This window comes from Miniopterus natalensis, chromosome 1 (assembly GCF_054644295.1).
Source record: "Miniopterus natalensis isolate mMinNat1 chromosome 1, mMinNat1.hap1, whole genome shotgun sequence".
Classification (NCBI taxonomy): domain Eukaryota; kingdom Metazoa; phylum Chordata; class Mammalia; order Chiroptera; family Miniopteridae; genus Miniopterus; species Miniopterus natalensis.
The window spans coordinates 122,709,271-122,853,449 of NC_142081.1; the positions used below are offsets into that span (position 1 = coordinate 122,709,271).

Genomic DNA, 144,179 nt, shown 5'->3' on the forward strand with positions numbered 1-144,179 from the left:
ATGAAACCGGCCTCAGCCCTTTCTGGCATTAATTACACTGCTGTCCAGCCGATCTGTTTTTCCTATTATATGCATTTCTCAGCAGGGCCTTTTTTTTTTTTTTTTTTTTTTTTTTTGCAAGACTAATGCAGCTGCAAGTTAAACTATGAATGCATTTTTATCACTATGGAAAAAATTAGTGAAAAGGCTGCAAAACATACAACTAAGTTTTTTAAAAGCTTCTGGTAGATAACAGATTTAGTGAGAGACTTGGAAGATTTTTTGCAACTTTTCTAAAACCTGAAATTGACTAAGAGCCTCAGGCGTTTCCAGTGCACCCTCAGTGTTTTGTGGAGACACTCGTGCCATATGAAATTTTGCTTTGGTACCCAGAGAAATCTTGAAGGTGGAACCTTTCAAGGTTTGTGTGAAATTTTTGAAATGAAACAGTCTGTCGTGCACCCAACCAGGAGGCTGCTTCCAAGGGATTTCTGTCTAGGATAATAGTACAGAGAATATAAATTCTATTTCATTTCCTCCGTTTCTTGTAGGGTTGATTGGTTGGTGGAAATGGCTGGCAGCCAGTTCTGGGAAAGATTCCAGACCTGACTCCGATTAACCCTCTCTGGTGAAACTCTGCTGGAAACCAACTCACCAGCAATTGCCATTAATCTACTTACTAATTAAGCCAATTCATTTCTAAAGGAGAAAAATTCCTTTCTTTAGCCAAACTGATGGGAGGAAATTTGAAAGAAGCGCCAAACTGTGTAACTGTAATTCAGCCAAGGACTGCTAAAACAAGGTGTTGATATATAGCAGCAGATTTAAAACAAGTTTCTAGGGCAACACTCCTTTAGAGACGGTGGCATATAGTGCATAGTAGATGAAGCTCGAATAATGCTCCAGGGCGCCATGCCACCCCATGTACTTGCGTTGAATATAACACGTCTCCCTCCAATTAAATCTTGTGCCTTTTACGCACAAATAAATCGCCTCTCCAGCTTTCTTTTGCACCAGAGTATACCAACTTTATGTGACAGCTACCACAAATATATTTCTTGAGACTTAATAAATAGCTTTAGAAATCTGTAACCCATGACCTACCATTCTAAAACTGGGCTACGGATGGGGCCTAACTTGGCATTAGGGGAACTTGGCCAAGTTGAACATTACGCGGAAGAAAGGGAACCTGCCTTTCAGTAAATGGGCACCTGACACTCCACAAAGAATAGATACCTGAATCTTCATCTTGAAGCTTTCCGAAAAGCAGAACTCCGAAGAGTTTTCCCACTTACTAAAGAATTGTTTACAGCTTTTAAGATAAGGCCAGGAGCCCTATGCCACGTAAGAGTGGACCTCTTTAGAGAAAATTTTCAACCCCCTTCCAGGCTTTACAGTGCGCCTTCTTGGGGATCAGCAGACAGGCGAGAGGCAGCAAATCAGTTTGACTTGTGTTATAGACTGGAAGGATTCGAGAGTTTACTGTGCCAAACTTTTTAATCAAAGTGCGATCCCTCCCACCCTAAGGCGCCTGGGCACTCCGCTGAGCCCAGCAAGCACCAAAAGATTTGGCAGCCCCCCAAGTCTGTCAGCCGCTCACCCAGCACCAGCGAGCAGTTCCTTTAAGGGCTTGGAAAGGTGCGCACAGCGGGAGCACTTCCCCGGTCTCTTCCAGTGCAGAACTCGAGTTGGTATACAAGTCGGAGGGACAGAACAGTAATTTTGGAAACATCATGGAGATAGTATCTTATGCCAGGGAGACAGCCCTTAGGCCAGGATGGTGAGGGGCCTCCTTCTGTGGTCCCGCTCTGCTCTGCGCAGCCCAGGGGCCTGCGGCGTTACTCAGTAGCACCATCATCGTGGACGGGGGTGTTCTGGGATTTCAATGAGCTCTGCGAAGGCTCTTCTTTCCGTGACAACCTCGCTAAAAATACAGAAAGATGAAAAGATGTGAAATTTGTTTTAATTAATATACATAAACCATTCCCCACTCCATCACTGTTAGTGGGTCCTCCGAGGTGAGGCCCCAGCTGGGGGCCTCTTCAGGAACCTGGGGAAGTGTGTAGGGGGTGGGGGTGGGAGAGCGCGTAGGTCAGGTGGTCAGATCCACCACTGCCTTCAGAATGGCATGTGTCAGTCAAGTTTTCTGAGACAGTTTGCCCATTGCCCCAGACTGTAGAAACGCTCTTAGGTGCTTCTAAATAACTTCTGCTGAGAGTGCCCTCCCTAGAATTAGGAGCCACTATAACAGAATTTTTTTTAAAGGGGAGGGGGTTGTCTTGTGTTGAGGTCCAGAGATCTAAGATTTAAATTGCCACTTGTGTATTCAATCTTCCCTCCATATGAAATAGAAAATTATGAGTAAGAAGGAAAGAAACCAGATTGGAAGGGTTGTGAAGTTGGGGAATGGGGCGGTTTCGCCCTGCCCCCATCCCCTCAGGCTGGGCTCTCTGCTCTGTAGGGAGGGACATTTACCTGGTGTGTAAATTGTGAGGAAAGCGTTGGGGGTCTGAGACAGGAAAGCCACAACATGGGATGCGATGTTCCAGCTTTGAAGGGGAACAAAGGCCCTGAGCTAATCCCAGTGAAAGCCAGAGGCGTGGAGAAGGCAACAAAGAATTGCAGCCTGCGGTCACCGGTAGGTGTCAATGTGGACACTTATAGCCCGGGTAGTGGGAGAGGGGAACACAGAGCCAGGCTGTCATTTCAAGGCTTAACATGAACAAAGATAAAAACGTGACAACCTCGGCTTTCAATGGTTGGGAGGTTCAAAGTGGAATGCTAGGGAGACTATCTGGGTCAAGTCTTTTCTGAAGCAGGGCCTTTCTTTTTCTAGTCAAGGATCAACCAGGGAAGTTCTAAAGTCCTTTTCTCCAGGTAACTTTTCTTACTAAAATAAAAATTCTTTAAAATGATGTCCATTTCCACCCACTGCCTAAGGCAGTGAGATGGAGCTTTGAAGATTCCTGGACATAGTGTAAGAGGCATTGTTTCCTGTACCCTAGAGACCCAGGTGGCTGCATTAAGCCTTTATGAACTTGAACAGCCTGCCTCAACTTCTTGGATAAAGTTCATGTATTATTTACACATTAAATAAAAAAGAAATAACCCTTCCCTTTTATGAAACAATGCATACATGTAGAGGAGTCTAATGGTACCATAATTTAGAAAGTATTCATCTGACAAAGAAGTTTCGGTAGTAAACTGTTCAAGGAATACTGGAAACCTGGTAGAGTTCAGGATGCCAGGGATTTCAGACTCACTATTAGAAATCAGCAGACAATGCATTTACCAGTAAATGAAACTCCTTTATAATCTGGAAAAGATAATTGGGAATCTTCTGCTAATGCAACTGATTAGTAAAGACTCTCTTAGAAAATTAATGGATGGAAATGATAAACCATGTTTATCCTAAGAACTCAGACACATTGTTTTCCTTAAATTCTGCTATTAAAACCAAAATACAAGTTACAAAATCATAACGTAATAAAATTCTAGTCTTCCGTAGTTGAAATAAGTCTCCTAAATAATTTTAAAAAAAGGATGTAAATATCCTTAAAAGACTAATGACATTTCACAGGTAATGCAATTTAGAAAGAAACACTTCCATGTTTTCTTTTCCAACAATGTGCATTTTTGTAAACTGCTATAAATTGCAATTCAAAAGCACTGATCTCGCCATCCCCAATCATTTTTTATACTGATCAAATGAATGCAGATACTCCCATTTGGGAGGGGCGACATGACATTTCACTTGGCTGTTCTAAACAGGTCACAGACCTTTCGCAGACCCTAAGGCAGTGGGAGGGAGCTCTTTACTAAACCGTGTAACCAAATCAAACCAATGGTTACCCCTTTTCAAAACCACTGGAATGGTTTGCACAATGCTATTCACATAGCAGCACAGAAACTGAAAGGATGGTCATCCAATGGAAATTTCTTTCCTTTTGTTTAAACTTGCAGGGCTCGAAAAAGTAATACTTGAAGGAAAACAATTACATTTGCTATGATAAAAATAATCAACAATAAACATGCATTTTTATTGACAACACACGGCATAGCTGTAGCCATCCATTGGTATGTATATATATGCACATGTATGTATGTATATGTATGTCTATTTATTGATGTTGCTTTGTTTGAAACCTTAGGCACAAAGACACAACATGGCTGCCCTGGAGATGACCTATTGCTTTCAAGTTGCTTGAACACATCAGAATTTCCATTGTTAAGGTTGATTAATTGAAACTGATAAGTTACCATGAATAAAGATTGTTTTTCTGTTTAATGTGGTGGGCCTGATTTGGTAAATGCCTCATTCATGTAGCTTTGCAGTGCAGCATATGGGCAAGAGTCATTCAGTATCACAAACATATACAATTTATTATGCTTGTATGGGCACAACCAAAAGGCCTTTCTATTTTAATGACAAAGTTTCAATGAAAAATTCCACTTAAAGAGTCACGAGTACATAAAATGTGATCTTGTAATTTATTTTTATAGTTTTTATCTCTGCATTTCTGTGAATAGTTTAAAGGCATAATATTTAAATACAGTGAGAAAAGATTCATATATCCAAATTATACCTTAGCATTAGTCATTAGGGATATAGCAGACTTTCTCTTAAATGTTAGCAGACATATGAAGAGAAAGCACTTTATCATCTGATGCCACCTTGAGTCTTATACTATTAATAAAGTTATTATAATGATAGCTCACACTGCCCAGTTTCCAAAAAAATGCAAGAGATTGGTGAATAAAACGTCAACGTCTTGACATTTTTTTTCTTAATGAAATCAGAAAACAATATTTAAAAATAATTTAGGGACTATTACATGAAAAGACAGTGGATTTATTAATTTTCCCACAGTTTAATTATTGTTAGGCTCCTTTACCTGAAAACTGATGTTACTTTTTAAAGATTGCACGACACAAAAACTGTCATAAGTATTTACCAAGTAATGTTTATGATTTTTCATAATGATATTGTACAGAAACGTTTTTTCCCTTTTTAAACTGCTCCTGTAACTATTGGAATAGTAATAACGAAAATATGAAAGAGATGCTAATGAACTAAAGAAATGACTGTATCAAACCATCAAAGAGATAGTTACCATATTCAGCCTTTAATGTCTTATAGAATAAATTCTCTGGTCATTCATGTCCATGAAATAGTTCAAGTTCACCCAACATTTCTCAATTAAATTAGATGGGTATTCTCAGTTCAGCTCTTCTGGAGAGTAATAAACCACATTGGTCACAGCTGACCACAGCTAGTATGTGTTTCATAAAGGACTGGATGTCCATTGGAAAGCTAATCAGTGCACCATCACTTGTAAAATTCCCTCTTGCATTTTGAAGTGATAATCTGTATCTAATTTTTAAAGAAAAATTTACTCTCCTTTCACTCTTCTGAGGCCAATTTCTTTTCTGGACCTGAATAGAGATCATTGGTGAAACAGTACCAAATAGCTTTGGTATGTGTATAACAAAAACCCACCTCTTTGTAGAACATAACAAATTATGCAATGTTCACAGATGCGTTTCACATTGTGCCTTTTGTGAGAAAATGAAGGCCCAACTCTATTCCCCACCCCCCTCTTTATGAAACACTGGGCTCCCAGTGCAATCTGTTTTAATCCTAGGGAAAAATAAATATACTTAATATAGATGCTTCAGATAGTTATTTTTAAAGGGATTTTCATTTGGGCTTTTGGTCTATGCGATTTGCATAGGGATGAATTTGAAGTTATAGCAGCTGTACATTCCTATAAGCAAACAAACAACTTGTGTCCTAAGGGTTAAAGTTTTAACTGCTCCTGTACCCCACCTTTGATGTTTGGATATTTTGTAGAAATGCTGTTTTTACATAATTTCATGCTTGAATTTATATGTTACCAAAGAAATACGGTAATTTTTCAGTTATAATTTTTAAAAATATACACACTGAAAACATTTTAGATTTTTGTTTCTATATTTGCATTTTTTGATTAATCTTTCCTCCCAGTTTTATTAAGCTATAATTGGCATGCAGCAGTGTGTAAATTTAAGTATAAAGCATAATAAATTGACTTACATATACTGTGACATCATTACCACAATAAATGTAGTTAACATCCATTATATAATATAGATACAAAAAAAGAGAAAACAATTTTTTTTTTCCATTGTGATAAGAGCCTTTAATATCTACTCTTAACACCGTGTAAATACACCACACAGCAGTGTTACCTCTAGTCATCATGTCTTATATAACATTACTTATCTTATAGCTGGAAGTTTGTCTCTTTTGGCTATCTTCATCCAACTCCCCCAATTCTTATGGGTGAAGGGGCTACTGAAAAATAATCCTGAGTAATGAGGTAGCAATTTCTGCAGCAATGGTGAAGAATGCAGAAGGGTCTCAGCCCCACCCTACCTAGGGGGACCTCTGAAAATCCTGGTGTTACTTTTATTGAATGTGCTTGTCTTTGAGTGTCAGTCTTAGAAAATAATTTCCAAGAACTGAGAAGTCTCTCTGCATCTTTAGTGCCTAGCACAGGGCTTTGCTTCTAGTAGGTGTTCGTAAAATCTGTTGAATGAGTAGATAGATTAATAAAGAAAAGGCAAAACTAGAAGGTTAAGTATTGTGGCCCCCTTAGTATACACGGCCTTTGCAATTCCTCCCCACATCGATTCTGGTCTTGGTCATGAGACTTGGCTTGACAATGGGCCAGGAGCACATGTGGCACCTGCAGAGATGGCTTAAAACAACACACATTTATTGTCTCACAGTTCTGGAGGCTGAAAGTTCCCAATTAAGGTGTTGGCAGGACCATGTTCCCTCTCAGACTTTGGGTAGAATCCTTCCTTGATCCTTTCTACATCATGGTGGTGGCCGTAGATCCTCAGTGTCCCTTGGGTTGCCCCTGCATCACTCCCATCTCTGTCTCTGTCATCACATGGCATTTTCCCTGTGTATCTCTGTGTCTGATTTCCTTCATATTGGATTAGGGCCCACTCTAATGACCTCATGTTAACTTGATTATATCTGTCAAGATCCTATGTTACAAATAAGGAACTGGGGGTTAGGGTTTCAACATATCTTTTAAGGGCAGGGGGCTGGGAGAGGAGACACAGTTCAGCACATAACACATCTTTTTTCTGTAAAAGATAACTCATTGCCTACTTCACAGATGGAACACCAGGGAAAAGACTTTTACTAAGATGCAACAGAGATTTTCAAATGTTCTTTTACAAAACATGGTAGATATTTAATGCATGCTTTTGATACATTGGATAATGATAACTGTGGCCATTGTTTACAATGTAAAATGTTCTTAGAACAGAGTGTATATGTAAGGTAAGGCTGAAATCAAAAGAAGATCTTTGGTCCAGAAACATGAAGAAAACTGGTTTGAACATATAAGAATTTTTTGTATAATGGTATGACAAATCCATGATTTAGTACACACTGCATTTCATGATAAATACAGTTTAAAAATAAAAAGACATACTGGGCAAACAAGATAAACATTTATTTCGTAAAGACATGTAAAGCAGTGCACCAGGATTTCAGACTGAACAGTGTCCCCTAAAAGATGTTGATGTCCTAATTCCTAATATCTGTGAATGTGACCTTATTTGGAAATAGGGTCCTTGCAGATGATATAGTTAAGATGAGGTCATTAGAGTGGTCCTTAATCTAATATGTCCTTGTCCTTATTAAAAGGAGAAATTTAGACACAGACACAGATACACACAGAGGAAAGATGATGTGAAGACACAGGGAGAACACCATCTACAAGCAAAAGAATTGGTTCAAGGCTGCCAGAAACTTGGAGAAAAGCATGGAACAGATTCTGTCTCACAGCTAGCTTTCAGAAGGAACCAACCCTGTCAACACCTTAATTTCAAAGTTCTAGCCTCCAGATCTGTGAGACAGTACACGTTTGTGATTTAAGTCACCCCGTTCATGGTAGCCCTAGGAAACTAATACACAGGCTGAAACTGCAGACTGTTTGGTTCCAGCTGCAGAAATTCATACTGACAGCTGGGAATAAAACTTGTTTTCGACAACAGAGGCTAAATGTACTTCATGTTAGGTGAAGAACAAATTCACTCTTTGAAACCAGAAGCTGAAATTAAAGGAAATTTGGGGGGGGCGGGGGACAAGAACAGTTTCTAATATGGGGCTATGGCTTTATACAAAGCTATGAGCCTAGGGAGGCTCTAGGGAAAAACTTGCTTCACGTTTAGGAACTGAGTCAAGCCACTTGATGGCTTGGGGACTTCAAGACCCTAATGTCATAACAGATCAGGCACCTTCAAGCTTATAAGAATGGGTTGTGGATTGGGAGTGACTGCTGCTGGCACAAATAGGAGCAGTCACATAACTGCACTCAGATGGAGAAAGAAAGAGAGTAGAGAATGAGAGAAATTTGAGCCTGTAAAGCAAAGTTTGATATAAACAAAATAATAGAAAGCTTGGAAACACAACAGCAAGATAAGCCATTAGAACATGAATTCACTCCAAATAAATTTAAGTTGATGAAATAGTCTAAGATGTTTAAATGCCTGTGTTTAATACTCAAAGAAATAATTGATAGCATTTGTTAAAAAAAATTATTATACAAAACAGGTCAAAATAAAATAAGGACTAGTGGCTATGAAAAAGAACCAACTAAAAAAGTCACTAAAATAAAACACTAAAACATGGGATAAACTGGGTACAGCTAAAGAGAAAATTAGAAAATTAGAAGGTAATATTTGAGGAATCCACCCATCTGCACAATAGAGAAGTAAACATAAAAATTAGAAAATTTAGATTAGAGGCATGGAGAAGTTGACAAGAAAGAAGAAAATAAAGTAGCAAATGTTGTACAAGCAATATCTGTACTACAAAGGCAGTAGCTGAGAAACTTCTAGAAGTAAAGAAAGGTATGAATCATCAGATGCAAATTATACTCTGAATATTAATAAAGATAAATATACCATTGAATACACTGTAATAAAACTGCAGGCCATCAAGAATAAAAACTAACCTACTACTACTTTAAAAGCTACCATAAAGAAAACATAAAATGACCGCAAGTGATTACAAATTGACAACAGTCTTCACATAACCCTGAGCAGTGGCTCACTTAATAGTACATAACAAAATGTGGAGGAAAAAGTAATTGCCAATCTAGAATTTCATGTCTTACTAAACTACCATAAAAAGCGAGGTAAAAATGAAAACAATTTACCAATGATTGGCCTTCATGAAACAAATTGCCAAAATAATAATACTTTTTAACATACATATATACTAAAACATACACATATACATATATACTGAAGGAAAAGATAAGAAATAAAGCTTGTAGCTTTCAAACCAGCAGAGGGGAAAACAAAGAAATATAGAAACTATCAATCCAAAAGAAAGCATGAAAGAAAATAATAGGAAGTAAAGCAAAATATCGGAAAATAAAAAAGTAAAATGGTAGAAATAAGTCTAAACTTATCAATAATTATAATTGTAAGTAGAATAAATTAATATATAATAAAATAAATTCATATAATTATAAATAGAATAAGTTGTAAATGGAATAGTTTAAAAGTAGATTTTATCAGAGAAAATGAAAATGAAAATATCTAGTTTTAATTTGCTTAAAAAAGAAAAAGCAAATACAAAGAATCATAAAAATATTGAAAATAGCCCCGGTTGGAGCATTGTTCCATACACCAAAAGGTTGCAGGTTTGATTCCTGGTCAGGGCACATACTTGTTTTGCAGGTTTGATCCCTAGTCGGAGTACATACAAGAGGCAACCTCTCTCGCTCGCTCGCTCCCTTCCTCTCTCTATAATATCAGTAAAAATATCCTTGAATGAGAATAAAAATAAAAAATTTAAAAAGAGATTGAAAATAAAAGGATGGAAAAAGAAGTATAATGCAATACTAATAAAAAGAAAGCTATTACAGTTTATAGTGGACATAAAAGAATTTAAAGCATCAAGGAATTACTAGAAATAAAGAGGAACACTGCATGCAATGATTCACCAAGAAAAATATAATAAATTAGGATGTATTTAATATAACCTTGAAATAGGTAAGACAAAAATTAACAGTTACTAAGAGGAACTGATAAATTCTTACACATAGTGAGATATTTTTACATACTTTCAGAAAATAAGATCTTAAGCACTAAATAGTTTAGAATAATAGGAAATATCCAAATTAATAAGATGACCTAATAGGTATGGAAATATGCACTCAAAAAATAGAAAATAAAAGCCATCTTCAAGGTAATATACTTACAAAATATTTCACAAAGGAAGTCTGTACAAACATTTTCAATGTCTTAGCAAACCACAGCCTCTGACTTAAATACAATTAAATTAGAGGTCCTTAAAAGTAAAGCAATCAAATGGACTTAGAGAGTATTATGCTAAGTGAAATAAGCCAGTTAGAGAAAGACAAGTACCACAGGATCTCACTTATATGTGGAAGCTGATGAACAAAATGAACAAACAAAATAGAAACCGACTCACAGAGACAGAGAACAGATTGACAGCTGTCAGAGAGGAAGGATGTTCAGAGGACTGTGTGAAAAAGGTGAAGGGATTAAGCAAAAAACAAAAAAAGACCTCACAGACAACAGTATGATGATTACCAGAGGGAAAGGAGGGGGGGCTAAGGAGGGAATGGAAGGAATAAATGATGATGGAAGGAGACTTGACTTGGGATGGTGAACACACAATGCAATATACAGATAATGTATTATAGAATCATACACCTGAAACCTACATAATTTCACTAGCCAATGTCACCCCAATAAATTCTATATAAAATACATAAATAAATAAATAAAATGAAATACACTACAAAAAAAGTAAAGCAATCTCTTCAACAAAGCAAGTTTAAAAGCTTACATGTTAAACAGGCAATCATGATGGTAATAAAATATTCAGAACCAAACAATTGAAATACTATATGTCAAAATTTATGGGATACAACTAAAACACTTTTTAGAGTCATAAATGAATTTATTAAAATATAGTAAAAATGAAATGAGTAAAATAGAGAAAAAGAACAGAAAAGGTTCTCAAAATGGAAATAATAGATAAAATACGTAAGTTAAATCAGAAAACCAAAAAATAGTAGAGCAAATAAACCAAAAATTAGTATTTTAGAAAAATTAAAATTTATAAAAACTTTAGCTGGATTAAGAATAACGGATGGTAAATACATAAGATAATGTTAGGGACAGAAAAAGGGACATAATTGCAGAGATTGTAGAATTCATATCTGCAAATAGGAGATACCTTTATTGACTTGATAAAGAATAGCTATGACAAACCTATATCATACTTAATGATGACACTGTAGCAACTGTCCAATTATGAGAGAAGCAAGACAAGGTGCCACTGACTGCTCTATTCAGTATTATACTGACAACTGTAGCCAATGCAACAAGAAAAGAAAAGACAAGCAGTACTTAAAGATTGAAAGAGACAAGTGTTTTAAGTTAGAGATGCTGCAAATAGAAATAAGAGACTTTTCAGACAAGGTATTAGAACCAACAGAGCTCAGCAAGTTTGTTGGAACCAAGATTAAAAGAAAAAATCCACAGTAATAGATATTTAGAATACGTCATAGAAACAAATTCCATTCATGATAGTAACAAAACTATGTTACTTCTACCTATAAGTTACTTAAAAACAAACCTAATAAAAGATGTGCCAGACCTTTATAAAGATATTACAAAATATTGTTAGAGAAGATATAAAAATCTCCAAATCAATGGAATGCTATATTCATAACTGGGAGGACTCAAAGACATAAAAATGTTAAATATTTCCAGATCAATCTTTAAAACAAAATACTGACAGTTTTTTTCCATGGATCTTGAAATTATAAACCTAAAATTCATATAAAAAAGTGAAGAACCAAGAGGGGCTAAGACAATTTTGAAAAACAAGATGGAGGGACTTACTATGCCAGATATCAAGTTTCATTTTAGTTTTTAAATTTTTATTTTAAAATTATAGCTGATATACAATATGTTTCAGGTGTACAATACAGTAATTGGACATTTATATACCTTATGAAGTGATCACCATGATAAGTCTAGTAACTATGTAATACCATACATAGTTATTATATTATTGACCATATTCCTTATGCTGTACATTACATTCCCTTGACTTACTCTATAACTGGCAATTTGTACTTCTTAATCCCCTCCACCTTTTCCACCCATGTCCCTACTGCTTCCCATTTGGCAACCACCAGCTTGTTCTCTGTTATTTATGATTTGTGTCTGCTTTGTTTTGTTTTTAGATTCCACATATAAGTGAAATCAGAAGGTATTTGTCTTAGCATAATACCCTCTAAGTCCATCTCAAATGGCAATATTTTATTCTTTTTTATGGCTGAGTAATATTCCATTCCATATATGTACTACTTCTTCTTTATCCATTCATCTATGGATGGACACTTAAGTTGTTTCCATATCTTGGCTATTGTAAATAATGCTGCAAGGAACATAGGAGTGCATACACCATAAAGGCTTACATGGTTTATAATGCCTGTGAAATGAGTGGGCAGCAACAGGACAGCTGATGTTTAGGAAGAAATCAGCAGCAACAGGGTCCAGAGAATCTGCTGGAGTCCAACTCATGGCCCAACAGCTGAACAACAACACACGCTAGAAATCATTCTTGCCTCATGCTTCATGCTTTGGAAAGCTCTAATTACCAGTTTGGGGCATAATTAGGAATGTGCTTACTAACATTTATTAAATGAAACATTGTCTACATATACTTAAAAGCATCATCAGACTGAATTAGTACAAGACACTCCATGAAATTAATAGAGTACATCCTTAATATCTATTAGTCTTGAACTTTTTCTTACTAAATATTTTACAATCTTACAAATTAAAAGTAATTTGCCTGCTTACTTAGTTCAAAGATTAATACTGTATTTTCAAAGCATGAATTACCTTTCATTCTCATTTTTCACATTTTTCAATCCCCTGTCTAACCTGTGTCAGTCAGTTAGATAGAGAACTTCTGATTTTTGTGATTAATTCCCTAATCCAGCTGGTCATCTTGACTCTTTTCTATGCCATTGAGAAGTCCCTGTATTTGGAAAGGTATATTAAGAGATGCACTGCTGATCTTCCAGGTTTTATCATCTAACATTGTAGATCCCATGCCTCAGGTAGAAAATATCTTTAGAGATAAATGTATTCCTATGTTCACTGCAGCATTATTCTTGGTAGCCAAGACATGGAAAAACCTAAGTGTCCTCTGATGGATAACTGGGTAAAGGTGTGGCACATATATACAATGGAATACTACACAGCCATAGGGAAGAATGAAATACTGCCATTGTGACAACACGGATAAATCTTGAGAGTATCATGCTCAGCAGAATAAGTCAGATGGGAAAGGACGAAAGCCATGTGATTTCATTCCTCTGTGGGATGTGGAACAGAAAGCAACAAACAAACAAGCACAACAAACTCATAAAGACAGACAAGAGTATGGTGGTCACCAGCGAAAAGGGGGTAAAACATATGGTGACAGAAGGAGACTAGACTCTGGGTGGTGAATACACCATGCAACATACAGATGATGTGTTATAGAATGTACCCTTGACACTTATATCATGTTATTAACCAATGTCACCCTAATAAATTTAACTTTTAAAATTCAAATTTAAGTGTTGGAAAATACTTAAAAAAGAAAATATCTTAGAATATAGGTATAAAGAACAAGGAAATTCTTAGGAAAAGTTGATTGAGAGTAATTTCAAATCTCAAAGACAAGAATGACATATGTAGCTTAGAAATATACTATTTGAATAATAGGTAATAGGTGACAATAAAAAAAAGTGGTAGACAAGTTGGTAGCAGTAATATCATTAACATTTACACACCCCTTAATACATTATATTTAGTAAATCAGGTTAGTTCTGGTACCATTTTTATACCATCAATAGCATGCTAAGTGATGTTATATATTGTTTACATATATATATGTAATATGTATGTGTTATATTTACATATTACATATACATGTAATGTGTATATGTGTATAGACATATTACACATATATGTATTTATATATAATATATACATATGTAGTAATATTAAATGCACATTTGGATATATTAATTATAGTTGAAGTCTAGGAACAATATATAAAACAATGCTAACACTTATGCCTAAAATGTTCTTTTTCTTTTTATATGCTAAGTTCCAATTTCTTGTTACTGTTAAAATTATTTTTGCATTTAAAACCAAAACAGGAGTAACTAAAGTGTATTTTCAATTAATATTTATTTTTATAAATTCTTAACTACACTTAGTAAAAAAGAAAAATTTTCAGGTCCAAAGTTTCAAAGGGTGTAAAGAAAGAATTTTAAATTCTTTCATATATATTGAGACAGTCCTACTATTCTTTAAAAGCCTTTAAATCACCTCTGCCTTGTTTCTTCCCTAAAATCTCAGAGAATTAACAACACAATGTAATCTAGGTTTGATTTTGGGTTCCTCCAGCGTTTAAGATATTTATGTTTGAGCTTTCCCTCACCGACAAGCCACTTAAAGAGTCACTGTTACTTTGAGGTTTTATCTATGAGATTCGTGTCTTTTGGGCTCATTAAGGACATTTACAAAGATTACAATGTCAATAGCACCTAATTTCTGGACTGTGAGAAAGGTCTTCTTGAGTACATAAAATCTGTGGCAGTGCACAGTACACAATGGGCAGCTTAGATTCCCAAATTTTATCACACTTAAGTAGCAAACAAATTAATAATGTTACCTGGGCTCTTTTGGGATAATTACAACTGAGTAAAAAACTGCTTTGAAATTTTGCAGATAGTATTGCACCTCATTTTTTATTCCCTGTGATTAACAATGATTTATTTATCGCTTTATCTCTTTTTCTATGTTGCGTGACACTGTTGTTCTCTAAAGTTTTTTGGATTAAAACCTGCAACATAACAAAAAGTTATTTTCAATCTGCTTAGAAAAAATATATTACCTGATATAATGTCGTTTTAAAATATATTTTATATTTTACTTCACTCTGCATAGCTACTATATATTTTAATATTAGTGGTGGATTTTATTTTTATGCTTACGCCTGGTAGAAAATTAGTTTCTAAAGAACTAATGGAGAGAGTAGCTCTTTTAAATCATTAGCCTATTGCTTAGGCCATTATGACTGTCATGTGGCTTAAAACAGCCTTCATTTTGGGGATCGGGGACTCTATTAACAGCTCAGGAAGAAAGGTGAGGGCCTAGCCGGGCAATCACCTGTTATCTCACTTATTCGTCATCACAAAGCTGAGGTGAGGTCACCATCTCCATTTTACTAAGCAGAGAAAATGAGATGAACTCACTCAGTGAGTAAGTGACAGGAACTGGCATGGGAACTGAAGTCCCTCCACGCGTTCCCGGTGTATTGTTGAAAATGGGATAACACGTCATGCATGAGCCTTGGGGCAAGTCAGTGTAACCGAGCGATGACCAGCCTTGCTCTGGGGCTACGCTCCCTGGGTTTAAATTTAAGCTGCTCCACTTAAATTTAAGCTGCCCGAGTGGTGTAACCCTGGCAGCTTACTAAACCCCTTTTTATCCGTTGTATCGTCTCTAAATTGGGAAAAAGCAAGAGCGCCAACCTCTAGAATTTTGTGAACATTGAAGTTACAACATGAAAGCCATTTCGAATAGACCTACATTCACTAAATGTCAGCTATACACAATTTTAAAAATTATCTTGTGAGGCCCTGGCTGAGTGACTCAGTTGGTCCTGATACATCAAGGTTGCGGGTTCGATTCCTGATCAGGATGCATACAGGAGTTGGCCAATTGATGTCTCTCTCTCTCTCTAAACATCAATAAAAACATATCCTCTGGTGGGGATTAAAAATAAATAAATACAATAAAATATTAATATTCTATTTACATGTTCTAAAAATGGAACTCAGTACAATAGTGACTTTAAAGAGCTCAATTTGGCTTTTGTCACCAGATGGGTTCGTAACCCAGCCCACCCTTGCTGCCATGTTATAGAAAGTAATAAAGATTTGTCTCTAAATCAGGTGTATACTAACCATGTAACGAAAGACCTCTTTAATAATGTATTTGTGAATTAGTGCTTGAAAACACCAATAACTTACTAAACTATTTCCTAGGGGCCTGAAGGGGGTTACTCAACTTTCTGAAATATCTGAGAAGCTTAAAGTGACTTGTTTAGCGAAGACCATTTGGTTCTTTGAATGCCTAGTGTGACTACCATTCAGTAGTCATAACACTAAGAGCTGTGCTTTCTAAGGGAAAGATTCATTTACTCCCCAAATTAGTAAATTTGTAATAAAAGTGCCTCCTGGCTTTTATTTATTTGTTTTTCTTTGTTAAAAACAAAAAATTCATTTCTAGTAAAATTTGGATTAACTGGAACCCAATTAACCAGAAACCTTTGCTAACTGGGTTATTTTCTCTAACTTCAGAGGGAAGAACAAGACCTTTCAAAGCTGTATGTGAGATCTGGTAGAAAGAAATTTCAGAACTACTACCCTTTGAGACAACAAGGATGGACCTGGAGATTATCACGCTAAGTGAAATAAACCAATCAGAGAAAGACAAATATCACATGATCTCATTTATAAGTGGAATCTAATGAACCAAATCAACTGACAAACACAATAGATCCAGAGTCATGGAAGCATGCAACAGACTGAGGAATCTCAGAGGGAAGGGGGTGGGGACCAAAGAACTTATATGCATATAGGCATAACCCATGGACACAGGCAATAGTGTGGAGAAGGCCTGGGGAGGGCATGGGAGCAGGGAGGAAGGAGTCAAAGGGGGAAAAAGAGAGATATATGTAATACTTTCACCAATAAAGATAAATTTTAAAAAGAGAAATTTCAGGGTTACGCTAAGAGGCCCTTAGTATGAACGTTGTCACCTACGCCTTCTCTGCAATGCAGATTCATATTCAGAATGATGAGCTTTGTGGCATACTGCAAAATCATGGATCATAAAATACATTTACATCAATAAGTTTAATTAGTAAGGTAAAAAAGTGGACTAATGAATTTTAGGAGGGTTTTGAGTAGACAGGGTAGGAATAAGCCCACATTTTGCATTTCAGGACTGAGGAAAGGGACTGACATTAGTTTCAGCTGTCCATTTGTACTACTTCAGAAGGCCCTTTGAAAAATGGTTTGTTTGGGTGAGGAAAATCAGTTTTGGATGCAAACTCCTCAGCTGAAATTTTTGTAGGATGAAATGCTGCTGCTAATTAAACTTTGTAATTAAGATTTCAGGCCAACCATAGATTACAAATCAACAAGCTATATTTTCATGTTAAATATGACAGTCTCTCCTCTCCTAATATATTACAATGTTTGAGAAATAACTTACTGTATGATTGGAATTTCCAACAACTCAACAGATCTAATCACTTATTTAAATGCTGATACCTTTGAAAGGTAGTAGCCGCGCACTGTAGAGTCCAGTCTGAGCTTTACTGTAATCTAAATGCCAACCCAGGAAGCAACCAGCACTGTGACTGCTGAAAGAGTCCTCTGTACCCATGGCAGACACCTCTGGAACAGATACTGCCAACACATATAAGCACTAAGAAATAGCTTCTCCATTCTGTGGAGGCCCAGAACAGAGGTTCCTCTGTGCTAAAGTTGAATTTACCTTGCAAAAAGTAGAAGAATTTAAAATCGGGGTTCAGGATTTAAACTCATATCACACACTTCTCCCTTGTATAAAGATTTATTATAAAAGCCTATGTTTAAACATTCCCAGACATGAAAAATTAAAAATTACGGACATCCTTTGGTTATCATCAATAATAATAATTCAGACTAATAATGTCATATTTTGTTAATCTAACTTGTTTAATAGAGCCTACTAACAGCTTTAAATGATGAATTTCTTTAATTGTACTTAATCACTCTGCCACTCAACACCCTCAGCTCAACTACTTATAACAGACAATTAAGGAAAGTGATCAGGAGGGTTTGTATTTTGGTTTCTAAGTTTAAAAGGAAGTATGGTTGTACCCCAAAGACTTATAGAAGCTTATGGACAAAACATACTTCCAGTCTCAAAAGTCCCAATTTGAAGCCCTGTAGGGACTGAGAGGAGATAAAGCATGTTAGAAAGTTATACTTAAAAATTTTTTTAAATTTTAAGTTGGAAAAATAGGAATTTAACAGGAGCATTAGGTTGGTGGGCAGTTAAATAATAAAAATCAAACAGAATTCCAATTGTGACAGTTTATAGTTTTGAAATATACTAAATTCATTTTCAATTAACAGCAATCAATATCCAGAAATACATATTAGCATTTTTTATTCAGCATATCTAGGGGTTAATTTTATAAATTATCCAAAAAAAGTCATACATTCACCCAGAATACCAAACACCTCAGTATAACAAAGAAAAGCAATGCTATTCTAGACTAAGTACCCATTCATTCTGTGTGAAACTTTTTTCCAACAATATTTTTACCTTTTGATGAAGTCAGAGAGGATTTTTTATCACTGGTTGTATCCATGTATTTGTCTTCTATCTATAGATTAAACCAAAAAGTTTCATTATTGTGGCTGAAAAATATTGACTGATTAAATGTTTCATAGGGGAAAAAATAATCTACCTACCGAAGATGAAGGAATATCAGTTGTAGAAGACAAAGACTCTCTTGCCAAGCTCACTTTAGACTGCACAATTAAAGGTTTTAATTTCTGAAAGACACAAAGGTATACACTGTGCTGTCAAGGGGAAATAATTACCAAATCAAATAAATGTAGAATGTTCTTCAGCCCTTAGTTCCCAAGATATGAAAACTATGCTCTTAACTTATTTGCTCAAATATAGCTAGGGAAATCTTTTCTTTTAAACCCATGGAATAGGCCTTTTCCTTATTCAGGCTACTATGAGAGAAAATTCAAGAAAAAATTTAAAAGCTCAAAATAATTAAAAATAGGCAAATTGGTGGTGGTGGAAGGATTTGTTGTTTAATGGGTACAGAGTTTCAGTTTTGTAAGAAAAAAGGGTTTCTGGAGATTTGTTCCACAGCAATGTGAATGGTCTTAAAGTCATTGAACTGTGCACTTAAAAATGGTTAAGATGGTAAATTTTATGTTATGTGTATTTTACTACAATTTTATTTTTTTAATTTTTATTTTTTAAATATATCTTTATTGATTTCAGAGAGAGGAAAGGAGAGGGAGAGAGAGATAGAGACATCAATGATGAGAGAGTCATTGATCGAGCCCGCAAGCGGGCATGTGCCCTGACCGGGAATCGAACCCCGATCGACTGGATCTTAGGTCAACGCTCAACCACTGAGCCATGCCCAGCTAGGCTATTTTACTACAATTTTAAAAAAAGTCTTGAAAGTACCTTTACAAAAGAAGATCTAAGAATGTCCAATAAGCACATGAAAAGATGATCAACATTATTTATCAGGGAAATACAAGTTAAAGCTTCAGTGAGTTAGTATTTTAGCATAGCTAAAATTTAAAAACTGACAATATCAAGTTGGTGCCAATGTGGAGCAAAAGGAACCCTTCAACATTGCTGGTGGGAGGGTAGAATGATATAATTGCTTTGGAATATTGACAGTTTCTTATAAAGTTAAATATACATACTCTTATGTCCCAGCCTGAGAGTTACAAAAACTTACTTCCCCAAATGACTTGTACAAGAATGTTGTTGTTTTTTTTCGTGTGTGTTTTTTTCCAAATTTTCATAAAATACTTTTTTGTTGTTGTTATTTAAAATATTACAGAGGTTCCCCTGGAGAAGCGACAGGTCCCAGCCCCACACCAGACCCCCAGCTAAGAGTACTAGTGCCAAGAAGAGAAGGTCCCATAACTTCTAGCTGTAAAAATCAGCAGGGTCAACGCCGCTGGGTGTGGCTCAATGGTTGAGCATTGACCTAGGATCCAGGAGATCAAGGTTTGATTCTTGGTCAGGCCACATGCCCAGGTTGCAGCTCAATCCCCAGTCAAGGGCATGCAGGAGGCAGTCGATCAATGACAACTCTCTCATCATTGATGTTTCTTTCTCTCTCCCTCTCCTTTCCTCTCTGAAATCAATAAATATATATTTTTTAAAAACAAACAAACAAACCAAAAAACCCCAGCAGGGACTGTAGTTGAGTGAGACAGAAGGCTGCTGGAGTCCCAGGTGTTCTTCTTAATTGTAATTTTAATTTTAATTTTATTGATTTTTAGAGAGAGAGGAAGGGAGAGGGAGAGGAAGAGAGAGAGACTGAGAGCAAAACATCAATTTGTTGTTCCACTTATTTATGCATTTAGTGGTTGATTCTTGTATGTGCCCTGACCAGGGATTGTCCCGCAACCTTGATGTATTGGAATGATGCTCTAACCAACTGAGCTACCTGACCAGGGCCCAGATGTTCCTCTTAAAGGGACCACGTACAAACTTACTCAGACTCTCTCTGTCTGAGCTCCTGCACTGGGGCAGCAGCTCAAAAGGCACCAGGGACATACAGGGAGGAACTGAATTGTCTGGCTTTAGGACGAGGGCAAGAAGGATAGTTTCTCCCAGACCGAATTACTGGCAGAGACCCTGTTCTTTTTCTGAGCCCTCTCCCAGACAGAGCTGGCACCATATCTGATTCTCCATCAACCTGGCTAATACTTTTTGCCCCCCCCTGGAGATTCCCCAAGACCTGGCCCCACCCAACATGTGGACGCATCCAAGCTACTTTCAGTGGCTTTTTCATACAAATGCCCTTTATTGGCTTGTTTTTTGGACTTTCCTAAAATCTCTTAAACAAAAAGCATATAGTGTTTGCATACCCTGTAGCTCTTGCTAAGTGGCCCCAAGCCTGACACTAGAAGGAGCCAGCCTTGGTTCACAGCTTGGCTTCTCCTGGGCACCTCCAAGTCCAGCACAAGTAGCAGCCATCTGCAGGTTGCTCTGTAGCTTATACCAGGTGGCCCCAGGCCAAGCACAGGTAGTGGCTAACCTTAGCCTGCACTTCCCGTGAGGCCCCAGAGCCAGTGGTGCACCCAGTGAACAGCTTCAGACCACACCAGATTACAACCCAACCACCACCACAAGTAACACACTGAAGGGGGGGACTTGGCAGACACCAAAGCCCCACTGAAAAGAATCTTGGGGTAGGCTCCTGTATAGCTGTATAGTCAAAGTCAGTCCTTACAGCTAGTCTGTCTGTGGTCAGTCCCTACCAGTGATGCACAAATAGCAATCAACACTCAACTACAACAGGACAGTGCATACAGCCAACAGGGTGTGAGGGAGGGGATGCAACTTGAGCATCCAGCTCAGGTGACCTGGAAGGCTGTGCCACTGGGTCCTATAGAACATCTACTACATAAAGCCACTCTACCAAGACTGGAAGATGAAGCAGCTCTAAATAGTACATAGAAAAAAAAACACAGGGAAGCAGCCAAAAATGAGGACACAAAGAAACAGGCCCCAAATGAAAGGACAAGAAAAATCTCCAGAAAAAGAACTAAATAAAAAGGAGGCAAGCAAAGTTCAAAAAAGATACAGAGTTCAAAACAATGGTTATAAGGATGATCAAGAAACTTAGTGAGAACTTCAACAGCATGAAAAAGTACATAGAAACCATAAAAAAGAGACAGATAGAAATGAATGATACACTAACTGAAATGAAGAATAATTTACAGGGCCTGGCCAGCATGGCTCAGCAGTTGAGCATCATCTGGGATCCCAGAGACAGAAGTTCGATTCCCAGCCAGAGCACATGCCAGGGTTGTGGGCTTGATTCCCAGCAGGGGGCGTGCATGAGTCAGTTAATCAATATCTCTCTCTCATCATTGATGTTTCGATCTCTCTCTCCCTCTCCCTTTGTCTCTCTGAAATTAATAAAAACATATTTTAAAAAAGGATAATTTACAGGAAATCAACAGAAGAGTAGATGAAGCTGAGTATTAAATCAGTGATTTGGAATATAAGAAAGCAAAAAACAGGGAATAGGAACAGCATAAAGATAAAAGAATCCAAAAATATGAAGATAGAGTAAGGTGCCTCTGGGATAACTTCATGTGTACCAACATTCACATCATGGGAGTACTGAAAGGAGAAGAGAGAGTAAGAAATTGAAAAACTATTTGAAAAAATTAGAGAAAACTTCCCTAACCTCGTGAAGGAAATAGACCTACAAGCCGGAAGCTCAGAGTCCTAAACCAAGTGAACCCAAAGAGGCCCACACTAAGACACATTATAATTAAAAAGCAAGGTTAAAGGCAAAGAGAGAATCTTAAAAGCAGAGAGAGAAAAGCAGTTAGTTACCTGCAACGGAGCTCCCATAAGACTTTCAGCTAATTTCTCAACACTTTGCAGGCCAGAAGGGAGTGGCAAGAAATATTCACAGTGATGAAAAGTAAGAATCTACAACCAAGATTACTCTACTCAGCAAAGCTATCATTTAGAATCAGAAGACATATAAAGATCTTCCCAGATAAGAAAAAGCTAAAGGAGTCTATCACCATCAAACCAGTATTACAGGAAATGTTAAAGGGTCTTATAAGAATAAGAAGAATAGGAATAGGAATAGGAATAGGAATAGGAATAGGAATAGGAATAGGAATAGGAATAGGAATAGGAATAGGAATAGGAATAGGAATAGGAATAGGAATAGGAATAGGAATAGGAATAGGAATAGGAATAGGAATAAGGCCCAGTCGGGTGTGGCTCAGAGGTTGAGGGTCAATCTAGGATCCAAGTGATCGGGGTTCGATTCCCAGTCAGGGCACATATCCGAGTTGCGGGCTCAATTCCCAGTCTGGGGCATGCAGGAGGCAGCTGATCAATGACTCTCTCATCATTGATGTTTCTATCTCTCTCTCCCTCTCCTTTCCTCTCTCTGAAATCAATAAAGATATACTAAAAAAAAAAAAAAAGAATATGAATAAGAATAAGATGAAGAAGAAGGAATCAAATATATGAATAATAAAATGGCAATAAATACATATCTATCAACAATTACTTTAAATGCAAATGGATTAAATGCTCCAATCAAAAGACATACAGTGACTCAACAGAAAACAAAACAAGTCCCTTACATTTGCTGTCTACAAGGATGCTCACTTCAGATCAAAAGACCACACAGACTTAAAGTAAAAGGATGGAAGAAGATATTTCACGAATATGGAAATAAGTAAACAAAAAAAGCTGAGGTAGCAATTTTTATACCAGACAAAATAGACTTTAAAACAAAGGCTATAACATAAGACAAAGAAGGACACAGCAACTCCACTTCTGGGTATTTATCTGAAGAACTCAAAACACTAAATTGCATTTATATGCTTATTGCAGCATTATTTACAATAGCTAAGATATGGAAGAACCTAAGTGTCCATCAATAGTTGAATGGATAAAGAAGTTGTTTTTGGTGCATATATACAATGGAATATGATTCAGTCATAAAAAAGAATAAAATCTTGCTTGGCCAGTGATGCTCAGTGGTTGAGTGTCAACCCGTGAATCAGGGGGTCACAGTTCGATTCCCTGTCAGGGCACATGCCAGGGTAGCGGGCTCAATCCCCAGTAGGGGGTATGCAGGAGGAAGCCAATCAATGTTTCTCTCTCATCATTGATGTATCTCTCTCCCTCTCCCTTCCTCTTTCTGAAATCAGTAAAAAATAAAATAAATAAAATAATAAAATAAAAATAAATAAAGAAATAAAATAAAATGAAGGAATGAAATCTTGCCATCTGTAACAATATGGATGGACCTAGCTGATATTATGTTTAGTGAAATAAGTCAGACAGAAAGACAAATGTCAGATTTCACTTATATGTGGAATCTAAAAGACAAAATAAACAAACAAGCAGAACAGAAACAGTCTCATAGATAGAGAGGATGTTTTGATGGTTGCCAGATGAAGGGGGCCTTGGGAGGATAGATTAAAAAAGGTGAAGGAATTAAGAAATACAAATTGGAAGTTACAGAACAATGATGGGGATGTAAAGTACAGCATAGAGAATAGTCAATAATATTGTAATAACTATATATGGTGTCAGATAGGTACCAGATTTATTGAGGTGATCACTTCCTAAGTTATAAAAATGTCTCATCACAGGATTATATACCTGAAACTAATATATTATATGTCAACTGTAATTTAAAAATTAAAAATACTCGAATTAATTCAATATTATCTTGCCAAGGCCCTAAGTTCTTTGATCGCTCGCAGCTACATAAGTTTAGAAAATAGTCTTTAAGTGAAAAAAAATGTTGAAAAATTTAAAAAGATAGTGATTTTAGATTGTAAGCCTCTTGAAGCAAAAGATCATATTTTACATATTTTTTTCCTTTCCCAGAAGCTTGACTTGTCCCCAGAACACTTAGCATCATAGCATTTATAGCATGGTAATTTAGTTATTTACTTGAAATTTATTGAATATATTTCTATACTGGGCATGATTTACCTTTACAATCCTCAAGTAAAATCATTAAGTTAACAGCTTAAAAATTTGCCTATTTTAGGACTGGGCTTTATCTACAAGTGACTTCTAATATGAAAATGAATGGCATGGTACCGGGGACAGATTCTTTAATCTTCTTTGACCCTTTGGAAATGACTGGCTACTTGGATCTTGAGCTTTGATATGTCCCAACATTCTATCAATGCCCCACAAATAGTCCGACTGACAGTTACTTCCCAACTGGAATGAGTCCTCCCTCCTTTGAAATTTTCACTTGCCTCTGTTATAGCTCAACTATATTGCATTGTAACAACTTGTTTACACATCTATCTCACACCAAATTGAGCTATTTGGGTTCAGGCACTCATCTTCTGCCCTCAATATCTAGCAGAGTGGCTGTCATGTACTATCTCCAGAGCCTGTAAGGGCAGGGGTTCAATAAATGTTAAATAAAAACAGAGAGTCATGTGCAGATATCAAAGAGACAGATAGCATCTAAACATCATATGTACTTACAATACAATTGAAAGATGTATCAGCAAGCACTGCAAACTGACGGTACAATGTATGTCTAGTAAACATCTCATTCTTAAGGACATGAAAGCTGAAATAAAAGCAACAGTGAAATTAGATTATATACAAATCATGGGATAAAGCAAACCAGCATGATGTTCATGTGGTTAAGAACTAGAATTTTCAGCAAAGAAATACAAGTAAAACTTCTAAAATGAGTATGAATTTATTCTTTCATTTTTAAAATTACATACTTTCCAGCCCTGAAAGACGAAGAAGTAATGGCAACACAGTATCAGTGAGCACCCCGAGGGCCCAGGCCATAGTTTTAAAGATTTCTTCCTAAAACGAATAGGGCATTTTTCAAAAATGGTTGTTTCTAGAACTGAAGCAATAAATGTACAAAATGAGCCTGAGACATTTTATTATTAAGGGAGCCATCAAAGATTATGTCAAAAAACCCAAAGTAGTCAATTTTAAAGGGCTCCAATTAATTTAAGATTGGAGAAATTAAGCATCAAAAATAATGATTACAATGTATTGAAGCAAACAAACTTATTAAAAATCTAAAAAATTCTTAGTCTATCTATATTGCAAATAATGCTAAAATTAAGAGATTCACTATCAGGAAAGCATGCTCTGCAGAGAAAGCCAAGTACATGCTGGGCAACCTTTGGCTAGCAAGCAGGGAGAAAAAATAATTGCAGTATTCACTCACATGGGGTGGGAGGTGGGGGGCTCTTAGAAGAGGTTAGTTGTGTGACTCATGGATCAAAACCACAATTAGGTACCACTACATAGCTACAAAGATGGCTAAAACCAAAAAGACAGTAACATGTTGAAAAGGACAGAGAGAAATCAGGACCCTCACTTATTGTGGAATTGTAAAATGGTGCAGCCACTATGGAAAACAGTTTGGTAGTTCCTCAAAATGGTAAACATAGAATTATCATGTAACCCAGCAATTCCTTCCTATGTGTATAAACAAGAGATTTTGAAGCATATGTTCACACTAAATCTTGTACACGAATGTCAATAGCAGCATTATTCATAGTAGCCAAAAAGTAGAAATAATTCAAATGTCTAATAAATAAAAAATGGATAAAAATGTGGTATCATCTACAATGAAATATTTGTCAGTCAAAAGTAGCAAAGTACTGATGTATTCTGCATCATAAATGAACTTGAAAACATGCCAAGTGAAAGAAGATAGTCACAAAAGGCCATGTATTTTATGATTCCAGTTATATGAAATGTCCAGAATAGGCAAATCCTTAGCAACAGAAAGTAGATTAGTGGCTGTTAGTGGTTGAGAGAAAGGGGAATGGGAGGCAACTGCCAGTGGGTATGGGGTTCCTTTTCGGGTTGATGAAAATGTTCTGATTTAGAGAGTGGCAATGATTGCCCAACTCTGTTAATACACTAAAATCCACACTTTAAAAGAGTGATTTTATGGAATGTAAACTATGTATCAACAAAGTTGTTATACAGTAAGTTACTATATATGCTAAAAAATGGAATTCTATGAATAAAAAATAGAGTAACAAAGAAGGACTTTAATACTATTATAATAAAGATACAAGAAAATAAAAGAAAAGATGGATAACATGGACAAAAAGATGGAGAATTTCAGCAGAGAAATGGAATCTATTAAAAAAAAAAAGAGTAGCCATTTTAGAACTGAAAACACCATATATAATATTAAGAACTCCATAGGTGAACTAAATAGTAGGATGGATATAGCAGAACACAGGATTAATAATCTCAAGAGCAGATCAATTAAAAAATTGATTGTACCCTAGGAAATGTGTGTGTGCCAGGGATGTATGGTGGTGAGTTTTGCTGGTATCTCAGATGATGATTTCCTGCTGAGCAGCCTGGCCTACAGCACCTCAGTGAACTTGCCCACCATCCAGTGAGCCACAAGTACACATGCCACAAGGTTTGAATCTCAGAGTGGAGAACACTGTTCCTCAGCCCTGGAGGTAAAAGCTGCTTCCTACATTATATTACCCTCTGTTCTTTAGAATTCTCTTTACCTCCTTTAGTAGTTAACCATTAACCATTTTCTGTGAGCTAATACTTCTTGATATAAAATTTCTTTGTTCAGGTGTTTCCTGACTAAATTCTGACTGAGTCTCCTCATAACGGCGAAGATGTGCCACCCAAAGGGAAGACTGGATTACTGTTTGCCCATATTTGGTGAACCCATCCCTGTCATGCCCCTCCCCAAGAGAGGACAATATGTTACCACCATCTAGAACTTAGAAGGCCCATATGACATGTTTTGTCTACTAAAGTGCGAATAGAAAGTGATTTGTATCACTTCTGGGCAGAAATTTTAATCGCTGGTACATTGTTTGCTCTCTGCCAAGACATATTCTAGGTAGAAAATGCTGTATCAGCCTGGACTCTAGAGAGAAGATAACAATGAAAGTGCCACAGGACATGCAGAATGAACGGTTGTTTGTTACTTCAGCATAACCTAGCAGATTCTGATGGAATTGCACTATGACTCAAAACTTCCTCCTGGGGATATATATTTGTAACCCAATTTTTGTACAAGAAGATAAGAGATATGAACGAGAATGTTTATTGCAACATTGTTTGTATTAGTAAAATACTGGAAACAATCTAAATATGCTCCAAAAAGGGAAGGGATAAATAAACTGTAGAATGTTTATATTTATAATATATTTATAATATATAATATTAAACAACACTTGAAATATATAAATCTTAAGTATCAACTTGAATAAATTTCAAAATTATAACAAGTGAAAAAATTGGTAAGTACATTATGATTGTTAAAGTACATTATATATATATTTTTAACTGGGAATCCTATTTATTTTTTTAATTTATCTTTATTGTTGAGAGTATTACAGGTGTCCAATTTTCCCCAATTGACCCCCTCCACTTCGCTCCCACCCCCTCCGTAGGCCTTCACTCCGTTATTAACTGTGTCCATGGGTTATGCATATATGCATATAACTTCTTTGGTTAATCTCTTCCCACCCTCCACCCCCCTTTCCTCTTTCCTCTGAAATATGATCATCTGTTGCATGTGTCAATGTCTCTGGATCTATTTAGTTTGTCAGATTCTTTTGTTCATTAGCTTCTTCTTAAAGAAGACTCTTCAACTTTTCCTGTAGTGCCGGTCTGGTGGTGATGAACTCCTTTAGCTTTTTCTTATCTATGAAGCACTTTATTTGACCTTTAATTCTAAATGATAGCTTTGCTGGGTAAAGGAATCTTGGTTATAGTTCCATGTTTTTCATCACTTTGAATATTTCTTGCCACTCCCTTCTGGCCTGCAAAGTTTCTGTTGAGAAATCAGCTGACAGTTGAATGGGTGCTCCCTTGTAGGTAACTAATTGTTTTTCTCTTGCTGCTTTTAAGATTCTCTCTTTGTCTTTAACCTTTGGCATTTTAATTATGATGTGTCTTGCTGTGGGCCTCTTTGGGTTCCTCTTGTTTAGGACCCTCTGTGGTTCCTGGACTTGTAAGTCTATTTCTTTCCCCAGGTAGGGGAAGTTTTCTGTCATTATTTTTTCAAATAGGTTTTCAATTTCTTGGTCTCTTTCTTCCCCTTCTGGCACCCCAATAATACAAATGTTGGGCCTCTTTTGGCACCCAATAATACAAATGTTGGGCCTCCTGAAGTTGTCCCAGAGACTCCTTATACTATCTTCATATTTCTGGATTCTTTTTTCTTTTTGCTCTTCTGGTTGGGTGTTTTTTGTTTCCTCATGTTCCAAATTGCTGATTTGATTCTCAGCGTCCTCTACTCTACTGCTGATTCCCTGTAAATTATTCTTCATTTCAGTTCCTGTAGCCTTCATTTCAAATCGGTACTTTATTATGTTATTGATTTCCTCAGTTATTTCCCTAACCATCTGCTTAAACATCCTTATAAACAAAATTCTGAACTCTATCTGTTAGCTTGCTTGGATCAATTTCATTTAGTTCCTCTTCTAGAGATTTCTTCTGTTCTTTCCTTTGCGACATGTTTCGCCTCCACATTTTGGCTGCTTCCAGGTGTTTATTTCTATGTATTAGGTACAGCTGCTATGTCTCCCGGAATTTGTAGAGTGGCTTTGTGTAGTAGGTGTCCTGTAGGGTCCAGTGGCTCAGCCTCCCCAGTCACCTGAGCTGGGCCTTCTAGGTGTTCCCCTGTGTGGGCTGTGTGCACTGTCCTGTTGTAGTTGAGCCTTAGTTGCTGTTGGCATCCCTGGGAGGAACTGACCCCCAGGCCAATCAGCTGTGAGGACCAGCTGCAACTACAGCCAGAGAGCTGCTGTGCTGAAGACACCCTTATGGATCAGGATTTACTTCAGTGGAGCTTTGGTGTTCACCAAGTGCACCCCTCGAGTGTCACTCGTGGATGTGGTAGGGTTGTAATCCAGTGTGGTTGAGTCTGACCACCAGGTGCACTCTCTCTGGAGCCTCCTGGGAGGTGCAGAGTGAGCCTGTGCCAGTGCCTTGCCCAGGGCCACCCAGCATGAGCTACACAACAAACTGTAGTTGGCCGCTACTTGTACTGGGCTTGGAGGTGTCCAGGAGAGGCCAAGCTATGAGCCAGTGCAGCTGCCGCTAGTGCCAGGCCTGGGGCCACTTATCAAGCCATATGGGGCATGCTGCTGCTTATTTGAGAGATTTTAGGAAAGTCCTAAGCATGAAGCTCGAAAGGCCCATTGCATAGAAAAGCCCCTGGAAATGGCCTGGATGAGCTGCAGGTGGGGAGGGGTGGGGCCTCCGGGAATCCCGGGGCGGGGCCTCCAGGATCATGGGGCGGGGCCAAAGGTGTGAGGCAGGAGCTGTTGATTCAAATATGGCGTCTGCCTGCCGGCTGTGTGGGGAGGACTCGCCAAAGGAGCCATGGCCTCTGCAGCTCTTCTGCCTGGGAGGAAGCCGCCCCTCCAGCTCTCGCCCGGATCTCAGGCAGGTTAGTTCCTCCCCGAGTGTCCCGGGTCCTTTCAGGCTGCTGCCCGGCGCTGGGCTCAGAGGGAACGTCCGAGTGAGTCCGTGCGCGGGCCCTTTGAGAGGAGCTGCTGGGGCTCCCGCAGCCTCCGCGACCCTCAGGGACAGTCCCCGCTGGTTTCACAGCCCGGAGTTGTGGGGACGGCTCTTCCCAGCCCTGGAGCCCTGGGCCGGGGGCCTGCTGTGGGGCTGGGACCCTCACTCCTCTGGGAAAACTCTGCCACTGAGATTCCCTCCCAGGTTTCAACCTCGGCCCGGGTGTGGGCCCGCAGCCCCTTCTCTGCGATTCAGCCCCGATCCGCCCGCGTCTGCGCCCCTCCTGCCGGTCTCGGTGCTTCTCCAGCTCCCTGGTTGTGGGGCTTCTGTTCAGCCGGATCTCAGGAGGCTCTGAGGGATGGTGGTTCTGTATTTTAGTTGTAATTTTGATGTGGTTGCGGGAGGCGGCGGGTGCAGCTGTTACCTACGTGCCATCTTGTTTCTCTGGGTGTACATTACAGTTTTAAAGCACACAAAATACTTTTTATTATTTATCTTTACTCAGCTATAAATTTATAGTAAAAAAAAAAGTTTAAAAATGTCAAAGGAACAATAAACACTAAATTTATTATGTTGATGTCTGAGAAAGAAATGAGAGGAATAGGACTAGAGTGAGGGTACAAAGAGAATTTAAGTATATTAGCATTTTTTAAAAATTTGTTTAAAAAAACTGTACACCCTTTTTGAAAAAATATGATTTTAAAAATTTATTTCAGAGAGAGGAATGGAGAGATATAGAAACATCAATGATGAGAGAGAATCATTGATTGGCTCCCTCCTGGGGAGCAAGCCTGCAACCTGAGCGTGTGCCCTGACGGGGAATGGAACCATGACCTACTCAACAACTGAATCACACTGGCCAAGCAAAACTGTACATCTTTTGATCCATCAAAACTACTTCAAGGCATTACTATTACAGAAGTAATAGCAATAGTATATTAAGAAAAACCAAGAATATTCAATGCAGCATTGTTTATAATGGAAAAAATTAATCAGCCTAACTAGTTAGATAAATTATAATGCACATATATAAAAGGACCATGTAGCCATTAAAATGAAGGAGGTGTATCTCAGTGTCCTGATGAGGAAAGCTGTCTAAAATAGAGTGTTAAGTAAAAAGGGCAAATTGCAGACTAATTTGTACAAGATGATTCTAACGTTTGTAAAAATATGTTATATAATGAATAATGCTGCAATGGACCATGGAATTGAAGCTATATCGTCAGTATCCTATTTTCTTGTCTTCTGGATATATACACAGAAGTGAGATTGATGAATCATATCGTAGTTCTATTTTTAATTTTTTAAAGAACCTCCATGCTATTTTCCATAGTGGCTGCACCAATTTACATCCCCACCAACAGTACACAAGTATTCACTTGCTCACTTTTCTCCACATCCTCATCAATACGTTTTTTTATTTATTGATGATAGCCATTCTAACAGGTGTGAGATGATACCCTATTGTGATTTTGATGTGCATTTCCCTGGTGATTAATGATTTTGAGCATCTCTTCATGTAACTGTTGGACATCTGTATGTCTTGTTTGGAAAAATGTCCATTCAGTTCCTCTGCTCATTTTTTTAATTGTATTGTTTGGGTGTGTGTGTTTTTGTTTGCTTGCTTTTGCCATTTGTTGCTGTTGTTTGCTATTGAGTTGTGTGAGTTCTTTATATATTTTTTTATATTAACCCCTTATCAGATATATGATTTCCAAGTATTTTCTCCCATTCTGTAAGTTGCAGTTTAATTTTGATGATGACTTCCTTTGCTGTGCAGGAGCTTTTTAGTCTGATGTAGTCCCATTTGTTCATTTTTGTTTTTGTTGCCTTTGCTTTTTGTTTCAAATCCAAAATATCACTGTCAAAACCAATAGCAGTAAGTTTACTCTCTCTGTTTCCTTCTAAGAAGTTTCATTTCAGATCTTAATTTAAGACTTAATCCATTTTGAGCTGACTTTTGTATATGGTATAAGATAGGCTTCCAGTTTCATTCTTTTGGGTGTGGCTGTCCAATTTTTCCAATACCATTCATTGAGGAGTCTGTCCTTTCCCTACTGAGAATTCTTGGCTCCTTTGTCATAAATTAATTGACCATATGTGTGGGTTTATTTCTTGGTTCTCTCTTTTTCCATTGATCTTTGTGTCTGTTTTTATGCCAGTACCTTTTATGCCAGTACCCTATTGTTTTGAGTACTATAGCTTTATACTATAGTTTCAAATCAGGAAGCATGATGCCTTCAGCTTTGTTCTTTTCCAAAACTGTTTTGGCTATTTGCAGGTTTTTTGTGGTTCAATACAAATTTTAGAATTGTTTTTCCTATTTCTTTGAAAAATTCCATTGGAATTTTGATAGGGATTGCATTGAATCTATAGATGGCTTTGGATAGTATGGACATTTTAAGAATATTAATTCTTCCGATGCATGAGCACAGAGGGCCTTTCCATTTCTTCGTGTCTTCTTCAATCCCATTCATCAATGTCATAATTTTCACTGTATAGGTCTTTCACTTCTTTGGTACATTTATTCCTAAGTATTTCATTCTTTTTGATGCAATTGTAAATGGAATTGGTTTTTATTTCTCTTTCTGGGAGTTTGCTGTTAGTGTACAGAAACACAACTGGAAAGAAAAAAAAATAAACACAACTGATTTTTGTATACTGATTTTGTATCCTGGCTCAGAAAGGTCCCTAAGGACCAACTCCTGTGGTTGAGATGGGAGTGGTTGCATCACTGTGGCATCACCCAGGTAGTGATCTATTCCTGGGCTGATGTGCCACACCTGTGCACCATTTGTGCCAAGAAAAAAGGCAATGATGACATCAGCAGCTGAGCCAGGCATGCCATGTTAAGAGGAAGGACTAGCCCCTGCCTTTGTCAAAACTGCTTAAGTTCATTCTTCCTGGAAATAGAGCCAACTCTGCAGAAACAAAAAAGGAGCATGGAGAAGAAGCTCTAAATTTGGCTGGGAATGAATATAAATCATGAATTGGCTGAGAAATCACTGGATTAAACTGTTACATTAACTGGCTAAGTAAATTTTTTTCTTCTGCTAAACAAAAATGATTGTTGCTGATCTACAATCTGTTATTGTGAAGTGAAATAACGATTTTAGCACACACAAGTCTGCAACTGTACAATTAATCTCCACACCACGCCGTGACACAGCACTCTGGATACATACACTCTCTATGGGGTTGCACGCATCACCTTGAATTAACACTTGGTGATCAAACCAAACCAGAGAGGCATGATGCATTACGTCCCAACACTATGCTCTAGTCAGTCAATTAAATGAGAAAACATACAGAAAGGGTGCAATAATACCTCCTGTAGCCCTAAATATTTAGATATCAACAGAAAGTCTGGAGAGACTAAAATGAGGAATATGATTGTCAACACCTTGGTTAACAGCAAATCAGTCTGAAGTGAAACTGAGACATTCCTATAAATGGTCACTGAGAACAGGATGAATCCCACAGGAACAGACACAGGGTAAACCTTAGGATGAACGTGGGCTCCTTAGAAATAAGGAAGGGGAAGACATTCTGCTCAGCTTTAGAGAGAACCCGAATTCCATTCGCAGGGAAATGAAATTAAGTGGGCATTTAAACTTTCCTTGGTTCTCAGTCTCTCATTTCACCTGTATCTATAGGGTCTCCTTGCGATAACTCTGTGAGAGATCAGGGCAAGTATTAATATGGGCATTTTTTCAGAGCACAAAGTAGTTATCAGCACAGATGTGAAACACCAGCGGGAGTGGAAAGCAGAACGTTTTTCCACACAGAGGAGAACCTTCACCTGTCATCCGGTAGTATTTCTGTTATGCGGATTCTCAATGTGACACCTGAATTATTTTAGTGCCATGTATACAGCAATGTACAGAATTTTACACACACACAGTGTATGCTTATGAAAAGCAGTGCAAATGTATGGCATTATCACCCCACGAAGTCAGGTATGAGCCTCAAGTGTGACCTTGGACATCAGGTCAACATTGAATCTATTCTGTCTTGATGTTTGACTGTGAGAAAACCTTGCAAAGAAATTTCCAACATGTGATAAAAAAGAGAATCTAGGGGAAATTATGGCAGAAACCAAGACAATAGAATATAGAGTCTTAATGTTAAGATACTAGGACAAGAAAAAGAAACGCATTTTTTTCTACTTGGCATTGCTTTTAGCTTTTTCAGTACTTTAGTGCTACTTTCTTCATTTCTTTTTACTTTCTCCATCTTTAAAAAGAAAAGATGACATAGGGAAGAGAAATTAAAATAATTATCTGAATGAAAATTAGATCTGAGAATTAAGGAGTTGGTGTTGTGTCTGAAAAAGGGAAGGGGATCTAGTATATAAAGCAATTTTGCAAAGAAGATATAGACCAGTTACATATGAATATGTGCAAATGAGCAGAAAAACATTTTAACAGCCTTTTGAAGAAAGATGGCTATGTAGGTCTGATTAAACCAGGCATCAATAGGGATTGTCTGTCCTGTTGATCTTTTAAAAGTGGAAACATTGACATTGGAAATGAAACAGAGCTTTAAATTATTTTTTCCTTGAAGTGACTTTGACTACTCTTCTGTTTTAGGCCAATTATTTTGCACTTCTTGCTAGAAGTGTCTGAGGGCATTTTCTATTAATTAACATGTACCAAAAAATTCCCCCTCGTTTCCTTAAAAGATTAGTCACATTTTTATAACTAGAATTTGTATATACCACCACACTATACCTGTTCCTGAGAATCTGGAATTTCTTTTCCCAGGCTTTGCTTATCCGGTCTGCTTCCTTCTGAAACCTGTGATAAATTTATAAATGGTTAAATTTTGTATTAGCTACAAATGAACAGTTATGAATCATTATTTCCAGTACCTTTCTTTGAACTTTTTCTCATTCTCTAATTTTGCCTTTAATGATGCTATTTCCTTCTCCAAAACATGTTTGCCTTCAGCCTTTTAATAGAAAATACATCATAAAGTTAATTACATGAACAATACACCTTTTCTCCATAAATCTGAAAGGTCATTTCTGATACATAGTGGGCATTCTAACTACTATTAAAAGTGATTTGAGGGAACAGTGAGTTACATTTACTGGCAAATTCCCATAAATTAGAAGAATTTAAGATCCCACATCTCTGCTGCCTGTAAATGATTCACTGAGAAGCAGCTAGCTCTAGACAGCATTATGAAGCAACCAAATTTATCTTCATTACCCCTCCCCTCTGCCAGCATCCCTTTTTCTAAATCTTGTTTTCCTTTTCTTATTGTGGCCTCTCCTGCTCTTCACCATAGGCAGCCACTGCTTCCACTTGTCTGTTTCCTTTTTCTATAAAACTGTTCTCAGGAAAGGATCTGACCAACTCAATCACATTACAGCTTTATATTATTTCTCAATATTCTTTATACTTTCCAAGGGAAAATTTTTTTAGCACAAGGAATGAATCTCTAACAGTGGGATTGTAGGCATTTCAAGAATGAGAGAGATTTCTTTGAGTGTGGCAGGGATGTACCCCAGAATCACACTGTAGAGGCAATCATGTCCTGTCTCTTCATAAAGCTAATTTCCCATCAGAGTCATTGCTACTTTCTAATAGCCAGCATCAATCTGCAGAACATGGATGTTAATAATAATGGTTATATCAGTCATTATTATATCTTATCCTCTGATGTTTTTACCGCTCCATCTTCATGGGTCTCAGCAGGTGTTGCATGTTCAACCTGGCAAAGAAATAAACCAAGATAAATATAGGGTGGGGTAAAAGTAGGTTTAAAGTTGTGAGTACATGAAACAGAGTTTATTTTTGTATTATTATTTATTAATTATTGTATTACTTTCCATATGAACAACCATAGACCTACTTTTGCCCCACCCTGTATAACATTTCAATTAATGCATGAAGAAATGGTTTCTCTGAAGCTTAGAGAAAGGCAACTGAGACTTAAAATATGCCAACCATAGTCTCACAGGATCTTCTCTGCCTTATCCCATTTATAAAGCTCCATGTTTGTACATTTCATTTGCAATTGGACAATTATAGTCCATTAAAACCAACTTTCCCACTAATGTTTATTTAAATACATTTCTGTATAATTGTATATTGGCCACATTTTACCAGTATCCTTTTTAAAAATGAAATGGGCAGTTATTAGGTGTGAAGACACAGTTTTAAAACAGTCTTTTATTTTAAATGATACTCAGGTGAATTTTTGCTACTATATCTCTCTGATGATGAGGAGAGTAGATGGCAGTGAGAAAATATAGTGAATATAAAAATCGGCTTGGTTAGCTATTGCTATATGCCTAAACAATAGAAAGAAAAAGTGTTCCTTATTGCCACCACTAACTTCTCTAGTGGATTCTGTGACCCAAAGACCCTTGATCTGTTGCCCATCTTCATGGAGTAGGCTCTGCCAAGGAGGGTCTGGAGGCAAGTCTGAGAGTAGGAGTCAGAGAGTCCTGAGAATAAAATAAAAGGGACCTCAAGCTCCCCCAAGCAATCAGAAGTGGGAGATGAAAAGAGAGACAGAGGAGACAACGGCCAGGCAAGACCACAGTCTAATATGCGGTGAAGCTACGGCCGATCAGTGGCCAGGGGTGATGTCCAATATTCAACTTGAAATGGCATCATGGTGATGTAAGCTGTCCCTGTCAGTTAACTTTCTTCAACTTCCTCAAACTTACAAATGCAAAGATGTCATGTGAGTGGGTGTTTTTAGTAGAAATCACAGAACTGGATTGAATTCAGCACCTAATTAAACAAAATGAGAACTGGGATGGCAAACAGCGCAATGAGACTAGAAACTGACATAGTTCAGTGGAAGAAGGAGCCCATTCACAGTGACAGCCACCAGAAGATGCTGTGACATCTGCAGAAACCACGGGACACACTCTAGGCTACTACAAAGCACAATATTGGTTTGACCCAAATTATACTTATATCTGAAAGAGCAGTGAGAACCAAGCTGACATCAGCTACCACATATAAAAATAAAATTTGTAGTAACAGCCATAACACTATAATTAATTGTGTGCCTTCTCTGTGTCAGACACTTCACAAATATTAGTTTATTTCTGTATACTAAGCTATTGACTTCTTCATTAGCTTTCATGACCGTAGATTTTTAAATGATAGCTATTGTATGCACATACTTAAAGAACAAACTGCAAATAGAATAGTACACAGGAACATAGAACTCTTACTTCCCAGAAGCTAAGGTGTTTGTGTGTTTTTGTTTTTTAGTTTTTCTCATCATTATCATTATAGCCTTTATTGATTTGGGCTCCCTACATATAAAGATTAAGATTTCAGAACATTCACATTACCTTCCACCCTCTCCCTCACATGCCTGTCGTTGCTTTTATTATGATTTTAACATATGTAAACTTGTATACTTGATATATTAACTACTCACTGTGAGAAAATGGGGAATTTATTTAGCCTTTTATGTTTTCCAACATATTCACTCACCCAACTTCCAAGATTTTAGAAGGAATGTTATTTAGACATTGTCAATGTGTATAGCGTTGTTCTCTAACTATGATCAAGTCCTCCATGCTTTATCACACATGGATCTAAAAACTACAATCTAGAGAACATTAACAATGTGTTTATGTAAATACTGTTTACTACAAGAGTAAGCAATGTAAGGATCTATAAAGAAGGAAGTATAAACCTGTTACTATACTTTGCCACTGAAAGAAGTCTCTCCCAAGTGTTAGCTTAATGTTTCAACTTTTAATTCTTTCTAGCTTCCCTCACTGCTCAGCCATACCAAGTTTCTCCTTTTCATGGTGTCCATTTCATCCTGCAAACCTTTTTTTTTTTTGCATACTCAATTGAGATTTTAATTGGATATAAGAATTATGGTTCAAAGTTTTCCCCCCTTTGGAACACTTTGCTTTATTTTCTTGTGGAACCACTGTGTAACTTTTGTCATAATTTCTGTCTGCTATTTTGCACTATTCCTAAGAGACTTTTTTCCCCACTTTATCGTCCAGATTATTAATTAGATCTTCAGCTGTCAGTTTTATTATTCAACCTGCCCATTGCCATTTTTTAAATTTGCCACTTCCAAGAAATTGTTCTTTTCCTCAGACTGTTCCTTTTTCATAGCAGCCTGCCCTGCTTAATGGATAAAAGTTTCTCTTGAATGTTTTCCAAAATGTATTTCTTTTTAAAATGGCTCTTAAAGTTGTGTCTGTTTCCTAAATTAACTGTTTCCTACAGGGCCAGTGGCTTTATTTTCTTTGTTCTTTCACTCATTAAATATTTGCTGAATTCCTACTATGTGCCAGAAAATGTTCAAAGCAATGAAGATAAAACAGAAAACAAAACTGGGCTAAAGTAGAGAGGACATATTTGAGAGGAATTATGAAAGAGGTAGAATGTAGGGCACTTTTTGAGTGAGAAGAGAACTGCCTATAATTTCTCAGTTGAGCAACTAGATGGAGAATGGTACTTACTCATTATGATAAGAAAAAAATAATAGAAATAAGGACAATTTTGTATGCAAGCCTCCCTTCCCTTCCCTTCCCTTCCCTTCCCTTCCCTTCCCTTCCCTTCCCTTCCCTTCCCTTCCCTTCCCTTCCCTCCCCTCCCCTCCCCTCCCCTCCCCTCCCCTCCCCTCCCCTCCCCTCCCCTCCCCTCCCCTCCCCTCCCCTCCCCTCCCCTCCCCTCCCCTCCCCTCCCCTCCCCCCCTCCCCCTCCCCCTCCCCCTCCCCCTCCCCCTCCCCCTCCCTTCCTTCCTTCCTTCTTTCCTTCCTTCTTTTTTCTTCTTTTTAATGAGGAAGACTTTGATAAATGCAGTTTCAGTCACAGCCTGAGGTATCCATGGCACAATCAAATGAAAACCCACAACAGGAAACTGCGACAAGGGCCTGGAAGCTGGGAGTGGGGTCAATGGGGTCAATTCTCGAGACAGATTTTGGAGTCACCAGCTGAAGACTTGAATAAGACCATTTATGAAATTTACAGAAATAGAAAGCATAAGGTGAGGGATAGAAGGCTGTGCCTAGGCATGGCTGACCTGTAGTTCTGGTTTATACCTGGCTTATAGGAGAATCCTCAGGACTGACTTAATCCTGAACCTGGGTCCTAACCCATTACTCTTACTTAGTTCTCTAAACTCTCACTCCTACTCCACCAGTCCCCACAGTCCTGGAGAGCCCTTTGGTGGTCCTAAAATTCCCCAAATAATTTTTCCCTTAGTTGTCTACACTGTATCTCAAACTTCCTAGAGGAAACTACCACCTACCACCATCAGCATAGTGATTAGTCTTCACAAGGCTCACATGACAGGAAGCTACCCAAGGAGAAAGCCTAAGACACACCACCACCAATTTGACAAAAACAATGAGAAGTCTTTGTTATCATCAGCTTTCCTTGGCTTCAAAAAAGTGGGGGTCACCAAAGTGACTGAAGGCATGCACTTTTGGGAATCCTTCCACTTATTTGTTCTCACACAAGGCACATGATCCACTCAAATTCCTCCCTCCCAGAGCAGAGGAGTTCAGAGTGAATTCACTGCCAATTGGTTAACATGGACCTAGGAAATCACTGGGGTAAGAACCACAAACTTCAGAGGGCATTTGCGAATATGCTCACAGGAAAACAAGTAAGCCAAATTTTAAAAATTTATCCACAGAAAGTTAGAAAAACAAATTGGTAAAATGAAATAAGCTTCCATGTGGAAAGACATTTATTTTTATTTACTATATCCAAAGTCATATTAGTAATTGAAAGTTTATGAAAAAGACTCTGTGTTTAAATTCACATACAGTAAAAATTAGTTCCAATTTTCAAAGCTCCCTTTTTGGGACTCTCATAAAATGATGGATTCTGTGATAGAGATAACACTGTGCTAACGCATATTTTCTGTAAAGCAAATAATTATCCAACCTCTCCAAAAGACAATACTCTGACAATGACAATGACAAAGATAGCTTCTCTTTTCAGGGGGGGAAGAAAAGCACCACAGTAGACTAGAGTGTTTGCTCTCCAGTCTGAGTTGACCTTTCAACTTTGCTATAGCACGTTATATTGAATCCTGGCTCTGTCCACATTAAACTGTCATTTTGTTTTGTCAGCTGCTGACATTCCACTTTCTCTGGAATACACATGCTGGTCTTTATGTGGCTACTTCATTGACAGGTGCAAATATTGGACTGCTGAACAATAGCTAGAGGTGAGAATGAATGGTAATATTAATATAAAAGTAGATAGCTTTAGGAAGATAGCTTCCTAAAGAGGAAAATGTAAATTAACAATTATAAAGATAATTGTGATCAGAAATAATTTCTTACAAGCATTTCTCATTTTCTTTTAAATTTGTATATATAATTATAACTAAAAATTCATAAAATTAAGAAATGAGGTTCTTTTATAACAGGAGTTATAATTATTGAATTTGCTTCCCTTTTCAAGTGCTTAAAAATGTTTTTAAAAACCAACATTTGATAAATATAATCATCTAAATTAGGAATGGACAGCCAAGGTTTGTAATAATAGAAGTACAATTATGTGTATTAACCACCATAGAGCAGCCATATTCCTTATCATGTCTTCTTTCTCTTTTTTCTTGTCAATGAAGGAGTCATTACATTCTTTAATCTCTCCTGATTTCCACAAACATACCTCTTCTGAAACTTTGACTTTCTGGCCTTAATGCCTCCTTGCTTCTTTCTCTTTTAAATCATCAATTATATTACTCTCAAAACAATCCCTCTAACACATCTTGAAAATGATCTTCTGTCCTAAAACTTCATAAATCTTGACTTTTATATTAATGTTTTTTCTTTATAACTCCTAAGCAAACAACTCCTTTTGAACACCAGTAATGTGCCAGTGGGTGGTGGTTAGTGGGAGGAAGGACTGACAAAACCACATGAAGAGAGGAGAACCAACCTCACATACTTATAATTTGGAAAGAAGACACTTGAGAATTAGGAACATTGAGACTAAAATATAAGGCTGTATGCAATCATGCACACTAATCATTGTGGAGGCCAAAAGTCAAAACAAAACATTTTTCTACATGTAACACCAGTGAATTTGCTTCTAACAAGATCATTAAGCTAGAGACAAGACTTTCTTCATTTGATGTGCCCAAGGGTGCCATTCCATGTCTGCCCAGGGCCTCAGAAACATTTTGACAGATGACTGGGCTATGAAGCCCTATGGAATCAGGTTGATCCAGGCCATATGCAAATCTCAAGCATGTCTTCTCAAAGGCCTGGAAGCCCACCAAATTCAGTGTGGGTCTTGGACTCTTCACCTGGCTCCAGATCACCCTAGAGTTTATGTTCACTGCAAGAAGTCAGATGTAGAAGCAGCATAGACGTCTTCTATCAAATTATCCAATCTAAAAAATTTGTAATCAAATCCTTCCATGACAGAAATGTCTCTATTAAAGATGATGAAGCCATTGTTTATAACAGCAATAGAAGAGAAACAGTATCTCAGGAAGGCACCAGTAAGTTGATAGAAATTGGTTAATTAAATTGTGCTACTTCTATGGAGGGAAATACTGCACATTAAGTGTCATTGAATGAGGCCTCCCATACCTTGTGCGTGCAAATCTGCATCAGGACTTGTCTCAAAGGGTGCTCACAAGGGATTTTCAATGATTATCTCTGGGTGACAGCATTCTTTTTTTACTTTATTGAGCAAATTTTGTATAAGCATAAGTCTGTTTTATACAAGAAAGAAATTCAGACTTCTGGCTCCCACATAGGATGAAAAAAAAAGCCATTCCCAGACTAACAAGAAAAATCCAGATACACTACAAAATGGCAACTTTTCTTGAACTTATCAGAGAAATGAAATCACAGCTAGGTAACCTGCATTCCAGAGGAGTGAGGCCCTCCAAAGAGAAATATGACGCATGAACAGTCTCACCTATAGCAGAAGCAGCACCATGAAAGTTGCAACACAAACAGGTACAAAAAATAAGCCAAAAATATAAAGAACTACTGAAGGGCAAGTATAGGTTAGCAGAGCAGTCTGAAGTAGCTGGGGGCTCATGTTGAAAGAAGAGTTCATGCTCACAGTTTTTTTCATTGTCTCCTACCAGATGCTCATCAGAAAAACTGAGGACAGGGCAGGAGACTTATGATGGCGCAGGCTTGGGGAGGGGATCATCTGCTGTTAAGAGAAAAGTACCTTCCTCAAGCTCTTTTTTCCTAGTAAGCAAAAGTCTCAAGCCCCTGGGAAAGGGGAAGCAAACTCTCTGGCCAATCAGACTCAAAGAAGGTGATCAGTGGAGAAGTGTCAGGTGCCAAGCCCTATTCACTTCTCAATGGGCCGGGGAGGGCAGCACAGCTCTTGCTTACATGGCATAGGTGAAGCTATATTATGGCAAGGGGAAAATAAAAGACATTCTCCTCCTCTGAGTGAGGGGTTGGAAATTGTCTTAGGCCTTAGAGATTGTACTAATACTAAGTGGAGATTCCTAGTATTGCAGGAGGGATAGGAAACACCTAACCAAGGTCAACCTCAGATGCAAGAGAGAGGTAGATCACCACAGGGAGGAGGGACAGGAATCCTGAGAAAGATCACCTCGAAGGGCCAAGCATACAGCACTTCCCAGAGGCTGAGTTTTGGTTAGAACAAGGGAAAACCATCTCCGGCCTCACTTGTGAAGTACCAGGCAGTAGCAGTCTATTACCAAGGGAGGAACAGATACATAAAGAGAGAACCTCACTGTAGCACAGGTGGACGGGTTCTACTGAAAGCTAAGGGGGGAGCGGCACACAGAGCAAGTGCTCCGTTACGCTCACTCCCACTCTAGCACACACTTATCACAAAGGGCATATGGAGGCTGTGGTCCTCTAAAAGGCACCATAACAACAACCAAGCTCAACTCAACACAACTTCTGGCTATATTGGCTCGGCCCCTCACAGCCTGACATAAGAAGAGGCCTGCCACCTGGCTGGGTGGCTAAGTTGGTTGGAGTGTCATCCTGTACACCAAAAGGGTTGCGGGTTTGATTGCGAGTTCAGTCCCTGGTTGGGGTACACATGGGAGGCAACTGATCGATTTCTCTCTCACATCAATGTTTCTTTCTCTGTCTCTCTCTTCCTCTCTCTCTCTTCTTTCCCCTCTCTCTCAAATCAGTAAACATATCTTCCAGTGAGGATCCAAAAAAAAAAAAAGAAAGAGGAATGCCATTTCCAGGTATGAATAATATTTACTTCAATCTCTACTAGTCTACACATGATGTCTGGCATTCAATAAAAAATTATGAGACACACAAAAGGGCAAGCAGAGAAGAACCCATTGTCACGAGACAAAGCAATCAATTGACCTAGATTCAAAGATGACCCAGATTTTGGAACTACAAGAGGGGGACTTTATAATAACTATAATTCAAACGTTAAGAACCTAGGAAAAAAAGGCAAACAACATGCATGGTACATAATAGATAGGGAATTTCAGCATAGAGGAGGAAAATATAAAAAAAAGAGTCAAATGGAAATACTAGAAATAAAAAGACAATACAAATATAAAAAATTTCTCTGATGGACTCATCACAGACTCAATACAACTGAGGAAAACAATCAGTGAATTTGAAGGTAGGTCAAAAGAAATTCCCCAAACTGAAACAAAGAGGAAAACATAATTCACAGTTACTAGGCAGAACATCCAAGAGTTGTGGGACAATATCAAACAGTCTAACATAGGTGTACTTGCGTCTCAGGAGGAGACAGGAGAGAGAATGGAGCAAAAGAGAGCATTGAAATAATTGTCAAAGGCTAATAAAATGTCAAACCACAAGTTCCAGAAGTTCAATCAGAAGAGAGAGAGAGAGAAGGAGAGAGAGAAACAACAAACACTCAAAGAACATTACAGTCTAACTATCGAAAAGCAAAGATAAAATTTTGAGGGCATTGCAAAAGTAAAAGACACGTTAGAGAAACAAAATGAAAATTTACAGGTGGAAGGGATCAATCGGAGGGGGGAGGCATCTGTAATACTTTCAACAATAAAGATAAGTTTTTTTAAATGGGAAGACAAAAACAAAACTATGCAAGACAAAAAAAAAAAAAAAATGTGACATCTTCAAAGCATTAAAATAAAAATGTCAATCCAGACTTCTACACTCAGAATAGTTGTCAAAAATAAAGACCAAAAAAAATTTTTTTTCAGACAAACAAAAGCGGAGACAATTCATTGCCAGCAGACCTGTACTATAAGAACTAGAAAAAAAAAGTTTTTCAGGAAGAGGAAATATGATACCAGACAGAAACTTAAGTCTACATAAAGAAATGAAAGCTCCAAAAATGGCATAAATTAAGGTGTCAGATGCAAAATTTGCTGTGACAAATAATATCAGTTATTGTTACATGAAATTATCTATATTAAACTTTAAAATTTTTGAAGGGTACAATGTGTCAAGAATTCCAAAAAACTATACTGTCGTTGGGAAATTGGAAAGATTATGCAAAGACATTTAAATCAAGACCACTGGACTTGCTTATATGAGTTTCGTAGTGACTTTCTGGAGAGCATTCAAGAAACACTCTCTTTACTGCTGAGACCAAGCTATGTGGTGGGAGATTTCAAAAGGTACCTAAAATTGTACTGACTTCTTATTGATCTGGTATCAACCAGCTGCTTGGGTGCTTTAGTCTGAAATCTCTTTTTGTTGCTTTCCTAATACTTACTCTCCTGGCTCTTCTAATGGTAGTATTAAGAATCTGAAAGAACGTATTGAAATCTTTTTACTTTTAATATAAAAGTTACCTTTAAAATATGCTTATGACTTATTTAATGTAAACCAGATAGGAATGATATATATCTTAATCAAAATCCACTTGCATATTCTCAACTAGAGAAACAGACCACCAGAATTACACTGTCAGTTGCTTAGACACATGTTGACCAATTCTGGTGGTATGAAACCAAATATGGGTTTACCATATACTCTCAACCGTTAGATTAACTGGTCTCCATAAGAGTTCATAACGTTGGTTGTCGGTAACTTGGTTTTTTATTCCTGATATTTATATATATATATACTCATGTATTCAACAAAGGAATGAATCCCACTTGAGATGAGTGAAGGAGATCCTCAAGCTATTTTTTCAAGATTTTTAAAAGCCTAAATAAAATTGTACTTTATTCTGTAATGAAGTTGCACAGACTAACAAAACTCAAGAACTCTTCAGATTTGGCTAGCATTGAATCAATTCAGTGAAATATCACTGATTATCTAAGTTTGATCTAATATGCAAGTTAGGGGTAATATATCATACATAAATAAATATGGGGAAACAATTTTCTTTTTTAAGTTCAGGCTTTCTTGATGAACAAGAAGAGATTACACTGAGGAAAAAAAGAAAACAAAGGGTATCAAGTGAAGTAGTTTAAATGCCACCCTCCATGAAAATACATTCCTAAAAAAACTGATGTGTTGTAATCTACATAAACCTCTCCTTAGGGCTTGAGGGTAAAGCTGGGACCTGGAGACGCCAGACCTGAAAAAATCAGGGCTGGAGAAACTAACGAGTTGGTAGTGTTGGACCCAGAGAGGGTAGACAGCAGTCCAATGCCAGTGTCCAAAGGGCATGGCTAGCTCGGGCACGAGTAGTGAAGCACTTAATAGAACTCATAGCACCAAGCAACAGAATTGATAAACGCCGTAATGGCAATTAGGGTGAGTGACAGCACGTCAAATTGTTCAGTCGTCTGGGCAGTGCCAGGACCCTGGCCAAATGACTTGGTGGTCAAGACTGGCCTCAACTCCCAATGGGAACGGGAGAGAAGCCCACAGCTGAAACCCTGCCAGATGGAATGAAGCAATACCATGCAGTGGGGGGGGGGGGGGGGGGGGTAACATGGCTGCTTCATGTGCTCCTGAAAGTCAAGGATGACATTTCATCTGCTACCACCAAGGTGACATTACATGTGGTCAAGACCTAGCATCTGATCCCTAGCATCTGACCTAGCAACTGAAAATGTCTAGGGAAGGACAGAAATTAATACAAATCTCAAATTTATCTTCCTGATTTTCATGGTAATATATTAGGTTAAATGATACTGAAACATAAATTCTACAAATAAAATTTTATAACCATCCTCCAACAAAATAAACAAGAGGCAAAGCATAAAACCCCTCGTGATTTTAGCAATAAATAATTATTTGTGCAACAAGCATTAAATATTATTTTTTCAAATATTTCACTGAAATATTTTCAGTTCTAAATATTTAAGTTCCAAAATACAAATTGAAAGTGTTCAATTTGTCATCAAATTACTCAGAATAAAATGCTGTTGAAAGTAAAAGCCACCTTTCAGTTGAATTTTAAATAGGACATTACTCAGATTTTCAATTTCAATTCTCTGAGAGCAGAATCTAAAGATGAATTCATTTTAATGGTAAGTGAAAATTTTGATTATTTCAATTATCTCTATATTTTAAAGTTATTCATATTATGAGACAAAAATCCAGTATAAGGAGAATTCTTTTGTGTCAACACAATCTATCAAAATACAGTAAATATTCTTTGACAACCTCTAAAGACGATGCACGTGTCCAGAATTGTCCTTTCTCTGTATTTTTGCTCCACACCTGGCGGCCAGATGAGCAATGAGCAAAATGCTGACTTTGCCACAATGCTCTGCAGAACTATTAAATGCCTACTTCATCAAACCAAGCCAAGGGAAAAAAGACTGAAATAATGAAACAATGAACAGATTATATTATTTTCTTCTCTGATGGCATTTATTTTAAACGTCATGTGCCATTTAGTCAAATGAACAGGTTGCAGAGGAAAGGAATGGGAAGTTTCAGAAAGAAAGATTTCCCCTCACCCCCTTAGCCTGTGATACTATATACCTATAATAATATTTCTATATCCTATGATAATAACTTTTTAAAAAATACTAGCTTGCAAGGTGACTGGTTATAATTGCAAAACTATTGGAAAAATATTTCACCTAACAATTTTTGAATGAAAAGAATAATGTTGTAGAGTTTTATTTAAAATCTTGTATAAAGTACAAACTGCTTTGTGTTGCATGAACTTTAAGAATGGGAACATGATTGACTCTGTCCCATGTCCCATTTCCCACACAGAAGGGCCCTGATACTTTCTGCAGATCTAAGAACACACCATATGTTCTGTCAGCATAGACCAGGTTCCCCGTGGAAGCTCAGAAATCTTCCAGGGAAGCATTCACTGGGTGCAACCTTAATTAACGAATTACCCTGGCTGGGGGGTGGGACCTGGAAATCCAATTTAACCTTGTTATGTGAAACCTTAATATTTGAAATGCTTTACAGATATCAAAAAATAAACTTTGCACAAAGCACTGTACAAATACAAATTTTAAGTTGTGAAATCGTTCATAAATAGAAATCAGACAGCAATGCTCACATCGCGTTTTTCAGTCTGGCTAAGCACTCAGTTTATCACTGTGTACTCCCGAGTGAAGCATGTGTGCCGTTCCCACCGAATGACACAGATTTCAAAAAATAAGTATGATTAATTGGGTAAGTTAAATGACTGATTTAAAAGTTCCTGCAGCAAGCTCTCCGTTTGGTCATTTACACGTGGTATTATAAAACCTTTAAAGATAATTTTTAAGGTGTCCAACTACCTAAATATAATAGAATATTTAAAAGAGAGAAACAGAAGAATTATAACCAGAGTATATATATATATGTAGAGTTAATCTATGGTGAAGACTAGACCACGTGGGAAGGTAATGCACTGGAGGCTTGTAATAACAGAATCATTACTAACAACAAAAGTATATATACTGGTAATAACGGTGAACTGGAAAACTACATTACACTGTGAAATCAGGTTAATTAATATGAAGATGTGAACACCGCGCTACGTCATCTCTCCTCTCCCCAGATCCAATTTTTACTTATTGTTACACATTAACTTCAAAGTCTATCCAGCTGACAAAATGTACTATTATGCTTTGGAAGCAGCGAGATAACCATAATAGCAGTCAGAAGGAAAAACTGTTACACTAAGAGGAAATCCTATTGAAATGACACCTCCGCAGAGATCCTGCCTGTCTTTGTCTCTCCTTTATTGTGCATTTTCTGGGGGTGAGGACAGGCAGTATTTCTGCCCCTCGTGGCTGTGATACTGGAAACTCAATTTTGATCTGTAAACTGAGGACACCGGAGTTTCTAAACTGCAATTCTAGGAGTTAGTTACAGCCCTGGGCTTGCTGTAGGGATGGGGACAGCTCCCCCCTGCTGCTGTCCCTCAGGCACGGAGGATCCTTCACTCTGTCCCAGTCACTAACTTTGCTCTGCAGCCCTGTCCACAGTCATTTCAGGGCCTTGAAGCACAGAACCCTGCCATTCGGTCTGATTTCTGGCAGCCGCAGAGCCTTCTGGAACAGGCTACTGCCTCGACCACAGGCTTGGACTAGAGCCCCTCACCCAGTGTGGCTGGTCTCCCTGCCCAGCCAGCAGGCAGCATTGCATATTCAGGCGGGGTTCTTTTTTGTTTGTTTCTTTGTTTGGTTTTGATGTTCTTGTGTGTGTGTGTGTCCCCAAAAAAGCTTCCCAGGACCTGGATTCTGAAAACCTTACTTCTAGAACCCAAGCACTAACCAGTTATGTGTCAAATTTCCCCCCAAACGTCAGTGTCCTCCTTGAGAAATTACATTGGTTTCCAGTTGTCTATACTTCCTAACTTTCTGCAAAATGGAAATGTTTTTAGAGGACAATGCCTTTTGTCAACTCCTGGGGAGTGATCTCCACTAGTATAACACCCTGGTCTCTCTCTACCTGCGGTCTCACTCCTCCACTGGGTATGAACAGTGAACCATCTTCCTGGGGACTTGGCATGAGATGCCCAGATCTCGCTGTGCCCATTTGGAGCAAGGATGATGCAGGAGCATGGCTCTGCTCTGCTCCTCCATGCCCTTGAGCGTTAGGGAGGCAGACTCTGCCCCCTGTGGGAGAAGGGGGAAGAACATGGAAACGTGGAAACAAGACTGAGTATGGGGAATCAACACCTGCAGGTGGAGAGACTCTTTCTATGAAGTGCTGTGCATTGGCTAGATGAGTTGCCAATAGGTTTCTAAGCTTTCTGAGAGTCAGCGTGGAAAATGAGCCTTGGCTAGTTACACAACTCACAGTGCCCATGGGAAAGATCAATTGCTCAGAGAGATACAACCGTTCCCATAACTAAGGGCAGAAGAAAGCTCCCCAAAAGGCCGTCCTAAAGGGAGGAGGCACTGTGTGATGCCATGAGCAGTGCCTCAGCAATGTCCACATAACAAGCTACGCTGAACTAAACATCACAGAGCTACTTCTTGACATGCCTTTTCTGTAGATCAACTGTACTGCTGCAGATCCAGCAAAAGCAATTCTGATTACTTGGGGGAAGATGGATAGGGACAGCAATAGCAGATAATTCCTGCATGCGTGGCGCTGAGAGTGTGAGTTAATCCAGTGCCTATTCAGAATACTGTGAGCAAATGCTTTGTACACCTGCATGTCCTTCAGGGAAGCTTAGGGAAGCTGCTAATAGATATTGGGCAGTAATGAGTTAGAGGTCATACACTCTAGAAAGTGCTTGGAATATGGCTTCTCTATCTTGCTAATTTAATAGAGATCCACTGAGGTTTAGATCCACTGAGCTAGATAAACCACTGAGCTGGAGATAGCAGTGGCATCCTCTTGGGCAAGTTAAGGGACCTAACAGAGACATATTGGTGCAGCCAGAGCCCCTGTCCAGGAGTGGGGAGAATCAGGTGTGTTAAGGCTGTTGACTTTGTTGATATTGGATGTGAGGTGTGATGTGCGGTTGCAATATTGCTAACAGAGCAGGGGCCCCGGTTCAGATGAAGGTGTCACAGGGTTTGGCCATGAGGGCAGTTCTTACCATATGGTGCTCTTGCTTTAAAGACCTCCTTGGAGACTTAACTCTTTTTGTCTTAGAGTGCACTGGACTGATGGAGAAAGAATGTGGCCTCAAATCATCTCTAGTCTTGGATGGTGTCTTGGGTTGTGAGGGCCACGGCGACAAAGTGTCCTCTTTCCCCTTGACTGATTTCAGGGCCTGGCACACAGAAAGAACCAACTTTATTATTCTCACTTCATTCTTCAGATTCACGTCCCTCTCTTTTCCTCCCTTGCCCTGAGCTGGAATAGCAGGGTTAAAGTTTTCTGTCCTGAAGGACCTGGATCTGTTTCTGCTCCCAGTCCTGCAATCCCCCCTGGATGGATTTAATTCGCAAGTTGGGCTTTCCCCCTCCTCCTCCCATTGATGCTAGCGTATAAAGAAAAATATACCTTCACATCAATGCTTTCTGAAAACACCTAGAAAAGTGGAGTGGGGGGAGGTGGTAGCTTGAGGTTTGTATCTTATTAGTAAGAAGGTGGGAGAATAAAGGTAGGAGAGAAAGGACAGGAATCTGGAGACAAGGCATTGAGCCTGATCATCAGCACATGAGGATGACACCTTTCACTCTCCCTATGCCAAGTCTTCTTTCTTGGCTGTTTATACTCACTCTTTCCTTCTCACTGCTCTCAACATCAGTCTCCTGGTCTCCCATTCACACTTCCTAACTCACTGTTACGCATCTTCTCTTTCAAACTCAGATGTTTGCTATTCATAGCAAACTCCATATGCTATGTATAGATCCTTCAACCCAGATGCCAAAACAAGAGAGGCACAGAATAAAAGAAAAAGAAAAAAAAAGAACTTAAATGCAAACCTTGGCAAATGGGCTGTCAAGCTTTCTTCTTGTTTCCATTTCCTCTTTATGTTTACTAACCTGTAAAATTAAAGGCTTGTATCATTTATTATTGTTTGCAAAGATCAAAAAGGAGAATTTTCTGTAAAACTTTTTTAAGCAATGAAAGAGTAGCAGCTTAAACCATCTGACTGCCAAAACTATTATGGGAAAATAAGTTACAATGTTGAATATGAATTAGAAAATAAATTTGTACTTAGAGAAAAAAAAAACATTAAAAAAAAATGAACGGCTTGGCCGGTGTGGCTCAGTGATTGAGCATTGACCTAGGATCCAGGAGATCGTGGTTCCATTCCTGTCAGGGCTCATGCCCTCGTTTCAGGCTCAATCCTCAGTAGGGGGTGTGCAGGAGGCAGCTGATCAATGACTCATCACTGATGTTTCTATCTTCCTCTCCCTTCCTCAGATATATATATATATTTTAAAGTGAACAGAAATAGACAAAATTGTAAATATTTAGAGTCATTAGCATTTTTAATCCTCATCTGAGGATGTTTATTGATTTTAGAGAGAGAAGGATGAGAAACATTGATGTGAGAGAGAAACATGGATCAGTTGCCTCCCATACAGTCTTCAAGCATCATAGATTATAAAGAAAGAAGCATGCACTGTTTGATAATGTAGTAATAATTTATTTCATATATTATTAAAATAGCTATAAATCTCAAGCCTTATAAGATTTTTTTGGAGAAAGTTCAGATAATTTAGTAGTCAAACTTCAATAATGTAATGAATTACATTAACAAAATAATAATTATTTTAATTATTATTTTTTTAATCCTCACCCAAGGATGTTTATTGATTTTAGAGAGAGAAGAAGGGTGAAAAAGAAACATTGATGTGAGAAAGCAACATGGATCAGTTGCCTCCCATTTGCACACCAACTGGGGATAGAACCTGCAGCCTTTTGGTGCATGAGATAATGCTCCAACCAACTGAGCCACCTGGCCAGGGCAATATGAATGTAATTTTAATTTAAAAGGTCTAGAAACCCTCTTTTAGTGGTTTGCAAAACTAAAACATCGAGTTAACTTAATGGAATTTCAAATTTGTTGCAGAAGCACCTGGACTTCTACGTGAATTTAGCACCAAGCCCAATTTTGTGTGCTTGTATCCAACTGTGATGAACCCACGTATGTCAAGTTGGTAGAGGCCCTTTGTGCTGAACACCAAATCAGCCTAATTAAGGCCTCTAAAATCAACAGAGAGGGAAAACCTCGTAAAGTGGTTGGTTGCAGTTGTGTGATTAAGGACTATGGCATAGGGTCTCAGGCAAAGGATATCATCAAGGAGTACTTCAAATGAAAGAAATGAACAAATAAATTTGGCTTTTGTTTCTTTTTTTTTCTTTTTTAAAAAAATATATCTTTATTGATTTCAGAGAGAGGAAGGGAGAGGGAGAGAGAGAGAGAGAGAGAAACACCAATGATGAGAGAGTCATTGATCAGCTGCAGCCCTCAACCTGGGCATGTGCCCTCACCGGGAATCGAACCCTGATCGCCCAGATCCTAGGTCGATGCTCAACTGTTGAGTCACTCCCAGCCGGGCTGGCTTTTGTTTCTCAAAAGAAAACCAATTATAATTTCCAGGCATAAAAAACACTTTATCAATATTTTTTAAAACTGAGATGTAATTGCCCAGCCGGTGTGGCTCAGCTGTTGAGCATCGACCTATGATCTAGGAGACCACAGTTGGAATCCCAGTCAGGGCACATGACAGGGTTGTAGGCTCGATCCCCAGTGGGGAGCATGCAGGAGGCAGCCGATCAATGACTCTCTCTCATTATTGATGTTTCTATCTCTCTTTCCCTCTCCCTTCCTCTCTGAAATCAATAAAAATAAAAAAATAGAAGTTGAGATGTAATTGACATATAACATTGCATTAATTCTAGGTGTATAACATAATGACTCAATATTTGTATATATTACAAAATGTCACCACAAAGTCTAATTAATATCCATCACCACAAAGTTACAATTTTTTTCCTGTGAGAATTTTTAAGATCCACTCTCTTAGCAACTTTCAAATATATAATACAGTATTATTAACTACAGTCATCTTGCTGTACATCCCTATGACTTATCCTGTAACTGGAAGTTTATACCTTTGATCACGTTCACCCATTTCACCCACCCTCACCTCCCACCTCTGGCTACTACCAATCTGTTCTCTGTATTTATGAGTTTGGTTTTGGGCTTTTGTTTTACATTACACACAAAGTGAGATCTTACAGTATTTGTCTTCCTCTGTCTGACTTACTTCACTTTGCATAATTTCCTCCAAGTCTCTCAGCATTGTCACAAATGGCAAAAAATATATTATTAATGCATGCTTCAATAATACAAATTTTAATAATATGAATTTATAAGTAATGCCAGTGATTCTAATTCTGGGTGCTCTTATTATTAAATTAAACAATGATGAAAAATACATCTAACCATTAATCTCATTGGTGTCTAAACATCAACTATAATGTATCTTCAAAAATATCTCTTCCCTAGGGAAAGGGGGTGGAGGGTGGAAAGAGAGTAACCAAAGAAGTTATATGCATATATGCATAACCCATGGACACAGACAATAATGGGGTGAAGGCCTGGAGAGGGGGTGGGAACAAGGTGGAGGGGGTCAATTGGGGCAGGAAAATGGGACACTTGTAATACTTTCAACAATAAAGATAAATAAATAAATTAAAAAGAATTAAAAAAATATCTCTCCCCTACTGACAGATCAGAATTCAAAAGAATGCAACTCTGTCTCATAAAATCTTGGGGTCTGGTAGGTCAGTAACTGATGTCCATGAAGGACTGTGTCTAGGTGATCTCAGTGGGTTTAAATACAACGCCAATGTTATAATTAACCTCCATTATAATGGTTTAAAAATAACTTTCTCCAGACCATTATAAGAAGTTGCTAGAAATATTGAATAAACCACCCCTCACTCATTAAAAAAGTATTTATTGAGTGCATACAGTAAGCCAGATGCTATCCTAGGTGCCAAATGTCCGGTGATAAGCAAAACAGACAATGAAGTAAGACTAGTACAGGTGGGACTAATTTAGATGAAGTAGTCAGGAAAGACCTCCCCTGAGGAGATGACATTTTGGCTAAGATCAAAAGAACAAAACAGAGTAAACATGTGAGAAGTGGGTAGAAGTAGGGGAAGAAGGGATATGGAAAATCTCTATACCTTCCTCTTGATTTTGCTGTGAACCTAAAACTGCTCTAAAATAAAAAAGCCTATTTTTTAAAAAATGGGAAGAAGAGCATTGCAAGCAGAAGAAAGAGCATATGCCATGACCCCAGCAGAGGGAAGAGCCGGGAGGGTGTGCTAAGGTCAAGGAGAAGGTGTGAAGTTTTAATTTTATTTTAAATGCAATAGGATGCCATTGAATAATTTTAAGCATAGGGTGTGGCATGATAATATTTACATTATGAAGACATCATTCTGAGGGAGGTATGTTTCTGGTCATGGATAAGTAGCCTGAGGGTCAATCCCTCCCAGTGATGCCAACAGTGTTCAAGGCTCAGTTACAATAGGACAGTGCACAAAGCGCACACAGGGGCACAATGAGACTGGTAGGAGGGGTGGAGACACAGGCTATCCTAATTCTATCAAATTGGATATTTACATGTAAAAGAATGAAACTAGACCCCTCCGTACACCACCCGCAAAATTAAATAAAAATGAATTAAAGACTTAAATGTAAGACCAGAAACCATAAAACTCCTAGAAGAAAATATGGAAAAAAACCCTTCTTCACATGGGTTTTAGCAATAATTTTTTTGGATATGATGCTCAAAGCACAACAAAAGAAAAAATAAACAAGTGCAACTACAGCAAACTAAAAAGCATCTGCACAGCAAAAGAAACAACAAAATAAAAGAGCATCTATAGAATAGGAGAAAATAGTTTGAAATTATATATCTGATAAGGGGTCAATATCCAAAATCTACAACTCAATAGCAAAAAACCACAAATAATCCAATTAAAAAATAAGCAGATGACCTGAGTAGGCATTTTTCCAGGAGATATTCAAATGCCCAACAGGTTCTGAACATCACAAATCATCAGGGAAATGCAAATCAAAACCACAATGAGATATCACCTCACACTTGCTAGAATGGCTCTCATCAAGAAGACAGAAGATTACAAGTGTTTGTGAGGCTGTGGAGAAAAGGGAACTGTTATGCGCTGTTGGTGGGAATGTAAGTTGGTGCAGTCACTATGGAAAACACTACGGAGATTCCTCAAAAAATTAAAAATAGAACTACCATATGACCCAGCAATTCCACTTTTGGGTATTTATCCAAAGGAATAAAAAAACCCCCAGTAACTCGAAAAGATATATGCACCCCCATGTTCACTGAGGCATTAGTTACAATTGTCAAGATATGGTAGCAATCTAAGTGTCCATAGGTAGACAAATGGATAGAGACGATATGGTACATATATACAATAGAATATAACTGAGCCACGAAAAACAATGAAATCTTGCCATTTGTGATAACGTGGATGAAACTTAAGGGCATTATGCTAAGTGAAATAAGTCAGACTGAGAAACACAAATCTCATATCATGTTACTTATAGTAAAATCTTAAAACAATAACAAAAAAGCTCTCATAGATACAAGGAACAGATTGGTGGTTGCCAGAGGCAAGGAATGGATGGGGGAATTGGTGAAGGTGGTCAGTAGGTACACGATTCCAGTAAAACAAATAAGTCCTGACGATGTAATGTACAGCGTGGCGACTATAGTTAACGATGCTGTATTGTATATTTGAACGTTGCTAAGAGAATAAATCTTAAAAGTTCTTATCACAAAAAGAAGTTTGTAACTATGCATGACAATTGATGGTAACTTATCATGATAATATTTTGCAATATATACATATATTGAATCATTTTGTTGTACACCTGAAACTAATACAATGTTATATGTCAATTATATCTAAAAAAAAATGCCACTAAGTGTAGGAGTCACAGGAAAATATAAAAATATTTCACATGCTTCCCTTCAAGCCAATCTAAGGATACAGCCGCTGCTCCATATTTTATTGCTTAGCTATAGTTATTGATCATACCTTTTTACTACCAGCTCTATGACTTTATAAACTATGTTTTTAATAGGCCAGAAAATAAACTCTATAGGCAAGCAAGGAACAAAAACCCTTCAATGAGAAAGTTCTTTAATTTTTATAAAATGACTCTGGTCCCTTTACCTTCTCCCACTCCTCCATCTAGGTTCAATCGCAAATCTTCATTTCTGGAAAAAAAACACTCTGGCAAAAAAACACAGGAAGCCCAAGTAACCACAAAGCCAGCCGCCCTGCAGTGAGTAACAGAATGCCTTGGTGGGGGGTAAGGGGCACCAAATAGTGACCTTGCTGGGCCCGAAGGTATGCCATGGAAACCTTGGTCATAAGAACCGTAAGCTTACTCCCTCCACTGAAAACATGGACCCCCAAACTAGGTCTGAGGTACTGAGGCTCTCGTGCTGTTGTGGGGTTTGTGATGAAAGATCTTGCTGCTCGGCAACAAGCGGGTGCGCAACAAACTTCTAAACAACAAAATAAAAGGTGATTGGTTCCCCTGTGGGCAATAGAATGGCACCGGTTAACCGCTTACAATTCAAATAAAGAGAAAGTGATTCAAAAGCTATGGGGTCTGCTCCTAGCATAGGCACAAACTCCCTGATTAAGGAGTTTAATTTCTTGTCTGACACTGCTAACAAACTTACAACGTAATAGTTGCTTCCCACTCTATAACAGCACTTTGCAAAACATGCTGTTTTGGAAACATTTCGTTGTTTTCAGAAGCAACTCCAGGACTTTGGAAAGAAGGGGATGGTGTGGGGCAGAAGAGATTCACCAAGTGTACAAAAATAATGAAGCCAAATTTTATCTGCCAGGTATTTAAAAGTAAAGGGTTCAAAATAACATATTTGTCACCACATGGTTTCTGTGACTAGCTAACCATCATTTTTTTCCTTGCCTGCATTCACAAGTTGGTTTCATAGAAGGCTTCATTGTAGTCCGGGAGCATTGTTTTGCATTAATTTCTATGACAAGGAACCCAAAACACATGGTGCCGAGAGTAACAAAACCGAGTTAGGGAAACAGTCATGACTTGGCACAAAGTGTGACAAGCTGTAAAAAGGGGAATGTTTCAATATCTGAAGTGGTGTTGATTTCCTATGAACAACCTTTTCTCTTCTAAACAGTATCATATTCTTTTCAAGCACATTTAGGACGCAAGTCAAGCTGTGTTTTATTTTTGATTATAATAAACACAGTCAGTTTACTGTAACAAAGACATACTAGTGGTGATCAGTTGAAAGCCAAAGTACAACCCCATAAGCTGGGCGGGGGGTAAGGTGGGGGGGCCCGGGGGCGGGTAGTCAACTGATAAAATAAAAGACCAGCCGTCTGGAAAGTTCTCTTAAAAGAACATAAAAAGGCAGTGTTTTCTTATGAAACTAACACAGAATGCCAAAATATCTAACTGGGCCCTTTTTTTGTTGTCACTTATGGCAATTTGTAACTAAAAATAACAAATCCTCCGAAATATGGGCTCTGTATAATAAAATTCAAAAATTTCGTACACTGCTTTAAATTTACTATTTCTTATGTAAGACTCTCCTACATAGTATTTATTATAGTACTACTCAAATGATCATTTTTAAATGTTTATAATTATGCATGCACTTAGATTGATAAAGGAAAAGCGAATAGTTCACAATAAACAGTTACAAATAGTTTATAAAATTCTCATGATTAAATTCCTGAATTCAAGCTTCTTAGGAAATAATGTAAATCACCTTACCATTTCTTGAACTAATACTTTTTCAGCTTCAAGCTCATACTTTAATTTTTCTCTACCATCAGTTAACTGAAAAAGAAGAACATTACATTTTGATTAAAACAAACAGAATACCTGAATTTACTCAAAAGAATTTAGTGAAATGTATTTTGATTCTCAATATGAGAAAAATGGATCCCAATATGATTAAAGAAAAAATTAAATCGTATACTAAGTGAAATAAGCCCACCAGAGAAAGACAAATACCATATGATTTCACTTATATGTGGAATCTAATGAACAAAATAAACTAACAAACAAAATAGAAACGACTCAAAGCTGTCAGAGGGGGAGAGGGTAGGAGGGGCTGGGTGAAAAAGGTAAAGGGGTTAAGAAAAACAAAACAACCTCACAGACAACAGCAGGGTCATTACTAGAGGGAAGGAGAGGGTGGGGGAAAGCAGGAGAGGGTAAAGGGGATAAATGGTGATGGAAGGAGACTTGACTTGGGGCGGTGAATGCACAATACAATATACAGATGATGTATTATGGAATTGTACACCTTAAACCTATATAATTTTATTAACCAATGTAACCCCAATAAATTCAATAAAATATTAAATGTCTATTGATTACCATGTAATAATAACATATTACCATATAATTATCATATTTTTATCATATAAGCAAGTAAAATATACACAGAACATATCAATTTATTTACAACCTTTTTACCCCCCAAAATGTGATATCAATACATAATAAAGCAAGTCCTAGTTGGACAAAAAGAACTATTTACTCTTTATATAACCTACTTCTTATTTTGTTTTTTATGCTATATTTACATGCATTTCACACCATATGTCATACCAGTTAAAAACAGCTATGAAAGCATATGCCACAAGACCACCGTTCTCATGACTCACCTCAGAATTTTAAATTTGCATGTAGTATATACACTGATAGAATGCAACCCTTGGTTTTGACATCCATTCAATTCCATTAATTCATATACTTATTAATTTAATAAACATGTAGGAAACACCTTTTAGATGCCAGGCATTTTGTTCAGCTATGGAAGTATAAAAACCAGCTAGAGCAGATCCCTTCCCCCGCAGCATCTAGGGTAAGGTAGGAGAGCAATGTGAAACGACTATAAAACGTAAGAACAAATGTTAAATCAAATCTTCGGGTCATGGAAAAGCATAAACATCCACATAACATAGCCACCGTAATTATAATAAGATATGCTATTGCAGGTGTTAACTCCACCGGAGTAGGGGCATTGACAAGGGTCTTGAAAAATACTTAGGAATTCAAGAAGCTGGAGCAGGAGGAAGGTGGAGAAAACAGCCAACAGAACAGCAGAGCAAACGCAGGGGAGGGAGGAGTGAGGGAGGAACTGGGAAACCTTTGGTGTTAGGAGACCCAGGCGCTCACCCACAGGAACGGCAGGAGGTGAAGGCAAAAGGAGATGCGGGTGATATTATGAGAGGTCTTGCCTGCCGCAGTTAGGAGGGCAAGGCAGAGATGGAATGGACGGTAGTTGGTTCAAAGCTCTGCTCCATACTAGCTGTGTGGGTAACTTAATTCTACGCTTTTAAGTTTTACAGTTTTCTCACCTGTAAAATCAGGATAATAAAGAGTTATTGTGGAAAGAATTTGAGATAGCAAATAGGAAAGTGCTTAGTAGTTTGTGGCACTTAAAAATCACTCAGTACATTATGGGTAGCCTGATTTTATGCTGAAGACAATGGGACACCGTTGAAGGTTTTAATACATTAGATTAGGGTATTAGGTAACTATGGCAGCAATGTGAAAGCTAGATATGAAAAGAAAGGAGAATGGAGGCAAGAAAATGAAGAATCTGTGGAAATGATCAGGGCCTCAACTCAATCTGCACAATGTTGTTGCAGAGAAAGGGGATTTGAGATAAATGTTGAAAGTCTACAGACCTAGTTACCAACTAGATATGAGATATGAAGGAGAGAGTAGAGAATGACCCTAGATTTGTCATCTGATCCTCTGGATAGATGGCAATGCCATTAATTTAAATGAGGAGTACAGCAGAGTCCAGGTTTGAGGGGTAATGAGTTCACGTTTTGATATTTTTTTAGCAAATATTTTTGAGGGCTGAATAGAATATAAAGAAACAAGACATAGTTCCTGACCTGAAGGGAGCAAACAGTCCCAAGAACGTAGGCGCACAGAGGGGTCCTTAACTACCATAGGGGATGGAAGGGGACTGTCCAAGAAGTCTTCCTTGTGCATGTAACACTGAAATTGAGGATGTGGCCCTGGCCAGGTAGCTCAGCTGGTTAGAGTGTCATCTTGATACGCCAAGGTTGAGGGTTCAATCCTGGTCAGGGCACATACAAGAATCAACCAATGAATGCATCAATAAGTGGAACAACAAACTGAAGTCTCTCTTTCTCTCTCTCTCCCCCACCCCCCTAAAATAAATAAGTTACTTTTGAAAAAAAGAAATTGAGGATGAGAATAGAGTTGAAATGAAGGAGGTGGTGTTTAGGGAAAACCTAAAGCAGGAGAGAAAGGTCTAGAAGTCACTGGTAAACAGGTGTGCCAGTTATGGGAGAGTCTGAGGTCAGCCAGAGGAAAAACAATAACACCAAGGCCCCAAGAGTAGTATTTCAGTGGAAGATGGAGGAGAAGCTCTGACAGGCATCCCTTAGGAAGGGATGGAGAAGTGTGCGGAAGATCAGAGGTAAGCATTGCTGCAGAAGGCACTTGTGATGTGAGGCATAGTTCTGTCACGTATAGCAGAAAATTCAAGAAGGAAAGAGACTGGAAAGGATTAAGGGCAATACGAATCTCATTGTGACCTGATCAACAGGAAAACGAGCAGCGGGGGAGTGAAGAAGGGGCTGGTGTTCTTTTAAATGACATTTGAAGAACAGTGAATGGCCATGGCTTTGAAAGGCACAAGAGAGAAAACAGCTGATGAAGAAAGGTCCTGGAGGAGAACAGGGAAGAGATGGAGTCCGGCAAACAGGTGGAAGGAGATGTCAGGGCAAAGAAGATTGTCCTCTCTCCTGATAACAAGGAGTAAAGGTAGGCTAAGTGACAGAATAAGAGAGTGCCAAAGAGAAAAACACCCCAAGTGTCCATCATGTTCTCTGTGAACTAGGGAGTAGTGCAGAGGAATGGAGTACAAGAAGTGAGAAAAGCTGTGAAGACTGGAAGAACTGGACTAGGTAGCAAGAAAGGGTACTAATTAGATTCATGTGAAATCATAGGCAGAGGGAGGGCACAACTACACTGGGTTAAAACTTCATATATTTGCAATATCACCAAAAGGCAAGGATTGGGTTGTCTCCGGTAGCACAGGGATGTCCCCAGGCGGGGCTGGAGAACACTGGGGACTGGCTAGAGGAGGGCCTCAGAAGGAAGCCGAGGCATGTAGTTGAAGGTGTGGGAGGTTGACAGCAGATTTAGAGAAAATAAAGGAATGAGAGGGGCCGATGGAAAGGAAACTCTTTTTGTGCTGAGTCATCATACCTTAGTCTGAAAAGAAGTGTCACCAAGTTTCCAACGGGTGTCAATTACCAGCAAACACCAAGGCCATTAGCCCCCATCCTGCCTGCCTCCTTGGATCTCGCCTCATCCATGATCTCCTCTGTTGTCTCCTTCCCATCGACAGCACTAAAAATGCTCCTTCAACCCCATGTCGCCCTCCAGCTACTCCCTACCTCTCACTAGCCATCCACAGCCAGGCTCTGAGAGGGTATCCGTGCTCACTGCCCCCACTTCTGCATTTGCCCCACTTGACCTCCTCCACCGTTCCAGGGAAATGATTCTCATTAATATGATGAGGGCCATTTTGTTACCAAAGCTACATTGTCCAACCTTCCCCCTTTTAGCCTTCAGCACCCCTGGCCTCTCAGCAGCATTTGACACACTGTGAGTGTTTCCTTCCTTTTTGAGGCTTTCTCGATGGCTTCTGAAATGCCCTCTCCTGCTTCTCCCCCTGCTCTACCACCCGTTTTCACTTTCATCTCAAAGCTATCCAGCTTAACTTCTCCCTCTCCTGTATCTCTCCGCCTCCAGTCTCATCAATGACTGTAACCATTGCTGCCTAATCATCCTTTGAGTGCACCCCTTCCCATCATCCCCAGTGTCACTGTCCCCATTCTGTCTCAGGACTTGATAGTTTCCATGGTTTATCCTAGTAACCTCTTAACTCGCCTCTCCGGCTCCCGATTTTCCTCCTTCCCATTTGTTTTCCTTGGGAAACACAGGTCAGTTACTACCTCAATGTTCAGAGCTCCCCAGTGCACTCAGGCCCCTCACACCCCTCGGAATAAACAGCAGTCCTCTGCCACTTGCCCTGCTTCTCAGCACCCCTTATTCTCAGGTCCCCTTCAGTGCTGCACATGGCACGCGCTTACTTCTCTTTGGCATGGTTCTTACCCTCCCCGCGCCCTCGGCCTGTCCTGGAACTCTGACCTCGCTTCAGGAGTTAGCTCAGTGCCCTTCCCCCAGCCTTCCCGACCCTCGCACCCTCGCACCCAGGTCGGGCTTGCCCACTGTGCCCTCGACGCCGCCTGCCTCCCGGAGCTCATCACACACTGGCCTGTAATCTGCCTGCTGGCCTGTCTTCCTCCCAGGAAGAAATTCTTATTGTGGCCACAGCTGGAGTACAGGTTCAGCTGTTGTTAGATGATTGGAACGAAAACAAAAAAATCTACTGAATCCCGTAATTGATAGTTCTTAGCCCAGACAGATGGCAGGAGGTCAGTCTACCCAAGTTCAGTGCCGTTTTCAACTTGCTTTTCATTGCATCCAAGGCTGAAAAGGGGGAACATGTGGCTTATCCAGCGGCTTCTGAGCTGCCCTTTCCATTTTTCCATTTCCTGCTTACCTCTTCCCCATACCCCAGATTTCCCCTCTTCCTACCCCAATGCAAATTCTTACCACACCGTCTCTCCAGATTCCTGCCTCATACTCGAGCCACACCAAGTCACAAACGGGTCCACATCATATCTCATGCACTATGTACTCACACTGTACCCAGCTCTTCTTCCCTCTTACCTGCTTGGAAAAATCAGCTCAGGTAAAAGAGTGTGAGGCTGGTGTGGAACTGTTTGTGTACCCTTCCAAGGACCTTCCAGGCAAAGCCAGGCATCTCTTCTCTATGCGCAGGCTTCTATTACAGTGCTTGTTACATTGCCCTATGGTTTTATCTCTCCCTCTAGACTAGATTTCCTCCACAGCAGTGCCGTGTGTGTGTGTGTGTGTGTGTGTGTGTGTGTGTGTGTGTGTGTGTGTGTGTGTGTAAAATATGTATATGGTAGCTAGGCAGTAGGGCATGGCACTGAAAGGCAATTGATAAACACTGAGAAATGAATTGATTTAGTGAAGGATATTGGAAATAAACCAGTAAATATCAGCTCTCACTTGCTGAACAACCCCTGACGTGCTTTCTAGTTGACGAAGCACTTTTTCATACATCTCTCAGTTTATCTACACTGTAAGTTCATAAAACTTACAGATGAAAAAGTAGATTCACATACCCAAGTTATTCAAAATATACATAAAGACTTTCAATAACTGGAATAAGTATCAGTTTTCAAACTGAAATTTTAAAAACTTAAAATCAAATAGAATTAAAAGTTCAGATCCTCGGTTACACTGGACACAATTCAAGTGTTCAGTAGCCACATATGGCTGGTGGCTGCCACTGGGCAGTGCAGACTTAGAAAGCTGAGGCAGGAATTAATTAAAACATGCAAGCTCACCCAGGTATGACCAGCCACTCCCAGGGTACGCTTCTTTCTAAGGGGTAGCTTAACAGTAAGATTGACCGATTGATTGATTTTTAATTTATTTTTTTTGGAATTTGTATAAGCATTTATTTGAACCAAACTGAGGACAACATCAGGAAGCAAGATCTCAAATGCTCCCAACGGTGGGATTTTTTGCTATAATTTCTTATACTCCACACAGAGAAAGTAAGTTTACATAACTCACCTCCACCAGTGACAGGTAGACTGAACAGCTTTAGAAACATTTAAATGGACTTGATGGTTCCCTTGCAGGTTCTTAAGTGAAACTAACAAGCTGAGATTTTATTTTTAACCTTAGAGTTTGATGCCAGGAAGATTAGACTTGTCTGCTTTCAGACTCTGCTATCTCTGTAGGAACAGGATTTGTACCATCAGCACTGCAAACAGGGTGAAGGGCAAGACCAGGAAACCACTTTGTGGAAACCTGATGGATTCAGTTATCATAGACAACATCTCCCAAATCTGACCGAGCAGGGTAACCATGTCTTTAAAATATAGTTCTTTGAAGTAATTTTACTTAAAACATAAGAATACCCTAAATTGCAGAATCAGGTTGAAATCTGAACCTAAACTTAGGCCCCTGTGGTAATTGAGCTCTGAAAATGGGACTAGTGCAATTAAAGAACTGAATTTTAAATTTTATCTACTTTTAATTAATTTTTATTTGGAAACTGATACTAGATTCAGTTTGTAGAAAGCAGGTATGTTTATTTAGAATAATTCAGGGAGGTAAATCCACTTTTTCACCTGTAAATTGTGCAAATTTTACGGATTCGAAGTACATTCTCATTCTGTGAATGGCCCCAAGAGTATTTTTAAGTGTGCCATGCACTGTGCTCAGCACTGGGACTGTGCCAGAGACTGAGACTGTGCAGTCTCCGCCCTCGTGGGGTTTACAGTATGGCAGGGAAGACTGACCCTCTCACAAAAGTGTTTCGAGAGCCGCAATAGAGGTAATACATTGGGCTAAGAAAGCACAAAGCAGGAGCACCTGACCTGGGTTCTGCTGCATTGAATGCACTAGGAAATCTTGATCTTCATGACACCAAAAGAATTTCCAGTTCTAAATGCAAATTTCCTGGATAACATAAACTCAATTCATTCATATAAAGAAAAATGAGCATAAACCAACATTTGACCTGAGAATATAACTGCTCACTCTTAACAATATAATTTTTCCACAAACACATCTCTGCCCTCCCTGTATCATGTTAACTTTTCAATTCCTTACAGTCAACAAGGTAGACACTCCGTTATCCCAAATAAAAGAAGTATCTATACATTAATCCAATATCAAGACGGAATCCTTATTCATAACTAAAGACCCTACCCAAATAACGAGAGAGATTAAATATAAAAACCGACTTATATCACAAGACAAGCAGGACACAGCGTTATTTCACCAACTGGGCTATTTTAATTTAAAAGAGTCATTCATCAATGTAAAAAAAGTTACAGTACCTTTTGAATGGTTTTATGATCCTTTTCTGCCATCTCTTTCAGATTTATAATTTCATCTTCTGTAAACAAAAGGAGACAGAGAGCAACCATGAAATTACAAGCTTATGCCCTGTATTCAAAACGCCTGCTTCTAAGCAGGCTGTACACCACTGGCAGGCACGGTGGACGCAAGTCCTAGCAGGACTGTGACCTTCACAACTGCCCTTGACATTCACAGCCTTCTTCCTGCTGTTCAGACGGCTGGTCAGATAGAGATTAAGAACTAAGTTCAAGATACAAGTGTGGCTGAGGGCTGACAGCCTTTCATCAATACCCGCAATGGACACTTTCGCTGTTAGTCACAGCCTATACAAAGTGCTTCAGCAGGTGGCACTTTTTGACTCAGTCAGAACAACCAAAACCTAAGAAAGCACTATTATACCATATCAGAAGAGAAGCTAAACTACCCTGGCACAGTATAATTGTATATTCAGGGGTATTGTAATAGAAATGATTTTATCAATATTTCGTGAATTTTTATTACTGACTCATTGGCCTTTCATAGTGCAGATGAAGGGCGACATTACATAATTAACATAAATACAAAGATAACAGTAAGTGGAAAAAATACTTCAAGCAATCTAACTTTGGAGATTAAAATGCAACTTTTACCAGTGTTCGTGGTATGTAAAAAAGGGGGTTACAAGTTTACAAACAAAAATTAGTACTTAAAATCTGTACCAAAATATTGAAGATAATTAAGTAGTAAGTTGAAGTATATTTTCCTGAAAGGCTGACCCTGTTTCTCCACAAAGCATATCTCAATATGTATTTATAAGTATTTAAATGTTATAAATTTTACATAACTAATTAAGCATATGAAACAGAAATTAACAAAAGTTTATATCTGTTTATAATATTTCTAAGTGAAATAGAGCATAGCTTAGCACATTTTTTCAAATGTCAATGCTTGGCTTGAAAAAAAATTAAAAGCCCTAAATTAAAATGACATGACTCAGGAATATAATTATAATATTTACATATATCCTCTGTCCCAAGCAAGGAATGCCATTTTAAATGAAAATCAAAGATGGCTATCAAAATGATATTTTAAATGTAAATAACCAGACAAATCTATGTTTGGAAAGGACAAACATAGCTATGAATTTTATGAAGTGCCCAATGTATAGATTTTCTTTAAAAATGACTTTAAACAGTTACCTAGTAATGAATTTTCCTTGAGATTGAGTTGGATTTCTTCTTCGAGTTCTGCAATGACTTGAAGCAGTCTCTCATTTTCCACTTTGTACTCCAAACATTCCTTTTCTGGAGTTAATTTTGCAGGGCCGATGTCTATGCCCAAAGAGTCCTGAAAGATGGGGAATTCCATATTTCTAAGCAAGGAACCAAAGATTTAAATATGCAACACAAGACAGGACGGATACAGAAGAGCTATCATATAATTTTCTGAATTCTATTACACACTTATAATATGAATAGCAAAAAGGGGAGTAAATAGAGCTTGCTGGAAGAAAGGCGGCAGCACATTCTGTACAAAGCCCGCAGCACATGGGGACATTTTATTGACAGGAATAATGCATATCATACTGTTTGTGTGCCCTCATCATTCAGGTCAATTCATTATGGAAGCTATGTCCGGGGAGGCAGCTGGGCCCCCTCCACCCACATGTCCCCCTGTGTGTGTCTGAAGTGCTGTCCGCCTGTAACTAGGCAGGCCGGGGAGCCCGCGGCCCGGCAGCGGCAGGGGGTGGCCAAGCGCACCGTTAAGGAGGGGGCCTTGTTGCCTTTGTGGCATTTCCCAGTGTCAGTGCTGCCAGTGTCATGAGGAGCACATCACATGTCAAAGTGGTGACGTTTTCAGGCTGGGAGCCGCATGGAGCCCATCAGGCACACGGATATCCACACAGTTGGTTTTCTGCTTGGTGGAGGAGCCACCCAGAGGCAATTCATATTCTGAACATTAACATGGCTTTGCATGCCTGTCACACTGGGGCTGGGCGGCCGTTGAATGCTATTGAAGACTTCGGTTTAAATCTCTGTGCAAACAGTGATTACCTTGTAAGGAGGTTTCAGGATAACGTACAACAAAAGACTTTAAAGTTATAGTTTTAGTAAGGCCAACTCATTTACATTTTTATTATGTGAGTCCTTTGTTTAAATCTTGCCATGTCCATTATGGGAGAGGCTTTATTTTTACGCAGCAGAAGCTTATAGGGACAGCTACTCTGCTTTTCTTCTTCTGGTCTGTCTCACAGCTATTGAAACATCTGAATGTACTCGCTTATGGCTGGCTACATTTTAGTGCCACACGTTATTTAAAAAATTAAGATGTAATGGGTTGGGGAAGCTGGTGCAGAATTTTATGCTTCATGATGTGAAATATTAAACTGATTATGCCACCTCAAAATATTAAAGAGTATGCTTAAAAGTCATTATATTAGGCTAAAAGAGATAGAAGGTTCTATATGCCTTGCTTCAATGTTGATAGACATTAAGAATACTTTTGAACTTTAAAGTAATCTCTAGATGAATTATAACATATTCTTTTTATAGAAGTGTCCATGCTTGCAAATGGACAAGATTTGCAAATACACAAGAATAAAGTTCCCCTCAAAAACAAAACCATTCCACCCAATATGCTGCTTTCCTTTTGGAATTGTACTTTTGTTTAACTTTAGAGATATCTGGAAGTAAATTATTAAAATGTTTTCCTCTGTGACCATGATGGTTTAAAAGAAAAATAAGTGGCTACAATGTTTTGTATTACATTAATAATTCCTTAAAAATCAAGTGACTTAATAACGTAGTTATATCAGAGTTAATATTTAAAATAATGTTAAGTTTTGCATTAATCCCAATTACAAATCTTCACAAGTTTGATTCACCATTTCATTTAAATTACTTGAGCTCGATTTATTCTTCATTAACATACCTAGTAATTAATAAACAACACTGTTTTCTTACTAGAGAAGGAATCCAGTTATTAATTTCTTGTCCCACGTGGTTAAATTTGAAATTCTTGCAGAATGTATTTCTAGACTAAAAAGGCTTTTAAATAACAAACAAACAATATTTGCCCTAATAGGCAAATGCAGTTCCTAACAGTGGCAGAATATGAACATCCACAGTGGATGACATGAGCACCTTACCATAAACTAAGCAAGAACTGTCTGAATTCATCAGGTGAAGTGTAAAATTTGTAACTGGTAGCAGCTAACGCCTAAATTTGTTTTCTAAAAATCTTGTACAAAAGTAGGAAACAAGGAAAATCCATTTAACTCAAAGATTTTTCTCCACATAGCCATCCACAGCTCCTGTTCTTGCGAAGTTAACCTTTAGCTCTGTCCCCACCATCTGTCAGCTGTAGGAACTGCAAGTAATTAACTATTCAGACCCACAGCAATGAGGACACTCATTAGCAAAATGAACAAAGGGACAGTTCTGGGCTGCTACCGTCATCTGTTACACTCTGAGTGGCAGGTTTTGTGATGGTGTTCCTTCTGCCATCTGCCCACATCACTAGCTTTGGCTTACTTAAATCATGAGACTTCTTTAAAATATATGGCGTTAATAAACCAAGGTTAGGAAGATCATTAAAAGGTGGTTAACCAGATGTAGCTAATTTAAAGCCACGTTATAGTTGATGAGAAATTGTGTGTGATTCGTGACCATCCTGTAATTTTAAAGGAACTTGCCCAACTTAAAGTTTCTCTATCATGTGAAAACTAGGACTTCAGGTGGTGGCTTATGCACTACTTCACTTGTAAACAGTTGCAAGATGTGCAGATTCACAGGTTCCTGAATTCCAAACGGTTCTTGAAAGAATTGTTTCTGAAAACTGGTATACTCTAGAGCTTTACTACTCATGGTCCAAGGACCAGGAGCCAAAGCATCACCTGGGAGCTTATTGGAAATGCAGAATCTCAGGTCCCAGCCCAGCTCAACTATCAGAAGCTGTGTCTTAACCATCCCTGCAGGCAGTCCAGATGCACAAAAAAGCCTGAGAAGTACTGTTTAGAGCACTGCATGTGCCTTCACAGCAGTCTCCCTTCTGCCAGTTTGGTGTCTCAATGCTACAGGCTCTGTGTATACTACTTGGACATCTCAATTTGATGCTGGGGGTGGAGCAGGGTTCTGGTGCATGCCTGGGCTGCACGACAGTCACAGAGCAAAGCAGGTGCTTTCCCAATGAGTGACAACCAGGAAAGTGTCACGCTGGGGCAGTGAAGGCCTGCACTTGAATGACAGCTCTGTTTCAGAACTGTCAGCAACAAGCAGTGATGTTCACCTATGGGTGGGGGGTGCGTGGGTGCGTGAGTGATGGCTGCACAGCCCATACATGTTGGTGTAAGAAAGAAAAGGGAAAGGTGTTTTCAAAAGAACAACTCCCATGCACATGTCTGCTTTAGTGCTCAAGCGGATTTATCAACATACAGCACAGCAACCTGACAGCTACAGGGGCATGCAGTTAAGTCACAGTGGTTTCCTACAGAACTAAACCTGAAAAGGAGCTCAGTCCTTGAATGAAGTTGCTCTCAGGAAAATCCAGCATTAAGGATGTGTGACCCGGAGAGACAAGAGGCTCCTGTAGCTTGAAAAGTTTCCTTTCTGATTTCTATTTTGTTATAAATATAATTTAAACTAATTGTTTCTTAAGCTGTCACTTTTCTATCACATTCTTGTAAGATTTCTCTCAAAACAGCCTTGGAGAGATGTTAGGACTACTTATGAACTGTGAAGCTATGTATGTGATTTGACTATAGTAAGAACTAACTAGAGTGTTTCCCTGCTGTTCGTTCAATTTGTTTGGTTCAAGTTGTTTTCAAGTTATTTCCATTGCTACTTTGGAACTTTCTAATTGTTTCTCTAAATTCTGTTTTCCAAATCTAATTTCAGATATTTGTCATCTCATGTTTTTTTTTATACCACTAGAGGGGGTAGGTGTATAAGATGAAGTTTTAAATAAAAAGATGGATCTATCATCTAGAACTTAAGAGGCATGGGGTTTTAGGAAAGCTTGTTTTTAGAGGATTTAAAAAGCCAAGTACTTTTCCAGAGACTGGTTTTCTATAATTCATGATCTCCTTTCATGGCATGTATTCCGTGTTCTTGAAGCGCACGTTAGTCCGGATGCTGTGCCTGCCCTCAAGGCAGGAGACCAGGGCCATGTGTTTTGTTGGGGTCCTAAGCAGCTGGGAGAAGTCTATAGACCCAGTTAACCAGCTTCATCTCACCTTCCTCAAATCTTGGGGTGTTTACCGAGAAACTGATGTGGTCTCCTTGGGGACAAATTACAGAGGAAGAGCCAGGGTCTCTGGGATGCCACCCTGAGCCAAAGAACACCCTGCCTACACAAGAGCAGGGTGGAAACTCCCAACTCCTGTCTTCCTCCCAAAGCCACCTCCAGTTCTTACCCAGGACAACCAGTTAACCAGCGGAGAGCACTCAGATGCAAATACTCCAAGCAAAACCTCCTGTTTTAGTGCAATGAGCTCAATATCGAGTTGGGATGTTTTCAACAGTCCAGAGGCCTGTTCAGTGCATTTCATGGAATGTAAACCAAAAGGTCATAGAAGCTTATGTGTTTCCTCATAATGATAACTGGAATTTATGTGCTTATGTTTTTTTCAAAGAACTCAAAGCAATTCACATCCAGTACAACAGGTATCCTCATAACTCCCTTAGCCAGGCACGTATCACTTTCCAGTTCACAAATGGAAAATAAATGGATCAAAACGGCCTTGCCAATTGATGCTGCCAAGGCACAATTAAAAGCCAAAACTAAAACTGTTTTTGTTTTGTTTTTTAGCCTTTTATATTAAATAATTTTTTTCCCAAGATAAGAGTAATATAGACCCAGGAAAAGGTTCAAAAAAGTAAATGCAAAAACTGGATGTGCCTTCTCCTTCAAGGCAATCAGAACATGTAAAAAGACTTAATATTCCATTTTATTAGGTCTATGTTAATAACAATACTATGTTGCTTAGAAGATGCTCAACTTTTTGTTTTTAGAACATAAATAATTCTAGTAGATTAAACAAAGCAAACACTCCTTCAGCAGTTAGAAAACAAAGTTCTTTAGAAGGGTGCACATTCAGTCCCTTGTTTCTTCTAACTTTATTTTTAAGTGTGGGATTTAGATAAACCATAGATAGCACTTAAAGGGACCAACAACCCACAAGTGGTTCTTCCTAGTGTTAACAATTTGACTTATAACTTGTCATATTTGTATGCATGTGGCAATATTTACATATATATACATGTATAATATTTATTAATTATAATAATATACATTGTAATATAAACATTATAATAATATAATCATATATGTGTTCATATATGTATGTATATATAAAACAACCTTTAATTCTTACTGTAGAGCATAGAGCTCCACTTCCTTCTGTGGGCTGTGGGTTCAGCTGGACCTCAGGTTCATGTGCGGTCCTTACCATTTACTAGCTGTGTGCCTAGAGGGAAGTTACTTAACCCCCCCCCCCCCCCCCCCCCGTCTCTGCTTCCTCTTTTGTAAACTGATCTGTGAGATAAAAAGAGGGACCACTTTACACCATTGCATGTTCTTGCCTCCTTTGTCAAATATTAATTGACCATTAAGGTGTGGGTTTATTTCTGTGCTCTCTATTCTGTTCCATTGATCTACATGCCTGTTCTTGTGTCAATACCATGCTTTTTTGATTTCTATGGCCTTGTAGTATAGCTTGATTGTCAGGTAGTGTGATACCTCCAACTTTGTTTTTCTTTCTCAAGATTATTGAGGCTATTTGGGGTCTTTTGTGGTTCTATATAAATTTTTGGAATATTTGTTCTACATCTGTGAGATATGCCATTCGTCCTTTAACAGGAATTGCGTAGAATCTGTAGATTGCTTTGGATAGTATGGACATTTTAATGATGTTAACTTTTTGTATTCATGAACACGGTATATGCTACCACTTATTTGTATATTCCTCAATTTCTGTCTTCAGTATCTTATAATTTTCCAAGTACAGGTCTTTTACCACCTTGGTTAAATTTATTCCTAGGTACTTTATTTTTGTTGTTGTTGCAATAATAAATGGGATTGTTTCCTTAATGTCTCCTTATAATAGTTTATTATTGATGTGTAAAAATGCCACTGATTTCTGAATATTAATTTTGTATCTTACTACTTTGCAGAATTCATTTATTAGATCTAGTAATTTTTTATGGAGTCTCAGTTTCTTCAATAAATGGTGTTGGAAAAATTGGACAGATACATGCAAAAAAATAAAACCAGACCAACAACTTACACCATACACAAGAATAAACTCCAAATGCATTAAAGAATGAAATGTAAGTTGTGAAACCATGAAAATCCTAGAAGAAAGCATAGGCAGTAAAATCTCAGATATTTCTCATAGCAATATTTTTGCAGATATGTCTCCTCAGGCAAGGGAAATAAAAGAAAAAATAAACAAATGGGACTACATCATACTAAAAAGCTTCTGCACAGCAAAAGAAACAATCGACAAAATGAAAGGGGATCCCACTAAATGGGAAACCGTATTTGCCAATGATACATCTGATAAGGGGTTAATTTCCAAAATATATAAAGGACTTATGCGACTCAACACCCAGAAGACAAACAACCCAATTTAAAAAATGGGCAAAGGACCTGAATAGACACTTCTCCAAAGAGGACATACAGATGGCCAAGAGACATATGAAAAAATGCTCAGTGTCACTAATCATCAGAGAGATGCAAATTAAAACCACAATGAGATATCACCTCACGGCTGTCAGAATGGCTATCACCAATAAATCTTCGAACAAGTGCTGGCGAGGATGTGGGGAAAAGGAACCCTTGTGCACTGTTGGTGGGAATGCAGACTGGTGCAGCCACTGTGGAAAATAGTATGGAGTTTCCTCAAAAATTTAAAAATGAAATTGCCTTTTGACCCAGTGATTCCACTTCTGGAAATAGATCCAAAGTAATCCAAAATACTAATTGAAAAGAATATATGCCCCCACTATGTTCTTAGCAGCGTTGTTTACAATAGCTAAGATTTGGAAACAGCCCAACTTCCCATCAGTAGATGAGTGGATAACAAAGCTGTGGTACATTCACACCATGGAATACTACTCAACCATAAAAATAAAAAAAGGAGGGGAAATCTTACCTTTTGTGACAGAACGGATGGACCTGGAGAGTATTATGCTAAGTGAAATAAGCTAGTCAGAGAAAAACAAGTACTATATGATCTCACTTATAAGTGGAATGTCATGAACAAAATAAGCTAATAAACAGAATAGAAACAGACTCATAGATACAGAGAACAGTCTGACAGCTGTCAGAGGGGAGGGGGCTTGGGGGGTTGGATGACAGAAGGTGAAGAGATTAAGTGAAAACCCATATATATAACACATAGATACAAACAGTATGGTGATTGCCAGAGGGAAAGGGGAGAGGGTAGGTGGAGGTGGGCAAAGGGAGGAAAATGGTGATGGGAAGAGAGTTTGCTTTGGGTGATGGGCACACAATGCAGTGTGAGGGTGATGTTTTGTTAAATTGTACACTTGAAACCTGTATGATGTGAACCAAAGTCATCTCAATAAATTCAATTAAAAAAAAAAAAAAGAGGTACTACTGATGAGGCTCCTGGCACCTGCTAATTGATATTCAATAGACTTATTTTTCCAGCCTCTCAAAACCCTCTTCTACTCACCAGATCAGCTTCTTGCTCTTAGACCTAAGAATAAAACCCTTCTATGGCTGTGGACTGTGGTTGGGCCAGGATAGCCCAGTGGCTCAGAGTTGACTTGAGATGAAAATGAATTCATCTTCAGGGTCCACACTTTCCACAGCCCTTAAAATTCCTCTTGATAGCCCAGACGGGTGTGGCTCAGTGGTTTAGCGTCGACCTGGGATCCAGGAGATCGGGGTTCAATTCCCGGTCAGGGCACATGCCCTGGTTGCAGGCTTGATCCCCAGTCGGGGGCTTGCAGGGGGCAGCCGATCGATGACTCTCTCATCATTGATGTTTCTATCTGTCTCTTTCCCTCTCCTTTCCTCTCTCTGAAATCAATAAAGATATATTAAAAAAAAAAAAAGACCAAAAAAAATTCTTCTTGATAGAAGTATAAGCTTCCATTTCTTCTCTCTCTCTTTCCATTTTGTTCCCATCAGTCCTTTGAGCAGTAAAGCACCTCCTGGCTCCCATTTCAACAGAGAACTAGGGGTAAACCCTGAGAATTTTTCTCCTTGACATTTTGCCTTAAGGTCATTCTGTTCCAAGCTGGCTTCACGGAAGCCTCTAACTTGAGGAGATCATTTTGTGTCTTTCAAACTATCTGGACTGCCAAAAAGGGTGGGAATCTTCAGAATTAAAAGAAATGTCTACTTACATGCTCCTTTAGAGTGGGAACATATTTGCAGTGGGAGATAGGTTTTTTATTGCCATTATTTAAAAAATCAAGAACAATTATATTGCTCCTATTTATAACTAATATGGGTTTTCTAGAACGTGCCATTGAGCAGAAAAGGGTTGGATTGGCTTATGTTGTGCAGAGATGCCCAAGATACTTTTCTTGTATTTCCTTGATTCTTAATCCAAGCTTTTAGACAGTTATAACTTTTTTTACATATGTTAAAATTAATTGTTCTTTGCTTTGAAACTTACAAATCTTTGAAATCCCAATTCTTCATATTGTTCTAATTCTTCTTTTAATTCCTTAATCATTTCCTCCTTGTCCTTCAGTCTTTTTAACAAAATATTTATTTTGACAGTAGCTAAGTCCTGCATGGAAGTCTCCTGTTCTTCTTCATGAAAGAATTGCTGGGGGGGGGGGGGGGGGGGCGAGAAGCAGCATTAAAAATCGACACCAGAAACCATTTCATATTTTATTTAAGCTACTGTCTTGTAAGTTAATTTATTTTTGTAACTTGTACACAATTTTTAGTCAATATATTTATATTGAACGATATGCTGAAGTGCTGTAGACTGTAGCATAGTACTATACCAGTCAGGGCACACACCTAGGTGCTGGTTTGATCCCCAGTCAGGGTGCCTAGAGAAGGCAACTGGATGACTTCTCTCTCACATAGATGTTTCTCTCTCTCCCTCTCCCTTCCTCTTTCCCTGAAATCAATAAGAACATATCCCTGGGTAAGGATTAAAAATATATGAATAAATAACTAAAATAAAATTGCTCTATATTATATAGTGAATACCAGTAGACTGAGAAGAAGAATATATCAGGGTGGACTTAATAGTCCAGCAGGAGCATAACACTGATATAGTCTGCACAGCATGAATTAAAAAAATCAGTATATGATATACAGTGGACATAAAAAAGGTGAAAACAGAATAATCTATATGATAATAACAGCCTTTTAAATTGGGTGATTTTTAAAGAATAGCATTGATCATGTAGACCTATCCTTCCCATCTATTCGTAGCTAAGCCTGCACATCAAACACTCTGCAGAGGCCAAAACACATTATCCCACTAGTGCCCTGGGTGTTACGAGGCATCTCAAAGTCAACAGGTCTGAACAGAGTTCTTCATCTTCACTGTCATCCATCCTGTCTCCCCCATTAATAGCAGCACAAGCCCCGAAACCCATTTTCTGTCCTTTTAAGCCCCTCTACAGCTTCACCAACTCACCAGACCTATTCAGTCCACTCTTAAATCTCTCCTGAACCCATCCTTTCTTTCCCTGTCCCACTGCCACCATAGTCCTTGCCTTGTTTACCTGGGCGATTGAATAGTCTGTTAACATGCCCCCCTGCCTCCCCTTTTGTGCTCTCCAACCAATCCCTTAAAGGTACTTTATCATATCTGAAATCTGCAGTCTAGAGACAGAAAGCTACACACCTAAATGTTCTCTGATAATTAAGGGACAGAAAAAGATACCAACACCAAGGAGTGCCATGAATACGTGAAAGTGTTTATTTCACAAACGCAAATGTTGCACATATCATGTGCTAGGCATTCTAAGTGCTCCACAAAGGTCAATTCATTTCATCCTCAGAACAGGCCTATGAGGCAGGTACTTTTGTGAGCCTCATTTGACAGATAAGGAAACTGTGGCAGAGAGATTCAGTACTTTGCCTGAGGTCAGGGTCAGGATTTGAACCCAAGTAGTCTGACTCTCGAGTCCTTTTTCCAAAACACACCATACCGTCAACCACAATGCTATGACTGTGCTGCCAGAACCATTAGAGAAGGAATCTCTCCAACAAATGTATTTAAGAAATTGCTTATTGATGTCAGTGTTCCAGCTATCTATTTACTGCTGCATAACACATCTCCCTAAACCTATCAGCATAAACAACAACTATTTATTATGTTCACGAACACTGTGGGTCAGGGAAATAGGACAGGTACAGCAGATGGCTCATCTCTGCTCCACGATGTAGGGATGAGAAGAATGAATGGCTGGAGACTGGATGACTTGAAAGCTAGGCTCAGTTGGGCCTGTGGACCCGGTACCCCATGTAGACCCTCAAAACAGCTAAGGATTCTCAAGCATAGCAGCTGGAATCAGAGAGGAGAGTCCAGAGGGCAAACATTCCAAAAGCATAAAGATGCATTTGCAAGGCCTCTTTTAACCAACCGGGCCTTTGAAATCATGCAGCACCACTTCCTCCACACTCCGTCTTATGACAAGTCACTGGGTCCAGCCCAGATTCACAGGAGGGGAATTATGTTCCACCTCTGGTGGGGAAGGAGCTAGGTAACATTGCAGAGGACAAGGTGCATGGAAGATAATGTCAAGGCCACCTTTGGAAACACCATTGGGTGCAGACTCAGAGATTGCTGACTGAACAATAGGTCCTGGGATATATATTTTCAGCTGCAAGTAACTGAACAGCCAACTGACAGTGGATTAAACACTCAGGGAGTTATTATCTCAAGAAATAAAAAGGTCTGAGGTAGGGCAACTCCAGAGTTATTTTAGTTGCTCCGTGATGTCATCAATGACCCCAGTGCTTTCTAACTTTCCACTCTGCCACCCTTGGCACATCCAAAGTGTCTCAGTCCTTGTCTTTAGGTTGGCTGCAGCAATTTCAAGCATCAGAAGGAGATATAACAAGGTCAAGCAAAGGAAAAGAAGGGCATTTCTTCCCATGAGTCTCTCTTGACTAGAGAAAACAACTTGCTCCCCAAGTGTCACAGCCAACTTACCTGCAGGTCCCAATGGTCAAAGTAACCTGACCTTGCCCATGCTTATGCTATAGCTGAAAAGGAAGCTAAGAAAGAAAGGATCTAACATTTTGTCTTGTAGAGTAAGAAGGGCTTCTGCTATTAAAGTTTTTAAAAACTAGGAGGGAGAATGACTGCTGAGTGACCAGTATCTGCCACAAGTACAGGCAACTGTCCATTCATTTTGCAATTCTTAACTGATTGCTAATTACGTACCAGGCGCAGTGCTAAGAGGCAGAACACAGCAGTGAATAGGACAGACAACATCCGGCCATGATGAGGCTCACAGTCCCGCACAGAACAGAGACTTGCAACAAGCAATCACACAATTAAACACAAATGTGTTAAGTGCTATAAAAAGAGGTATGCAATCAATGCACAATTTGCTGTAAATAAAAAATATTTCTTTATGGAAGCATATTGAAATGAAATAAAAGATTAATAACTACTAAAAGAAGTATAATACCTTTACTAAGCCTCAAAAGAAATCATTGAAAACTATGCATTTTTCCATCACGTAGGGGAGTGAAGCACCAGCCTAGCAGATAGTGTCCTCATCATTAGAAAAGTTACTCCATTGAGAGTCAGAGACCGTTCACTGGGATTTACTGTGGGCCCGATGAACTCTCTTAAGATATCTGACCTGCTGCTATCCAACTGCATGCCCACCAAGCAAACTGGATTGCTTTATCACCTGCCCAGGCACTTTGGATACCAGATCGGAATTCTCCAGTTTCTGGAAAATTTTATCTGCCACCATAAAGTGTTATTTTGTTAAATTTTATGTCAGCATGAACAATCTTAGGCCTAATCCCTCTTCAGTAACCTGAAAATTGAGAAAACAGATCTTCAAAGGCAAAAACTGTAGACAACAAAATGGGTTCTATGGAAAGTAACCTCACAGGTTGATCTAATAATAAATTCCTAACTTGGCAGGTCACGATGGGTAGTCACACCCAAGCTTATAACCTTTTAGTCAAGGGTTTATCTTTGCCTTAAACAAGCCTGTCCATTGTTTCTGTGCATCTGGGTTAACACACCTTTGAAATAGCTGTAACCACCCTCCAGAAAGCACATAATCTTGTTAACTATCCTGTAATCCAACCCCACCTTGCTTTCTCCCAGCTCTATGTATATTCTTTACATTACCCCTTAATTTTAAGTGCATTAAAAAGATGCAAAACTGTTATTCTGCAGAGCATTTGAGATCTTGCTCCCCTGCTTATGCCATCAGTTTTGCTCAAATAAACTCATAATAATTATCTACAGGTTTGAACTTTTTTATGTTGACATAACTCAGACCGGGAAGCCATAGTGAGCCCCACTGTGTGCCCTTCTCAGATAAAAAGCCGATCTTGCGCAGGCAGCACTAAAACCCACCTTGTACATTCCTCGGATAATAGCTATGGCATCCGCCAACTGCTGCTGGCAGCATTTTCTTATGTTTTCCTCATTCTGCAAACCAAAAATAAGTACAGTGAACACCATAATATACTTACAAAAACAACTCTCACACCTACTAGGGAGGAGCTCATTATAAAACCATTCAAATCATCACAATCTCTTAAGAACTTCAGTTTATAATCATTTCTCCTATGCTACAGCTCTTATGACATTCCATTTTGACTTACACTTAACCAAAAGCAATAGAGAGTCATATAGATAAAATAAATAAAAATAATTTGAAGATTTTATTTCATTTTACATATCAAAGTCTTTTTAGTGTTTTCTAGAACTTCTTTTAAAAGTAGTAAAATCTATTTGCAATTCATAGCCTCTTCCGGTCCTTCCACTTTTTGAATGAGATATGCTCATGAAAAGAAATCTAGAGCTGCTAATCCATAACTTATTTCTTTTCTGATTAATCAACATTTGACCAGGTCTCTTTAGGATAACAAGGAAGGGTGGTACATTTAGAAAAATACCCTTGATTCTGATACCAACTCTGCTTCCAGCATGGGGTGTAAACAACAATGGGGTTTAAAATTAGACAGAATTGGATTTCAATACCTTTGTGCCATTTACTACTATCTGTCTGCCCTTAAGCAAGTTACGCAGCCTTGGTGGCTCAGTTTCAGAGCTTGTACATCAGGCCTAATAGCATTTCCATTTTAGGATTGTTAAGGAATTTAAAGAGGAAATGCATTTAAAAGGCTTAGTATGCTACTTAGAATGGGGTGGCTGACAATAGATGGAGACGAGGCTTTTGTTTTATAACAGGGAAATAAGAGTAATGCCTATTCGTAATGACAGATAAATATGCTAAACTGACCAAAGATTTTAAGAAAGTTCTCAAAGCAGCAGAGTGTTCATGCCTTTGTCTCCCAACGAGCCATTAAAACACCAATAAGATCACATAAAACTGTGGCTGAGAGCCAGATGCAAGCATCAAGCTGTCTGGCCTGGAACCTAAACTCGGCAGTTTTAAACTGGTGATCTTGAGCAAGTTAATTAACCTTTCTGAGCCTCAGTTTCCTCAACTGTAAAAGAGGGATAATAGTGGTCCCTACTTCATAAGGTTAATGTGAGGATTAAATACATTCATATACAGAGTACTTAGAAAAGCTCCTGACACACAGTAAAGCTGCATATATACATAGCTATATGTAGCTCTGTGAAGCTATTACATGAGGCATATATATACAAATTAAATTGTCCTTAAAAGTTGATAAGTTCAAAACTGTAGTACATACATATCTAAGCACAAAATCAATCCACACACAAAATGAAGGAAATCAGAGAACTTCTACCTGTTGATAATGTTTTTCAATTGCTAGGATCCTGTCATGTAGAGTAGTAAAGAGATTGAAAGACTCCTCTTTAAGACAGTCCTCAAACTTCAGCTGAAGCAATTCTTTCAGGAACCCAAAATCCACCTGAAGGGATCTAATAACCTAAAAACAGAAAACCATACATTATTGTAGAGGGCCCTTTATGTTAAGATTGCAACGCCATGCCTGGTTCTGGGCATGTAACCTGGGTACCTGGTCAGAGGATTGTCCTGACTTTTAAGATTACCTGTCAAATTCTGTGTACAGTGGTACCTAGGTTTTCTAATGTAATCCGTTCTGGAAGACCGTTCAAGTTCTGAAACGTTCGAAAACCGAGGAATCAACAGCCAACAGCTAGGCCTCAGGATCTTGCACTCAGTGGAAGGCGTGCGGGATGTTCGACTTCCGAGGCGTGTTCGAAAACCGAAGCATTTGCTTCTGGGCTTAGGGCGTTTGTAAACCGAAACGTTCTTCAACGGAGACGTTTGAAAACCAAGGTACCACTGTATATTGGGAACTCCAATTAATCTGCTAAAGGAATATAAATTAATGGAATATGGAAGAAGAAGTTTCTAGAAATTTACTCTTATACAGAATAAAATGTCCTGCGCTAACAACAATCCTTTGTCATACATCAAAGGTATAGTTTTCAAGATGTGATTTTCGGATCAGAAAAGATGAGCAAAACCAACGTTTGTTATGAATCCACTAGCCAACCACTTAAATATATAACCAGCGTGTTGATCAGCATGTTACTATTTGTGATCATCAAAACACAATGTATTTCTGTTTCTCACCATCCATTTAAAATGTATTCCCAGGTCATATGTCCCTGCCCTGAATGAAAACTTTACACAATTCCATGACATTTTGTTCATTCTTGGGAACAGAAAGTCCTACTGTCACTCAAATCACAGCCTCATAGTAGCATTAGGAGTATGACCACTATGAGTTAATATGACCACTTCAACTTCATTCATAGGTAAGACTTCTCCCTGTTACCGGCAGCAGTTGGCAGCTGCCTGTCTTCAAGGGAAAGAGTGTGATTCACCCTTGAGCTCTCTCCCCTCTCACCTCTCCTCCTACACTCTAGCTGCTGGGTCTCCAGCATGGACAAAGGATAAGGGAGCATGGCTGTTCCTACCTAGTGGGGTGGTTTCACCCAGGACTGGCAGGTCAAGAGAACTAACTCTTCTTTCCTTGGGCATTAGCATAGCTTCTCTAGAGATTCCCATTGCTGGGGCCCTCTCTCCTGCCAGGACCCTCTCTCCTGAGGATGAATATTGACCTAAGCATATGCTTCTCTACTCTGGTGATCATTCCTACTCTTTCCTCAGCCCCTATGAATCTGGAGTTCTCTTTTTCCCTCTCCCTGCTACTGGGGAGTCTTCTGTCCTTCTAGATCACTCTTCTGGATAGGACCCAGAATGACCCCACATTAGCTAGCATGCTCTCTCTCTCTTTCTCTCTCTCTCTCTCTCTCTCTCTGTGTCTCTCTCTCTCACTCACAGACCACATATAGTCCATGGAAAACAATCACACATCCCTCACCTCAACCACTCTGAAGTGTAGACTGATCCCAACTTAGCCACTCCGTCTTCTTGTCACAGCCCACTTTAGCTTCCTTATACATGGATCAAGCACCAATCCTCTGTGTCTTCCAATAGCAGCAAACATTTCGAGTTCCACAGAAGCCTGCCTTACTGGCTGTCAGTGGAGGAAGACCATTTCTGCTACCCCACCCCCAACAAAGAGCGTGGAATAGTGTTTTCTAAAGAAACCGACTCAGCGATTTTTCCTCTTCACCCCCAGATCCCCTTTTTTATTACTCTTGATCTGATGTGCAACACTCCCTTTGCAAATTCTACCAATGGGATATAACTCACACTCACTTTGGAGTTTGATACTTGGTATAATAGCATCCTGGGAAGAATCTCATTTTAGTATCCTCATACTTTGTGCAAGTTTTCATTTTTCAGGTAAGGATATCAAAGCTTCTAGAGGTTAAGTGACTGACTAGTCTAACATTATGGGGCCAGTAAGTGGAAAGCTCAGATTTCAACAGACATTGACTCACTCCTTTCTCTTTACATTATGCTTTCAACTTATAAAGGGCACTATTTTGAGGAATCATTAAAAAATATGTCCTAGAACAAGTGAAGTCTTAGGAAACTCCTGGCCGGTGTGGCTAAGTTGGTTGAGCACTGAAAGGTTGCTTGTTCGATTCCTGGTCAGGGAACATGCCAGGGTTGTGGGCCTGATTCCCAGCAGGAGGCATGCAGGAGGAAGCCAATCGATGTTTTTCTCTCTCCCTCTCTCTTCCTCTCTTTAAAAATGAATTTAAAAATCTTTTTAAAAATATATAAATAAATAAAAGAAACTACTTAAATTGCGGAACAAGCAGAGATGACTGCTTTTAGAAGAACCAGCCCTGTACGGACTGCATGTTCTGTAAAAGGGAGGCACAGGGATTCTGGTGTGGCCAAACAAGCTCCTGCTGGACCACAGTCTCCCATAGATGCTATAAACTCTAGATACAATATGACCAAAACACAACCAACAACTCGAAGATGCTGGGGAATAAAAAGGAAAGAAGGGCAGGGGAGGGAGAGGAGAGGAAGAAGTAAAATGGTAGACAGTGCATGTGAACTGTGTCTTTGAGAAGGTCCCCCAAAGCTGCCACACATTTCCATCTAAATTCTACTGATTGGAACTTAGTCATTTGGACATGCCTAGTTGCAAAGGAGTACAGTTATAAACTTTCCTGAAGGCATTAAAAAAGAGAGCAAATTGGCAAATATATAGGAAAAGAGTCAGCCTCAGAAGTTACTAGTGGGAGTGTAAATAGGTACAATCTCTATACAGGGCAATTTGGCAATATCCTTCAAAATGACTAACGCATACATCCTCTGACTCAGAAATTCCACTTTTAAGAATTTACACCACAGAAGGACTGGCATATGAGTATGTACAAAATTATCACAGGAAAAGATTTGAAATGACCAAAATGTCTATCAATAGGGGGGTAGCTAAATAAATTATGCATTTTGTGATATGATGTACTTGTGAAGTAGATGAGGAAATCCTATTACCAATATGGAATTATTTTCAAGTTCTATTGTTAAGTGAAAAAACAGAAACAAAGTACACAGGAGTATTTGTAGTAGTAGGATGCTGTCCCATGTGACAGTTTTATTGATTAGGGATTTTAATAGTAACTCTTGATATCTAATATATATGAAATATTCTGTTTCTTTACAATCAAAAAAGGCCCAAAGGAACTATTTGACAAAACTGTATGTGGGATAACACAGTTATTCATGATATTATTCTTTACATTCTATAATTTTTTAAAGTATCATATATAGAAAATGTTCACAGATGTCCAAAGAATTCCAAAGAGAGTAACAACAGCTTGCTAAACAACATAAATATGACATAAATATAAGTAGTGGTTCATATTGATAATTTTTTTTGTTAATCTTCACCCAAGGATATTTTTTCCATTGATTTTTTTAGAAAGAATGGAAAGGAGGAGGAGAGACACACAGAGAGAGAAACATTGATGGGGGATCAAGACTGTAACCAAGGTATATGCCCTTGACCGGAATGGAACCCACCACCCTCAGGCTGATGGTGGGTGTTCTAACCACTGAACACACCAGCTAGGGCCATATCGATAATTTTTAAAAGCACAATGGTCATCTAATTCAGTTTGTAAAAGATGCTAACATTTTAAAAATTTTAATCGCCCGCCTGGGCGTGGCTCAGCGGGTAAGTGTCAACCTAGGATCCAGGCGATCGGGGTTTGATTCCCGGTCAGGGCACATGCCCGGTTGCGGGCTCGATCAATGACTCTCTCCTCATTGATGTTTCTATCTCTCTCTCTCTCCTTTCCTCTCCCTGAAATCAATAAAGATATATTTTTAAAAAATAAAAAATAAAATAAAAATTTTATTCATTTCAGTTCTATCAAGGAAAGAAACATAAAGGCAATTAATACTTGAAAAAATTATCTCAGAAGCTTCACATTAATCCAAACTTACCTGCACTAGGTTTTGTGTAGATGAGCTTAACTCTTTTAATGGCAAAATTTCACTGGAATCTGTCTGAGTAGCACGATCTGTGCTGAAAAAGCCAACTTTCAAATCATCTGATATGCTAATTCTGGGGGAAAAAGGAGATTAAATGCGCTTTTGTAGTAGATATTTCCTTAAAATATATATATTAGTGAGTATGTTTTTGTGTAAGTCATATGATGCTTTAAAGATTCAAAGGGTTGATAAAGTGAGCAAACCTCTGAATCATCTACTGATAGCCTGAGGTTTTCACTAGGACTTTGCTGGATTATCCAATTCCCTGGACTAGTGGCATTTTGCTCCACTAATACTCATTTCCATTTTCTGAGATATTAATATCATTGTAATTAGCTAGTTTATTAATATTAACAATAGGAAGAGAGCAAAGGGAAGGTCAGACATTACAAACATGGTCATGTGGGTGGCGTCACCAGGAAGCTACAGCTTCACACTCCTCAGGGAACCACCATTCCATTCCCTGCAGATCACTGGGGAAGGGATCGAATAAAGGGGGAGATTGGCACATGCTCTGTGAAGTCAGGGTGACGTAGGGAAGGTGCTTGTCTGTCAGTCTAGCCTAGGGAACAATGACTAGGACGTGGGCCTCATCAGAAGTGTGTGAAAACTCCTGGTTATAATCCCCAAAGAGTTCCCTCTCTCTTGCACTGGCTCTTGTTCTCACTTGCTCTGTGGCACACATTTGCCCGTGAGCTCGCCTGTTCTCCCTCCATAGCCCTGTGGCCTTAAGCAGCTGCATGGCCCATGGCCATATGGACTCCACATGCAGGATGCTGGACTGGACTGGACTTTAATATGGAGCAGAAATTATGGGCCCCAGCCTTTATTCTGGCCCTGCTGAAGACAAGATTGGGCTTCTTCCATGGCGAGATGGACAGGGATGGGATCTTGGAGGAGAACACCCTTAATTTTACACCATCAATAAAGCTTCTATGAAGCCCCATCCTCCCATGGGGGCCTCAGGAAATTCTTTTCCTAGCAGCCCCCCAAGAACTCCACTTCCACCAATAACAATATGATCTATTTAATATTTCCTTTTAATATTTCCTCTATTGTTTTATGGGTGCTACTACTAGAAGCCATTATAAATTATGCACAGGCATATCAAGTGAAAATACTTTAAGATAGTGGTTCTCAAAGTGTGGTCTGAGGACCCCTGGGGCTCCAAGACACTCAGGGAATCCACGAGGTCAAAATTATTGTCATAGTAATGTTAAGATTTTGTTTGCTTTTTCTGCTTTTATTCTCTCACAAGTGGTCAGTGGAGTTTTCCAGAGGCCACAGGTTATGTGACTACATGGCAGATTGAATGAGAATTCAGCTATTTTTCCTTAAGCCAGGCATTGAAAAGACTTGCAAAAATGAAGAGAGAAAAAAGACACTAGTTTTATTAAAGTTTTGTTTTGAAAAATAGTTTGTTTTTCTTTAAAATATGTTACTTATATTAACACGGAATTGATTTATCATTATTTTAAATTAATTTCTCTATTTATTTATTTATTTTCTTTAATCCTTACCTGAGGATATTTTTTCCATTGCTTTTCAGAGAGAGTGGAAGGGAGAGAGAGAAACATCTATGTGAGGGAGACACATCTATTGGCGCCTCCCCCCTCATGCTCCCCGACCAGGGCCGGGGATCGAGCCTGCAACTAAGGTACGTGACCTTGGCTGGAATGGAACCCAGGACCCTACAGTCCTTGGATTGACTGACTCTCTAACCACTAAGCCAAACCGGCTAGGGTTGAATTTCTTCTTTTAGATGTCTAATATGACAACTATAAATAGAGAGAACATAAACTAAAGCTCTTTGAGGTCCCCAATAATTTTTAAGACCATAAAGAGGTCCTAAAACCAAAACTTTGAGAACTGCTGTTTTGCAATGATCATGTAACTATATTGTATCTGATTTTCAAACTCAACTCTTGAAAAGTCTGAGCAGGCCAGGAGCGCTATTTGTAAACTCCTCCTACCGACCTTTAATGACAGGCATCTCAAACAGTAACCAGAAGGCCAGTGTTCTGTATGCAACCTCTCTTTCTGAGGTTGATCAGACTTTCCAGAACTATCAGTTTCTAAAATGTCAGCTAAAAAAAGAAAGCCGTAAAAGCCCAAGTAGAATCACCAGACTTTTCAGTGCCAGCTCTGAAGACAGGGTGTCTGTGCTTGTCCTACACAGGGATGTGAGGGGAGAGTTTTCCTCTGTGACTCTGGATATTGCCACTCGTGGAAATGATGCCAAGAACTGCCATAGTCATCTGGTGACCACAAGAGGGTCCAGCCAGAAGGGCAAAGCCAGAACACAGATGATGAGCTTTAAAAAGGATGGAAATAATTTTGACTGATGACTTTGTTTAGCCATCGACTCAACTAGCTCTGAAATCTTTCATGCCTCTGGTTTCCCTGTAATGTTATATAATAAATGCAGCTGTAGCTGAAAGCACCGTAACTGATTATTTTGGCTATGTGACATTACATAATTACTTAACCTTTCTGTGCCTTAGTTTTGTTTTATGCAAAATAATAACACCTATTTCATAGAATTATTGTCAAGATTAGTGTGTTAATACTTAGAAGTACTTTGAAGGGTGCATGTCACATAGTAAGTTTTTTGGGCTTTTTTTATGTATTTAATTTGTTAGGAATCTTAAGAGAGTAACAGTACCATGCAAACCATGGAACTGTACAGTCTCATTTTTCTGAGAGTAATACAAATCACAAGAAAAATGTAGAGAAAGGAAAAGCACATTCCTTGGCCAGAGGCCCATGTGTGTGGAATGGGTGAGGGGTGTATCTTAATTTACTCAACCACTACTTTAATTTTACAAAGTGCTGAAAATGTGAATCATACAATTTAAGCTCTAATTGATTTATCTAAACATAAGAAAGAACTTACACAGTGTTCATAAGGCATTCACTTCATTTTTGTTAAAATGATTTTCGGGTTTCTTTTCTAACCAAATAATTCCGAGACATTGTTTTTTGTTGTTGTTGTTTTTTATTTTGTTCAAAATATTACAGATGTTCCTTTTTCTCCCCAGTGACCAATTCAACCCCTCACTGACCCCCTCCCCAATCCCTCTCCAACCATTGTCTGTGTCCTCGGGTTGTGCCTATATGCATAGAAGTTCTTTGATTAATCTCTCCCCCTCCACCCACCGCCCTCCTCCATCCCTCTGAGATTCATCAGTCTGATCCACGCTTCCATGTTATTGAATCAGTTCTGTTCATCAGTTTATTAAGTTCTTTAGACTCCACATATAAGGAAGACCATGTGATGTTTGTCTTTCTCTGCCTGGCTTATTTAGCTTAGCATAATATTCTCCAGGTCCTTCCATACTGTCCCAAAGGGTAAGAGATCCTTCTTCTTTATAGCTGCATAGTATTCCATGGTGAAATGTCCCACAGTTTTTTTATCCACTCATCTACTGATGGGAACTTGGGCTGTTTCCAGATCTTAGCTTTGTAAATTGTGCTGCTGTGAACATAGGGGTGAATATATTCTTTCTGATTAGTGTTTCAGGACTCTTAGGATATAGTCCTAGAAGTGAGATCACTGGGTCAAAAGGCAGCTCCATTTTTAATTTTTTGAGTAACCTCCATACTGTTTTCCATAGTGGCTGCACCAGTCTGCATTCCCACCAGCAGTGGACTAGGGTCCCCTTTCTCCACACCCTCGCCAGCACATGTCGTTTGTTGATTTGTTGATGGGAGCCATTCTGATAGATGTGAAGTGATACTCATTGTGGTTTTAATTTCCATCTCTCTGATGAATAGTGACATTGAGCATTTGTTCATATGTCTCTTGGCCATCTGTATGTCCTCTTTGGAGAAGTGTCTATTCAGGTCCTTTGCCCATTTTTTAATTGGGTTGTTTGTCTTCCTCTTGCTGAGTAGTATGAGTTCTTTGTACACTTTGGAAATTAGCCCCTTATCAGATACATCCTTTGCAAATATGTTTTCCCAGACCATGGGATTCCTTTTTATTTTGAGGCTGTTATCTTTTGCTGTGCAGAAGCTTTTTAGTTTGATGTAGTCCCATGTTTATTTTTTCTTTGGTTTCTCTTACCCTAAGAGATATATCAGTGAAAATTCCACTATGTGAGATGTCTGTGACTTTACTGCCTATGTTTTCTTCCAGGATTTTTATAGTCTTGAGATTAACATTTAAGTCTTTTATCTATTTTGAGTTTATTTTTGTGTATGGTGAAAGTTAGTGGTCTAGTTTTATTTTTTTGCATGTATCTGTCAATTTTCCCAGCACCACTTATTGAAGAGGCTGTCTTTACTACATTGTATGCTCTTGCCTTCTATTTCTTGTATGGTCTTCTATTTCTGGGGTCTCTGTTCTGTTCCATTGATCTATATGTCTGATGCTGTACCAATACCAGGCTGTTTTGATTACAACGGCTTTGTAGTACAGTTTGATATCTGGTAAAGTGATCCCTCCCACTCTGTTCTTTCTCAAGATGGGGGCAGCTATTCGGGGTCCTTTTTGATTCCATATAAATTTTAGAAATGTTTGTTCTAGATCTGTGAAATATGCTGTTGGTATTTTAATAGAAATTGCATTGAATCTATAGATTGCTTTGGCTAGTATGGACATTTTAATGATATTAAGCCTTCCAATCCATGAGCATGGTATATTCTTCCACTTGTTTATATCTTCCTCTATTTTTTTTTTTCCAGTGTCCTATAGTTTCCTGAGTACAGGTATTTTACATCCTTGGTTAAGTTTATTCCTAGGTATCTTATTTTTTTAGTTGCAATTGTAAATGGTATTTTTTTTTTAGTTTCTCTCTCTGAAAGTTCATTGTTGGTGTATAAGAATGCCCTTGATTTCCAGATGTTGATTTTGTTTCCAGCTACCTTGCCAAATTTGTTTATCAAATCTAGTAGTACTTTGATGGAGTTTTTAGGGTTTTCTATGTTCAATATCATGTCATCTGCAGATAATGATAGTTTTACTTCCTCCTTTCCAATTTGGATGCTTTTTATGTTTTCTTCCTTTCTGATGGTTGTGGCTAGGACTTCCAGTACTATGTTGAATAAGAGTGGTGAATGCAGACACTCCTGTCTTGTTCCTGTTTTTAAGGGAAATGGTTTTAGTTTTTGACTATTGAGTATGATATTGGCAGTAGGTTTGTCATATGTAGTAGCCTTTACTATGTTGAGGTATGATCCCTCTATTCCCACTTTGCTGAGACTTTTTATCAGAAATGGGTGCTAGATTTTGTCAAATGCTTTTTCTGCATCTATTGATATGATCATATAATTTTTGTCTTTCATTTTGTTTATGTGGTGTATCAATTTATTGATTTGCAGATGTCATACCAGCCTTGCATCCCCAGAATAAATTCCACTTGGTCATGGTGTATGATCTTTTTAATATATTGCTGGATCCGGTTGCTAGTGTTTTAGTGAGGATTTTAGCATCTATGTTCATCAGGGATATTGGCCTGTATTTTCTTTCTTTGTAGTGTCTTTATCTGGTTTTGGGATTAGGATGATATTGGTCTCATAAAAAGAGTTTGGGAGTTTTCTCTCCTCTTGAATTTTCTGGAATAGCTTGAGAAGAATAGATGTTAGTTCTTCTTTGAATGTTTGATAAAATTCACCTGTAAATCCATCTGGTCCAGGACTTTTGTTTGCTGGGTATTTTTTAGTACTGCTTCAATTTCATTAGTTGTTATCAGCCTATTCAGGTTTCCTGCCTCTTCCTGACTCAGCTTTGTAATGTATGCTTCTAGGAATTTGTCCATTTCACCCCTGTTGTCCAGTTTGTTGGCATATAGCTGGCTCATAGTATTTTCTTACAGTCCTTTGTATTTCTGTTGGGTCGGTTGTTATATCGCCTCTTTCATTTCTGATTTTACTTATTTGGGTCCTCTCTCTTTGTTTCTTGGTGAATCTGGCTAAAGGTGCATCAATCTTATCTTTTCAAAGAACCAGCTCTTGGTTTTATTGATTTTTTTTTTTTTTTTTTTTAGTCTCTATGTCATTAATTTCTGCTCTGATCTTTATTATTTCCTTCCTTCTACTTCCTCAGGGCTTTTCTTGCTGCTCTCGTTCTAGTTCTTTTAGTTGTTGTGTTAGATAGTTTAGCAGCGCTTTTTCTTGTTTCTTGAGGTATGGCTATACTGCTGTGAACTTTCCTCTCAGGACTGCTTTTGCTGTGTCCCATAGATTTTGGGTTGTTGTCTGTTCATTTCCGTTTTTTTCCAAGAAGTGTTTTATTTCTTCCTTGATCTCATTGGTAAGCCACTCATTGTTTAATAACATGCTATTTAGCCTCCATGTGTTTGAATGTTGAGTTTTTTTTATAGTGGTTGATTTCTAGTTTCATGGCACTGTGATCCAAGAAGATGCTTGATATGATTTCAATCTTCTTGTATTTGTAGAGACTTGCCCTGTGCCTTGACATGTGATCTATTTTTGAGAATGTTCCATGTGCACTTGAGAAGAATCTGTATTCTGATACTTTGGGATGAAATGTTCTGTAGATGTCAATTAAATCCATTAGATCTAGTGTGTCATTTAAGGTTTGTGTTTCCCTGTTGATTTTTTGTCTTGATGATCTGTCCAGTGCTGACAGTAAGGTGTTAAAAGTCCTCCACTATGATTGTGTTGCTGTTGATCTCCCCCTTAAAGTCCCCCCAAGAAATTTTTTATATATTTAGGTGCTCCTATAGTGGGTGCATATATATTTATAAGGGCTATAGCCTCCTGTTGTATTGATCCCTTTAGTACTATGTAGTGACCTTCTTTGTCTCTTGTTATGGTCTTTATTTTGAAGTCTATTTTGTCAGAAATAAGTATTTCTACTCCAGCTTTTTTCCTTTCCATTTGCATGGAATATTTTATTCCATCCCTTCACTTTCCACCTGTGTGAATCTTTTGCTCTCAGGTGGGTCTCTTGTAGACGGCATATATTTGGCTCCTGTTTTCTTATCCATTCAGCTACCCTATGTCTTTTGATTGGACCATTTATTCCATTTACATTTAAGGTTACTATTGATGTAAACTTATTTACTGTCATTTTTCCTCGTTATGCTGATGTACCTTTCTCTCCCTATTCCTTCATTTTCTTAAAGCAGTCCTTTTAGCATTTCTTGCAATGCTGGTTTGGTGGTACTGAATTCCTTTAGCCTTTTTCTGTCTGGGAAGCTCTTTATTTCACCTTCAATTTTAAATGATAGCCTTGCTGGATAAAGCAATCTTGGTTGCATGTTCTTGCTTTTCATTACTTTGAGAACTTCATGCCACTCCCTTCTGGCCTGAAGAGTTTCTGTTGAGAGATCTGATGTCAGCCTTATGGGGATTCCCTTGTAGGTCACTGCTTGTCTCTTTCTTGCAACCCTTACTATTCTCTCTTTGTCTTTGACATTTGACATTTTAATTATGATGTGTCTTGGAGTGGGTCTCTTTGGGTTCCTCTTGTTTGGGACCCTCTGTGCTTCCTGAACTTGTGTGGCTTTCTCCCTCACCAGCCTAGGGAAGCTTTCTGTCATTATTTTCTCCACCAAGTTCTCTATCCTTTGCTCTCTTTCCTCCCCCTCTGGCACTCCTATAATGCGAATGTTGTTCCACTTCATGTTGTCCCAAAACTCCTTTAGACTGTCCTCATGCTTTTTAAGTGTTTTTTTCTTTTTGCTCCTCTGATTGTTTTTTTCTGCTTTATCTTCTAAATCACTTATTCTATCCTTTGCTTCACTGAGCCTGCTTTTAATTCCTTCCAGTGTATTCTTGATATCAGATATAGTGTTCTTCATTTCTGCTTGATTCTTATTTATGATATTTAGCTCCCTTTTCATATTTTCGCTACATTCTTCCACTTTACCATTAAGTGTCTTGTTGTTCTCATTAATTTCCTTGAGCACCTATATAACCATTACTCTGAACTCTATTTTTGATAACTTGCTTAACTCCATCTCATCAAAATCTTTTTCTGGCAATTTTTCCTTTTCTTTAGTTTGGGGTTGTTTCTTTGTTTCCCCAATTTGGTGGCCCTTAGTGTTTGTGTCTATATATTAGATACATTTGCTGTCTCCCAGTCTTATGGGGAGGGATTTTGTATTGTGAGTCCAGTGGATCCCGGAGGTGTGTTTTCCTTATACTTCTGAGTTCTTTGCTCTAAGTGTGTCCCTTTTGTGGTTTTCCCTTTTGTGGGTTCTTTGGGCTCTCCTCTTGTGGTTGGGTCCAGATTGTTGTTGACCAGTCCTTGGGAGAACTCTCCTTTCAGGTTGGCTAACTGTGTGTCTCAGCCCCAACCACATTCTGTGAGCTGTTGTATGGGTGCTGGCAAGGCTGGATAATACACAATGAAATTTCCAGGAAACAAAGGGTATCTTACAAAATATCTTGACAATCACAATGAAAACAACCTAAGTGAAAATAGAACTGGGAGACTGAAGGGAGAACACAAATGCTAAAGCAAAAAAAAAAAAAAAAAAAAAAAAGAAAAGAAATAAAAAGGTTACAAAAGAAAGAGAAAAAGAAAAGTAAAGCTAGAGAGAGAAAAATATTATTGTTAATAATAACAAAAATTTTTAAAAAATAATAAACTAAAATAAAATATAAAAAATAGAGAAGATACTGGGAGATAAAGGGGGTAGAGAAAAGATTCTGAAAGAAGGGCAAGCAATAAATTATGGGAGAGAGTGGGAATAGGATAATAGTTGAAAATGAAAAAAATTAAAATGCAATAAAAAAGTAAACAGAATCTAACAATCCAACAAAAAGACAGGAAGACAGAAGGGAGAAAAATAAAAGAAAGATAGAAAAGAAGAAAAATAAAAGTTATGCCCATGGATTGAGAGGAGAGAGAGAGAGAGATAAAGCCTGGGCAGTGAGGGAGTCCAATAAGGGATATGAGGGAAACTATAAAGACAAGCAGTAAAGTTACTGGTTATAATGATAAAGTCCCAGCAACTAAGCAAGGAATATCAAGAAAATCTTGATAGTAGCAGCAAAGATAAAACAAAACAAAGCAAACCCCCAAAACATAACCAAAATACAAGCTAAGCAAAACAAAATTCTTAAAAAAAATTAATTAAAAAAATTTAAAGTTAAAAACAATTATAAAATTTATAAAGAAAAATAATTTTTTTCCTCTCTCTTTTTCCTATGAAAAAGAAAGTCAATCAGGTGAGTTTCATCTGGGGAGCTTATGCTGTCTGCAACTCACTGTTTTATATGCTGATTTCATTTCTCCTGGCAGGTGCTTGTGTATCAGCCAATGTGAGGAGCTGTTGAGGTTTGGTTCTGGTGTCCTTAGGTAGATGATTGATCTGAGGCTCTCTGTGGGCCACCTCCTCTTGTCAGCTACTTTGCAACCTTGTGGGTCTTACTCCAGGGTTTTCTGTAGAGTCTTTAGTGTGCAAGATGGCTAGTGTAGCTCAGGGTATCACTCCCCTTACTTAGAGGTGTTGCTGTCAGGTGCTCACTGTGAGGGAGTTAGTCTCTGCTCCACTGCCAGCTCCTCAGTCCCTACCCTGTCTCTGATTCTAGTTCCCTATGCACTGGCTTACTGCAATTTCAGATTGACTTCAGTCTGTTGCTTTTTTGTGTGGGCAATTTAAGCAGCCTGGGCTCAGTGGGTTCGATTAAAAAACATTCCAGTGAGCACTCTGCCTGCCCAGCCCCCAGCAGGGGTTTTCAGCTTTTCCTCCAGTTCTTAAACAATAGTCCCTGAGAGTCTCATTCTAGTAATGTCCTCCTGTGAGCTGTTCTCCCTCTTCCCTCAGGACTGTGCCCTGCAGGGGTATTTGTGGCCTCAGTGAGCTGGACAAGCCCCTTTCCTGTTGGGGGTGGTGCTCCCAGGCTGCGGAAGAGGCAGGCAGGTTCCATCCCTCCCTTCCCAGCTCTGGTTGGCTGGTCGCACCAGGCTGGCCCCTCAAACAATCCACTGTGCAGACACCAATCACAGCTTCCACTGGTCTGTCCACCCAATGCTAGCCAGGAAGGTGGGAATCAGTTCAGGGATCAAAAACTCAAAAATGCACCAAGAAACACATAAGTAGAGAGTACGTCCTACAAAGTCCTGCTGCCCCCAGACCAAGGCACCCAGCAAGTTCCTTGGTCACTGGACAAGCCTACCTCCATGGACAGCTCCAGCCAATACCCTCTGGCAAGTTTCTCTGCCACCAGCCATGTCCTTTTGAGACCAGTAAGCCAAGACAAGTGGAATAGGGAAACTGGGACAGATAGCTGAAAAAACTGGCCATTTACAGCAGATGCAGAAGGTCATCTCCCTAGAGACAACTTCTAGGCCTCAGTTGTATTTCAGCTCCAGGCCCAGAAAAAGCAGAAAAACCAGGTGGGCGACACCAGAACCAGCTGCATTGACTAAGGACCCCTTCCTCTGACAGTGACCAATCAGTGGCAACCACTGACCCTGAAGGAGCACATCTAAAAATCTGATGAATATTCTGCTGAAACCCTTCCCTAAGACCTCCCCTAAGACGTCCTCTAAGATTTCTGCCTGCTAGACAGGGATAAAAACCTCAAGACTAAGGACCCAGCAAGCCCTGACCCTTTGAGGTGCAGTCGAGTCTTTCCTTTTTCCCTCTTCTTCCCTCTCTTCTCCCCCCATTTCTTCCCCTACAGGCATGCATCTTCTAAATTCTAAGAGTCTCCTGGAGACTTGCAACCAGGGGAACAATGGGCAGTGGCAGCTCATCCCAGGCTAATCCCCTGAACCTGTCTCCAGGGCCCCCTTTTCTCTGACTTCCCAGAGAGCTGGGGCAGCCCAGCTTAGGCTTTCCTGTTACTACTTCTATGCTAAACCCTTCCTTGTTTTACTGGCCCAGCTTTAATAAACATTCCCTCATAGGCATGTGGACTGGTGGTGTGAAATCTTTCCTGCACAAAGTCAAGAACCCACACACTACCGGCTGGCGCTAGGCAGACCCACTCAGAGCTTGGTCTCCTGTCCGGTAACACTCTCTAAGGAGGTCTTAATCTCAGCCTTTGGGAGTCACAACTACATTCTAGAATTCACAATTGCAATACTGCTTAAGACCTCTTTTACCACCTTACTTCCTTTTACTAGTTAAAAATCCTTGTTAATGTTTAATAAGAAAAAGGAAATGTTCCCTATTCAAATACTGGTGAGGTTTCTGCCTCCTGTCTGGACCCTGAGTGAGGCTACATCACTATAATAAATACAAACAGCCACCTAAACTTGACATGCTTCTTGTTATCTATAACACTGCACATTTGCCAGAGCTCTGTGCTTCACCCTTCCAGTCTATGAATGCAATCCTCTACCTCCTGGAGTCAAGCAATGCCTTTTTACTATTTATCTTCTTGTATTTTTTTTTTTTTTGATAGAGTATTAAAGCTGGAGACAATGAAACCAGGAAAGGCCTAGGATAGAAGAAGTATGAAGAGAGAGCCTAGGCGGGGCTGCTTTGGCTTTCTACAAACGTTATGGGAAAATAGTGAGCCAAGGTGGGGCCACTGTCAGCTCACTAGGAAGTCAGAGAAAAGAGGACCTTAGAGACAGGTTCAGGAGAAAGAAAATTCACTTGAAAAGTTGATTCAAGTGGGCGTACCCCTAGGAGGGCTCGCTCAACTTCATTTTTATTAAGCTTAAACATATGTGTTCTTTCTTCCTCTTTTTCCGCAAGCAAAAAAAATCTACTATGGGCAGTAGCTATATGAAATGTGGGTAGTTAATTTTACAAATAGATAATGTTAAATGTCAATTATATCTCAGAAAAACTTGAAAACAATAAAAGTGCAAAAAAATCCCCAAATAATTTCAGGATATGATTATAAAATGTGGAGTAATGTTTTCCGTAATTCCTTGGGTGTTGTAATACTACAATATTTTAAAATTAAGCCTTGACTACGGTATCTAAAATTACACTCCACACACAATTCCCTCTGCTCCCTCCCGCTGTTTTTTCTTTAGTAGTTACCACTATTATCTAACTTACATATTTATATGGTTTGCTTGTCATTGGTTTCCTGCCTGGAATGTAAACTTCACAAAGGCAGGGCTTTTGTCCATGGGTAGACTGTCTCCCAGTGCCTAACTCCACCTTAACCCCAGGACTGCAGTCAGTACTGGAGCCTCAGCCACTCACATGCTCATACCAGGGCACCAACACCGTGTCCTTAGCACTGAGGGTGAAGAGGAATGACCATGTGCATCCTTGGTTCCTTTGTTCAGGCAACGCGCACGCACTGAGCACCTGGCACGGTCAGTCTGCTCAGGGAGCCCAGTGGGTTCATTTTGCTGGAGAACTACCCACCCCAGAATGCCAAGGAATCCAGGGAGGAAGTCATTCCTATCAGTAAACAACTAGAACAGGTTAGGCACTGTGTGCCTAAGATGCTTACCACGCGGTACCACCTGTATGTGCCTTTTGCAACCACCAATGAACCAAGTCCTGTGTGTAGCCTGATTCATTTTAACAAACGCACCCATTTAAAACAGTTGAGCTGGGGAGACTGAGCTCCACAGCACAGTCTCACTGATCAGGCCCCATGGCTGGACCGCCATTACAGCTGTGGTTCTCCCTCCCACTCCTTCCCCCTCCTTTCCCCCCCTCCTTCTCCCCTCCTTCCCCCCTCCTTCCCCCTCCTTCCCCCCTCCTTCCCCCACGCCCCTTTCTTCCCCAACCCCTCCTTTAGTGAGAGGGGCTGCCCTCTCAGCTAGGCCATCTGGCACCATGTGGCCCTTGCCTCAGAGAATTGTAAGTATTCCCATAGAGGTTAACCTACTGCTGGCTACCTACCAATTCTACAGAGTTTAAAAAAGAAAAATATAGCCCAGCTGGTGTGGCTCAGTTGTTGAGTGTGGAGTCATGAACCAGGAGGTCATGATTCGATTCCCAGTCAGGGTGCAGCCCAGGTTGGGGTCTCCATCCCCCCTGGGCATGCGCGGGAGGCAGCCCATGGATGATTCTCTCTCATCATTGGTGTTTCTCTCTCTCTCCCTCTCTCTGAAATCAATAAAAACATTATATATATATATACACACTCCCCCCCCCAAACATTAGCCCTGTATTAGAGGAGGCGAAGCAGTGTGAAAGATAAAAACTATAAAAAGGCTCAAAGAATAACAGGTGGAACTATATATATGGCACTCTCCTAAACACGTTAACAGGTTGACTCACTAGCTGCTCCCTGCTGACTATGCAGAAGGCCCTATTTATCATCCTCAAGGCTCTTTTTCATTGGGGTGATTGAGGTTCAGAGAAGTAATTTGCCCAATTTATGGGCCCTGTAAGAGGGTCGTCAGAATTGAAGCCAGGCAGCCCCGTCCACGTCTGTGCCCTCAGTGTACAGCAATAGATGGAAGGAATCAAGGCGACAGCCCCCCAGGGCAGCGGTGGAGCCGGGCGGGACCGGCCGCCGAGGGGCGCGGGGCGCGGCGGGGGGAAGGGGAGGCGGCGCGGCGCGGGGCGGGGCGCCCGCCTGCGCCGTCACCTGGGGCTGATCTGGAATTGTTCAATAGCGGACTCGAGGTGCTGCAGGCTCTTCCAGCACTCCTCCTCCTCGGGCGTGTCCTCCAAGCTCTCCATGGGAGCCTGGGAGCTCGCCTCCCGCCCGCAGCCTCCCGCCAGTTCCTCCCGGAGCAAGCGAGTCCAGAACCCGCGTCCGTTGCCATGGCGACTCCTAGGAAACCGGCGGGCGCGGGAATTCTTGGGCTGCGGGTACTGCAGGGCGGGAGGGAACCGCTGGGCGGGTTCTGGAGTCCCCTCGGTGGCGCTGCCGCTGCCCCCCGCGCTGGGGCTTTCCACAGGGAGCCTTCTCCCCGGACACCCCAAGCCAGGCCATTGGTGAAATAGCCCCAGAAACCTGGACCTCCTGAGATAGTCCTGCCACATCCCACCACCTCCAACTCTTCTTCATTTTTTTTTTTTTTAAATTATAAAGGCAGTGTTTATTAAAATACATTTCATTTTCAAAATGGAGCTATCAGCTGTTAAAAGTGTGTATACATTTTTGGGGGACACCCTCTCTAGACACCCAAGTAACCAATCCCACAGTTGAAATTTTGAGCATTTCTATCACTGCAGAATATTCCCTCGTCCCTCTTTGCAGCTGCTGGGGGGTGGGTGGAAGGACTGACTCCAACTCTTCTTGCGCTCTGCCCCTCCCCCCCCAAAGCTCTGAGCGCAGCCTCCCCCGAGGCACTTGGGGAGTGGGGTGGGGTGGGGATTCCTGCTTGCTTCCTACACCACCTGTAGTCTGGGGGGGCTCTTGCTTTCCTGGCCTGCCCTATGCTGAAGGTCACCCTCAGGGAGGACTGAAAACAGGGCACCCATCTGGTAAGGATGCTCATGGCCGGGGAGCCCTGCGCTCTAGCAGGAGGCCTGAAGAATTGCCGGCACCTGCCGCTTGACCACAGAAGTAAGTGTTTGTGGACAACAGATTTCTTTGCAGAGATGAAATAGGCCGACATTCGTAAAACTGAAGGTCAGAACCAAGATGTTAGGATTTAAGCCATATCGTGCAGTGTGGTATTCATTTTTTTACTAAGTTTCTACAATAATAAGAGAAAATTTTAAATCGTGAAACTATTGCTCATCCTTTGTTTTCAGTTATGTGTCATTCACTGACAATTGATAAGAGACACCTATCGTAATAGCATCAATATGCCATTGCCTTGTTTTAGAAGTATACTACATTTTCATTTCAGTATATTGTCTATAGGAAAAGAAAATATTTTCTTCTCTTCCTTATAATAACTATGTGAAAAGAAGTTATTTTGATATTAGAAGCCCAAAGTGGAAAAAGGAAATTACTGTAGCAATTATCACCACTCATATGTAAATACAAAGAGAAAAAGGCCCAAATGGCAAACGAAAGTCATAACTAATACCTAAATAATCTTCTCTGAAAGATTGTTTTCCTTCAGAGAGATGAACAGAGGAGAAAAAGTTACTTCTGCTCTACAGAGGTTTTTATTTTTGAAATCTAACTCCTAAGCTTACTTAGGAAAATTTTATTATGTACTCAAATGTATTTTTTAAAAAGATATGTATGTACTTATAATAAATTTTCTTTCCTTAAGTGCTTTTCTTATACCACAATGCAGATAAAATTTTAAACATAAAGAGTAAAATTCCAAGTTAAAATTAAAAATCTGATCTGTTTAGAATCATGCCAAGATAGCAAAAATACTGTGATAAGCCGTTGGCTATTTTACAAATGCAATTCTAAATGAATGTTTTGAAACTGAGCAGAGAGATCTCACAGTAGATTTCATGAGTCATCAATCAGCAGCATGCAGTGTTTGTTGACTGATATGGACTGCATAGTTACACCATCCCACAAAAACAGGTACTGAACAAAACCTCTTTGTTTAAAACCTTGCTATAGCATATCAAGAAGGTTCAGATTTCAGTGTCTAGGAGACCACGTAATGAGGGTGATTGTTTTTGTTTTTCAAAAAGCACAGAAGTAGAAGTAACCGTGGAAAACAGTGAGCTAGCTGGGCTGCCTGGGCTCAGAAAACAAGTTACAGAGGCAGAAGGGCCACTGGATCTTAGGAGAAAGAAAGTCAAGGGAAACGTGCCTGTGGGAAGGAGAGGGGGAAAAGAAGGGGCGTGCTCAAGAGAGAAAGAGAGAGAGATCTCAGGTGTATTCCTCATTAAACTGTTCATTTCAGATTATAGTCTCACCTATAAAAACTGGGGTTGGCACTGCCAAAGCTATTGTCAGAGTAAACCCACGCTTCTTGTATCACATGTTGAATTTATTGATGGTTTTTAGTGGAAACCTCATGAGCTCTGGAGTAAACATTAAAAAAGAAAAATACTGGCTCTGAAACTTACTTGCTTTAGATCAGCGATTTTCAACCTTTTTAATCTCATGCACACATAAACTACTAAAATTCTGCAGCACACCAAAAAATATATTTTTGTCCATCTGACAAAAAAAAAAAAAAAAAGGTATAATTCTGATCCTATCACACTGGATGGCTATTGTAATGTTGGCTGTTGTCATTTTTTAATGACAATCTAAGGGAAAAGAGGTCAGTGCCCCTGATTAGTCAGGTATTGCATGTTTTAAAAATTCTTGTGGCACACCAGTTGCTTGAAAATCGCTGCTTTAGAAATTGGGCAAGCATCTTTGAGCCTCTCTTTTCTCACCAGTAAAAACTGGACAGTGAACCTTTCGGGGTGGTGAGAGGAGTTGTTTATAAAGTGAGAAAAGCACGCAGCACACTGCGAGACAAATACCAACCAGGCCTTCAAGGACTGTGTTCCTTCCTTCTAAACCTCAACTAAGGAATACATTGTTGAAAGTTTTAAAATTTGAATATTTCAGAAGGTAAAATAACTTTTACTTGGTAAATTAATAGGATTTAGGCACGATTTTAAAATTTCAAATGCTTCTCTGAAACACACACAGGTATAAATGTAATGTGTGTTTATATGAAAATATCACCTACCAATTATTAAAAGTGATAACATCTTGGATTTAATAGCATGAGGATTTGGTTAAGAGTCAAGTGCTGCTCTAAACATAGTAATTTATATAGTCCAGCTGGATATTATCAGTTCTATAGTCTAATAAAAGCCAAGAGGTTTCAGTTTAGGTTTGTAATTTAAATTCTTTTTAGAGAGTCATCATATGTAAAGTGATTATTTTTCTTTTACCTCCAGCTGTAATCTATGATTATGTGGTGCAGCCTGTTATGTAAACTTGTTTTATGTTGTGCTTCACCCATAACCAAAGTTCTTTATTTAAAAAAAATTTTCTGTTAATCCTCTCCTGGAGATATTTTTTCCATTGCATTTTAGAGAGAGTGGAAAGGAGAGAGGGAGGGAATAGAGAGAGAGAGGGAGAGAGAGAAACATCTATGTGAGAGAGACACATCGATTGGCTGCCTCAGCACGTGCCTGGCCAGGGGCAGGGAACAACTGGCAACCCAGGTACATGCCCTTGACTGGGAATCCAACCCCAGACCCTTCTGTTTGCAGATGCTCTAACCACTGAGCAGCACCAGCCAGGGCTATAACCAAAGTTCTCAAATAAAGGGTTGGAAAAGGAGATAGCCATGGCAACATTACACTACTAAATCCTTTATGGAAAAACTCTTGAGACTAGAACATTTTAACATCTTACAGTTTGCTGCAATGAGATAACATATCCATTGTTGTAAAAAAAAAAAAAAGTCCATCAATAAGTGTTTGTCACTTGGCTAAAGCTGAAAACCAAGGTGAGAAGCAGGACTGGGGATTTGGGCAAGAGCATCCTTGATATGGAATTTGAATCTTACTGCCAAACGTCTTTGAATGCTGTAGTAGGGGGTTTCCTCTATTTGGAACTAAATTTAGATCTTTAAAAGGGAGATAGTAAAAATGTGAAGAAAATGGTACAGCTTAGCCATATGCAGAAGCGAGTCCAAGAGAAGCTTTGTGAACCTGCTGCTGAGGGAAATTTGTGAACTTTTTCAGGTCCTGTCAAGTGACAGGAGTGGATCTTCATGTCGGAATATGACCTAGGAAATCTATAACACATACATTTCAGTGCATAGTGAGGTGGTTCAGGAAAAGTAGAATCCTGAATGATGAGAAATAAAAAGGCAATTACCATATTTCATGCAATCTAAGATTTCATCCAAAAATGCTAAAAATGTGTATTTTAGAATCAGTGAAAAAAGGTAGATAATAAGATTTAATCAACCCTGGCCCATGTAGCTTAGTTGGTTGGGTATTGTCTCATGTACCAAAAGGTTGCCAGTTCAATTCCCAGTCAGGGCACATGGCCAGGATTTCAGGCTCAATCCCTAGTTGAGGTGTGTACAAGAGGCAACTAATCGATGTTTCTCTCTCTCTCTCTTCCCCTCTTTCTAAAAAATTCAATAAACATATCCTCAGGTGAGGATTTAAAAAAATTAGCCCTAGCTAGCTTTTCTCAGTGGTTAGAACATCAGCCCATGGACTGAAGGATCTCGAGTTCTATTCTGGCCAAGGGCACATATCTCCTCTGCAGACTCGATCCCTAACCCCAGTCGAGATTCGAGGTGCCTGCAGTAGTCAACTAATCGATGTGTCTCTCTCACATTGATGTTTCTCTCTCTCTCTCTATCTCTCTGTCTCTCTGTCTCTCTGTCTCTCTCTCCCTCCCCCTTCCACTCTCTCTGAAAAGCAATGGAAAAAATATCCTCAGGTGAGGATTTAAAAAAATTAAAAAAATAAAGAATTTATCAGACAAAGACCTTTCCAGGGGATTCCATTTCATCAGACCATAGAGCTGTCTCAAGCTTTTCCATAACTTGGACAAAGTACTCACATAGGACCATCTAGCTCTCTTTGTTCTTTCCCCCATGTCACAAAGCAGCTTGTCAATAGCTAATTCAAAGTCTCAGGTACATAGATTCCCAAGGAAGACTTGATCTAGACAGTGAACTTATGATTTGGGTTGGTGTGAGAATTCTGTAGCCTGACTTAAACGAATTGATAAATACAGCATTTAGAACTGCTTACATGAGGACTAGACCTAGAGGCAAGATCTTTCCCACAAAGAACCCCAAAGTCAGGCTTTGTTGGGGCAGTCAGCTTGGGCATCTCATTAATATCCTGTAGCTGTAATATTAGTCACCTTTCATTGTCCTTCAGTTTCAAATCCTATCCTGGAAATGTGATACAAGAGAATTCTACTTTAGCAACTTTAAGAACTAATGAGGAATGTTGGATATAGGAGAGTATGGTAGTGTGAAACCCAGGTTTGTTATTTTTATTCCTGCTTTTACTTGGTAATACTTCAGTGTACACTGAGAAGTACTGTGTGTATGTTACATAGGTTATGCTATAACCAAGCATATAGCCGAGGTGCTGATCCAGAGTATACAGTCCAGGCATGGTCCACCCACCATTGCTCAAGTCAGGAAGCCCAAACACAGAAGAAACTACTTACTCTAAGCTCTGCTGTTAATGGTTCTAGATCAACAAGCCAGACTGTGCCAGTTAATATACTGAATATTAGCAATGGTTTTATTGGTTAATGTAGTGGCCTATTGACTAACCTATTGACTAGATATTAGAAGTGGGCTCTAATGGGTGCATTTGAAGATGTTCAAGATATGTAGGTCAGCTGAAATAGCTCAGAAATCCTCCCACCATTGCAGAGACAGTATGCAAAATTCTCCTGAAAGCTGTAACTAAAACCCTGAGGGATGGGGCTTGGGACTTGATCCCCTAACAGTTCTCTGTTCAGTCTCTGCTGATGCCTACTGATAGGGCCTAGGATCTTTCTTCTGAAATGTTATTACATCTGCTTTAAAAGAACCATTCACCCCTGGTGGTAGTCAGAACACCTGAAAAGACAGAAAATTGGGACCTTGTGGACATCACTGAATAGGTTGTATAACTGGGGCCTGCTTGCTAATGAGTGTTTCTTAAAATAAGTGTCTGAGAGTTGCTTTCATTATAAACTGAAAGCAAACTTGTAGGGAAATAGCTCATCATCTTCATCAAACTTCTTTGAAGGATACAACATTGATCCAAAGAAACCTAAGAATTGTGTTTGACCAATTAGGTCAGTTTTGTGGGAAGCCAGAAAAAAATAAGAGCTTCCTTAATATAACTGACTTTGATGTACAAAATCTGTAACTGCCTTATTCATCCTTGCATCCCCAGCCCCACTCATGCCACCCACATAGTAGGTCTTCAACAAGTATTTACCAAGTGAGTCAATGACTAACACTGAGTAAGTTCTTTAAAAGAGCTATTCCTAAAGAGCTTTGCTCCCCAGTAGTTGGAACTAGAGGACTAGGCAGGAAAATTCTGGCTGCTTACTAGAGGGGAGACTGAGAGATTAACCCAAGCTGCCAATGCTTGATGATTCGGGAAACCATGCCTTCCAGGGAAGAAGCAGCTATTTCAGACCCTAATGCTCTGCTGTCACAATATTTATGAAGAAGGACTCCTCCATCATCAATGAAAAGTGAGAAGAGAAGAAGGAGGGCAAGTAAAAATTTCCCATCAGGATATTCTGGATCTAGGTTCAAGCCACCAATTGATGAAGAGGTTGGCCCAGTTAGGAAGTTATATGTGATAGGGATGGTTAATTTTATGTGTCAACTAGGCTGGACCATGGTGCCCAGATATGTGGGCAAACATTGTTCTGGATGTTTCTGTGGGAGTGTTTTCAGATCAGATTAACTTTTATTTTTGTTTAAAAGGTCTCACATATTTATTACTGAACTAACCCACTAGTGCAGAAAAATATTAACAAAGATAAAAATCATTCTTCCAATAATTTCCAAATAAAAATGTCCAACTGGCCAGATAGTAGTGATGTTTTCAGTGATATAAGATGCAAGCAACCTGGATACTGCATAAATATGGGAACTGTCTCATGTGTGATTCCTTACCCAGCTTCGTTCTTCTCCAATGTCTTTTCTTGGAGTTGTACCTAATTTTATTACCAGTTTTCATCTGAATCCATTGGGGCAGACTCTGTTTTTTTTCTTTTTTTTAAAAATGATTGATTGATGATTGATTGATTGATTTTAGTGAGAGAGGAAGGGAGAGAGAGACTTGATTTGTTGTTCCACTTATTTATGCATTCATTGGTTGATTCTTGTAGGTGCCCTGACTGGAGATCAAATCTGCAGCCTTAGCATATTGGGACAAGCTCTTAACCAACTGAGCTACCCAGCCAGGGATGCTTCTGTTTCTTGGCCAAGAATCTCTTCTTTTCTTTTTTTAATTAATTTTTATTTATTTTTATGATTTTTTAAAATTCTCACCCAAGGATATTTCTTCCATTGCTTTTGAGAGAGAGCAGAAGGGAGAGAGAGAGAGAAACATTGATGTGAGAGAGACAGATCAATTGGTTGCTTCTGGCATGACCCTGGGGGAGATGGAGCCTGCAACTGAGGTAAGTGCCTTTGGCCAGAATCGAACCCAGGACCCTTCAGTCCCCAGGCTGATGCTTTAACCACTGAGCAAAACCCCCTAGGGGAGGAAGGGGAGGGAGAGAGAGATATATACAATGACTTATTCCACTCATTTACACACCCATTGGTTGATTTTTATATGTATCCTGACAAGTGATTGAACCCACAATGCTGGTGTATCAGGATGAAGATTTAACAAGTGACCTACCTTGCGAGATAGGCCAAGAACCTCTTTTTAAAATACATTTTTACTTAATTTCTATTTATTTATTTATTTATAATCCTCACTCAGGGATATTTTTTCCATTGCTTTTTCATAGAGAGTGGAAGGGAGAGAGAGAGAGAGAGAGAGAGAGAGAGAAAGAGAGAAAGAGAGAAAGAGAGAAAGAGAGAAAGAGAGAAAGAGAGAAACGTCAATGTGAGGGAGATACATATATTGGTTGCCTCCTGCATGGTCCTCTGCTGTGGCTGGGGATGGAACCTGAAACTTAGGTATGTGCCCTTGGCCGGAATCAAACCCATGATCCTTCAGTTCGCAGGCCAATGCTCTATCTGCTGAGCCAAAGTGGCTAGGACCTTATTTATTTATCTATTTATTTATTAAATTTATCTTTATTGTTGAAAGTATTACAAATGTCCCATTTTTCCCCCCATTGAGCCCCTTCATCCTGCACCTCTCCCCCCAGGCCTTCACCACACTATTACCTGTGTCCATGGGTTATGCATATATGCATATAATTTCTTAAGTTAATATCTCCCCACCCCCAAACCCCCACCCTTGCTTTCCCTCTGAGATTCGTTAGTCTGTTCCATGCTTCTATGTCTCTGGATCTATTTTGTTCATTGGTGTATTTTGTTCATTATATTCCACATATGAGTGAGATCATGTGATATTTGTCTTTCTCTACTGGCATATTTTGCTTAGCATGATACTCTCCAGTTTCATCTATGCTGTCTCAAAGGGTAAGGGATCCTTTGTTTTTATAGGTGCATAATATTCATGTTGTAAATGCCTGAAAGATGCTTGATATGATTTCAATCTTGTTGAACTTGTAGAGAGTTGTTCTGTGTCCTAACATGCAGTCTATCTTTGAGAATGTTCCATGTGCTTTTGAGGAGAATGTGTATTCTGCAGCTTTGGGGTGAAATGTTCTGTAAATGTCAATTTAATCCATCTGACCTAGTGTGTAATTTAGAATCATTATTTCCTTGTTGATTTTTTTGCCTGGAAGATCTATCCAGTAAAGTCAGTGTGGTGTTAAAGTTCCTTACTGTGACTGTATTGCTGTCTTATCTCTCCTTTAAAGTCTTCCAGAAGGTTTTTTTTCAGCCTGTGTGAGTCTTTTGTTTTGAGGTGGGTCTCTTGTAGACAGTATATATTTGTGTCTTGTTTTCTTACCCATTCAGCTACCCTATGTCCGTTGATTGGAGCATTTAATCCATGTATTAAATGGATTAAAAGGCTATTATTGATAGGTATTTATCTATTGCTATTTTATTTCTTTATGCCAATGTTTCTCATTCTATTTCAACTTCTTATTACAGCAGTCCCTTTAACGTTTCTTGCAATTCTGTTTTGCTGGTGATAAACTCCTTTAGCCTTTTTTTGGCTTGGAAAGCTCTTTATTTCACCATCTGTTTTGAATGATGGCTTTGCTGGATAGAGTAGTCTTGGTTTCAGATCCCTGTTTTGCATTATCTTGAATGCAATCTTCATGCCATTTCCTTCTGGCCTGTAGAGTTTCTGATGAGAAATCAGCTGACAGTCTTATGGGAGCTCCTTTGTAAGTAACAGCTTGCTTTTCTCTTGCTGCCTTTAATATTCTCTCTTTGTCTTGAATTTTTGGCATTTTAATTATGATGTGTCTGGGCTTGGTTCTTCTTGCTTGGGACTCTCTGTGCCTCCTAAGTTTGTGTCACTTTTTCCTTTACTAAGTAAGGGAAGTTTTCTGCCATTATTTCTTCAAACAGGTTCTCTAAAACTTGCTTATTTTCTAGATCTTCTGGCACTACTATCATGCAAATATTGTTACACTTCATGTTGTCCCACAGCTCCCTTAAACTGTCCTCCTGTATTTTTGTTTTTTTCTTTTTGAATCTCTGATTGAGTGATTTTTTTTCCTACCCTGTCTTCTAATTCACTGATCCTATCCTCAGCTTCCTTTAATCTGCTGTTTATTCCTTCCAATGTATTTTTTATTTCTGCTATGTTATTCTCAATTTCCTTCATAGTTTCCATTTCTCTTCTCAGGCTGTTGAGCATCCTTACAATCAGTATTCTGAACTCTATATCTGATAGATTGCTTATCTCCATTTCATTTAGCTCTTCTTCTGGAGAATTCTTTTGTTCTTTCATTTGGGGCTTGTCTTTTTCCTCCCAATTTTGTCTGCCTGTTTGGATTTGTTTCTATATATTAGGTAGATCTGCTAGGACTCCCAGTCTTTTGGGTGGTCTCTGGTGCAGGCCAATATCAGGAGCTGTTTGAGACTGGCTTTGAGTACCTTGTTTGAAGTTTTTTGCACTCCATAGTTGTGGTTCCCTCTTCTGGGACTTGGTGTGTTTGGACAGGACCAAGGTGTGCACCAAGGTCTGCTTTTCCAAACCCTGGGTCCAGAAGCAAATCAGGCAATGGCTCAAAGCACCCAGAGTCTGTTATTCAGTCTGTTAATGAGCCTCAGGCTGTAGAAACTCCATAGGGTGGGGCGGTTAATTGTTATCAGGCTCTTTAAAAGCTTCAGGCTGTAGAAACTCCAGGGAGTAGGACAGGGCAATAGGTTTTCCAGCAGGGTGGGGAAATTCATTTCCCCTCATGCAAAAGGTGATTGGAAGGTGTCTGCCTAAGAAAGATGTCCTCTGCAATATGGGCAAATGACTCAGCACAGGGATCCAGGTGGCTGCCCTCTGAGCTCTATTCCCCCTGACAGCACACCTGGGTTTTCCTCACAATGCTATAGTCCACAGTGTCCTCCCTCTGCCAGAGCCCAAGGTGAGTGGCTGCACACAAAACTTTGTGCATTGGCCCTTTAAGAGGGTGCCTGCATTTCCACTATCTCTCCCTGGAAGACAGAAACCCAGCTGCTTTTCACAGCCAGATGTTATGTGGGCACCTTTCTCGGTTCTGCTGCTCTTGGCTGGGAAGCCCAGCCTGGGCTTTAGACCCCAGAGTCCTCAGTGGGAATTCCCACAGCTGAGATATCCCTCCAGAACTTTAGCTGTTGCCTGTGGGAACCCAGCTAGCCCTCTCACACCTCCACATTTCCTGCCAGCATGTGATCTCCACTTTAAGTCCTTGGTTATGAGGGTGCTCTCCAGCTAGTCTTCAGTTGCAGTTGATTATTCAAGGTGGTTTTTCTGTAGTTTAGTTGTAATTTCAGTTTGGTCCTAGGAGAGTGTCAGTGTAGCTTCCACTCAATTTGCTGCCATCTTGAACTCTGTTCCTTATTTATTTTTTAATATATATTTTTAAATCTTCACCCAAAGATATTTTTTCCATTGCTTTTTCAGAGAGAGTGAAATGGAGAGAGAGATAGAAACATCGATGAGAGAGAAACATTGATCAGCTGCCTCCTGCATGTCCCCTATTGGGGATCACTGGCAACCCAGGCATGTGCCCTGACCTGGAATCAAACCTATGACCTCTTGGTCTTTGGGTTGAAGCTCAATCACTGAGCTATACCTGGCCAGGAACCTCTTGATCCTGAAAGTCTTGTGAGAAGACATGGAGAAGAAGAGTCAACCTCATGCACCATGATGATAGAGAAAGAGAACCAGATTAACTTTAAATTGGTGAATTTTTAGTAAAGCAGATTACCCTCATGTGAGTGGGTCTCTTCCAATTAGTTGAATGCTATACAGTCATTCACTGATTATGGACAGAGACATATTATGAAAAAAGGCATTATTAGGCAATTTTATAGTTGTACAAACATCATTACACAAACCTAGATGGTATAGCCTACTACACACCTAGGCTATATGGTACAGTCTATTGCTCCTGTTATAGGATAGTAAGAAGCTGGGAAAAATTCCGGGCAGGAGAAATAGGGAAACTGAGACAAGAAAATTAAATAAGGCCAAACAATTTGGCAGCATGCAGCCAGCTTGTAAATAGCAAACCCTGATCTTCACCCAGCCAAGGACACTTGAGAGCAAATGGTTAATGTCTCTGCAAAGAATGCAGGCGTGAGCAGGAAAGTGAAAGGGTAAAGGAGGAGGAATCTTAATGCAACTAGACAACACATAGCTTAAATCACCCTAAAACTAACTGAAAGACAACAGAGAGGAGAGGGGAGGGGGAAGGAAGAGTCAAGTTTTATCTCATCCCAATGTTTAGACAGAGAAGCCAGCAGTCTCAGGATTTAATTGCCAGGTGCTTCTCATAAATTCTGGGAAAGCCATAATAAAGTAAAAGGGAGAGAGACCTTCAGAGTTAACCTGTACCAGGATATCTAGCAGAGGAATTTTTAAATCTATAGATAGAAAAGTATATAAATGCTAACTAGGCCCCCACTCCACTTGCTCCTTCAATTAGCCAAGAGAGCCCATCCACACATTATTCTGGATGATAAATTTGCTTGCCTTGCTTCTTTGATAAATGTGCATGCTTTAATTTTTTAATAAATTAGCTTTATCACAATATAATCATGTGGAATCATTCCTTTGAATTCATTCATATGAGAAGACAAGAATCAAGGTGGGGACAGTCTTCTCCTTCTGACTCAGGGGACTGTCTGATAACACCTCTCTGGTGACTGTGAGAGGTGCCTACAACATTCCTAGGCTGCAAAACTGTACAGCATGTTACCGTAGTGAATACCAAAGGTAACTGTAACATAATGGTAAGTATTTGTGTATTTAAACATATCTAAAGGTAGAAAAGGTACAGTAAAAATACTATTAAAAGATAAAAAATAGTACACCTGTATGAGGAGGACACTTACCAAAAATGGAGCTGTTAGGATTGGAAATTGTATTGGATGAATCAGTGAGTGAGTTGGAAGTGAATGTGAAGGTCAATGACATTACCATACACTACTGTAGATTTTATACACACTGTACACTTAGGCTACACGAAATTTATTAAAAAAAAAAAATTCTTTCTTCAATAATAAATTAACCTTAGCTTGCTATAATTTAACTTTATAAACTTTTAAATTTTTATAAAACTTCTGACTCTTGTAATAACATTTAGCTTAAAATACAAACACATTGTACAGCTGTACAGAAACATTATCTTTCTTTATATCTTTATTCTATACCCCTTTTTTCTACTTAAAAAATTGTTTTTAAAGTTTTTGTTAAAAACAATGACAAAAACACATACATTAACCTAGGCCTACATAGAGTGAGGGTAATCAATACCACTGTCTTTCATATCCATGTTTTTTTTCCCTCTGGAAGGTCTTCAGGGGCAGTAACACTCAGGAAGCTGTTAGCTCCTATGATAACAATGCTTCCTCTGGAATACCTCCTGAAGGACCCACCTGAGGCTCTTCTTGAGGAGGTGTCACTTTTCAGAATCATGTTCATGGTGGTTTGCTTGAATTCTTTCTTTCTCTCTCCCTCTCTCTCTCTCTCATCCTCCCTCCCTCCCTCCCTCCCTCCCTCCCTCCCTCCCTCCCTCCCTCCCTCCCTCCCTCCCTCTCTCTCTCTCTCTCTCTCTCTCTCTCTCTCTTTCTTTCTTTCTTTCTTTCTTTCTTTCTTTCTTTCTTTCTTTCTTTCTTTCTTTCTTTCTTTCTTTCTTTCTTTCTTTCTTTCTTTCTTTCTTTCTTTCTTTCTTTCTTTCTTTCTTTCTTTCTTTCTTTCTTTCTTTCTTTCTTTCTTTCTTTTCCTTCTTTCTTCTTTCTTTCTTTCATCATAAATGTGCCTGGAAGCAGATCATGCACCATGACTATTCCTCTCTGTCAATGAAAATCTTTCTGTGTTGGGGGATCCATGTTTCCAAACATTGTTAAGAGCTTGTTAAAGTCTCCAAAGTTGCTGCTAAACCCTTCACTTTGAATTTTCTTGGAGATTCTTTCTTTCTTCTCCTGCAGTTTTCTTGTTTCTTGCCTTTTCTTCAGCTATGTGTGTTACCAGATGGGGACTGGGCCTGGACTGGGTCTGCTTTGGGCTGGGTGGTATTGTGTGGGTTCTTGACTTCATGCAGGAAAGATTTCACAGCATGAGTCCAAGTGATTTTGAGAGTATGTTTATTAAAGCTAGGGACAGTGAAACAAAGGAAGGGCTTAAAGTAAAAGAAACAACAGGGGAGAGCCGAGGCAGAGCTGCTTTGGCTCATCGAGAAATAAAAGTCATAGTAAAAAGAGTGAGCCAAGGCAGAGCTGCTGTTAGCTCACCGCAAAGTCAGAGAAAAAGGGGGCCTTGGAGACAGGTTCAGGGTGTAAGCCAGGGATGAGCTGCTGATGCCCACCACTCCCCTGGTTACAAGTCTTGTGAGGGCCTTTAGAGTTTAGGAGAAAGAGCAGAGATACAAGGGGTGGGTGTGCCCTAGACACTGTGAGTTCTTTGTCTTGAGGCTTTTTATCTTCTTTAGCTGTCAGGAATCCTAGGGGAGGTCTCAGGGGAGGGTCTTAACAATATTTATTAGCTTCCCGAGCATGTCCTTTGATTTATCAAAATGTGCCTATAGATAGGTCAAGGTCATTTTCTGGTTGGTTTAATCATCATTGAAGAGGTACCAGGACTGAGGCAGGTCTGTCCTGGGATGGTCTGGAATGTGTATACCATTTGGGCCTCTGTCTTTGGGTAAGGAAGATAAAACCTTGTGATTCATCAGCTGGCTGTAAATTGCTCAAATTGTTTGACCTTGTTTAATTACTTTGTCTCATTTTCCCTTATTCCAAGGAATATCCTTAGCTTCTTACTATCCTGCCTTAAGTGATCCTGTTCCAGTTTCAACAACTCCTCGTTAGTCAATTTTTCAGGAGCCACTTCTTGGAGCTCCTCATTGTCATTCTCAACCACACCCAGGTTAAAGTTGCTTGTCATTTGTGCTATGCTGTTACAACAGTTACATCATTAGACAATAGAAGGTTTTCAGTTCCATTATAATCTTATAGGACCACCTTCCTATATGTGCATCAGTATGTGGTGCGTGAATATAATTCATTAGTTGTGCAATAACCAAGGTGCTGACGGGGAATTAAAGGCTGTCCTCACCCAAGCAAGAGGGATCTCTGCAGCAAATGGCCTTCAGACTTGAGCTGCAACTTTGGCTCTCTCCTGGGCCTTTAGCCCGATGACCTTTAGATTAGAACTGCAGTGCCAACTCTCCCTTGGGTCTCAGCCTGCCCACCCACTTTGCAGATTTGGGACTTCCCAGCCTCCATAATCATCTGAGCCAATTCCTTATAATAAATCTATCTCTCATTTATCAATCTATAAATCATCCCATTGGTTCTATTTCTCTAGTGAAACCTGACTAACACAGTGACCAATTAAAAATTAATAAATTAATCAGAAGATACAATTATACTCTTGTAGCTTTTGTTATCTTACTATCAATAATAGTAAATGTGATGGTTAATCTTATATGTCAACTTCCCTTGGCTAAGGGATGCCCAGATAGCTGGTAAAACATTATTTTGGGCATGTTTGTGAGGGTATTTCTGGACAACATTATCATTTGAATGGGTAGCTTGAATAAGGAATATCTCTTCACCAATGTGGGTGGGCATCATCTAATCCATTGAGAGCCTATAAAAATGAAAAGCTGGAGAAAGGGTAAAATCCTTGGGCCTCCAGTTTTCAGAGGGCAAATTGTGGGACTTGAATTTCAGCCTCCATTATCACATGAGCCAATCTCTCATAATAATAAATCTTTCTATATATCATATTGGTTCTATTTCTCTGGAGAACCCCTATACAATAAATATATTAGAAGGACTGAGAAAACAACTATTATAACAAGCCTAATATTATTTAATGAATGTTTATTATGTGCCAGAAACTTTTCTAAGCATGTAACACATTACTCATTTAACTGATTACCTGCAATTTTAAAATGAGAAAATGCAGATACCAAGAAGTTGACTTACTTGTCCAAGTTCACACACTGGCAAGGGGTAAAACTGGGTTCTAAACACAATATTGTCCAAAGCCTACACACTTATTATACTGTATTGCCTCAGCAAACTGTCATGAGAAACGAATTGTTTCAGTTCTTTCCACAATGTTAGTTTTGGCAATGGCCTAAGAAATATTTCTAAAGTTGTCAGGTACATATTAGCAACTTAATTATGAATCTGTATGCTGGGGTTGCTGTACGAATTAAATACATTAGCATGCTGTGTAACCAGAGCCCAGTTTTCAGGGAAATTCACCTTTGTGCAACACTTGTGAGAACAAGAAATTAAGCAAAAAGATATGTACCCATAGAGGCTACAAAGTTCATGGCTAAAACCTATTTGCTTTACTCTTAGGAAAGTTCCTTAACCTCTTACCCAGACCCTATATATCCTAACCTTTATGTATACAGTAAAACCTCAATATAACAGACTGGGGCTAGGGAATGTCCGTTAAAGCCGAAAGTTAATTATATAAGAAAGTAGGTTTTCTGAATGGGTAAGTTAAAAAATTGACAAATTAGTTAGTTTGCCTGTTTTTACTTATGTAGACACATTTGTGTAATTAAAATTAAGTATGTATGAAAAGTTTAATTTCACAGAAAAGTTTACTATATGCATTACTGTAATTTTAAGTTCATACTGAATAGGTCTAGTAAATGCCTGCATTCACTAGTCACCATGAGTAAACAAATGCACATGGCTGGGGTGTGGCTTAGTGCACATGGGAACATTGGGTTAAAACTGCTGGAGAAAGTCATGCCACTTGACAACAGAATCAGTTACTTCGAGCGATGTGATGTGATCACGTGCTAATCATTCGATGCACTTTGTTTGTGAGCGGCGACTCTTGGGTTTAAATATGTAGACTATAGTTGTAGATATGTAATATTTATTTATGTTAGCAAAATTGCTATAGTGTTTTTTCCAACATATGGCTATTTGCTAAAATTTGTTAAAAATAACAGTGAGTTAATAATAAAAAAATAACCTGTTAATTTAATTGTAAGCAAATCTTGGTTAAAAGTATTTTAAAATTAACAGGGTGTTCATTTTCACATATGACATATAGGCCAGAAATTTTGTCCATTAAATTAGAAGTCCATTAAGTTGAGGTCTGCAAAATCAAGGGTTTACTGCAATTCTAACAGAGTTTAAAATCTGCTTTTTTTCTCCACCATCAATATAAGTGGGGAAGTGGGCTTCTGAGGATGAACAGCATGTTGACAGCAATGAAAAGTTGGCACAAGAGCATAGAAAGACTAAAAATCCAAAACAAAAAATTAGGCCATTGGGAGGAGCAAATAGACCTATACTCATCACTGGCCCTGAGAACATCACTGTAAAATAACTAAGTTTCATAATAATGACCATGGATCACTGATTATGTTTAATACAACTATGTTTAACACATTCTCTTAAAGAGCAGGGGTATGTATAAAACAATTTTAAAAAATTGTTGTGATTCTTAAAGTTATTCTCACTTGGTTCACTCTCTAAAGTGGTTTGATATAGCTGAAATTTTATTTCATCCCTTAAGCGAAGCGTAATATTTGTATGTCACTTGAATGGGATTGCTTTGTGTTGTAACATCAGAGTTTTCCAAGCGGAAGGGACCTTAGAGGCGGTACACTTTAGTTCACCCATTCAAGGGCATATAGGTAGTTAGGCCATTGCTAGAGCTAGGATGTTGTTATCCTTTGGTCCGTCCCAGTGGTTAGTCATGTCAGGCTATGCCGTGCTGCAGGTAATCATCACTCCCGAATCTCAGTGGGTCACTACAGCAGAAGTTAATTTCTCACTCACACTACAAGTCCCACATAGTTGACAGGGAGGTCTGCTCCACACTTCTGCTTGGGCATCCAGCTGATACAGGCTTTGCTTGTGGCAGCAGCAAGAGGCCTCTCGAGCCACTTTACCAAGACGGAGATGGAGAAGGAATCGGCACCGTCAAGTAAGCAAGCTGGCCCCTTCCACCTAGCCCCTCGATGAGAAAGCCACATGGCTCCCCACTCGCAAAGGCAGCTAGAAAGCCTGTTGTTTCACGTGCTCAGGAAGAAAGCGGGATCCAACAATGCCGAGACTAGTATTACCTACCAGAGTCCTTTCCTTCATGTCATCCTTCTGAAACAACTTTGCAAATTACAGGACACTGACGGACGTAATAACAATGATGATGACAACGACGACATCTGAAATCTGCACAGGTCCTTAAGGCCCAGGAAAGGCTTCTTTCATATACACTCTTAACCCTACTTTGCACAATAATATCATCTTCATTTTTCATATGAGAACATTAAGCTCAGGGAAAGTGCAGTTGAATGGAGTGCTTTGCTTAGGAGAGCACAAGTGAGTCTCTATAGGCCTGGCTGCCTGCACTCAGAGCCAGCGGAGGGCCAGTGCTGGAGATGAAAACATTTACTGTGCAGACCTTTACTCAGTCTATACAGTGAATGTGTAGACAGTCCCCCCCCCCCCCTTTTTTTTTTTTAGTACAAGAACCACCTCCAACTATGCCTGGAGGCCCCTGGTTCAGACATTTTTTACCCTCCCCAAGAATTAATCTCTGGTTTCTGACAAAGTATGGAGGTGCCAATGGCCTATCTGTATGGGCCAGCAGAGAGGATCTGGAGGTCCAACTGCTTCTGAAATGAGCGTTCAGTATTGTCTTCTTCACTCCCACTTCCCCTGCTTTGCAGATTCCTGAACCTTTTGAAGGCTCTGCAGCACAACCATTTTGCTTCTTGGGTTTTTCCCACTACTAGCTTGAGATTTAGCTTTTCCATGCTTTCTGAGTCAGTTAGCACTCATCCTTCTGCTAGGAGACGGGATACTGAGAGTCTAGTCAAAGCTGAAGACGACCTGGGGAGAAAAGTGAGATAGGAAGCTAACCCAGGGACAGGCCAACAGGAGGGACCCGTTCTTAGAATTCACTGCAAAGGTGCTTTAAAGCACAGGGTTAATAAAAGTAAAGGGAACAGTAGGACTAGTTTGTAATTGTGATTCCTTACTTATAACCAAATGCACCCATTATTTTACAACAAAACGTGTTTGGTGCATTAAGTATAGATACTTAATATTTGTTGTATTGTGGATGGGGGGAAAGGAGGTTCTATGAAAAGTAACCTCACACAGTGATCTGATCATAAATTCCTAACTGGGCAGGTCATAGTAGGTAGTCACACCCTAGGAATATAACATTTTTTAAAAAACATGTTTTTATTGATTTTAGAGAGAGAGGAAGGGAGAGGGATAGAGAGAGAGAAACATTGATTGGTTGCCTCCTGCACTCCCCTTATTTGGGACTGAGCCCACAACCCAGGCATGTGCCCTGACTGGGAATCAAACCAGGACCTCTTGGTTCATGGATCAGCTCTCAACCACTGAGCCACACAGGCCCAGCCCAAGCATATAATTTTTTAGTAAAAGGTTTATCTTTGCCTTAAGCAAGCTCTGTCCATTATTTCTGTGCATCTAGGTTAACAAACCTTTGAAATAACCACCCTCAAGAAAGCACATAATCTTGTTAACTATCCTGTCATCCAATCTGCACCTTGCTTTCTCCTACCTCCATGTAATCACTCTTTAATTTCAAATGCATAAAAGAAGCTGCAAAAAACTGTTATTGTGCAGAGCATTTGGGATCTTGTTCCCCAGCTTATATCATCAATTAGGCTCAAATAAACTGGTATAAAAATTCTCTCCAGGTTTGGACATTTCTTATGTTGACAGTATTAACATAAAAACAATGTGAAAACCACATGTTCTTAATCGAATGTCTTAGGTACTATGTAATGACACTATTAGGTTGGAAATATCATATCTAGGCTAGAAATTCAAGGCACCAACTCACTGAATCTATATATGAAAAAAATAAATGGTAATTGGGTGATAAATTGACTCTGTTGATCTATGGGAGAACTTAAGAATTAGGATTTTAGAAACAAAGGTAATCAAATGAGAATGACAGGCCCAATCACACAATAAGTGTTTAGCATTAAATTAAGCACAGGACAGAATGCTGATGAAAGCTTTGGTCTTCTGGAAACATACATTAGTTGAGATGACAAAACAAATGCATGTAAAATGACACAAGTTCTTGCAAAACAGTCTATCATAAAGAGCTATTTTGTGTAATGAAAACTCCAAATGATATAGGAAATGTGAAGAAAAGAAGGAAAGGGGGAGATGACTGAAGGAGGAATACCCAGTATTTCATGTAAAAGCTGATGGACAGCCAGGACTGGGAGCCTGCATCTGAGCTGGATAGGTGGAGAGGAAAGGGAGTCAGTTTCAGAAACAGCATGAACAAAGGCTGGATGTGTTGTGCTCCTGATAAAGTGCCTTCCCTGGTGTGGCACACCAGGATGCGTTGCCCTTAGTTGTGCCTGTGTATTTCTATCCCAGCAGATCATAAACCTCTTGAGGAGAGAGCTTTATTTTTCTTGGTAGAAGTGGAGCAGGCATTGCATTTGGCGCAGAAGAGGTGCTCAAAACCGTTTAATTGATATGGTTTAAATTTTTTTCTTAGAATAGTAGAAAAAGGGAATTCACATGGGGTCCATACTTTTCTTGAACCTCTTTGTTATTAATTTTAAAACAAAAGATTACATTCCTAATGTTCTTTTTCCTAGATGACTATGAAAGATTCAGACCATAATAGAAGGACTAAGGCCAAGCGTTTGTACTGCAGGCAAGTAAGTACTCAAGTAACAAATGAACATGTTTCTTTGTTACTTTTTGTTATACTATTACCTGGGGAGAAAGTTTGAACTAAGTGTGAACTATTGCCAGGCTAAGAGAGGATGTCCTTATTCAGCTCATTTCTCCTTGAATAATTCATTGGCAAAGTTCCTTTTACTTGTAACAAGCCTAGACCAGTTTTTCTTATTGTGTTAATGAATTTTAATTTTACCCTTCCCCATCTTGACATCACACTGTCCTGTTTATTACTATATTTTGATTGCTTTCAATAATTCTTGAGCCTCCAAAGCTTGTAATAATTTGTAGTTTTTTAATTTTCACTCTTTTTAATTTTTTAGAGGGAGGAAGGGAAAGAGAAACACTGAGTGGTTGTCCCACTTCTTTATCTATTCATTGGTTGCTCCTTGTATGCGCCCTGACTGAGGCTCGAACCTGCCACATTAGCATATCAGGATGATCTAAGCGGCTGTGCCACTCAGCCGGGCATGCAGTTTGGTTTTTGGCGTTGCCTTTTCAGACTGCTGAGCTCAGTGAATAAGCTCACGAGACCAATGTGTTCAAGATCATGAGTTTAGCTCGTGCTTTCTCTCTTCCCTGGCCACAGCCCGATGCTCTGACTGAACCGGGGCGACGGATGGGCCTAGGCTGCCTGTCACTGCCTGAGCCAGTGAAGCAGAGACGGGCTGAATTGCGTATGAGCCTTTATTCCAATAATGCCGGCAGTGCCCGGGAGCAGCGGGTCATCCACAAAAATCTGTGCTACCCCCACCTCTCATAAGCCAGCAGCTTATGCTGGGTGGAAGGACAAAGATTCCATGGGAAAGTAGGAATTACAGGTATGGGGAAGTAGGCAAGGTGCAATGGTTCCAGGTTACGGGCAACGTGGCCCGGGGGTCGAAAAGGGCGGGTGCCTCCAAGACTCCATTATTTCGGCAGCAACAAGATCGTTAATCTTTCCATGAGGATAAGCAGTTCTCCGAGAGGGAGCATGGACCACATTTCGGGGTTAATTCCCATGTCTCAGGGCATACGACTCTCAGCCAGGTTAGAATGTGCTTTCTCTAATCAGAACAGAACAATCAAGATTAACAGAGCATGATTAATGTTTCTTATAACTATAGCTAGTCCCCACTATTCTATTTCCCCCCTAACATGACCCTCCAAGATATTGTCAATTATAATAAAATTATATATTTTGGTCTTCACCTCTTTTTTGGCAAGGAGTCACTAAAATCCGTGGAATTTCCTAAGTGATAAAAGAATAATAAAGATGTCTTTTATTACTCATAACAAGCCCCTTTCAACTACAGCAGTGTTTGTTAATGAGGTGACTTTGGAAAGCCCCAAAGATGGGGGTTGGTTGCCAGGGGAACAAATCAGGATTAGAAGGTTGGAACTTTCAGCCTCACCCCCCAACTTCCAGGGAGCAGAGAGGGGCTGGAGGTCGAATTAATCATCGAGGCCAGGGATTTAATCCATCACGCCTATGTAATAAAGCCTTCATAAATACCCAGAAGAAAAGGGTTTGTAGAGCTTCTGGGTTGGTGAACCTGTGGAGAGGTTGGGAGGATGGTGCATGTGAAGAGGGCATGGGGGCTCCACGTCCCTTTCCCTGAACCTTGCCCTATGTATCTATTCCACCTGGCTATTATATCCTTTTATAGTAAATCACAAATCTAGTAAATAAACTGTTGTTCTAAGTTCTGTGCACCACTGTAGCAAATTAATTGGGGGCCATGGGAACCTCCAATTTACAGCCGGTTGGTGAGAAGTACAAGTGACAACCTGAGATTGGCATCCTGAGATTGGTCTTGAGATTGGCATCTGAAGGGGAGTAGTCCTGTGGGGCTGAGCTCTTAACCTATGGGCTCTGGTGCTATCTCCAGGTGCATACGTAGTGTCAGAATTGAATTAAAATGTAGGGCACACAGCTGGTGTTGCAGAATGGATTGATGTGTAGAAAACCTGCACATCTTATATCAGAAGCGAAGTACTATTGGGGTAGTTTTGAGAGTAGAGGAGACACACAGCAGTGTGTTTTCCCTCTAGGCACCCCCTGACCCCCACCTCTGAATGTATGTATATAATCGTGTTGTTATGGGGCAGCTACCACGCAGGGCTGGCCCTGCCCCAGCACCGTCAGAGACCTTTCGAGTGTTGGGTGACCTCCAGGTCCTTGACTCACCCAGAAAAGTTTCAAGGACGAATCTGAGTGAGAATAAAGCAAGTTATTTAAGAAGAGGAAAAGAAAGAGGCCAGGGTGCAGGCACTGCTACGAAAGAAGCGAGAAGAAAAGTACAATACGCTTCCATCCGGCGGACACAGGCCAGCCTGAGAGTGAGTTGTGCTTGCAGTCAGTTAGTACTTGGAATTTTATGTGTTTCCAATAGTGTGGGTGGGGGATTGTCTACAAGTTTTGTGGCCTCAAATTCTGACTCCGCCTTCTGGTTGGGGGGTGGGGGGGGTGGACCCTGTTGTTGTGCCTCCCAGGACCACTGCAGGGGCTTCCTGCCCGGAACTCTTTCCCTTTGATCATTCCCAGAGGAGGGGCTCTGGTGAGGGGATGTCAGCTTCTACTTCCTCACTCCACTTGTCAGAGTTTTTCCCTAACTTCTTTGGTTTCTTTTTCTAAATTTTTTAGAGTTTGTTATTCCACTGACTTATATATTCATTGGTTGATTCCTGTACGTGTCCTGACTGGGGATCAAGCTCGTAACCTGAGTCACCAGGCCAGGGCTTCCCTAACTGCTTTCTCTCCTGCTTCAGTGTGGCTGAAGTGCAACTACTCAATTCTCCGCTCCAAACACTTGCCTTTCTGACAAAGGGCCATCGGCCTTTATAGTCGCTGCTTAATGATGGGGATACATGCTGAGAAATGTGTTGTTAGGGGATTCTGTTGTGGGAACCTCGTAGAGTGCACAAACGTAGAAAGTAGCCTACTATACATCTAAGCTGTATGGCATAGCCCATTTTTCCTAGGCCACAAGCTGGTACAGAGTGTCACTACACTGAATACTGCAGGCAATTGTCACACAATGGTAAATACAGGCTGGGGCAAAAGTAGGTTTATAGTTATGAGTACACAGAACACAGTTTATTCTTGTGTTATTAGTTATTAATTATTGTATTATTTTCCATCCAAACAACTGTAAACCTACTTTTGCCCAATCTTGTATTTGTGTATCTAAACATATCTAAACATGGAAAATGTGCACTAAAAATACTGTTAAAAGATAAGAAATGGTGCACTTTTATAAGGTGCTTACTGTGAATGGAGTTTGCAGGACTGAACATTGCTTTGGGTGAGTCAATAAGTAGAGAGTGAATGTGTGAAGGCTCAGGACATCACTGCACACCACTGTAGAATTTATACACACGGTCCCACAGGCCCTCCCTCTGCTTCCTTTCAACAAGGTCAGAAATAAAACATCGAAGCTGTCAATGCTGCTCCATGAACAGGGATGTGGGCTGGATAGACTGAAAATATTGAGAAGAAAGTGGCTGGGTAAGGAGTGGATCATCATGATAGTGTCAGGAGGGAGTGAAGGGTGGCCTGAGGTTCAGTAGGGGAAATAAATGAAGATGGAGAGATAAAGGAACATAGGGGACTGTCATGGCAATGTGGTTTTGGCTATTGCATGTTTGAGCAGTGGTCAGATTAAGGGACTTTGTGGTACTCATTAAAAAGGAGGCTTCTTAGCATTGAGAGGGTAGAACTGAGGACTCAATATTTCGACTTTAGGAAATTCGGTTTTGGTTCTATTGACCTTATCCAGCACAAAGGATTCTCCCTGGCACTGAAATAATAAACCGAGTTTCTGGAAGAAATAAAATTTATGTATGCTTTACAGCATTACAACCCCAAAATATTTACAAAGTACAGGGACAGCTGGTTCCACACTACCACAGAAAGCTTTACTAAAGTGGCAGTGGCACTTAATACTTGTTGAGGTAGCTCCTGTGGACCTGTGTCCTTGTATAGGATCTTGCGTTAACAAAGAATTTACAACAATGTACTCTAAAGACCATCAAGCTGGGGGGGCTGCAGCGTCCTCTGAATATGCAGAACCTGGGACAGGCTTCTCGGTGCTGAAACAGGTCAGTGGCTGACTGGGATGTAATCTGTGCTCTCAGAATTGAGGTGCTGTGAGTGAGAGGGAATCTACTGCCAGGCCCCACAGATAATGCTCTGGCCAGAGGAAAAAAAATTCCTTCTAAACCACATATTTTTCCAGTTCTTACAGAAAATTCACCTCCATCATAATCTTATGGGTCCACCCTTGTAGATGTGGTCTGTCATTGATTGAAACATTGTTATGTGGGCATGACTAATTTGTAGAGAACAGCAATCAGCAAGGTTCTAAGGTTCCAAGGCTAATTTCTCTCCTTATAAACACAGGATGATAGTTAATATGCATAATTACGAAGACTGTGTACCACCACATAAAATTATTTGTGTCCTATGAGTACAACCATTTATGCCTGCAGTTATAAGAGCATGAGAACAAAAGGGAAAACAGAAAATAAAAACAATAAAGGAAAAACGATTATGTTTTATGGAGGTGGGATTATGAATGAGTTTATTATTTACTCTAAATTCTCTCTGAACATTGTTATTATAAGAAAACCAGATCTTTAAAACTCATCTAGACTTCAGTACTCTGACTTTACTTTTATATCCAAATACAATGTTTTAATTATGTATCCCAATATTTTCTTATGATTTTAAAATTTATTTTTATTTTTTATTCTTTTAATCTTCACCTGAGGATATTTTTCCATTGCTTTTCAGAGAGAGTGGAAGGGGAAGAGAGAGAGAGAAACATTGATGTGAGAGAGACACATCGATTGGTTGCCTTCTGCATGTGCCCAGGCTGGGGCTAGGGATCAAGCCTGCAAGCGAGGTATATGCCCTTGGCCAGAATCAAACCTGGGACCCTTCTATGATTGTTAGCATTTATTGAGCACATGAGATTTTATAGGCATTTCTCATATGTGCTGTGTATGTTCCAGACGTTGTTCTCAGCGTAACATCTTATGTGTAACATCTCATTTAATACTCATAACAACTCTGTGAGATGTATATTGTTGTTATTTCTGTTACACTAATGACAAAATTGAGGCACAGAGAGACTGTGTGATCTCTCATGGTCACACAGCTTCTAATTGGAAGAACTGTGATTCAACCAGTCTGTGTCCCGAACCCATGCTTCTAACCTGTGTGCATGCTGTCTTAAATAGACAAATCAGTAAATAAAGAGGCAGATTCATTGAATTACTTATTCTGTAAAAAATTTATCATCCATCTATTTTTTCTAAGCATTTGGAATAAGGTATAGATGAAACAATTCCCATCACTTATGTAGCTTATATAACTATGTGTGTGCATGTGTGTGCCTGCACATGACATAAACAGCAAACAAATGCATAATATGTCAGGTGATTATAAATGCTATGATAAATCAAGCAAGACAGGGAGATGGAGAATGAAGGCAAGTTGATGCTATTTCTGCTAGTGTGGTCAGGGGAGGTTTCTCTAGAAAAGCAACTTTCAACAGTTTAAGTCAAACAGAAGATTTATAGATGATTTGAGAAATGTTTTCCCATTAATAAATAATTCAATTAAAAGAGAGGTGAAAAAATTCAAAGCAAGCATTCATTAAAGCTTCTTACAAGCCCAGGCCTGGAGAAGGCAGCAAAAGACCCTGGGAGGTCGTTTGACACAGCATAGTGGCAGTTGTTCTAAGCCCTGGGGTCGTTGAAGTAAGTTAGCCTGGAAGTACCCCGGCTCTGTCTTTGGCTGGTTTTCTGGAGTGGCCTTTGCTGCCTGGTTCTGGGCAGGCTCCTGGAGGGAAGCAGCCCTAACCAAAGTACACAATGTTACTATCTGAATGCACCTGTTGAGTCATTAAAAAAATAAAAATAGAATATATGTTATGCATACCCAGGTCAACTCATGTGCTTTCTTTTCCCCGGTGACTTGGCAAGAAATGTGCTGTTTTTTGTTTAGTTGTTTTTTAGTGTCTGGTGCTGAGGCCCACTGAGCAGGCACTTTGCCTGAAGGATCTGTGCATTTCCCTCAGAGGTTCCATTGCCGGCCAGGGGGTCGGTAAAGCACTTAGATCACCTGACTCAATGTGCCTAAGAGGAATGTCTTGGGAACATGATACCTAACTGGAACTTTAGTTACTAAATTCTTGTGAGAGAAAGGACTGAGAGAGACCCACAGAACATAGTTATGGTGAGACTGATTAGGTGTTTAGATTCCTAAAGCAGAGGTGTTCTTTTTTAAAAAAGAAAAGAAAAGAAAAGAAAAGATCAAGTAGGTGTTGAGTGACCTCTGCTCTCACTAGAGTTTCTTAATAAGAATGAAATGCACCCATTGGTGCTTTGGATCCCTTTACTATGATTACTTCTCTCCACTCCTTGGGTTTTTTTGGTGTTCTCTTTCTTTTTTTCCTTTTGTAATTCATTCAGTAGCAGTACACAAACCAGCAAAGCCACGTTTGGGAAGTTGGTTAACTGATACACCTTGAGGTTTTTGAAAACAAACAACTGAACATTTCCTCTATGCCAAAGGAGAAGAAATAGAGATTGGCTAGGACACTGCTTTATTAAGAAACCCATTCAGACAAAATGTTTTCCTGACTGGAGAGGTAAATTACCCATTCAGTCTTTCCCCTATTAATCTGCCCAAAGACCATTAAAATATAGATTATATATCAGAAAACTGGAAGCAGAGATAAAAGTTTATTAAACTAACATTTAATTAACAAGACTACAGTAACATCTAAAAACACTCCTTCTGAGAAGACAACTTTGTTTCCGTCTTTGAGGTGACACTACTCACAACTCTTGTAATGTTTGAATAAACTCCCAGATGATGTTGTTGTTGTTTTCTGGTTTCCCTCATCAAATTTAATTGAACGCCTAAATAACAAACGTTTTTTATAACAATAGTGATATGTATTTATAACAGATAATTTGTGAAATATAGAAAAGTTCTAGAAAGAAAATAAAAATCATCCATTATTTTACCACCCAAATATAGCAACAGTATTGTTAACCTTTGCGATACATCCTTCTAATCATTCTGTGGATATTCACAAGTAAGCTGTAGAGACATTTGGGGCAGATGTTGTTGTTCATATTGATACTGTTGAAGGTTAGTTCTTGAAGTCTATGGTTTGATTGAAGGAGAAGGGAATGATCACGACTTCTGCTGGATATGGTACCTGTGTCATTTAGGAAACATTCAGTAACAAGTAACTGATGATCACAATTAAATAACAAATAAATGTATTGGCTCATGAATTTGGGAATCGAGAGATAAGGATTGGCTCCATTTAGTGGTTCCAACTCAATGTCTATACAGTTCTCTCAGCTCATTCTCAGGCCAGTGGCAAGATGGCCACAACCATGCTGGCCTCAGTTACATCAACATGCAGAGGGATAGGGGGTTACATGCTAGAGTTCTTTCAAAAGAGCACAGACAACTCACAGACTGGGGAGAATATTTTCAAATCATAGGTCTGGTACCAGAATATATAAAAAGAACCCTTATAACTCAATAATTAAAAGACAAGTAGCCCAGCCCTGGCTTCTGTGGCTCAGTTCAATTGGTTCAGCATCATCCTGTGCACTGAAGGGTTGCTGGTTCGATTCTAGGTCAGAGCACATGTCTGGGTTTCTGGTTCAATCCCCAGTAGGGGGCATACAGGAGGCAGCTCATCAATGTTTTGCTCTCCCATTAATGTCCCCCCCCCCTTTCCATTACCTTCTCTCTAAAAATCAATTTTAAACCTTTTAATAAAAAGACAAATAGCCTAATTTAAAAAGTGGAAAGGGATTTGAATAGACATTTATCCAAAGATATACAGATGGCCAATAGGCACATAAAAAGATGCTCAACACCATTAGTCATTAGGAAAATGCAAATTAAAACCACAGTGAGACACTACATCACACACACTATGATAGTTATATTTAAAAAGACAAATAATAACAAATGTTGCTGAGAATGTGGAGAAATTAGAACCCCTGTATATGGCTGGTAGGGATATAAAATGGTACAGTCTCTTTGGAAAATCAGTGCGGCAGTTCTTCAAATAGTTAAATATAGATTTACCATATAACCTAGCAATTCTACTCCTAGGTATTTACCCCCCCAAAATTGAAAACATATGTACACACAAAAACTTGTGCACAAGTGCTCACAGCATTATTATTATTATTATTATTATTTATATCTTTATTGATTTCAGAGAAAGGAAGGGAGAAAGGGAGAGAGAGAGAGATAAAAACGTCAATGATGAGAGAGTCATTGACCAGCTGCCTCCTGCACGCCCCAGACTGGGGAATGAGGCCACAATCCATGCATGTGCCCTGACCGGACCCTAGGTCAATGCTCAACCCCTGAGCCATGCCTGGTCGGGCAGCAGCATTATTCTTAATAGGCAAAAAGTGAAAACAACCCCAAATCCATAAACTGATGAATGGATAAACAAAATGTTTATCAACATAATGAAATATTCCACCATAAAAAGTAATGAACTACTGCCATGCCCAGGTGGCTTGGTTGGATGGAGCAAAACTAGCTGGAGAGCACCCTCATAACAAAGGAGGAAAAGTGGAGATCTCATAGAGACTGGTAGGAAGTGCAAGGCATGAAACGGCTGGCAAGGCTCCCACAGGCAGTAGCTGAAGGTCCTGGGGGATATCTCACCTGTGGGGGTTCCCATTGATGATTCTGGTGCCTAAACTCCAGGCTGGGCTTCCCAGCTAAGAGCACTAGAAGTGAGAAAGGTGCCCACATAACATCAGACTGTGAAAAGCAGCCAGGTTTCTGTCTGCCATGGAGAGATGGCTAGAAATGCAGGCACCTTCTTAAAGAACCAAGGCACAAAGTTTCATGTGCAGCCACTCACCTTGGGTTCTGGCAGAGTGGACTAGAGCTGTGTGAGGAGAACCTAGGGTTGTGGGCTCTGAAGATAGAGCTCAGAGGGCACCCCTCTGGATTCAAGTGCTGAGTCATTTCTTCTACTGCAGAGGACATCTTTCATAAACAGACATTTACCAGCTTTTGCCTGAAAAAGCAACTGTCCCACCCTGCTGGAAAACCTCTTAACCTCTTAACCAGAGGAGTTTCTACAGCCTAAGGTTCATTAAGATAATCAGATTAATCAGCCTGCAAGCAGAAGCAGACCTCAGAGTGTTTTAAGTCTTTGCCTGATCTGCTTCTGGACCTGGGCCTTGGGAAAACAGACTTTTGGTGTGCATCTTGGTCCTGTCCAAACTCACCCAGCCCTAACAGAGGGGACTTCAAGCCATGGGTTGTTGATAGCTCCAAACAAGGTACTCAAGGCCAGCCACAAAGAAGCTCCTGACATTGGCCTGCACCAGAGACCTTCCAAAAAGACTGAGAGTCTTAGCAGGCCTACCTAATACATAGAAAAAACCCAAATAGGCAGCTAAAATGGAGAGAGAGAAAAACAAGCTCCAAATGAAAGAATAAGAGAAGTCTCCAGAATAAGAGCTAAATGAAATGGAGATAAGCAATCTATCAGATATAGAGATCAGAATACTGATTATAAGGATGCTCAACAGCATGAAAAAAGATATGGAAACTATGAAAAATGACCAGTCAGAAATGAATACTGACATAGCAGAAATAAAGAATACATTGGAAGGGATAAACAGCAGATTAGAGGAAGCTGAGGACTGGATTGGCAAATCAGAAGAGAGGGTAGCAAAAATACTCAATTAGACATTCAAAGAGGAAAAACAATGAAAAAACAGGAAGGGAGTCTAAGGGAGCTGTGAGACAACATGAAATGTAAAAACATTTGCATTATAGGAGTGCCAGAAGTGGCCGAAAGTAAGCAAAGGTTAGAGGACCTGTTTGAAGAAATAATGGCAGAAAACTTCCCTAACCTGGTGAAGGAAAAGGGCACACAAGTTCAGGAGGTACATAGAGTCCCAAGCAAGAACAACCTAAAGAGGCCCACACCCAGACACATCATAATTAAAATGCCAAGAATTAAAGACAAAGAGAGAATATTAAAAGCAGCTAGAGGAAAGCAATCTGTTACCTAAAAAAGAGCGCCCATAATGCTGTCAACTGACTTCTCATCAGAAACTCTACAGGCCAGAAGGGAATGGCATGAAGTATTCAAGGTAATGCAAAACAAGGATCTGAAATCAAGACTACTCTATGCAGAAAGGCTATCATTCAAAATAGATGGAGAAATAAAGAGCTTCCCAGACAAAAAAGGGCTAAAGGAGTTTATCACCACCAAACCAGCATTGCAGGAAATGTTAAAGGGACTGCTGTAATTAGAAGTAGAAGTAGAAGCATTGCAAGAAATGTTAAAGGGATGCTGTAATAATAAGAAGAAACAAAGAGAGAAACATAGGCATAAAGAATTAAAATGGCAATAAATAAGGACCTATCAATAATAACCTTAGGACTTGGAGAAATCTACAGCAACACAGTCATAGTTGTGGACTTTAACGCCCCACTGACTTCACTGGATAGATCTTCCAGACAAAAAATCAACACAGAAACAGTGACTCTAAATGGCACACTAGATGGATTTAATTGATATTTACAGAACATTTCACTCCAAAGCTGCAGAATATACATTCCTCTCAAGTGCACATGGGTCATTCTCAAAGATAGACTAAAAAACCAGTGTCTACCAGTTCAAGAAGATTGAAATTATATCAGGCATCTCAGATCACAATGGCATGAAGTTAGAAATCAGCTACAGTAAAACCACTCAAAAACTTTCAAACACATAGAGGCTAAATATCATGTTACTAAACAATGAATGGGTTACCAATAAGATCATGAAAAAAATCAAAAACTTCCTGGAAACAAATGAAAATGAACACACAACAACCCACAATCTATGGGACAGAGAAAAAGCATTCCTAAGTGGGAAGTTCATAGCACTACAGGCTTACCTCAAAAAGCAAGAAAAATTTTTAGTAAACTATCTACCCCTACAACTTAAAGATTTAGAGAACTCCCCTGTGAAGCAGTCAGGGTCAGGACTTTTGTTAGTTGGTTGGTTTTTTAAAAAAATATATTATTATTGCTTCATTTCATCAGTTGTTATTAGCCTATTCAGGTTTTCTGATTCTTCCTGATTCAGTTTTACATGCTCTCACTCATATGTGGACTATAATAAACAAAATAGACTGAGGAACAAAAGAGATCTAGAGACATAGAAGCATGGAACAGACTGATGAATCTCAGTGGGAAGGTGGGAGTGGGATGGTGGATAGGGAGAGATTAACCAAAGAACTTATATGAATAACTCAAGGACACAGACAATAGTGTGGTGAAGGCCTGGGGGTGGGATGCAGGGTGGAAGGGATCAATGGGGGAAAAAAGGGGGACATCTGTAATAGTTTCAACAATAAAGATAAATTTAAAAAGAAAACATCCTCAAGGCAGGATTTTAAAAAAGAATAGACTGAAAAGAATAAACAGTATGTTGGGTGTAGCAGAGGACTGAATCAGAGATTCAGAAGACAAAGTAGCAGAAAACATCCAATCAGAGCAGTAAAAAGAAAAAAAGAATTTTTTTAAAAAAAAAAAAGCAGATATTTTAAGGGACCTTTGGGACAACATGAAGCATAAAAACATCAGCATCATAGGAGTAATAGAAAGAGGGGCGAGTGGAAGAGATTGAGAACATATTTGAAGAAATAATGACTAAAAACTTCCCTAACCTGGTGAAGGAAAAAGACACACAAATCCAAGAAACACAGAGTCTCAAACAAGATAAACCCAAAGAGACACACACCAAGGCACATCATCATTAAAATGCCAAAGTTTAAAAACAGAGAGACTCTTAAAAGCAGCAAGAGAAAAGCAGTTAGTTACCTATAAGGGAGTTCTCATAAGACTGTCAGTTTATTTCTCAACAGAAACATTTCAGGATTGGCATGAAATATTCAAAATAATGAAAAGCAAGGACCTACAACTGAGACTACTTTACCCAGCAAGACTATCATTGAATATTGAAGGAGAAATAAAGATCTTCCCAGATAAGAGAAAACTAAAAGAGTTTGTTACCATCAAAGAAGTTTTACAAGAAATCTTAAAGGGCTTGCTTTATGAAGAATATGAAGGTGAAGAAGGAGGAGGAGAAGGAGAAGAAGAAGAAGAGGAGGAGGAGGAGGAGGAGGAGGAGGAAGAACAAGAGGAGGTAGAAGAGGAGGAGGAAGAAATAGAGGAACATAGTTAAAAGAATAAAATGGCAATAAATATGTACCTATAAATTTAATCAAAAGACATAGGGTAGCTGAATGGATAAGAAAGCAAGATCCATTTATATGCTGTCTACAAGAGACCCACCACAGAATGAAATTTGCACAAAGATTAAAGTAAAGGGATGAAATAAGATATTTCATGCAAATGGAAAGAGAAAAAAGCTGTAGTAGCAAAATATGTCAAAACAGACTTTAAAACACATGCTATAATAAGAGCCAAAGAAGGTCACTACATAATGACAAAGGGAGCAATTCAACAAGAGAATATAACCCTTGTAAACATTTATGCACCCAACACAGGAGCATCTAAATATGTAAAGCAAATCTTGATGGACATAAAGAAAGAGATTCACAGTGTTACAGTCATAGTAGAGGATTTTAACACCCTATTGACATCAGTTGGTAGATCTTCCAGACAGAAAATAAACAAGGAAATGGTGACCTTAAATGACACACTAGATCAGATGGATTTAATTGGTATCTTCACAGCATTTCACACCAAAGCAGCAGAATATACATTCTTTTCAAGTGCACATGGAACACTTTCTAAGATAAACCACATGCTGAAATACAAAATAATTCTCAATAAATGTAAGAAGACTGAAATCATATCAAGCATCTCCTCTGACCATAATGGTAAACTAAAAATCAATCACAAGCAAAAATAATAAAGAGCACACAAAGACATAGATGCTAAATAATATGTTAGTTAACAATGAATGGGTTAACAATGAGATCAAGGAAGACATCACAAGATATCTTGAAACAAATGAAAATGATAACTCAAAATCTATGGAATATAGCAAAAACAGTCTTAAGAGGGAAACTCATAATATTACAGGCCTACCTCAAGAAATAAGAAAATCCCAACAATCTAACTCTAGCCTTAAAACAAGTAGCAAAAGAACAACGAATAAAGCTCAAAGTGAGTAGAAGGAAATAAACAAAATAAACTCCAAAAAAAAGCAATACTAAAGACTAATGAAACCAAAAACTTGTTCTTTGAGAAGATAAACAAGATTGACAAACTTTTAACCAGACTTATAAAAAAAAAAGAAAAAGAAAAAAGAACCCTAATAAATCAGAAATGAAAGAGGAGAAATGACAACTTACACCAAAGAAATACAAAGGATTGTAAGAAAATATTATGAACTACTATATGCCAACAAATTGGGCAATCTGGAAGAAATGGATAAATTCAAAGAAACAGTCTTCCAAAACTGAATCAGGAAGGATCAGAGAACCTGAATAGACAGATTACAACTAGTGAAATTTAAACAGTAATAAAAAAAGAACTCTTAACAAACAAAAGTCTTGGTGACAAACATACGATAAAAAAAGAGAGAGAGAGAAAGCCCCAGCTGGATGGCTTCACAGATAAATTTTACCAAACATTCAAAGAACTAACATCTATCCTTCTCAAACTATTTTAAAAATTCAAGAGGAGGGAAACTCCCAAGCTCATTTTACAAGGCCAGAATCATCCTAATTCCAAAACCAAATAAAGACGCTACAAAATGTGAAAATTATAGGCCAATACCCCTGGTGAACATAGATGCTAAAATCCTTAACAAAATATTAGCAAACAGGATCCAGCAATTTATCAAAAAGATCAGACACCATCATCAAATGTTATTTATTCTGAGGATGCAAGACTGGTACAATATTCACAAATCAATAAACGTGATACCTCACATAAACAAAATGAAGGATAAAAATGACATGGTCATATCAATAGATGCAGAAAAAGCAGTTGATAAAATCCAGCATTATGATAAAAACTCTCAGCAAAATGGGAATGAAGGGAACATACCTCAGTGTAAAAAAGGTCATATATGAGAAACCCACAGCCAACATCATACTCAATGGGTAAGAACTAAATGCATTCCTCTTAAGATCAGGAACAAAACATGGGTATCTTATTTCACCACTATTATTCAACACAGTTTTGGAAGTCCTAGCCACAGCAACCAGACAAGAAGAAGATATAAAAGGCACCCAAATTGGAAAGGAAGAAGTAAAACTGTCATTATTTGTAGATGACATGATACTGTACATAGAAAACACTAAAGATTTTACCAAAAAACTATTAGAACTGATAAATGAATTCAGTAAAGTAGCAGGGTACAAAACAAACATCCAGAAATCAGTTGCATTTTTATATGCCAGAATGAACTATCAGAAAGGGAAACTAAGGAAACAATCCCATTTATCATTGCTTCAAAGGAAAAAAAAAATACTTAGGAATAAGTTTAACCAAGGATGTAAAAGACATGTACTCAGAAAGTTATAAGACACTAAGAAATTGAAGAAGATACAAATAAGTGGAAGCATATACCATGTTCACGGATAGGAAGAATTAACATCATTAAAATGTCCATACTACCCAAAACAATCTATAAATTCAATGCATTTCCTATTAAGATACCAATGGTGTATTTCACAGTTCTAGAACAAACATTCCAAAAATTTATATGAAACTGCAAAAGACCTTTCTCAGTAATCTTGAGAAAGAACAAAGTTAGAGGAATTACACTACCTGATATTAAACTATACTACAAGGCCATAGTAATCAAAACAGCATGGTACTGGTATTAAAACAGACATAGATCAATGGAACAGAATAGGGAGCCCAGAAATAAACCTACTCCTTTATAGTCAATTAATGTTTGACAAAGGAGGCAAAAACATACAATGAAGTAAAGATAGTCTATTCAATAGATGGTGTTGGGAAAATTAGACATATACATATAAAAAAATGAAACTAGGCCACCTTTTTACACTATACACAGGAATAAACTCAAAATGGATTAGAGACTTAAATGTTAGACTTGAACCATAAAAATCCTAGAGGAAAGCATTGGCAGTAAAATCTTGAATATTTCTCATACCAGTATTTTTTCTGATATATCACTTCTGGCAAAGGAAACAAAAGAAAAAATAAATAAATGGGACTACATCAAACTAAAAAAGTTTTGCACATAAAGGAAACTATCAACAAAATTAAAAGATAATCCACTGAATGGGAGAACATAATTGCAGATACATCTGATAAGGGCTTAATACCCCAAATTTATAAAGAACATACAAAACTCAACACCAAAGAAAGCAAACAATCCGATTAAGAAATGGGCCAAGGACATGAAAAGACACTTCTCCAAAGAGGATATACAGATGGCCAATAGACATATGAAAGGATGCTCATCATCACTAATCATCAGAGAAATGCAAACTAACACCACAATGAGATATCACTGCACACCTGTCAGAATGGCTATCATCAATAAATCAACAAACAACAAGTGTTTGTGAGGATATGGAGAAAAGGGAACCCTTGTGCACAGTTGGTGGGAGTACTGATTGGTACAGCTACTAAGGAAAGCATTATTGAGTTACCTCAAAAAATTAAACATGGAACTGCCTTATGACCCAGCAATTCCACTTTTAGGAATATATTCAAAGGTACCCAAAACACTAATTTGAAAGAATATGCACCCTCTATGCTCATTGCAGTGTTATTTACCATAGGCAAGATTTGGAAGCAGCCCAAGTGCCCATCAGTAGATAAGTGGATAAAAAGAGATGTGTGGTATATTTACACAATGAAATACTACTCAGCCATCAAAAAGAAGGAAATCTTACCTTTTGTGAAAGCATGGATGGACTTGGAGAGTATTATGCTAAGTGAAATAAGCCAGTCAGAAAAATACAAGTACCATATAATTTCATTTATATGTGGAATCTAATAAACTAACAAAGTGAAGGCAGTCTCATGGATACAGAGAACAGATTGACAGCTGTCAGAGGGGTGGAGGTTGGAGGCTGGGTGAGAAGTGTGAAGGTATTAAGCAAAGAAAAAAAAAGAAAGACTCAAGGACATAAACAACAATATGGTGATTGCCAGAGGGAAGGTGGGGGAGGGGGAGGTGGAAGAGGGTAAAGGGGGGATAAATGGGGATGGAGACTTGACTTGGAGTGGTAAACACGCAATACAATATACAGATGATGTATTGTAGAATTGTATACTTAAAGCCTATGTAATTTTTATTAACCAATATCACCTCAATAAATTCAATTAAAAATCATTCTATTCTCGAGCTTCTCTCCTCTTGACATTTCATATCTTAGGAATGCCTTTTTACCTGCTTTTTGTCTATTATAATGTATATAATTGTCTTTTTGCTGTTTGCCCCACTGTCACCAGAACAGCAGTAGTATTCTGAGGACCTCGTTTCTTGACTTCTCAAAAGAAAGATTTCAGAGGAGAGACACAGATGGCAAAGCAGGCAGCGGTTTATTGGAAAAGGGAAAGTACACTCGGGCGATTTCCAAAATCAGACCAAACCGAGTGTCCCCCTCAGTTACAAACTCAGGGTTTTTGTGTTTCCTTGAACGTCCCACCGGCCTCCTGGCTCCCTACCATCTTACCCCTTCTGGCCCCTCCCCTGCCCATTGTGTTCCTGCCCATCGCATGTGCACATTTCTTCCAGGAGTGGGTGGTTATACGCCTGCACTGTTCATGTTCTGAGGCCATATTCATGTTCTTTAAAAGTTGTTTTTGTTTTTTGTGTTTTTTTTCAAATGTTTTTATTTTTAATTGATTTTCAGAGAGAGCAGAAGGGAGAGGGAGAGATAGAAACGTCCACGAGAGAGAAACATCCATCAGCTGCCTCCTACATGGCTCGCGCTGGGGACTGAGCCCACAACCCAGGCGTGTGCCCTGACCCGGGATCCAACCAGCGGCCTCTTGGTGCGTGGGTCAACGCTAGACCACTGGGACACACCAGCTGGGCAATGCGCATGTTCTCTTTATCATTTTTGCCCTTTTATGTCTAGTGTCTCCGATAGAAGGTCATACGGCAGTCATTACCCTATTTGTTAGCCTCTGTGTGCATGCTCCTCATGGGTGTGTAACTGTCTTAGACTGTATCAGGTACTTTTTAAAAAATATATTTTTATTGGTTTCAGAGAGAGAGGAAGGGGGAGGGAGAGAGAGAGAGAAACATCAGTGAAGAGAGGGAATCATTGATCGGCTGCCTCCTGCACACCCCCTACTGAGGATCAAGCCTGCAACCCTGGCTTGTGCCCTGACTGGGAGTGGAACTGTGACCTCTGGGATCATAGGTCAATGCTCAACTGCTGAGCCATGCTGGCCGGACCGTATCAGGTACTTGAAACCAAAGGCAGCCACCTAGTTATCGGCTGATAGCTATGTTTAAGGTTGATATTTCCTTTCTCCCTTGGTTCCCTCAGTTATGTTAAATGTTGATGTTTCCTTTCCCTATCTGTCCCCTCACCAGGCTCATGTCTAGCTAGCTACCTACTCTAACACTACTAAATCGCAAGTTCCTTGAATGCAAGGGCTTCTGGTTATCTCCAACAGTTAGTAGATGGTCTAGCCATAAAAGGGAATCAATAAGTGCTTATTGAATTAATGACTGATGTGAAATTTGGAAATACCTCTTATTCTGGCTAAGAACACAAATTCTCAGTATCAACAATTCATCGTTTGTATGAAGACATGCTTTCTGATACACCCTCCTTAATACTGAATCACGCACTCACTCACAGCCTTGTGTGAGTTTATCAGCTCTTCTGACTCAGGGAACAGAGCTAGTCCAGGCTCCCCAGAAGTAGAAAAACTTGAAGAGGAGCTTATCTACCTGACCTTTTTATTTGGGGCCAGATCACGTGACAAGATCAGGGCATATTAATGTTTTTGGTGTTTAAAATATGAGTTTCCAATTATTTAAGAAATACAAATGCTTTATCCCACTTGTTATATCAAATACACACACACAGTCACATCCTCAGAGATAACTCTCTCCAGTTTCTGAAATAGGAAAAGGGCATTTGGCCTCTTCAAGCAAAGACAAGGGGAAAATCAGGTCTTAATAATTTAAAGCACTTCTTTGAGATGGTAAATAATTATGGACAAAGGGGAAATGGCCTCTGGTAAGGAGCTTTTGATAAGATCTATAAAAACCCTTTAAGCTCTAATGCCTTATAGTTGTAGGATTTATCACAGGGAATGATGTGTTTTGGAAAGCACTTACTTAATAGAGGCCATAGGAAATAATCTACAGCTTCAGTTCTTTAGCTAAAAACCTTAATAGTGTTATAGTGGATTTGAAAGAGCAAGTATACGATGATCTTTGAAGTCTGTGGACATAGTAAACTCACTAAACAGAGAATTAACAAATCAATGAAGGGAGGAAATTTCAATGCCACATTTGTAGGCAGAAAAGTGACACAGCATCTTTATTAAGGGCAAATGACAAGTAATGCAATTAAAGAAAAATAATACAATCTAAGTCTATAAATTGACAAATTCTGAGCTATCAGGTACAACCTGGGAGAAGGATTGCACATTATCATGGGTGCAAAAAAATATATTTTCTATATTCTATAGAATATATAGAAAAATATATGAAAAGCATATTCTGTAGAAATGCATACACAATTGGGTGTTTAAATCCATATTGTTTATAAGATTGAAAAACTGGAATCCCAATTGTTTTACAAAATGAAATTGCATTGTACCTCTAGTCCATGATCTAATACATAGGTATTAAAATGATTTTGTAACTGAAAAAACACTCATAGCATATAGTTAAACTAAAGGAGGCTACACAGTAATATGTATATTTAATTCCAGTTTGGAAAAAGAGAACCACATGTATGCATATGAGAGAAAAAAAGAACGGAAGGTAGTGACAGTCATCTCTGGGATTATGGGTAATTTTTTTTTGGCCAAATTTTAGTTAAAGATACTTTGTATTTGCCTTAAAAAAAAAACAAACACAAAAAACAACACAACAAACTACAAAAGTATAAAGATCTTTACATTTGAGGGGAAAATAAAAATGGCAAACAATGTTATCAGACAAGATTCTAAGTGCTCTACACACAGAGACTCTTAATCCCCCAACAACCCTGTGCGGTCAAGACTTAGTCGCCGCAGCAGTGAGAGCGGCCCTGGGTGTCTGACCGAGAGTCAGACCGGGCCTGGGTTCAGCAGCCTCGGTACTTGAGTTCTGGCTGAAAAAGGAATTCAGAGCTAAGACTCCAACTCACTAGAGATTTATTGGGAAAGCAAAGAGAAAGTACACTTGAAGACAAATTTTGAGTGGGCGGCTCAAAGAGCTGCTGTGGGGAGTGGGCTAGGGCTCCTTTTAACCCCTCAGAGGGGGGTGAATTGCTTTCTTCTTCAGACTGACTTATCGGGGCCTGTCTGATCCTTGTTTGGAGGTTTGATGGGGCTTGCCTCCAGCCCCCCTGTTCTCTAAGGGTGGAGGTCTACCACATGACTAACCACATGCCTGGAGAGAAAAGATCAGGAGAATCTGACCTGCATGACTGGACGCATTTTAGGGTGCAGAGGGGGGTCTCAGGGGCCAGATCTTGAATATTTCCAATATCTGCTCTACCAGTTTTTTTTCATTGCCAGGTGTCCGGGACATTCTGCCTGGTGACCTTCTGTAACTGGCCCATTGTCCTTGCTCTGCTCACACCTATCTAACTGCCTACCACATTAGTATTCTCATTTAACAGATGAAGAAACTGAGGCACACAGTTGTGTAAGAAAATGGTGGAAATGAGATTTAAATCCAGACAGCCTGACACCAGAGCCTGAGCTCTTAGCATTCATTCATTCATTCATTCATTCATTCATTCATTCATTCATTCATTATTATTGATTCCAGAGAGGGAGGAAGGGAGACAGAGAGAGAGAGAGAGAGAGGGAAAGGGAGGAAGAGAGGGAGGGAGAGAGAGATCAGTTTGTTGTGCCACTTATTTATGCATTAATTGGTTGATTCTTTATGTGCCTTGACCAGGCATCCAACACACAACCTTTGTATATTGGGACCATGCTCTAACCGAGCTACTTTTCCAGGGTAAGGTCAATCTCTCTTCCTTCCACCAAGGACAATGTCCAGAAAGGGACTCAGGTGGGAGTTGTGAGCACCACCATTCCTAGCATCTGGTGGAATGAGTCCCAGTCCTGAAATGGTGGGCAGGATCTAAGCAGAATACCACAGCATCCACTCTACCCCAGTGCTTGGAAATGATACATTTTTTAAAATGGAATTATTATTATTCTCTGAATTGTTCTAATAATTATCTGGAGGTGCTCTGGGAACTTGATGAATTACATTTATGTGTGAAATGTTGCCTCTGATTCCATGAAGTTAGTCCAAGTGGCAGGTATTATTAAAAAATAATAATAATAACATTTTTGAATGTGTGTGGTTATTTGAGGTTTTAGTGGATTGTCTGGGGCCAGTAATGGTAGTGCTGGGGGACTGCTTGGGGACACAGAAAAAGGTCTTTTGCAAAACCACATGGGAGGTGGAGGAATAGGTGGGAAGTGAAGGAAGAAGCTTTCTGGTCATTTAAATCTTCTTTCTGGATTCATCACTGAACTCCACAGGGAAAAGAGACAGAAAGGCCAGGGTTGCCACTCAGAAAATCCCTCAGGACCAGGGGGCTCAAGTTTGTGGCAATTCTTTCAACAGATTTTTATGTTAGAAACCCAGCTCAGAGTTTTTCTAAACATAGTTTAGAATTATGATTAAATAGAAAACAACTTGTTTTTAAGAACATAGATAAAACATATTGCTTCCAGAGGCCTGCCAGTGGGCCCATTTGGATTATCAGTGAGTCACTTCTGAGCATTTCCTGCAGCCTCAGAAATTCAGTAGGCCACTGCTTTCACAGAGTACAAAGCTCAAAAGTGAAGGGAGCAAGAGAAGGAAGGGCATTTTATTTGTTCATAAAGAATCAGAATGAAGTGAAAGCTGCTGCGAGGGGTACCAGAGTGATTTTTTTCCTGCTCTATCTTTGCTCAGCTGTCCAGGCAACCCATTTTACTTAGAATTTAATTATCTTTCAGTCATTCTCCTCCCAATCAATTAATAATCAATTAACATTTATTGAGGCAATCCTATACACAAGGTAGTATATAAGATCCTCTGATAAAGACAATATTGGATAAAACGTGACAAGGGAATGTACATTCCATTTGGGAAAATATGTGGACTGTGACTCCTTTTGAGTTGTTTTTAATCCACTCCTGTGAAATTGACTCTTGAGGGGAAATGATCAATGAATGAACTGGTTCCTTGCAACCTTTCAATGCGATAACGGAGCCTAATGTGGGCAAGGGGGGACCTTTCTGAATACATTTCTGTGCGAAATTGTTATTCCTCAGTTCTGATCCATATCATTTATTACATATATTACATATATTATATAACAAATGATTAGCTACAAATGTATCCATGGCACAAACCTTGATTTTACCCAGAAAGAAAGTACATGATAATTACTAGCTTTCTCTTTGGTGATTAATCTGAGACCTATGAATTTGCCTTGCGCAAAACATAGAGGAACACTCCCATGACATTGCAGAATGTTTTGCCTCCTGTTGCAAGAATGGGTTGCATGTCTTAAAATGTTTAATACCTATATGATAACACGAAAGAATTTGACAATTGTTTCTATAATAACTGCTTTATAAGAAATCTTGTAACATGAATATTACAAGGAAACAGTCAGCAGACCATTTATTGAGCCGATGTGAAATAAGTATAACACAGTTGCTCTGATTCATGCCTCAAGCCTGTTCTACTTAAGCAGGCTCTCAAGATTCAACAAGTCATCTGATGACTCAGGCAACTACCAAGCAGAAAACAAAATGCTCTTGTCCAACCTGTGTTTCTGAAGCATTTACTGGGTGTAGCTCTTAATGATCCAGCTGAATCCCTTTTTGCAAGATGTGCAACAAAGAATTGAATCAACAAAGCAAAACATGTCTGTAACATTCCAAAAGGATTCCCTCATCTAAATATCAAATATGCAAGTTACAACTAATCTGGCAGATCACAAATGAACATAGGGAGGATTGTGATAGAGCAAGGCAATAAAAAAGGTGAATGCTGGCAAATTGAATCAAATTTGCTACAGTTTCATCAATTATTTACACTTCACAAAATCAGAACATAAAAATATTTTAAAATGGTGACAGTGTGGATTAATGGAATCAACTCAATGAACAATCTGCTTAAATAAACTTCATGCACCATTAAGATTATTAAGAAAATTATAGTCTATGTTCTATAGTCTGACATCTTGAAGAACAGGAACTCAAAGCATTTTTATAATTATGCCCTAACTGTTATTCACTTTTTTTTTTTTTACTACTAGGTATGGTTACAAAGGCAAACAGATGGAGTTCTGAAAACTCGGGGATAAAGAGAATTGTGAATCATAAGACAATTGGGGTACATTTTAATTTCTATAGTACTTATTTTTTCCAATTTTATGGAGATATAATTGACCTACAGCTCTGTATAAGTTTAATATAGACCACATAATGATTACATACATATATTATGAAATTATTTGGTACTTATTATTTTGTATTTAATTTCTACACACTTAATTGCTTAGCTTGGTAAGTTTTTGTATCTAAAGCAAATACTCCTTGAATGGCAATCATTAAATTGAGAGTAAGAGAGACTATAAGAAAATAATGACCATCAAAAGTTCACTTCTCTTGTTATTTCAAATACTATGTGGGTTCTTAATTATATATTGGGACTTGTTAACTGCACTGTTTTGAAGCAACTCCACCCCTCTCCCCACCATTTTTATTTTAAAAATGAAAAGAAAAAAAAAAACTACAGAAAAGTTGAAAGAATAGATACCTTACTTAATAGTAAGGAATATATACCTTACTTAAATTCAGTACATTTTAATATTTTATCACATATGCTTCAGATATATATGGAATGTTTTGGACTTGGTTTGTTAATTAAATTCATTGTTCCAGCCTGGCAGGAGTGGCTCAGCGGTTGAGCATTGACCTAGGATCCAGGCCATGGATAGGAGTCAGTTCGATTCCCAGTCAGGGCACACGCCCAGGTTGCGGGCTCGATCCCCAGTAGGGGGCGTGCAGGAGGCAGCTGATCAGTGACTCTCTCATCACGGATGTTTCTATATCTCTCCCTCTCCCTCCTTCTCTCTGAAATCAATAAAAATATATATATTTTTAAAAAATTCTTAGTTCCATGTTTAGCAAAAAAAGACCTTAGGTGGCTATTCATACGTTTACACACATATACACATATGGAGTGAAAAGAGGGAGGGAGAATCAAATAAGGACTTCTTTTACATAATCAATCACAATATAATGATCACATTTAAGAAAATTAACTGTATAATGCTATTTAATATACAGTTCACATTTGAATTTCCTCTGTTATTCCAAAAAAATGTCTTATAGCTGGGCTGTTTGTTTTCCTAATATGGGTTCTAACCAAGATTTGGACATTACATTTGGTTATTCTTTCGTTCTTAATTTAGAACAATTTCTCTGCCTTAAAAAAATAAAAGACTTTCCCCCCCAAGAATCTTGAACAATGTTTCACCTTCTTTATTTTTTTTTTCATTATTTGATTTAGGTTCATTGAGTTTGGCAAATATACTTAAGTTGTTGTCAAAGCAATTTTTAAAATAATTAAATTTGCTTGATATTATGGGTCCTCCAAAACTCTGGTGTATCAATACTTTAAACCAGTTTGGTTAAAAAAATATTTTATGTAATAAATAGCTTGATCCTACTAGCAAATACAATATATGTTTCTTTAGTATATTTTGGTTTTGTGAGGATAGGGGATGTGCCTTGTAAACTTTCATTTTAAACCTCCCTAATACCAACCAAATGCTCAGTATACATAGTTCCTAACTCTCATGGGCATGTTTATACAGCTTATCATCTGTACCTTGGTCAGTCTACAAAGTTCTTGAGAGTGCCATGGTCAAAATAAATACCAAGTAAAGAACTCTATAGCCCTGGCTGTAGCTTAGTTGGTTAGGGCATAGTACCAATATGCCAAGGTCAGGGCACATACAACAAACCACCAATGAATGCATAAATAACTGGAACAACAAATTGATCTCTCTCCCTCTCTCTTTCTCTCTCTCTAAAATCAATTAATAAAATAAAAAAAGAGAACTCTATAGATAAAGGTACATGTTCACTTATGACATTCTGATCTTAACCAATTTTTGTCAAGTATTATTATTATTTTTTAACATATCTTTATTGGTTTCAGAGAGAAGAAGGGAGAGGGAGAGAGAGATAGAAACATCAGTGATAAGAGAGTCGTTGCCCGGCCAGGCATTGTCTCAATTATTAAAACTTCCATGTATGTGCATTTGAGTTATAAGTCTTCATAATTAAGCCCAATATAGAATAAAAATAATTCCCTATATAATTCTCTGCACATTACTTGAGTTATCAAAGAAGCAAGGCTGCAATTAGGAAAATTAAATCTTCTTATAATTAATGAATTGGTCTAAACATCAACAGAACTGGATTCTTACTTTCATCAGCATTGTTATTACAATTACTGAGTCACATTTCCTGATTTACCAAGAGTTTTATTACTCATCTAGATTATCATGGTCTGACTGAGATCTTAAACTAAACTTTAAGGCCGGCATCTCACCATTTGTAACAACACTAGCTATTTGCTTACCAAAACAGGATATGAGACTGAAAGAAATTTCCAAAGGACATTGTATACATTTCTTATCATCAGGTAGGTCAAAACTCACCTGTCTGGCAATTGAAAATCTACCCTATTTGTAATAAACCTTTGCACAGGGGTTTTCTTTTGGCCTTTGGCCTTTCTAGTGTCAGGATATTTTGCATTTAAATTCCTTCTATATGGTAGATTAGAGACAATAGCTGTCCTTCAACTGAAATCTTTTCTCAAATTTGAGCTCAAGCTCTGGGCTGCAGGCAAAATAAGCAGCCTCTTCACCCTTTTCTCATGGGTCTTGTTTCCCAAGACTTTAATCATTTTTATGGCTTCCCTTTAAACTCTCTCCACGTTGTCTGTCTCCTTTTAGGTACAAAGCCAAGAATTAAATATAATATTTAAAATGATATGACTAGAATAAAATTTAAAGGACAATTACTGCATAGTTTCAACATTCTGTGCTCTAAGATTTGTTAATCGTTTTAAAAAATTATCACTTTCCAAAAAAACAACATAGATTCCAAGTAGTCTTGAATATGATTCTTTTCATGTTTTAAAACTCTTTTGACTGGTCCACTTGAGTGAGATCTCAAAGCCCACCTACTTGCACTTATAGTGGGAAAAGTTACTTATAACTGCAGAAACAGAAAGAAGTGCAGGGAAAATTATTTGAACCACAACACATTCATGTCGTAAGGTTTAGTTATTGCAAAGTCAGGGCCCAAAATATCTGATGCAAATTTATATTACTACTTACTCTAGAGTTACCCAAACAGCCCGCAACAGCAGCATTCATTCTGATGAAGTTACACGAAAGTATGTAATACTTAGAAGGAAGGTGATCGGAAAGTAAACATCACAGTAACTCCAAACTCTGATCATGGCCTGACAACAAATTCATCTCCTGGAAAACTGGAAATTCCAACGATCTGCTTTGCACTGAGAGCTTTTGCATCATTGCCATGCATTTCATAGCAACCAAAGTTCCTAGTGGATAACGGAGGACTTCGGTAAACTCTAACAATATGTTACTTTTCCTTTATAATAACATTAGCCAGGCTATCATTTATTGAGTGCTTACTATGTGCCAGGCAGTTGATTATGCACTCTGTACACATTTTCTTCTTTGATTGGTATCAACTTTGTGATTGGCTATATTATTATTATAGCCAATTTATAGATAAGTAAACTGAGGTCCAAAGTCACATGGTTAGCGAGCGGCCAGAGTGCAGGTTCATACCCAACTATTTTTGACCCAGCATAACTACTATGTTATACTGACTCATATTAAATTTCAGTAATCATATAGTTTACTATAAGTAGAACTCATATTTATTTTAAAATGAAGTTCTTTGAAGATGTACAGCATTCACATGCAAAATCAGAACTGGTATTTTTAGATAGGCTCCTGGCCCAGAAGAACCCTTTAAAATCCATTGCTCTGCAGCACTTAGAAAGATTACTTAGAAAACTACGTGATGACACCGCAGTAGAGGCGTACACTGAGCGAACCTCTCCTCCCCTTGCACTTCGGCTTGCGTGGAGCTGCCTTCCCTGCAGCTAACCCCGGCCGAGTCACTAAGTTCTCACTGGTGGAAGGGGCTGGAGAGACACTTACCCTGCTACTGTCCGCGCACAGAGCTGCCCAAGCCCTTCTCCCTTCTGACTGACTGAGAGGGCTATACTCATGGTGACCTTGGAATTCAATTGTTGGAACCACCATCAACCTAAGTCCTTAAATAACTTCATGAAGATTGAAACTGAGTCCTTTGTTCTCTCCCCGAAAAGCCGGAACTCTCACGTTATTTGGAATAAAACAAATTCTTTAAGCCACTGTATAGAAGTCTCTGCTTATATTCAGGAA

The 144,179-nt window shown here is 39.0% G+C and overlaps 1 protein-coding gene across 1 annotated transcript; it reads right to left on the reverse strand.

Annotated features, from left to right (window-relative positions):
• Positions 1-1,817: 1,817 nt before the first annotated feature.
• C1H10orf67 (chromosome 1 C10orf67 homolog) lies at positions 1,818-97,674 on the reverse strand. The gene is made up of 17 exons (XM_087822655.1): positions 97,274-97,674; positions 83,783-83,903; positions 79,716-79,859; positions 78,346-78,420; positions 74,437-74,592; positions 65,981-66,128; positions 64,781-64,839; positions 57,537-57,602; positions 50,674-50,733; positions 49,839-50,015; positions 34,844-34,923; positions 34,704-34,769; positions 24,955-25,042; positions 18,645-18,728; positions 18,496-18,556; positions 17,451-17,588; positions 1,818-1,903 (listed from the first exon to the last, which is right to left on the reverse strand). Exons 1-17 carry the CDS (start codon positions 97,672-97,674, stop codon positions 1,818-1,820), a joined length of 2,010 nt encoding a protein of 669 aa, XP_087678781.1.
• Between the last annotated feature and the right edge of the window lie 46,505 nt (positions 97,675-144,179).

What these genes read in the sequence shown, in the direction of transcription:
- C1H10orf67 (XM_087822655.1), bottom strand. Translation starts at nt 97,674, where the DNA reads ATGTGGCAGGACTATCTCAGGAGGTCCAGGTTTCTGGGGCTATTTCAC. An exon ending in ATCATAAAACCATTCAAAAG is followed by an intron (nt 57,603 to 64,780) that starts GTACTGTAACTT and finishes CTTCTTTTTCAG; the next exon opens with TTAACTGATGGTAGAGAAAA. An exon ending in CTGATATTCCTTCATCTTCG is followed by an intron (nt 18,557 to 18,644) that starts GTAGGTAGATTA and finishes TTTAATCTATAG; the next exon opens with ATAGAAGACAAATACATGGA.